The 144,179-nt window shown below is 43.2% G+C and overlaps 1 protein-coding gene and 1 long non-coding RNA gene across 2 annotated transcripts; both read right to left on the reverse strand.

Annotated features, from left to right (window-relative positions):
• Positions 1 to 19,845: 19,845 nt before the first annotated feature.
• DKK2 (dickkopf WNT signaling pathway inhibitor 2) lies at positions 19,846 to 79,528 on the reverse strand. Its single transcript, XM_083459351.1, has 5 exons — positions 78,609 to 79,528; positions 28,813 to 28,963; positions 27,124 to 27,273; positions 20,419 to 23,356; positions 19,846 to 20,263 (listed from the first exon to the last, which is right to left on the reverse strand). The coding sequence occupies exons 1-4, from the start codon at positions 78,867 to 78,869 to the stop codon at positions 23,106 to 23,108; spliced, it is 813 nt and encodes a 270-aa protein (XP_083315477.1). The 5' UTR covers positions 78,870 to 79,528; the 3' UTR covers positions 19,846 to 20,263; positions 20,419 to 23,105.
• An 11,936-nt stretch (positions 79,529 to 91,464) lies between these two features.
• LOC310686170 lies at positions 91,465 to 97,375 on the reverse strand. Its single transcript, XR_014515736.1, has 2 exons — positions 97,308 to 97,375; positions 91,465 to 91,608 (listed from the first exon to the last, which is right to left on the reverse strand). It is a non-coding gene; the product is annotated as an uncharacterized lncRNA (long non-coding RNA).
• Positions 97,376 to 144,179: the final 46,804 nt, after the last annotated feature.

Genomic DNA, 144,179 nt, shown 5'->3' on the forward strand with positions numbered 1-144,179 from the left:
GAAAAAAGCACTGGATACATGTTAAGTTTCCTCCCAGCACAATGACAGAAGGAGGTCATATCATATGGAGAGTGGGGTGGGAGAATCTAAAATGGTTCCCCCTGAGAATTTGCTCTCAGCATTGGGTGTTTAAGAACTCCTGGCTCAGTTGAGTAAGGTAGAAAGTGGTAGGAAGTTGGAAAGCAAAATATAAGTGGAGGAATATGGGATTAAACATATTGAAATTGGGATTAAAGGTGACTCTTGATTCTGAAAAAGTTTAAGACCACTGCACTACACCATATAGCCTGATCCTGTTTTATACAAATTAATTATTGGGCATTGTAAAATGTCTCTCCATTTATACTATATTGCGCAAAATCATTTGAATGTATTAATAATTAATCTGTTGAAAAAGGTTGTTATTAGAGGTGTTCTACAAATTGGCATGTCCAGGTCATTTGTCCTCTGATTTGATCACTCAAATGCTTAGCCAAAACACAATTGCTTAGCACAACCCGTCATGGCATTGAGAGTGGTATGTTACCTGTTCATTTTCATCATAGCAACTTGGCGAGGGGGTTAATTGGGAAAAGGTGGAGTTGGAAAGCAGAAAATCTGATCACTAATCTCATGATTATTATTTTTTTTGCATCCTTAGATAATGCAATAAAGATTAATTGTAAACTAATTGTTAAAATACTTTCTAAAAAGAAAATTAAAGCCTTCTGTGGAATCTTCTGCTGCAAACTACTATGAAGAATTATTATCCTGCAAAAAATAATAATAATACACATTCATTGGGGAAGTGTTATAAAAATTACAAAAAAACCCCACTTACAGATAATGGCATAATCAGAGAGTTAAAGTCCCAGAATTTCCCTGTCTGTCTAAGAATGTGCAGGTGTGCAGTTTCTAATCGGCATTGCAACTGGCTCAGTGTTCCCCACAATGCAAAGTCAACAGGTCTGTAAAACAGAATGTCTCAGCTTATTCATCACATCTCCTTGTGGACTGTGTTGTAGGGGTCATAAATGAAATCATTCTGCTCTAGCGAGTGATAAATGTTCTGTTCATGAGAACCTGCTTTTCAACTTTGATAAGCCTGGGAGGCTAGGAGTCCTTTTTTCCATTTGCAGGTTGACCCACAATTCCTTAAAGGCTTCTTCATACTGGGGCACCAGTTTCCCCATAGCAGAACTTTCAAATTTCTATGGGGCTCATCCTGTCTCCATGTCTGCCTGTTTGTTTCTCTCTCTCTCTCTCTCTCTGATCTTCTCAACCCAAAATCTGGTATCTCAAATCCAGAGAAAGTTAGGAGTCCTTAAACCTTATTGGAATCAGTTGTACAAGTTGTGACTCATTTATGTCTCATTCATTTCAATAGGACTTCAGGAGAACTTTATTAGTAGTATTATTTCAGCCAATATGTGTGTTCTCCTTGAGCCCACCCATTTTTGACCTCCTCACCCCATCCAATAAAATAAAAGTCTGCCATTTGGACCAAAGTTGACTTGTGCGGGAAGTTTTATTTTTTCTGGCAGTATGGCTTGGGCCATTGAGCATCATACAAGCTGAATATTTTACCATCACATCATCAAATTAAGTTCTAGTCTCTTTGACTGAGGCTGGATTCAAACCAGGATGATTTGAGTGAAAAGCCACCCATTCTCTTTATAAAGCACTCCATTACTTTTCCATTTCTTAATGGATGATCGCAATGTGGTCTGGGCTGCTTCTTTGCAAGCACTGAACTTGCTCTGTTTGCAGCTGGCAGGTCAAGATTGCACCTGTCTTCACCCTTCGACAACTGACAGCAGTTTAATTCACAAGCTCTTGGTCTTCATTCAACAGGGCGAGTGGTGGATTGCTCACATTTTCCAGACAATGGCTTGAAAGTGATATTCCAAACCATATTTAGCATATGACTATCATGCATCATTTCTTTTGAAATATGGGGACTGGAAGTCCCATCTACAGCATTTCCACCTTCCTTGCCGGGTTCGGCAAATGCAATTTAAATCATGGCAGCACTTTAGGAGCATTTTAGAATCCCAGCTATATTAAATGCATCTGGTGTCATGTGGTGGGAATGGAGGCTGCTAAGAACTGGGCAAGCATTCAGCTTGATCCTCAAAGCTCTCAACTGGTGCCAGGACTTTTAAACTGAGCCAGGGTGGTATACGGCACATGACCACAAATTGCACCTTTGGGACACTGCAATCTGCAGCTGTGGCCAACAGCAGCTTGTGAGTTTTGCTGAAGGCTTGGCAGACTGACTAAACCTGTGAGAAGGTTGAAATGCACAATGGATAACCGCATAGACTCACCTTTGAATTGCTCGGTCATATTCTGAAAAGCATCTTTGCCCATTTGTCATGCTTATTTTCCAGTATATTGCACCATCTTGTCCTCTAGAGGGCAAGCATTCGCCAGGTGGTCCAGTTTGACCAAGAAATGAAGGGAGACCATTGCCATCTTCATACAATTTGATAAATGCCGGTTGTGTGGAAGCACAGCACACCCGCTGTCCTATCCTCTGTCTTCTATGCTCATTCAGCATAACTTCTGAAAGCAGTTCGTAGAATCTGCCCATGCAGCTGATAAATCCTGAAAAGGGTATGTTCTCTAACCAAGAGAAAACATCACATGAGAGTAGAATTTGTCTGCATGTAGGAGGTGGTAGAAAGGTTGAAGGCTTCAATCTCACCCCCTACCTCCATGGGTACTCTTGGTAATCTGTGAAGAGACTGTTGTATCTCTATCAGGAGTTTGGCCTACACTCGAGTAGGACCCTGGCAGAGACACATGCCCCTACTGACATGTTCCCTCTCACCTGGTTGATCGTTTGGGAGCTTCATAAGCTTTCTTCAGCCAGAACATCACAGTGACCGATGCCAACTGACACCGGCACACTGAGGGATCTGCAGAGTTTGCACACCTGCGTGACAGACCTCAGCAACTCAGCGTTTTGGCTAATCTACTTTACAGTCATACCTCAGGTTAAATATGCTTCAGGTTGAGCATTTTCGGGTTGCGCTCTGCGGCGACCTGGAAGTAATGGAATGCATTACTTCCGGGTTTCGCCACTCGCGCATGTGCAGACGCTCAAAATGACATCACACGCATGCGCGGAAGCAGCAAATCATGACCTGCGCATGCACAGACGTGGGTTGCATTCGCTTCAGGATGTGAACGGGACTCCGGAACGGATCCTGTTCACATCCAGAGGTACCACTGTATTTACATATAAACACACACAGAGCACTGCAACATGGCTTCCTCTCTCTCTAACATCAGACAGCAAAGAGAAAAAGAACAAAGGACAATAGTCCCACTTCATGGAACACAGTAACACAAACATCCTGTCTCCGTCACTTCCCACTCTGTGGAGTCAAAACATATACCGTCATGTGATAGACAACAATCTCATGACTGCAATCATGGAGCAGGAATTCTAACAGGAATGCCCCTGGATGCTCCAATGAATTGCAGCTGATAGGAATATAAGGAACAGGATCATAAGGAACATATTGCATTAGACCTCCTGTCCTCCTTCTCCCCTCCTTCTGTATGCAACCCCCCATATGCTCTGGAGAGTGGGAGAACCCCTCAAAGTAGATTTGGGGAGGGGTGCATGCAGGGAGGAGAGGGAGGGGACATTCTGTGCCACAAGCAGACATCATCCCATGAGTGCAATGATTTCAACCATTGGACTTTTTTTTTTGCCAAGGAGTTCCCTGACAGTAGCTCTCCATGGTCTTCCCCCATTTTGATACCTTTGAACTTGAGATGCCAAGGACTGAAACTGTGAATGTTCTCTGTCCCTGAGCTGTGGCTTCTCTTCGGGACTGCTCATCTCTGTTTAATACACTTCAGGCAGGGTCAATAGAAGACACCAAGGGTGCCCTTCCAACTGCTGGGTAACACTAGGATTACTGGCCTGTCTTTGCTATAGGTACATTCATTCTGTGTGTTCTCTCCCCCTAACTGTAGAAGGTGTGTGGGATGCAAATGCTAAACAACTTTTTCATACCTGTGGGCACAATTGCAATTTTTTTTAGGGAGTGCCATGGGTTCAACCACTTCTAGCCACCTCTAGTAGAATACAGTGGTACCTCGGGTTAAGAACTTAATTCGTTCTGGAGGTACGTTCTTAACCTGAAACTGTTCTTAACCTGAAGCACCACTTTAGCTAATGGGGCCTCCTGCTGCCGCTGCGCCGCCGGAGCACGATTTCTGTTCTCATCCTGAAGCAAAGTTCTTAACCTGAAGCACTATTTCTGGGTTAGCAGAGTCTGTAACCTGAAGTGTCTGTAACCTGAAGCGTCTGTAACCCGAGGTACCACTATAAGTCCAAACCTGGAAAAGTACATAGAGCTGAAAGAGGAAGTGGGAAAATGTCACTCTTCTAATTTCCTCCTTCAGCTCTATGTACTGTTCATGGGAGAAGAAAGCAGCAGCCCACACCATCTCATGGCCAAGGAGACATTAGGGGGATCAGAGGTTTTGTGGGCACCAGGGGAAGACCTCCAGGGTGCCATTTTGACAATCCCTGTGCTAAGCTGTCAGGTACAGCACCCCTGCTCTGCAGTCACAGTCCCCAAGGTAATTGCAGATGAATTCTTCTCCATGGAGAGTAGCATGGATGATTCGGTTGTTGCTGATAGAACAACAATGGAAGGAGCAGAAATATGGAAGAAGCAAGCCTATACACTAGCTGACTGCAGCTTGTAAACATTAACAACGCATTGCACATTGCTACCAGGGGTGATGCCAGATTCAAAAAGGGAGAGAGGGAGAGAGATATTCAGCACAGAGCAGCAATTTGAACACTGAAGTGCTACAGTGGTGCCTCGCAAGACGAAATTAATTCGTTCCGCGAGTTTTTTCGTCTAGCGAATTTTTCGTCTTGCGAAGCACGGTGTCGGAAAAGTTTTGGAAAAGCTTCAAAAATCACAAAAAACCTCAAAAAAGGTTACCACACCGCGTTCTATGAGTTGCTCCTCGAAGTCAAGTAGCAATTTATTAACGGTGTTAAGAAAAAGGAAACAAACTTGCAAGACGTTTTCGTCTTGCAAAGCAAGCCCATAGGGAAATTCGTCTTGCGAAGCAGCTCAAAAACCGCAAAACCCTTTCGTCTAACGAGTTTTTCATCTTGCGAGGCATTTGTCTTGCGGGGCACCACTGTATATAAATGATAAGCATTATTATGATGGATGTGGTCAATTTCTTTCCCTTCCTGCAGTAGTCTCTTGCATGTGTTCTAGGAGGGATCTGCACACAGAAGCCTATTTCCGGGCACTGATCTCTTCTCTCTGGACCAGGGCCAATGCGTTTAGGCCTGGGAATGTTAGAAGTTTAGGCCAAACTGTCTGTATTCAGTAATCCAAGAATGCATCTAGCAAACACTGCTCTCTTGCCCCCCCTTTTTTTGTTTCAGTGACTTTGATTCAGCTCTTGCAGGTTTCTTGGTCAGACAGATTGGGTTGCAGTCCTGCCGTGGCCAGGAGTGTCTCATGAAACCATAAACCAGAAAAGGGAACCTGAACTGGGACTGAGAAAATGTTGATTAGATTTGAAGCGCTGGATGGATGCCTCTTATTTGTGTTGCTTTCATGGCATGTACAATTATGATGATGACATTTGAATTGTCCAGTCCAAGAGTTCAGAAAACACAAGGTTAGCTATATATGAACTTAGATTTCAAGCCACTGCAAAGAAGAATTAAAGTGCTTACTGAATGCAAGATTATTATTTTTTCAAATGACTCCTAGTCAGCTTCCATTTTGTACAGGGGAGATACAGAAGATCACGTTGCACATGGTTGCCTTTGCTCTGACTGAAACTCTTGCCCTGAGTTCCTCTTTGCACTCTGGACTTCCCTTAATTTAGCCCAATGCAAATTTCTAGGTCACAACCTTAGGAAAAATGATAGGAAGTGTTAGATGTAGTGCTGGACTTGAGAAATGATAGGATCAGATAAACTAATGGGGAGAGAGGTTCTGGAGGTTGCCAGAAAACCAATAACACAAGTTTCTGGCTTTCAGTTTTGGCCACAAACTCCACAGTATCATTTCAGATCTTTGTCTAACTGACAGATATCCTGTGATTTTTGCAACCAGCTGTTCACATAGTACTAGAGGCAATTTGAAGTTTTTATTTGACTTCTGTTAAGTTATTGTACCCATTGCTTAAAGGTAGCTACCAGATGAACCATAGCACTACCTATTGGTACAGTGGTAAAACTAAAGCTATATGTGGCATGAACTATGTAAATATAATTGTCACGAGTAATGAGAGGTTCCCCTTGGTGCCTTGGTGCCAATAGAAGCTTCCCTTGAGATAGAAGTAGCTGGTCCAGAAAGGAGATTGTTGTCAGGACTGTAGCAGAGAGAGATAGAGTTAAACTCCCCCTTTCTACCTCCCATGGTATCGAAGCTGCCTGGGTTTCCTCATGGGTGTTATTAACAAAAAAAATGCAATAACATCATGTCTCGTTCGGAGCTAAAACAAAAGCCCCAGAGTTTATCTGCGTATTGGTCAATGTGTTGATCTATTTGTAGAATCAGTGACTTTCACCAGTGAGCTCCCAGCAGTTGATAAATTCAACTATTTAATCAAGGTGCTTGAGCACAACCTTTTGCACAAGAGATGGGATACTTAGAGCTGATTCTTACTTTTGATGCTGCCCTGGGTACCTTGGTGTTAGCCAAGGAGAATGCATAAATTGTGAAGAATACATTTTGGTATCCAAACATGGAGTGGGTGTGCAGCAGGAATGTGTAGCCAATCACAGCTGCCAATACATGAGCAAGGAATAGAGCCATTCTAAGCAGCCACCCCTGGCATCTGCACACACAGCTGCACACAGTGCAAACATCTGCAGGCAGGGAGACTTCACACAAACAAGTGCATGTGTAGAGGCTTGCATGTGATCTGGAACCCCAGTTGCTCAGGGATTCAAATTGTGTGGAATGCTCTGTAAACGTGAAAGCTCTCTCCCTGCTGATGTGTGGACCAAATGAATAAACATTGGGGGATGTGGCTAGTCAGCACAATGACGTTAGAGGTGCATGTTTCCAAGCACAATTCAAAGTGTTGGTGCTGACCTTTAGAGCCCTAAATGGCCTCGGCCCAGTATACCTGAAGGAGCATCTTCACCCCCATCATTCAGCCTGGACACTGAGGTCCACCTCTGAGTGCATTCTGGCAGTTCCCTCACTGCGAGATGTGAGGCTGCAGGGAATCAGACAGAGGGCCTTCTCAGCAGTGGTGCCGTCCCTGTGGAACGCCCTCCCATCAGATGTCAAGGAACTCTCTGACTTTTAGAAGACATCTGAAGGTAACCCCGTTTGGGGAAGATTTTAACATCTTATTATGTTTTTATATGTTTGGAAGCCACCCAAAGTGGCTGGGGAAACCCAGCCAGATTGGCGGGGTATAAATAATAAAATTGTTGTTGTTGTTATACGTGGCACAATGCGTGAGTAAATCACCTGTGTAGGACTCAATCAGGGAAGAGAAACCTGTAGTCTTCCAGATGTTGCTACACTCCCAACTCCCAGTAGCCCAAGTCCTCATAGTCCGTGGTCAGGGATTATGGCAGTTGTTGCCAGAAACATCTGGAGGGCCACAGGTTCTCCATCCCTGGACTCAGCCATTTCATATGAATCCTACTAAGATTCATCTTCGGTTTGCAAATTTTTGTCTTTCTATCCGACTGGAAATACTATGAAGAGACAGAGTTCCCTGAGCTGTTTTGGCACACCTACAGCTTTGGCTCGAACTGGAAAGTCCAGAGGTGCAGTGAAATGAAAACAATGTGGTAAAGAATATATCATAACTGTCAGTGCTAGGCATTCAATGGCCCATCAATACTTCATGGTAGCAGCAGGACAGGATGAAGGCTGCCCTGGTCTGTTCTGTAAAACAACAGGTCCATTTCTGAAGAGAAACCACTGATCATTAATGCATGCATGCATACCGACAGAAAAATACATATGTTTCAGCAATTTCTAGAAAATGAAGCTTTAGGGGATCGGGAGACAATGTTCATTGGGACCATGACGCAGGGGGCAGGACTTCCCTTTGGGTGCTGTTTAAGAAATTAAACACATACATAAACACACATGGATTATAATCACACAGTTCACATATCATCTGGAACAGTGATGGGGGACCTGTGGCCTTCTGGGTATTAACTCTCACCAGTACTAGCTAACATGGCCTATAGTCAGGGATGATGGAAGTTGCAGTCAAGTGAATTCTCCCTCTGGTCTTTTGTGAAGAGGTCTGGAGCTGCTCTCAGAGTTTCTCTGAGACCCTTTGGTAAGCTGAACTTTGTTTTGGGAGTCTTAGCCAATCAAGGTTTCTATACACCCATGTTCAGCCCACGTCTTCAGAGCCTGCATGGGCTGGGCAATGGGAGCACCTTCTCTGACCTTCCAATCACAGGAATGCAGGAACAGCAACACACCATTGCTGAGGAATAGGTCCTGGTGCTGTGGACTCACATCTGCTCATGTGAGCACCCAAATGCAGCAGAGTAAACGGAAGCAAAGTTGCGGAGGTTTTGTAGCATACCTAATTTATTTCTCCTAATTAAACAAATAAAAGAACATAACAAACATGTACGAGAGAAGGAGCTCTCATACTGCCATCCTGTCTCTAGACAGATCGAAGGAAAAGTCTTGCATTACTAGAGATGGAAGTCTCGAAGAGTAGCTTCCTCCCCATCCTTTCTCACAGAATGAAAGTAAAACAACATGATCAGGTTATCCTTGCAATGGGAGGGATGAAAACACTGACACAAGGATGAGGCACTTGCACATTTGGGACCAATCAATGGGGAAATGAGCTTTGAAGCTGACTGTACCAGGTGTGGGTGTTGATTGCTAAAGTCATCATAGGCTAAAAGGAAGATCTCACCCTATAAGAGATGGCGATGTCCTTTAACAATATTCACTTAATCAGTCCAGGCTCAGATGCTTATTCTTTTTGGAAAAATTGTGGATGTGAGAGAGTTATGTTGATATGATTAAGTCCAGCGCTTGAGCTTCTGGCACCATGGGATCTGTTTTAATATTCAGATAAATGATACAGTGGTACCTCGGGTTAAGAACTTAATTCGTTCCGGAGGTCCATTCTTAACCTGAAACTGTTCTTAACCTGAGGTACCACTTTAGCTAATGGGGCCTCCCGCTGCTGCCACGTGATTTCTGTTCTCATCCTGAAGCATAGTTCTTAACCCGAGGTACTATTTCTGGGTTAGCAGAGTCTGTAACCTGAAGCGCCTGTAACCTGAAGCATCTGTAACATAGCTGTCAACTTTTCCCTTTTTTTTGCAAGGAATCCTATTTGGAATAAGGGAATTTCCCTTAAAAAAGGGAAACTTTGACAGCTATGGTCTGTAACCTGAGGTACCACTGTATATAGAAATTAAGGGTGTGCATCAGATATCAGAAGCCAAAATCAGAAGCCAAAGAGGGACACTTGGGAACAAATCAGTGCTAGTTCAAGCCAAAGCAGGATCTTTCTGAAGTGCCCTGAACTGAATCATTGAACACTGCATCAATTCAGTTAACTTCTGAGACTAGAACTGTGTGTGTGTGTGTGTGTGTGTGTGTGAGTGTGTAGAGGGGAGGTAGGATGACATCTATCCTTCTGAAACACTGCAAATTTCTTACCTAGGGGCACCTCTCTGATGTTTGCTCTTTTCATACATATTGCTCACAAAACAATATATTTTAGTCTTTAGTCTTTTTAAAAAATCACCTCAAAACTGTATATGCTGCCATTGCAGGAAAATCACTGTGATTACCCTTCTGAAATATGGCAGGATTCATTCCCATGTAGGAGGTCTGCAAATGTAATCCAATTTGGTTCGGGGTTTTTTTGTTTTTGTTTTAAAGACAAATTAAAGTTGGCTATTTTTTTTATTGTTTGGATTTTAGCAGGCTTCATCCACCCTAGAGAAGCTAAAATGCCTGCATTCCCCCCCCCCAAAAAAATCCATCCAATCTTGTCAAACAGTGAAAAAATAGCCATTAAAAAAATCCCCCATGATGGTGAATGCGGAGTCATGCAATTGGAATTTTCTGAATTGTGATTTGGATTTGGATCTGAACCAAATCACTCATCTTCTGAACTGGCCTGAACCAAATCAAGCTGTTTTCCAAAGCACCAAATTGGGTTCCAAACCAAATCTTGTGGTTTGTTATAAATCTTTTAAAAAGGGGAACGATCCATCAGAACAGTTCATGCCCTCCTTCTCTTGACAATAAAAATTTAAAGCTCAGCTGTGGTATTTTATATTGTGCAGCAAGCCAGTGTAAATTCACATGTTGCTATTATGATGCTGCAAAAATATAGCAATAAAGTTGCCTTCTCTATCTGTTCCAGCAACTACCCATTTTCTCTGGCAACCTCATTGTTTCGTAACACTTTTAAGATCAATAGGAAATATGAAGAGCTGTCCAGAGAAAAGTAGATGAACTTTTAAAAACTACTGTTTATTTTCCTGTTGCCTGCGATTACTTTTTCTGTCATCTTTTTTTCCCCATGTGGGTCCACCTCTGTTTACTTAAAAAGTAGTCTCTCTGATTCAAGATCATATTCTCTTTCAGGAGAAACTGTATGCAACAGTCAATTCCCCACAACTAATAGTGGGCTTGTATTTGGTGACACAGACATTTATTTCTAGGAGGGCTTTGCAAGTAATTACACTCATGCAACGGTGACAAACTCTCTAAATAACTGAAACTTCCAGAACAGGGGGAATAAGCTCTAATTTATCAATATGAGAATATGCACTCTTCCCATGCTCAGAGGAACTTTTTCTCACATACTCCAGGAGTCAGTACTGGAAACAGATTCCACATTTTATCCCTGGGTAGCATAGCTGTCAGCTTTTCCCTTTTTTAAAGGGAAATTCCCTTATTCCAAATAGGATTCCTCGCAAGAAAAGGGGAAAGTTGACAGCTATGCGGGTAGCCCTGACACAAAGGAAGCCATGGTGGTGACAATGCTCAACCCCACCACAGTTTGGTTTGGTTCAGCGGCGTAGCGTGGGTTGTCAGCACCCGGGGCAAGGCAAGTAATTTGCGCCCCCTAACCCCTAACCTGCCGCCGCTGCCAGCTTCTTCTTGCTGCTGCCTGGTCTGGTCTGGTGTGGTTCTCTCCCGCGCTCAGTGCTGCGCTGGGTGGCCGCTGCACTGTCCCTCCACCAGATAGTCCCTCGCTCTCTCTCCGCACCGCACGCCTGGCACCCACCCCCTCCACAGTGGGCGGCGACCCAGCGGCTCGGATCGGATTCGCACAGCCAGCACTGCAGTGAGAGAGAGTGAGTAAGCCAGGTAGGGGCAGAGAGCTGCGAGTGCGAGCACACCCCCCCCAGATGTTGCGGCCGGTGCGGCCGGCCCCCCTGCACCCCCCACGCTACGCCACTGGTTTGGTTTTCTTTCTTTTTGTTCTTAGGAAGTCTCTCTCTGTGTGTGTGTGGGTGGGTGGGTGGGTGAGTGTGCATGTGAGTCCCTTGGTTTGTATCTTAAAGGAAATGATCACTGAATAGCATCTTTCTCCTGCGTGAAGGCCCAACTGCATGAAACAGGGAATATCTCCTGCTGTTTATACTTTAAAAATAGCTATGCAACAGGGATGGGATGCAAAGGCTGAATTGGTAAAAGTCTATGTTGCCAGAGATTTGTTTATCCCCCCCCTTTTTTTCCCCCAATCAGCCCCACTGCCCTGCTAAGATTCTGTATTTCCCCCTCATTTCATTTATAGTTTGGTCCCAAGTTTCTATGCCAGCTGGTTTAACTCGTGAAGGAAGGCTGGTGGAACTTTTCTTTGTTGATAGCCACGTTCCTTTTGGGGTTAATCTGTAAGGGCCATAGATGGCCACCACTCTTATCTTCTTTTTCAAGCAGATATGAGGGCTTGGCCACTAGCCAGGCACACAAAAGATTCCACCTGTACTTCATACACCTGTGATTTCTGCTCCCCCACCCCACAACAATGTCCTGAGCCTCGAATCATGTTATGTGTTAAAGTTCTCACCCTGGCCACCAAGGGTATCGTGTATATAGTTTTCACTCAGGTCCACATCAGTTAATTTGGGTTGTTGTTGTTACAATGTTGACAGCCAGCTGCCTATAAAAGCAGGCCGGCTGAGCTGTTTGCTGTTCAGTTCAATTCCAGCTTACTTATAAAGAACTACTTGGAGAAATCTCTGTGTCATCTGCTATGTCCACCCACTATTTAATAAATCATATATCACAGAAGAAATTACCCCTGGGTTTCAAAATGGTTGGGTGGTTAAGGAGAAGAAGGAACAGCTGCAGAAACTGGGGTTGCCATATTTCAAACAGAAGCAAAATAAACAAACATGGCGTGCAAGCAGATGCAATAATTTTGCAACCTGTCCCTCAGGCAGCCAGTGCTGCTGACCCCTCTACCATTGAAGAGGAAGAATAGTTTGAATTTGATAACCTGCTTTATCACTACCCTAAGGAGTCTCAAAGCGGCTAACAATCTCCTTTCCCTTCCTCTCCCACAACAAACACTCTGAGAGATGAGTGAGGCTGAGAGTATTCAAAGAAGTGTGACTAGCCCAAGGTCACCCAGCAGCTGCATGTGGAGGAGCGGGAAAGTGAACCCGGTTCACCAGATTATGAGTCTACTGCTCTTAACCACTACACCACACTGGCTCTCACTTTGCCCCCATATCTGCCTCTGGGGGCATATCTGCTGCATACATGTGACATGGTCACGCCGAGTGGTGGTTAGCAACAGGAGTGTGACTGTGTGAGGGTGAGATACCTCCAGCAAAGGAACCAGGTTTAAAGCTACATTTCCCGCTTTTATCAAATTTCCTGCTTGGCCATTCATCTGTATTGCTTCTTGGATTCTGTTTACTGATTGCAGTCGAAAGTGATAAGATGTTGGGTTCCTCAGACTAAATGTTGAGAAGTACCGGTAGCTTTTTATAGCAGGAATGGGGAATGTGTGGCCCCTCAGATATCACTGGGCATTAGCCATGCTGACTGGGGCTGATGGGAGCAGGCCATAATTTCTTCAACCCTTTATAGAAAATGCACTGGCTACTCACTCCAAGGAACAAAGGACAACTGCAAGTTCGTGGCTGTTTCAGATGTCATTTGGTATTAAATGTTAGCGGTTTTCTATTATCATCTTTAGCTCCGATTGTTTCAAAGATATGTGCCAGCACGGCGTCTAAAAATGCATATCAATTTCATGTCCATTTCGCGCCATTTTCTTAGCCTTCTCCAGAGGTCAAGCCACAGGAAATGGATACACACCATTCCAAGGTGATAAAAGCAACAGAATGGGGCTGTGTGGTCCAATCCTTTTAATGCTTAGCCAAAGTTATTATTTGGAACTTACACCACAATAAGTAAGCACAGAATTGCAGCCTTACAGTGCAATGCTGCTCATGTCTACTCAGAATTAACCCCACTGAATTCATTGAGGATTTAAGTGTTTATAGGTTTGCAGCTTAAGCCACAATTTTAGAACTGCTTTTGCAATGCTGTTCTTAAGTTTAGCCCTTTTGACCATAGTAGGATCTCAGAGTAAATATGCATATAATCTGGTTGTACTGTAGATTATAGAGCGCAAGATGGGTTGCTTAAAGCATTAAAACAAGGACAGCGGTTTGGGGGTCAGTTCATACAGAGCAAAAATCAGAAATCCCCACACATATATCATCAGGTTTTACATATTTATAAAGTGTTATGTGCTCATGTAGTAATTTACATGACTGTCACATTTGATGATTTACATATGGCAGTTGTGAAATGTCCTACACAGAAATGACTTTACACATAAGATTTTCATAATGTGTGGGGCAATTATTGTTCACAAAGCACTTAGTGTTCGGACAGAAAATATATTAACCACTTGAGGGCTAACAGTCTGTTGTAATGATTAAAGGAACTCAAGGCTTCTGTTTTCTCTGCAATAAGGTTGTAAGTTCAAATGTTCAAGTCAAAATATTTTCATTTTAAATGTGTTTTATAGGTTGTATTTCAGGACCAGAACCAAGATATCGGGGGGGGGGGGGTGTTGCTCTCTTCCAAATCCTCCTTGCAATTGATATAATTTGAACTGCTTAAAAAAACTGTGACAAAATTTGAATCCCACCTCCCACCCCCCAGCCACCGAGCTGAAAATGAGCAGAGACATATTGCTGGAAACAAATTTATTTATGAAAATATTTGTATTTTCAGCCCCATTCCAACATGGCTCACTAAAGCCAGTTAAAACAACATACAATTGGTAAAGCGATTAAAACAAAGAACCCAGATGAAAACCAACAACCAGATGTTAAGATTGCAGAAGGGGAGAAAGAAACTAAGAACACTGAATGAGTCAACGCAGCAAAATGACAGTAAATAATGAGTCGGTTGGGCTTCTTGCGGAACATAATTCCGCAATCTGGGTGCCATAACTGAAAAGGTCCTGTCCCATTTCCCAGCCATCTGAGAAATGGCAATAGGACAAAGCCTCATAGAATCATAGAATCATAGAATCATAGAATCATAGAGTTGGAAGAGACCACAAGGGCCATCGAGTCCAACCCCCTGCCAAGCAGGAAACACCATCAGAGCACTCCTGACATATGGTTGTCAAGCCTCTGCTTAAAGACCTCCAAAGTAGGAGACTCCACCACACTCCTTGGCAGCAAATTCCACTGTCGAACAGCTCTTACTGTCAGGAAGTTCTTCCTAATGTTTAGGTGGAATCTTCTTTCTTGTAGTTTGAATCCATTGCTCCGTGTCCGCTTCTCTGGAGCAGCAGAAAACAACCATTCTCCCTCCTCCATGTGACATCCTTTTATATATTTGAACATGGCTATCATATCACCCCTTAACCTCCTCTTCTCCAGGCTAAACATGCCCAGCTCCCTTAGCCGTTCCTCATAAGGCATCGTTTCCAGGCCTTTGACCATTTTGGTTGCCCTCCTCTGGACACGTTCCAGTTTGTCAGTGTCCTTCTTGAACTGTGGTGCCCAGAACTGGACACAGTACTCCAGGTGAGGTCTGACCAGAGCAGAATACAGTGGCACTATTACTTCCCTTGATCTAGATGCTATACTCCTATTGATGCAGCCCAGAATTGCATTGGCTTTTTTAGCTGCCGCGTCACACTGTTGGCTCATGTCAAGTTTGTGGTCAACCAAGACTCCTAGATCCTTTTCACATGTACTGCTCTCAAGCCAGGTGTCCCCCATCTTGTATTTGTGCCTCTCATTTTTTTTGCCCAAGTGCAATACTTTACATTTCTCCCTGTTAAAATTCATCTTGTTTGTTTTGGCCCAGTTCTCTAATCTGTCAAGGTCGTTTTGAAGTGTGATCCTGTCCTCTGGGGTGTTAGCCACCCCTCCCAGTTTGGTGTCATCTGCAAATTTGATCAGGATGCCCTTGAGTCCATCATCCAAGTCGTTGATAAAGATGTTGAATAAGACCGGGCCCAAGACAGAACCCTGTGGCACCCCACTAGTCACTCTTCTCCAGGATGAAGAGGAACCATTGATGAGCACTCTTTGGGATCGGTCAGTCAGCCAGTTACAAATCCACTGAGTGGTAGCATAGTCAAGACCGCATTTTACCAGTTTCTTTACAAGAATATCATGGGGCACCTTGTCAAATGCCTTGCTGAAATCAAGGTAGGCTACATCCACTGCATTCCCTTCATCTACCAGGCTTGTAATTCTGTCAAAAAACGAGATCAGGTTAGTCTGACATGACTTATTTTTCAGAAATCCATGCTGACTATTGGTGATCACAGCATTCCTTTCTAGGTGCGCACAGACTGTTTGCTTAATGATCTGCTCCAGAATCTTCCCTGGTATTGATGTCAGACTGACTGGGCGGTAATTATTTGGGTCCTCTCTTTTCCCCTTTTTGAAAATAGGGACAACATTTGCCCTCCTCCAGTCTGCCGGGACTTCGCCTGTTCTCCAGGAATTCTCAAAGATGACTGCCAGTGGTTCTGAGATCACATCTGCCAGTTCTTTTAATACTCTTGGATGCAGTTCATCTGGCCCTGGAGACTTGAATACATCTAAACTGGCCAAGTATTCTTGTACTATCTCCTTAGTTATTCTGGGCTGTGTTTCCTTTGCTGAATCATTTGCTCCAAATTCTTCAGGTCGGGCATTGTTTTCCTTATCGGAGAAGACTGAGGCAAAGAAGGCATTGAGAAGTTCAGCCCTTTCTGTGTCCCCTGTTTGCATTTCACCATCTTCTCCTCTGAGTGACCCCACTGTTTCTTTGTTCTTCCTTTTGCTACGGACATACCCATAGAAGCCTTTTTTGTTGCTTTTAACCTCTCTAGCAAGCCTGAGTTCATTCTGTGCTTTAGCTTTTCTGACTTTGTGTCTACACGTGCTGGCTATTTGTTTGAATTCCTCTTTGGTGGTTTCCCCCCTTTTCCATTTTTTGTACACATCCTTTTTTAATCTTAACTCAGTTAAAAGTTCTTTAGATAGCCACCCTGGCTTCTTTAGGCACCTTCCATGTTTCCGTCTCATTGGTATTGCCTGATGTTGTGATTTTAGTATCTCCCTCTTAACAAACTCCCAGCCATCATGAACTCCCTTTCCTTTTAGTATTACTGTCCATGGGATCCCACCCAGCACTTCCCTAAGTTTTATGAAGTCAGCTTTCTTAAAGTCAAGAAATTGAGTCCTAGTATGCTTGGCTGCTCCTTTCCGCTGTATAGTAAACTTCAGAAGAGCATGATCACTCGCGCCTAATGATCCTTCCACTTCTACCCCACTAACCAGATCATCAACATTGGTTAGGACCAGATCTAAAATGGCTGTTCCTCTTGTTACTTCTCCCACTTTCTGGACAATGAAGTTGTCTGCAAGGCCAGTGAGGAATCTGTTTGACCTTATGCTCTTGGCTGAGTTTGACATCCAACAAATATCCGGGTAATTGAAGTCCCCCATTACTACTATCTCCCTTCCTTTTGCATGCTTGGCCATCTGTTCCAGGAAGGCATCATCTATGTCCTCCGTTTGGTTTGGGGATCTATAGTAAACTCCCACAATGAGGTCCCTGTTATTCTTCTCTCCCTTAATTTTGACCCAAATGCTCTCACTTTGGCTTTGAGGTTCTGAATCTTGGATCTCTTCACAGGTATACACATCCCTGACATATAACGCCACTCCTCCTCCTTTCTTGTCTGGTCTGTTTCTCTGAAGTAGATTGTATCCCCCCATTATTACATTCCAATCATGGGACTTATCCCACCAGGTTTCAGTGATGCCTATTATGTCATATTTAGTTTGCTGTACCAAGAGCTCAAGCTCATCTTGTTTATTTCCCATGCTTTGCGCATTAGTGTACAGACATTGAAGTCCATTAATCATTCCCCCGTGTCTCTTATTTAAGGATTTTTTCCTCCCACCACTAGGTCCGCATGCTGTTTGCTCCATTTGGTCTATGACATTTGGATGATCATCTTCATCAATTGATAGGCTCCTACCTTCAGGAGCACTGTCTCCCTCCCCCACATTAGTCAGTTTAAAGCCCTCCTGATGAGGTTTCTGAGATTTTTGGCAAAAACATTTCTCCCAACCGTTGTGAGGTGCAGCCCATCGCTTGCCAGAAGTCCATCTTCAAGAAACTGCAGTCCGTGATCTAAGAATCCAAACCGTTCCTGTTTACACCATCTGCGAAGCCAGCTGTTCACTTCCACTATTTTTCCCTCTCTCCCTGGGCCACGTCGTTCAACTGGGAGGAGAGATGAGATGACAATTTGTGCATTTAGTTGCTTCAATTTCCTGCCGAGAGCCTCGTAGTCTCTTTTGATCTTCTGGAGGCTATTGCTTGCAGTGTCATTGGTTCCCACATGAACCAAGAGGAAGGGGTATTTGTCAGTGGGTTTTATGATTCCTTGCAGTCGTTCAGTTACATCTTGGATCTTAGCCCCGGGGAGACAGCACACTTCCCGAGACATCTTGTCAGGCCCACAAATCACTGCTTCTGTTCCCCTCAGTAGGGAATCCCCTATCACCACTACACGCCTCCTCTTAGGTTTGGTCGGGGTTCTTCCATGAGCTGTCCGTTCCAAGGTCGCCTGCACATTCCCTGAGGACTGACTTTGCTGCTCGTCTTCATTTACCTGATCGACTGAAATGAGGGAGAGATCCTCAAATGGAGTCTGCTCTTCGTCTTCCATGCTAGGGGAGAGGACCTCAAAGCGATTGTGTATTTCTAAACAATCAGAACGAACCCTGGGCCTCCTACTTCTTTGAGTCACGTTTCTCCATATATCTGGCTCCTGTGTTGGTGAACTAGCCTCCTTCTCAGGGGAGTCCCCTGTCTCCTCTTTGATGGAGACGGTGTGGTCTGTTGCTTCCAAGAAGAGTTCCAGCTCTCTAATTCTTTGAAGCGTAGCTACACGTTCCTCCAGTTGCTGGACTTTGTCTTTTAAGAGTGCAATCAACATGCAATTGCTGCAGGTAAAGCTGCCTGCCTCTGATAATGATTGTACTTTTTGACCAAACTTACATGGGAGAAGGCAATTCTTCCAAGTTGCCCACACCCAGAGTTTATGACTTTATATAGCTAGGGACTCAATTCACTGAATTGTGATTGGGAATGCCAGTGCAGTTTGAATGGTGTCAGTTACCCCCTCTGAAAAACAGGCCCCAGACAAAACGTATCTGCATTTAGTATTATAAATTTGATGTGTATTGTTTGCACAGTCTATTGCTCACCATACAGCTGTCTTGTAATATTTCTCTTTGTCTCATCTTCATCAAATTAGTTACTGTAGAAATCAGTCCATGTTGGGGATGATCTTCGCAAACCAAATAGTATGTTTTGGATTTTTGAATTATTATTTTTTTTTTAAAAGGTAAACACAGCTTTTATGAAACTTGGGGGTTCAGTTTGAGGGAGGGAGGATGATGCCTGACACAGAGAGAAGATAAGTCTCAATGATCTGATTGTGAGTTGTTTGAAGTGTGCAGCCTGTGGGCTAAATCCTGATGCGTCTTGCTCTTGTGGGTTGAAGTCAGAAAGAAATAAGGCCCCTTTGCTTCGGAATCAGATGCATTCCATATGGCAATACTGGGAGGTGCAAAGATAAGGGTGGTTGTTTGTACAAATATTTTGCACAAATATTTCCCTGGCCTTGATGTTAAAACATGCTTAAATTCTGAGCCCAGGGGTACACTTAAAAAGATGGTAAACAATATATGATGTTTGCTTATTTGCAGTGCAACTGGGGTTATCTGAAGGAAGTCCATGTTTGTTTGGGAATTAACAACAGCAGTAGGAAGCGCATTACTCCTGTCCACTCTTCTCTACTGGCAAGAGGAATTTCACAAGCAATGAAAGCTTCAGCTTTCCAGCTCAGACTTCCTATTTAGATGGGGCGGCCATATTTCTAGATGGGGCATTTAAGGGAGGGAGGTGGAAAGGATGTGAGGGCCAGATCAGAGAAAGGAAAAGGCCCTTACTCCTCCTACATGCAGAGAGTATGCTAAAAGTCTGCTGACGACTGGCATAATTTGCTCCTCAGTGGGAGAGAAATTGGATTAAAACAAAAGAAAACCAGAAAAGGACAGAGGAGAGGAAGGCTGTTCCTATCATTTCACTTCCCCCCTGCCAAAACCAGCTCATTTAGTCAATGGATTTGTCCATTGACTTTCGGTTCTTCCTCCCCAACCGGCAACCCCATTTTAGGCTGACAGCTCAAGTGATCTTTGTTTTTTAATTGTTTCAACAGTGGAAGAGGACTCTGTGAGTCCAGGGAGGGCCTCAGGTGCTGCATTGGCAACGCCCCGAATGTGAGGAAACGAAAAAAGAAAGCCAAGACAAATGTGGGCAAAGGGACATTTTAATATATTTAATCTTTTTATACATTTCTTTCTAAATTACAAAGTCGACAAGTTGCAAGTATAGTTTGCTGCAAAAAGCTTTCTGTACGAAATATCTTCTATAAGAAAATACATCTCATTAAACATTTCCTGTAAATAAATTACTTCAAATGCTAGTTCTTGCAGGAGAGTTATGGGAAGGGCATGCAGAAGCCATCAGATAACGCTTAAATGAGTGGGAGCTTTACTTTGGCTGCGCTGAGGGACACCAACTCCTTCCTGTAGTCTCACAGAGGCAAAAGGATTTCAGATACGCACTTCCATCCCTTAAGGGCGGTCAGAAATGAAAATGTCTTATTGAAACTGTACAATTTTCCAGCCTTAGTCTTGTTTTCATTGCAATAGAGCCGTGGCGGAAACCTGTAGTTCTCAGTGGCATGGCGTGGGGGGTGCAGGGGGGGCGGGCCGCACCAGGCGCAACATCTGGGGGTTAGGGTTAAGGGGCGCAAATCCACGGGTTAGGGGGCGCAAATTACTTGCCTTGCCTCAGGTGCTGACAACCCATGCTACGCCACTGGTAGTTCTCCATGTGGTGCAGTAGGGAGGAAACTGGGGCTCTCTACCCCTAGGCAGCACAGAGACAATGGTAAGAGAGGTGGAAGAGGTTTCCCACCTCTTCACTAAAGTAAGCCGATTACAGCATCCTGTACTCAGCCTTAAAATAAGTCCCAGTGAGATACAGAATTAAGCCTTTGCTTTTAGAGTTTACATAGTCCTTTGTAAATAATAGTATTATTTAGAAAAATATAACCATGGGCATAATCCCTCTGGCCTAATCTTAGTTAGTTTGCTTCTGTTCTTAGCTACTTATATGTTGCTATCAACAGGCAAACTACATGTTGTACACAAATGCTAGAAATGAAGACCTATCTGTTTTTCAGTGAAAAACAGAACCAGAAGGCTGAATTGTCGAATGAAGTTGTGCATGGAAAGAGAGAGGTCAGTCTGCCATTTTCCCACCACTGTTTTCTCACTCAATATGCTCCCCAAGCCTCTGGTCCTCCAAATGTTGCTGGACTTCAACACCCATCAGCCCCAGACAGCATGGCCAAGGGTCAAGGAGGATGGTCACTGGTAGTCCAGTAGCACTAGGCAGCCCACAGGTTCCTTGCCCTTGCCTGAGACAGTGTACATTATCCTGAATATTGTGCATAGATGTTGATACTAAGGCCTGAGGTCAAAGGGCTGGACCCAGGATATATATTCACTATGCTCTTAAAACTATTTAATTGTCATGGCTTTCTTTGAAGTCCATCAAAGTGGAATCTTAGAATAATTTTCAGCACTCTCCCTAAAGGACAGTTAGTGAAGAAGCCATGGCAGATAGACTGGTTCAAATCCAGTTTCTATTTGTAGTGTAGACACTTGCTCCTAGATAATTTTAGGTACCTTCCAACCCTGTTGTTTGATAATGACATGATAAATCATTCTCCTTATTCACAAATATATGAGAGTTACTTTAAAAAAAATAGAGATAAAGAAAATGTAGCATAAGGCTTGTGTTTACTGATAAATTTTGATACTGGTTACAAATAGACCATAATTTTCATGGCACATTGTCATAAGGTGGCTACGGGAAGCCGGGAAAATATGGCTTGTGGAAAGTGAGATAGCCAGGGAACCCCTTTTTCATTAGACTGCTTCGGATACTTCATTTTCACATAGATACAATCAATCACACTGCTGTTGCAAATGGCACATGGTAGCAGGAAAAAACTCAGTCTAACACATACACACAGACACACACACACCCCGCCTCTGAGTAGCATTTAAAAAAGGAATACCATTCTCTTCTCCAATCAACAATATTTCCTGGAGAGTGATCCTACCCATTTTCAAGGCTCCGATGCTTACACAAATAACACATTTGTAAAATAAGTGAGTATAGTAAAAGAAAATGCAAGAGTGTTAGAAGGGTGATGGTAGAATGATTGAACAGGTCATCATTCATCTTTGTCAGTCCATTAATACTGTGGCGGTGATAGTGAACACTGGTATCCACTACAGTCAATGGGAATCCAGTAGCAATTGATACTATCCACATTCCAAATACTTGCAAGTCTGAGTTGTTATATTGTATCATGTGATGTCATTTGCTGATCACACTTTGGGCCTCCATGTCCATCTTGTTTTCCTTTCATTTCTCCCCTGTTGCTGCTGGCATAGGATGCTTCCATTTTAAGTTCTTCAAACCACAGAAGATCTGTACTGAAAGCCCTGTTGATGCTGTTATTTAGTAGTACACACAGTCAATGGACGCTGGATGCCTCCACCAGAGGCAAAGCTGAAAAATAGTTCACAATACAACCCACAATCCCCCCCTTATTTACAGCTAGCAGCTCAGCATACAATTCTGCTCAGAATGCATTCATGGACACTTTGCTTTTTTCTCTGCTAGCCCCCTGTGTGCTAGCAGTAAACTGCGACAAAAAGAAGCCATTGGCTGTGAAGATGAAATGATTTGGATGTTGTAGTCCAAATGCTTAACAGTATGCAAATCAAAAACATCATCCCTGCTTTATTACCTCTGTTCAAGGCAGATTTTGCCAGGCACGTGTGTTGTGTGTGTTTGTGTGTGTGAAATGAATGATATTTTTCCATTTGCACTGCAGCCTTCCATATGTAGCCCTTGTTTGGCAGGAGAAGATTTCTCATTCAAGTGACAGCCTTGGGTTGTTCATGGGTAATGTTAACAGATAAAGACATGTATGGTTATTTTTCCCTTGGCCTCTGATAGCTTCAGTTTGCCAACATGGTTTTTTGTTCAGTACCCAAGAAGGTGCTGATAGAAGAGTCATTTGGCAAAGCACTGCTTTGTGTTGTAAATATGTCATATAGCAATATTTTACAATCATAATGGGGGGGGGGGGGGACCTAACCACAACCAATGTGGAGAATTCACAAAGCCATACGTCAAACATGAGTTAAATGTCAAATGTCATTGGCGCGGCGCTTTTCCACAAATGTCTGGCAGCATTGGCAGAGAGGCACCACGTCACAAATCAAAGGCCAGCTGCCACCGTATTCACCTCCAGGGCAGAAATATAATTCAGTTTGGGATGTTGTTTCTTCCCACAACAATGGACACTTCGGCCATTTGGTTCTTATTTACAATCCTGGCATCCTGGCTTTCTACGATGCTGCGATGTGTACATTTTGCCAGTTCTTCGCGGCCTGTGAATGGCAGTCTCCCAATCCACCATCAGATCTTCTGGCACACGTGAAGCCTCGCTTTTGAAGAGTAAGTGGCGTCTTTCCAGATTTTGCATGACAGCCCTTTGGCACAGTCACATCGCTGGAAAATCTCCAAGCCGTGGGACCCCTTCTTGCGTTGCTTGGTGCACACCTCCCCCTGGTGCAAGACGGGCTTGCAAATTTTGGTCCAGAAATGGCGAGCACAACAAAAGCCCTCAGTGCAGTCGGAAGACCTTAAGCAGGAGTCTCCTTCGTGGCCTAAAGAAAACAACTGCATAGTTAATATACAGGGAAGGAGAGCACGGAAAGGAATCAAACATGGGCTTTCTAAAAACAAAACTCACAACACAATACAATTTAGGGAGGAACAATGCCAGAAGTGGGACCTGCGATGAAATTTTGTGCTATAGGCTTACCCACCAATCGGAAGGCTCCAATTTGGATAACTTTAAAGAGGATTAGACAAATTCATGGCTCCTGGCCATGATGGTTATGGTGAGAGAGTGCTCCTCTTTGCTCAGGTCCTGCTTCCAGGTTTCCCACAGGCATCTGTTTGACCACTGTGAGAACAGGATGCTGGACTAGATAGGCCATTGGCCTGATCCAGCAGCCTCTTTTTATGTTCTTTAGCACCTGTTCCAGGCAAGTTTACTCAAAGGTGACACAGACTTTAATGCTGGTAAGTGTGTCTAAGACTGCAACCTACTAGTCCAGTCCTATGCATGTAGGTCACTAATTTTATTTATTTATTTATTTATTTATTTATTTATTTATTTATGCCCCGCCCATCTGGCTGGGTTTCCCCGACCACTCTGGGCGTCTCCCAACCGAATATTAAAAATAGAATCAAACATTAAAAACTTCCCTAAACAGGGCTGCCCTCAGATGTTTTCTAAAAGTCAGATAGTTGTTTATTTCCTTGACATTTGGTGGGAGGGCATTCCACAGGGTGGGTGCCACTACCGTGAAGGCCCTCTGCCTGGTTCCCTATAACTTGGCTTCTCACAGTGAGGGAACCACCAGAAGACGATCGGAACTGGACCTCAGTGTCCGGGCAGAAAAATAGGGGTGGAGACGCTCCTTCAGGTATACTGGGCCGAGGCTATTTAGGGCTTTAAAGGTCAACACAACACTGTGAATTGTGCGGAGCGGAAACATACTGGGAGCCAATGTAGGTCTTTCGGGACCAGTGTTATATGGTCTCGGCGGCCGCCCCCAGTCACCAGTCTAGCTGCCGCATTCTGGATTAGTTGTAGTTTCTGGGTCACCTTCAAAGGTAGCCCCACATAGAGCACATTACAGTAGTCCAAGCACGAGATAACTAGAGCATGCACCACTCTGGTGAGACAGTCCGGGGGCAGGTAGGGTCTCAGCCTGCGTACCAGATGGAGCTGGTAGACAGCCGCCCTGGACACAGAATTGACCTGCACCTCCATGGACAACTGTGAGTCCAAAATGACTCCCAGGCTGCACACCTTGTCCTTCAGGGGCGCAGTTACCCCATTCAGGACCAGGGAGTCCTCCACACCCATCCGCCTCCTATCCCCCAAAACAGTACTTCTGTCTTGTCAGGATTCAACCTCAATCTGTTAGCCACTATCCATCCTCCAACTGCCTCCAGACACTCACACAGGACATTCACTGCCTTCACTGGTTCTGATTTGAAAGAGAGGTAGAACTTTCTTCAGTGGGGCCTATCCAGGTAAGTGTGCTTAGGACTGCAGCTTTGATCAATTAAAAAGGACCTCATTTTTTCCAGTCATATTTATGAAGGAAACTCATTGCTGTATTGCTATCGCTGTATATGGAGTAGTTCTGCATCCTGTGAAACTAAAGATTACGAAATGCACATTGCAAAACACTCACATGGCATTTTGGGGTTTTGAGAAATATGTTATAACCCACCCTGAACATTGTTTTTGCCATGGAAGTATGGGATAGAAAGAGTTGTAGCCAAAGTTAGTTCTACTGAGAGATGACGCATTGAAACTACTAGACGTGACTGAGGTTCACTAATTTCAATGAATCTTCTTGGAATTGGATTATCGTTGGATGCAACACTCATAAACAAACAAACAAGCTTCCATTGCCAAGGCACGGGACTTCATAAAAGTGGGGATAATTCTTCTTTCAAATCAGGTGGCCACACAAAGTTAAGATCTGTCTCTGCAGCGGCACTCCTTGGGCTGTTCCAAGTCATCGCTCTCTTGTTTGGTGTGGGTGTCTTGTTTATGTACCAAAGAGGTGCATTACAAATGTGTCATTTGAGCCTTTCAAGCAATGTGCTGCACGACTTTTCCACAGTAAATACCGTTTACTGAAAAGGGGGGAGTGGGAGCATGCTGTTTTAATTCTTAAAAGTACACAGAGGAACAGAACGAAAACATGGGGAAATGGGAAGGGAGAGAGAGAGAAAAAATTCCTAGCCTAAACAAGAGGCTGCAAATAGTTACATAGGTGGCTATAACTGCAATCATATGCTCACTTTTCAGGGAATAAATGCATTTGCATTGCAGGACTGCACTTTTAGGTCATTGTGGACACATTTCCAACCACCCAAATTCTGTGGTGTGCACTCACCCTTCCTTGGCTCCTCTTAGACACTAACCAGTTTATTACAGTATGAGCTTTCATACTCAAAGGTTGCATGGTTAAGAGGGTTCACATCAGTACAACACAAGCTGTTACTAAGGATTTGAGCCCCCAAAGCTGGCTTTGGGGGCAGATGTCTATTTTTGGCTTGGCTAACCCCTAAACAGCATCTTAAAAAGCAGAGACATCACCTTGCCAACAAAGGTCCGTATAGTCAAAGTTATGGTTTTCCCAGTAGTGATGTATGGAAGTGAGAGCTGGACCATAAAGAAGGCTGATCGCCGAAGAATTGATGCTTTTGAATAATGGTGCTGGAGGAGACTCTTGAGAGTCCCATGGACTACAAGAAGATCAAACCTATCCATTCTTAAGGAAATTAGCCCTGAGTGCTCACTGGAAGGACAGATCCTGAAGCTGAGGCTCCAATACTTTGGCCACCTCATGAGAAGAGAAGACTCCCTGGAAAAGACCCTGATGTTGGGAAAGATTGAGGGCACAAGGAGAAGGGGACAACAGAGGATGAGATGGTTGGACAGTGTTCTCGAAGGTACCAGAATGAGTTTGAGTTTGACCAAACTGCGGAAGGCAGTGGAAGATAGGAGGGCTTGGCATGCTCTGGTCCATGGGGTCACGAAGAGTCGGACATGACTAAAAGACTAAACAACAACCACCCCTAAAAAGTAGTTCACCATTGTTCGTGTTCTTCCAATGGCATTGTTTTTACCCCCTTCTTTAAATTGATTTGTTTCTAACCTGCTTTTGGTCTTACCGTGCAATATAGTTTTTACTAATCTTTGAATTATTGCTTGTCATTGCATTCATTGTCTTTAATAATTTCGTAAGCAGCTAGAATTTTTTCGATAAATGATAGAAATGCTTCAAATAATTAAATAGAATATATGAGCAAGTGCCCAAGACCATTCATCGAGTTTGATTTGAACTCAAAGCTACACTGGTTCACCTGCTCAAGGGAACCCATTGCTAACTGATGTCATGCCCTCACCCTGATGCTCCTCCTCTTTGTTTACCTGCTGTCTCTGAGTGAGTAAACAGTGACAGGATAAAGGTAGAAGAGGGGGAGCCAATGTTTGCCTTTCTTTTCTCCTTTCAGAGGAAGAGGATGCAGCTCAGTGGTAGAGCTGGAAAAGGCTCAGGTTGCAGACCTGCTACTAGATAGGACAACACTGAGCTCAGTGGACCAAGGATCTGACTTGGTATCAGTCCCAGAGGATTAGTCCCAGAGGAAGAGGGTAAACAAAATGGGAAGCCAGGTACGGATCAGACTGCAATTCACTAGACACCATACTGCACGCTCTCTCTCTCTCTCTCTCTCTCTCTCTCTCTCTCTCTCATGACAATGTTAAACATTTCACAGCAAAAAGCTTTTCAGAAGACCATCTCCTCAAGGCACTTTATGGACAACACGGCCTTACCCTTTGTGTGTGTCAGCTTGGTCTGCCCTTTCCCAAGATTCTGCCATCCCAAGTCCTTAGTGGGATAATGATTATTTTTCTTGTTGCGAGGTACTTCCAAGGCTGGGATGTGGGGAGTAAGAATGCTCTCAGTTACTGGTATACAAATACCTAGAAAGATGAACAGAATGAGTTACAATGGAAGGGCTCTTGGGAGAATAATGTGGCAGAGGGCAATTTTCACAGAATGACACAGAGAAGAGCCTCTATGCTGAAAGAAAGCACATTTATCTATCTATCTATCTATCTATTTTCCTATACTGTCATTTATTTATTTATTTATTTATTTATTTATTTATTTATATAAATGACAGTATAGGAATCATAAAATATCAGGGTTATACCATTAAAACCCTACAGATAACCATTAAAGTGGCTGGCTGACTGGCTAAATAAATAAATAGCTAGCTAGCTAGCTGCAAAGGCATAAAAAAGTCCTCAAGCGACGCCTGAAAGTCAAAAGTGAGGATGCCCGTTGAATATCTGCTGGAAGAGTATTCCACAGCATGAGACGGGTGGCACTAAATCCCCAATTGAAGTCCAGTTTAAGTCCAGTCAGGTCTCTTTAACATGGCAGACAGCTTAGCGTTATTTAGTATTAATGTTGTCTGAAACACCTGGAGGGCACCATCTTGACTACCCGTGGTATGGTAGATCGTTTTGTATTCGGTATCTCCACAGCGCTTCACCCAGTCTTGTAAATGCTGGCCAGTATAATTTTTTCCCATCTGGCAGTTGGGGTATTGAGAGGCTTGCCTAAGTCAACCTCATGAGTTTGTGACTGAGATGAGATTTTAATTTTTAATAATAATAATAATGTATTTAAATAATTCATTTAAATTCATTTAAATGCTGCCCATCTGACTGGGTTTCCCCAGCCACTCTGGGAGGCGCCTAACAATTATAAAACTACAGTAAAGCATCAAACATTAAGATCTACAGGATCTGTCTATTGATTCATTTAACAATGAATACATAGGTGCTTATATTTGGTATTTCAAATTTGACAAGCTAACCTTTTTCCAAAAAAATTAAAAGGTTAATTTTACTTTGTTTTACCGTTGGCAAATCAACAGGGCTTGTCCCTTCCCCTAAGTCCAGTTTGAGAGAACATGCTTTCTTGCCTCCTTGCCACTGAGAACCCTGCCTTAACAGGGTTTCTAATACAGAGGAGATTAGCCAAATGCGCTTACAAGTCCCTTTCAGACCTTCATGTTAAATAAGTGAAGGTCAGGGATGAAGGAGACTCACCTGTCAGTACTGGGGGCAGGGTTGATGCATTCACCTCATCCCCTACCCACTTTAGCCCTCACATTCTACAATTGTTAGATGAATCCACAGACAGATCCTGTAGTCACATGTATTTCAAGTACACTTAATTGGTATATTGATTGTAAAACCCCATATTGATCATTTTTATTGTTTATGTAGAGAGTTATGCAGAAATTCTGGTTTAATATGCTGGCTGTTTGCCATAATCAACACTGACTGCCCGATCGATCCTGTAGACATCCGTTTTTGTGATTCTAGGCTTCCCTACTTATTGACTGTGCAGTTCTAGAGTATGTGGGCTGAGCGTCAACTGACAGTTAATACATTGAGCCATTCATGTTGCTAAAAGGGCATCAAAGTGATACATATAGTAGATACCATTGTTGCAGCGGTTCCCAGGGCAGCACATGCCATCTCTGTGACAACGCTTCTTTTTCCTCCTACAAATCATGCAGGCAGACGTCGCTTGATGGGGACTGTGGCAGTATTTCCCAACTTCACACTCCTTGTCATTGGTGCAAGGGTAAGCCTGGGTGGTAGGAAGAAAAGAATGCAGTGATTCATTAAGAATACCTTGCCAAATATAAAATGGAACAAATGAAGAAACAAGTTAGAGTACAACCCAGGGTAATTCCAGATGTTAAACTTGAATGGCATTCAAACTGTAAAAGTTTAATGACACTCCAAGTCCTCAATTTATGACCCTGTAATCTTTATTGGTCATAGCCGATGGCACAAAAACTTGCAGTCCAAAAGTATCCCATGTATTAGAAGAATATTAGAGATAAGGCAATTGCATTGGATCAGAAAGCTATCCAGGGCCAGATGGATTGCTGTTTTACTGAAAATATGTACCCACAAAGATTTTTGGTGTCCTTTTGTGTTTCTCCAACCAATGGAAGGCAGACAACTTGGGCTGAAAGCATCTTGTCAAGTGGCAAGACTCATTTGCTCTCAGAATTAGTCATCAGTCAATAAATCCATATAAACCAGAACAGCAGGAAATTCAGAGTCTAGTCCTTAAACACACACACACACACACACACACACACACACACACACCATGCTCTTCAAATGGAATAAATAGTGCAAATTTCACACGTTTCTAACTATTTAATTCAAACTCAAATCTCATGGCTTGCTTTGATAATTTCTACATGGAGGGTAAACAGAGAGTGTCAAGTGGATTTCAGAGAATAAGACATATAAGGAAGAAAATCATTCCTGGTTACATACGTGAACTGGTGTTGCAAATGTAAGTTGTATTGGTTATTTCATATTGCTTATACTTTAAAGATAAACCATTACCACTATGTACGGTACATTTGAACAGATTTCTTTGTATGCATGAAGGCATGGGATGCACATGCAATACACAGCAGGATCAAAGTGATTCCCACTACATTGGCCTTAAAGGCAGGAACAAAGAAAGTTAGTTGTACAGGTCCCACTGAAACTAAGTTGTGGTGACAAGGGACATTAGAATGATACGCCACACTTTCCTAGCAACTATGAAGCCTTATACTGTATGTAGTCCTCAGAAGCAAGTCCTAATGCCTTCAACCAGGATTACTCCAAGGAAAGTGTGTGTGAATTTTCAGCCTTTGTTCAGCTTGTAGAGCATTTGGCTTCAGCAATAATTTTATCCCAAAGACTCCTGGCCACTTATGCTACCTAGCTTTCCAGGAGCAAAGCAGGATCCAGGAGAACCTCAGGATTTGAACCTGCTGTGACGGAGGGAGCACCCCCAGTGGTGGAGCAAGCCGATTGGGCGCCTGGAGCGGTGTGCATCCAGGGGCGGGGCCAGCCACCAGTGGGGTGGGGTGAGCTGAGGCAGGACACTCCGTGGAGCCTCTGAGGGGTCTGCCTGCCTCCTCCCACTCAGCCGCCCTACAGCTGGGAGGGAGGTAGCAGGTGGACCGTTTGGGGCAGTGCGGAGTCTGCGGGCACCCATGCCACACATCACTCCCAGGAGAGACATGTGGCTCGGGCATGCTGCAGGCCCTATGGTGAGTGCCACCTGCCATTTTGTCATCCCCCTCAGTGGTGACACTCAGGGTGGACCGCCCCCACCGCACCCCCTTCCTCCGCCCCTGAGCACCCCACCCTGTGCAAGCATAACAACAATACATTCACAGGCTTTAGAATTTCCCATCAGCTTCATTTGTGTCTTGATTCAGCTTCAGATCATTTAGCCTCATCTATTCATCATTGTTTTCAGACAGAGGACTAAGATAGCAATACCTGAATATTCAGATAAAGCAATACAGAGCAACTGGTGACTAAACTATTTTATGGCAATATCCACACACATTGACTATGAAATTTACTATTTATTTGCCAGCAGGAAGATAGCAAGAAGCTAACTTACAGTTTTTCCACAAATCTTTAATAATCTGGATAAATTAACAGAGCTCCCATTATACAGTATGCCTATCATTTAAAAGAGTGTAAGTAATCAGATTTCTCTTTCGTGCATTTGACATGGTTGATCCTAGCTGATCTACATTTAGAAACAAATGACAAACCACAAAAGCTTTGTATTCATAGATGAGTACTTAAAAGCTATTAACGTTGCATAGAAAATGTTATTAATCAGTTAAGTTCCAGCGTTTTACCCTCTTTGGTTTCTGTACATGGAAATGCCTCCTAATGTTCTCACATAAATTTCCTCCTCTACCAACGAGCCCCATTTTGGCAAAACATTATAAAGTTGAAACACTTATCTGAATTTATTACAGTGTCTTTGATCTAGAAAATTTGGCAATGAGAACCAGTGGGCTTGTGAGAATCCCAGCAGGGTGCTTCTTAATTTGAAGAGAGCAGGAAACACTATATGAGGAGAGTGTAAGAGACACCCAGAAGATTCATTTTTAAATATATATATATATCAAAAATAGAGTGTTTATAAAAAATAATCTAATTACTGTAGCTTCTTGGGTTGTTGGCAAGGTCTTGTCATTAACTCAAGAAGCTGAAAAGACTAGATGGATAGATTTTAAAAAAAATGTGTGTGAGGATGAAAGAAGGGAGGGAGCCTTAAATTTACATTACAGATTTCATTGGTTTGTGTCACTTTATGACCCCCCCCTCTCTTAACAGGGTGGAGTTTGATCTATATTCCAACAATCTGCCTGGAGATGCTGGATTTAAGAGAACCAGCTGTTCTTTGGTGGTGTCTCAAACTACTGGGAATATATTAATTTCTCATGAAGCATCTTGATATTCTCATGCAGCAAAAGAAACCAGTCCATATACAAGAGCTCAGCCATCAAAAGCTATAAATTGTGGAAAAGTCTGTCCGTCTGTCCATCCCCCAATAACCATAAATGAGCAAGCACTGCCCTGTTATTGTCTGCTGGGTTCACATAACTAACTTTATGGCTGGAAATGTACCGAGGAGAAAACCCCACTGAATTCGAGAAGATTTTCTTCTTACTAGGATCGCACTGCAAATTGTGTGGCAATATTGGGAAAGGGCTCTCTGTGACTATATAAACTTAATTCTATCGAATATTTAGCACCATCCTGTTGGTTTGGTTTTTGTTGTGCTCTTTAAACTCTATTCTTGTATTACTCACATGTAGGGCATTTCCACGGTGACTATGGAGCAAGACAGCACTTTGAGCCCTGTCCCCAATACAGAAACTTCTTTCTGCCAGTGGAGTGCGCTTGTCTGCTGAGAAATGCCAACCTGCTCCTGTGTAGGGACTCCACACAAACAAGACACCCATGCCATACCTTTCAACACAGGTGTCAACGAGGTGACAAACCAGGGCACTGTCTTCCGGGACTGTGCTCTCATGTGAGCCACATGACCTTGGTGAGATTGTGGGGGGGGGGGGCTGAACAGGTTTGTGAGAAACTGCAGCTTTGAAGAGGACAATTAGTGAGTTGGCAAGAAGCCAAGTTAAGCAAGGGTACGTGAGAAAGTCTGCTTGGAGACAGGGAAGCCTAGCAACAGGTGATGTTTGGCTAAAAGTTTGCCCTTATAAGCAGCATGACACAGTAGTTTGGTTTTGGAGTTCAGAGGTTGGCGTGTAGAGTTTGTATCGAGTCTGTGTATATAGTAACTTCTACAAATCTGTGCTATACTCTGTATATAATAAAAGCAAATACAAATCAAGTTACAGTTCAGCAAGTTATGTTCCTGAGTCATCATCCTGGACTACACAGACTAAGTAGCAGGTAGCAGTTTTGATTGAGATCCATCAACAGGTGAGATGGGGGGGGCTGAGCAGCCGTGAAGAAAGCTGCTTGGGCACCTAGGGTGGGGCGAGGGTGGGGTGAGCCGCCCATAAGGGTGGGGTGCACCACGGGGCCTCTGAGGAGTCTGCCTGCCTCCTCCCACTCAGCTGCCCTACAGCTGGGCAGCGGGCGGACCATTTGGGCAGCACGAAACCTGTGTGTGCCCAAACCACCATGTCTCTCCCAGGAGAAACGCGTGGCTCGGGCGCGCGGCAGGCCTAACTGGGGAGTGCCGCCCGGCATTTTGTCACCCCCCGCTGTGGTGACACATGGGTGGACCACACCCACTGCACCCCCCTTCCTCTGCCCCTGCCCCTGAGATGGAAAGAAGATAAAGTCCCTGTAGAGTTTGGCGGTTATAGAGTTAGCCTCCTTTGTGTTCTGCCCTGGGGGGAGGAGCGTCCGTCCGACACTGCACTGTACGTCACAGAGAACAAAGAACCCATAGAAGAATGACAAATTAAATTGTTGGACTATGCTGAAAGGGCAAAACTGACCGGAAAGCTCAGGAACAAGGAAGACCAAAACTTTAATAAGAAATGAGGGGGAAATTATATTTTATCTTGGAGATCACTGTAAGCAGTTGAAAACACTAGCAGTATTGCAATAACACTTGTACTGTAACGAGAGATATGAATATAAAGGAGTATGGATTATTGAAAAAAGATGCAGTAGAAAAGGTTTAACAACAAAAACCATGGAGGGGAAGGTGGGAAGTCCAGAGATTCGGAGGGATCTTTTAACTGTGAATGTGTTGTGGTATTAAAGGTAAAGGGACCCCTGACCATTAGGTCCAGTCGTGGCCAACTCTGGGGTTGCGGCGCTCATCTCGCTTTATTGGCCGAGGGAGCCGGCGTACAGCTGTCGGGTCATGTGGCCAGCATGACTAAGCCGCTTCTGGCGAACCAGAGCAGCACACGGAAACGCCGTTTACCTTCCCGCCGGAGTGGTACCTATTTATCTCCTTGCACTTTGACGTGCCTTTGAACTGCTAGGTTGGCAGGAGCAGGGACCGAGCAACGGGAGCTCACCCCGTTACAGGGATTCGAACCACCGACCTTCTGATTGGCAAGTCCTAGGCTCTGTGGTTTAAGCCACAGTGCCAACCGCGTCCCTGTTGTGGTATTATTATAATTTTAATTTTGTATAACCAAATAATACTAATAATAATAATAAAAGATTGTGCCCCCCCAAAAAAGCACTTTTTTGGAGTGAGTTTGTGGTGCCCAAAATGGATGCCATGCTCTCATGTGAAAAAGAGAGGATGTCCTGGTTTTCCTAGGGCAGTTGAGTGGTGTGCCATGCAACCAGATAAGACCATAAGAAGGGCCATGCTGCACTGCTTTGCTGGTCCTGTGTTGCACCTTCCTTGAATGTTTCTGCCTAGGATAAAATTCACGTTTATTTCTCCACCCATTTTTCCCTTTGTCCACCACTGTCATGTGGACCTCAGAAGGTTACCCAGAAGGATACATGGCCTTTGAGCAGAAAGAGGTTTCCCACCACTGCTGTGCAGTCAGAATTAGAAAGATCAGAAAGATGGCATGTCTGTTCTTGACATGGCAAGATTATCCCCTGTGGCAGACCTTTCCCATTCAGGTCACTTGACATAAACCTTCTGAAAATATCTATGGAATGATAAAGACATATAAATATTTGTGAGGGAGATGTGTTAGGAAATCAACTCTCTTAGAGTGGTGGGTTACAAGTTCTGCTAGTGGGAACACATAAGCTTTTGAGCTTCATGGAGATCTTTTCCAACAAATCCAACTGTTGTTATTGCTAGTATTTGGAAATGGAAAATAGATTGGTTCATTTTACCACAGACTGGCTGCTGCTTGCATCCAGGACTTCTGGCTTTGCCTTATGACTTTATAATTTCCCTGGGGCATCCTTATGGTTCATGCAAAGCCCTTGATATTGCAAGCACAACTTAAGATGCTATTGCTAGAGGCCCCTTCTTCATTTCATGTCTAGGTCTCTTCATGACTTGGCTGGCACACAATATTCCTTGAGGAATGATCCAAAAAGTACATGCCATGGCACAGAATGAGAGAAAAACTCCCCCAGAGACTCCCTGGAAAGCTTTTACTTCGTATCTGTATTTTAAAACAATCAGATGTTGGAGTCTTGTCTCCCTTGCTAGAATACAAGGAGTGTTTGCGACATACTTCAATTATAAAGAGCTTGCAGTGAAAGAAAGCATATTTGCAAGAACAGTGAATTCAGGGTGAAGTCACAGAGCTCCCCACCCACCCATTCACCATAACCCAGCCAAAAAGTCAGAATCATGTGAGCTGTGTAAAGGCTTCCTCATGGATTAGATTACAAGTTATCCCCATAGGGGCAGACTTTGGTCTTTCAAATTTCAGCAGCGCCCTGTGTGAGGCCAAAATTTGACGCCGCCTGCCTCTTACATTCTGTTCTGCTCAATCCACTACATCATAGTTGCAATGCCCAGTGCAGCAGAACTGGTCACACTGCCCTAAATTCGCCTCTGATCCACACTTAGGTCACCATCCTATACTCATGGAGTAAGTCCCAATGAGAAGACAGGAGTGCCTGGCGTGCTCTGGTCCATGGGGTCATGAAGAGTCGGACACGACTAAACGACTAAACAACAACAAGTCCCAATGAATTCAATGCTATTTATTTCAGAGTAGACATACAGTCGTACCTTGGATCCCAAATGCCTTGTGAGTCGAACTTTTTGCTTCCCGAATGCCGCAAACCCAGAAGTGAGTGTTCTGATTTGCGAATGTTCTCTGGAACCCGAACGTCCGCCACGGCTTCCGCAGCTTCCGATTGGTTGTAAGAGCTTCCTGCAGCCAATCAGAAGCCGCACCTTGGTTTCTGAACGTTTTGGAAGTCAAACAGACTTCTGGAACGGATTCCGTTCGACTTCCAAGATACCACTGTATGGGACTGCACTCTTACCCCAAGACAGCCATGTACACATTGCTAAAAAAGAGGAAATGTGTCACCAAAAACAATAAGAAGAAAGAGGACACAGATTCGTTTTGGAGGTCTGTTCTTAACCTGAAACTGTTCTTAACCTGAGGTACAACTTTAGCTAATGGGGCCTCCCGCTGCCGCCGCCGCACGATTTCTGTTCTCATCCTGAAGCAAAGTTCTTAACCCAAGGTACTATTTCTGGATTAGCAGAGTCTGTAACCTGAAGCGTCTGTAACCCGAGGTACCACTGTACAGGATTGCCTTCAGACGGCTCAGGGGTCAGATAACTCCATACCCTTCACTATTTCTCCAATGAAAATAGGGATATCCTAAGGAAAAGTGGGACATTCCGGGATCAAATCAGAAACTGGGATGGTTTCTCTAAATCAGGGACGTCCCTGGAAAATAGGGACACTTGGAAGATCTGGCAGCTTATTAATCAGTTTTCTTAAAGGAATATAAAGTAATAATGAATTCGCCTCTTATTATAGGAAAAAGTAGGGAGTGTGCTTAATGGTTTCTGGAGACTGGAGGTGACATGTTGACAAAGTACCAAGTGAAAATGAGTCTGATGAGCTCAGTTTTGCCTGTGGTGGACATTTATTCCTCTCACAAGACCACATTGCTTCTGATAAAACGCAGCTATTTCCTGGTTTTCGTACAGGGAAATAACATAGTTACTGAGCCACAAAAGAACTGACTGGAAACCACTGTGGTTTGTCTAACTCTTATTAGCGGTACGTGATAATTACTTGAATGCCCATGTCTAGTACTATGACTTAATTCCAAAGGACAATCAGGATGACAATCAAGAGAAGTGCTCCTCTTGCAGTGGGTTGCCTAAATAAATCCTCCCAGGAGATAATTTATGGCCAGGAGAAAAACGAGAGGAAAAGCAAACAGGAGCGAAATTATGTGTCCCTTAGATTCTGCAGAGCTGATCACAATTTTGGGGATGCGTTTTCAGAGTATGTCTGTACAGCGCATGTTGTTAGAAGCATCAACTACCACCACCATCATTGTCACCGACAGCCACATAATGCTCTGTTAATACCCACTGTGACAAGAAGACTTTATCACTTAATTTTATGTCATGTCTGAGTGCTTCACCAAAGAGTCACTGAAAGATGAAGCTTGTCTGTGCACTTTGTTCCCCATCCAGGTTTTGTTTCTTTTAATAATCTTACTGGTCTTTCATGTCTGCTTTTCCCCTCTCCCACCCATCCCCCATCTGCTAGTTAGCTTTTTAGTTTAATCTCTGAGTGGTTATTTATCATCTGGCCTTGAGTTAGATCTGGCATTTTGAACAGTCAGCATGCCGCTTTGGGAGAACATAAGAATGAAAGGACAGCTCTGCTGGATCAAACCAAAGGCCTACCTAGTTCAGCATTCTGTTTCCCACAGTGTCAGCCAGATGCCTCTGGGGAACCCATACACAGGGCTCAAAGTCAGTAGCCCTGATGTTGTTCCCCAGTGACTAGCGTTGGAGAAGTATACAAAATGAGGACTAATAGTCATGGAACAGTAGTAAGGTAAAGGTAAAGGGACCCCTGACCATTAGGTCCAGTCGTGACCGACTCTGGGGTTGCGGCGCTCATCTCACTTTATTGGCCGAGGGAGCCGGCGTACAGCTTCCGGGTCATGTGGCCAGCATGACTAAGCCGCTTCTGGCGAACCAGAGCAGCGCGCAGAAATGCCGTTTACCTTCCTGCCGGAGTAGTACCTATTTATCTACTTGCACTTTGACGTGCTTTTGAACTGCTAGGTTGGCAGGAGCAGGGACCGAGCAACAGGAGCTCACCCCATCGTGGGGATTCGAACCGCCGACCTTCTGATTGGCAAGTCCTAGGCTCTGTGGTTTAACCCACAGCGCCACCCGTGTCCCTACGGAACAGTAGAACTCCCCTCAAATATCAGGTCAAGCCATCAAGTCAGCATCAGTTCCAGGTTTTGCAGAATACAGTGGTACCTTGGGTTACATATGCTTCAGGTTACGGACTCCACTAACCCAGAAATAGTGTCTCAGGTTAAGAACTTTGCTTCAGGATGAGAACAGAAATCGTGCTCCGGCAGTGCGGCAGCAGCAGGAGCCCCCATTAGCTAAAGTGGTGCTTCAGGTTAAGAACAGTTTCAGGTTAAGAACGGACCTCTGGAATGAATTAAGTACTTAACCCGAGGTACCACTGTACTTAGGCAAGATGCTCTCAATGGGGCTCAAGCCCTGAGTACCCCCATCCAGCTGCTCTTATAATGAAAGCTGGGACAGTTCTGTTGGTAGAGCATGAGATTCCTGAATCGCAGAGCATTAGACTAGGTGGCCCTCGCAGTCCCTTCCAACTCTACAATTCTGTTTGACATAATTTGTTATTTGGCTACTTTGTCCAGTTCTGAGTGCCTCACTTTAAAAAGGATATAGCAACATGGAATGGATCCTGAAGATGGTGATGAGGATAGCAGAATTGAAAACAAATCATATGAGGAAAAATGTTTTGTTTTTTAAAGGAACAGGGTGTCTTTAGTCTGGAAAGGAGAAACTAGAGAAAGGATATGATAGCACAAAGACCTGTCCTCATTTACCCCCAGAAGGCAATACTCAATGTTTGTTGTTGAGCTCAGGTTCTGCTTACAGGCTTCTCATAGGTATCTGAGGACTCAGCTACATTAGTCAAAAAACAACGTTTTAAATGCTTTATAAACATGCAACACCAGATGGTGCTGTAGAAGACAAAATTTTTCTATACAATTTTACATAGGGTTTTTTTTTGTTATAAAGATTTAATTTATGACTTATTTATAGTCCCGTCCCCCCCGTGTGTAGATCTGCCCTGGGTGGCCACTATGAGTACAGAATGCTGAACAAGATGGGCCCCTGGCCTCATCCAGCAGACTCTTCTTATGATCATATGTAATGGGCTTAAAGTTACACAAGGGTAGATTTCAGCTGAATGTTTGGAGAAATGGCTTGACAATAAGAGAGGGTGGAACCTATGGAGGAACCTATTACCTAAAGGGGCTATGGGCTCGCCGTTGCACAAGGCTCTCGAGCAGAGGCAAGACCACAGTCTGCTGGAGATGCTTTAGTTCCAGATTTCCTGCAATGAGCAGACTGCTACAGTGGTGGCTGGTGCCCATGGAGACTGGTGAGGTGGAGGGCAAGGAGGGCAACACTAATCCAGTTTTTTCCACCATCCTCCCTGCTGACTTCTACAAGGAGCAACACTGAGACTTAGGGTAGGAAGCTGCTAGGCATGGCCACCTCCTGCCACACACACACCTTGATTGATTATAAGAAGGCAGGAAAGTAGGGACTGGTCGAGGGCAGGCTGAAGTCAGTAGGGCAGTGCCCCATTTCCCCTCATGGGCCAGCCTCTACTGGACTCTTGGACAAGATTGCCTAAAAGGCCTCGGACAGCTCAAAGTTTTTATAATGTGAAATCTTTTTCAGCCTGGGGCCCAGATTTCTCTCTAGACAACCTCCCAGTAATAGTAATAGTAATAGTAATAGTAATAGTAATAGTAATAGTAATAGTAATAGTAATTTATTATTTGCACCCCACCTATCTGGCTGGGTTTCCCCAGCCACTCTGGGCGGCTTCCAACAAAGATTAAAAATGCATTAAATTGCCACACATTAAAAACTTCTCTGAACAGGGCTGCCTTCAGATGTCTTCTAAATGTCAGGTAGTTGTTTATCTCTTTGACATCTGATGGAAGGGCGTTCCACGAGGCGGGTGCCACTACTGAGAAGGCCCTCTGCCTGGTTCCCTGTAGCTTAGCTTTTCACAGTGAGGGAACTGCCAGAAGGCCCTCGGTGCTGGACCTCAGTGTCCAGGCAGAAAGATGGGGGTGGAGACGCTCCTTCAGGTATACTGGGCCCAGGGTTGCATGGTGGTGGTGGGCAGGACCAGAGGCAAAATCAGGTAGAGCAACAAATGTGGATTTTTTGTGTGTGCAGTAGCTAGTGTTGTACATGCCTGCACACACCCATCTCCATCCTCTATCCAGACAAGCAAGCAGCAGTCAGGCAAAAACTCTTGGGGTGCAAACCAGCACCAATGAGAGGTGTGGCCTGGGGAGATTTCATGCTCTCCAACATCCCACTGATCAAAATTGGGGTGCTCGGTTTTTTGTGTTCCTTAGCTCTTGTGGGAGCACACAAGACCAAAAAACAACCATCTTTTGGTCCAACGCTCTGGTGTGAGCCAGCTGATTCACACAAAAGTGTGAGACCAAAAATGAGCATTGTTTGGTCCAGCACTCTGGTGCAAACCAGCTGGCTTGCGACAGAGCAGCGGACCAAAATTAGGACATTTTGTGATCCAATCAGAAGCCTAGATGGTTTCTGTAATTCTGGGGTGTCCTGTTCAAATCAGGGAGGTTGAGGGGTATGAGATTTCCGAGGGGCAGCTAGAAAGACTTAGTGGGCCACACTCAACCCCTAGCCCTTCTAAATCCTTTTAATGAAGAGGTGAAGCTCAACAATCTTCTACAGCAAAATGAACAATAGCAAGATCACAATGTTGATGTTACACCATACTGGCACTGCTTATGCTCTTCCACTCTGTAGTCTGCAGCGCTGCATTTCACTTTTCAACACTACAAAATCTTTCCTCAGACACCTTTATTTAGCTAGGCATAGATAGATGGAAGAAACAGAAATCTAAATGAAACCACAACGGCCTTTGTCCCTGCTTCTCAACAAGAGGAACTCACAAAATGCATTCCAGGCTAGTTGTACACATGGGAGATTGTTGTCACATAATCAAGTCTGGTGGTGAAGCTTTTTGGCAAGGTAATGAAGGTGGAATGGGAACATGAGAACGTAGTTTGGAGAAATCACAGCTAGATAAGTGAAACTCTGAAATTAAAGAGCAGCAAAACTGACACACACATGTTTATCGGCGCACCATGCAGCATACTACACAATTCTACCCATTGATTCCTATTGCAGCCCTGCTTGGCTGGGAGATTTTGACTGGCTCATGGTTGTTCACTATGCTTCATGGCTGAGAGTCGGACACTAGACCAGGGGTAGGAAACCTTTTTCACCCCAAGGGCCACATTCCCTTCTGAACGACATACCAGGGGCCAGTGCTGGGTGGGGCCAGAGACAGAAGTGAATGGAGCAATAAGTATATATTTTACGTCTGTACAAGTTGGAATACTGGTCTGTCTGCCTCAGTTTCTTTACTGGCTAGAAGTGGCTTATCTAGGGTTTCAGAAATGAGTTTTTCAAAGCCACACTTGCAGAGGCTGGGGACATTCTGTCTGCAGAACATGTTCTCTGCTGCTGAGCTACAGCCCTTCTTAGCCCAAGGTAGCCCACACTGGGATATAAATGTAATAATTAAAAGCAGGTCATTTTAATTTTATGTTAATAATGCTAATTATTATAATTATTTTTGCATTTCAATTGCCATGGTTTTATTAGATATTGTCTTAGTTTTTTTTATTAGTGTTTTTAAGTGCAAAATTTTACTGGGTTGCTTTAAGTATTACTGCCTGTCCTTAGGCGCCAGGGTGTTTCAAATACATTCAATGAATTAAAATGTGGAAATACTGCCCGATGTCGCATTCTGATCTCAACTGCAATGGCTCTTTTTTCAGTACACTTCAGCCTCTGCTCTTTTACAATAGCCTTTTGATCTGCTTCAGCCTACTGGCTTCCTCAAAACAATATTCCTTGAAAGTTCCGTTTGGGAACCTCGTCTTCCCTCTTGGGTGTCTTTGAAACTAGTCAACGTTCAGTCATTTCTTCTTTAAAAAAGCACAAAATCCTCTGGGTTTGGCACAACATCAGACCAAGGGTTGTTCCTTTGTAGAATAAATATCCGTTGTTGCTTTTTTGTTTTCACACTGGTCACTCTTATTGTCCGGTGGGTGGCCCAATTGTCCATTCATCCTTTTGTGCTTATTTACCACCCCTCAGACAACACTGCCTAAAAGAACTCAACTGCCGCATTTTTCAAAACCAAGGAAAGGTTATTGTGATGCAATTTCATTCAAATGTGCTGCTTTATGGATCCCCAAGGAAACAACAGATCAGAGAAGGCGAGATCAGCCTCTTTCCATTCTGTGCCAGTTTTATGTGGCTCCATAAGTCCATTCCATCTACTTCTTTTTCAGATTGTTAAAAAAAAACCACCCCACAACACCATCTTAAATTTTATTTGCCTTTCCCTAATTTTTGCATTCTTTCCATAAATATGTATTTTTGTATGCTTTTCAGTGTGTTTGCCCATAAAAGATGTTTTACTGTATGCATTTTTCTGTAAAATATATGTGTTGTATCCAATGCCGGTAATATTCAGAACAGACCCATTGAAATTAATGACTTACTTAGGTTTATTCATTTCAGTTGGTTTACTTGGACTGGACTTAGTTGGGTAAAAACCCTAGCATTTTATGTGCATTTCCTTAAGCTAAAAATGCCCTGTAGAATTCAGAAAGTAATTGACAGCTGGCTTCTGATCCACATACAAGCCCAGGACCTGTGAATTTGGTCACTCGCTTTTAAATGTAGAGTGAACCATATTTCTCCCTCCATTTCTTACAACAATCTCTTGTGAGGGAAAGTGTATACAGATCACCTGTGTAAGGCAATTAATAAAAGATCTGGCTGGATCCCTAGATCTAAAGTGCAGAGCTAAACACACTTTCCAGCAAGAGAGAGACCCCAGCTGAGTTTTAACATCACAAAAGCAAGCAGTAGTATAGCATGAGGAAAGTAAGTTGTTAGGCCTTTTAAATATCCTGTTTAGTCCGCAACCAGAGCTTCCCCATTTCTACTCCTCTTATCACTGAATAGACCAATTTTAAAATGCTTACTGTGAATCCTGCCACCTGCAGAGGCTCCTGTGAGTGGACATGTATGGAGAGGCAGGAATTTTTCATCAATTTCCCCTTGCCCTGAAGCCCCTCATAACTATCTGTTTTGGATGATTCCTCAACACTCTAGAGGAGCTTTTCAGAAGATCCAACCTAATATCCTTTCCTCTGAACCATCAGCTCACACAAATTGTACTTTTTCATACTATATGCAGCATTGCACATTCTATAAATGACCACACTGTATTGCAGTACAGTGGTACCTCAGGTTAAGTATTGAATTTGTTCCGGAGGTCTGTTCTTAACCTGAAACTGTTCTTAACCTTAAGCACCACTTTAGCTAATGGGGCCTCCCACTGCTGCCGCGCCGCCACTGCCCAATTTCTGTTCTCATCCTGAAGCAAAATTCTTAACCTGAGGTACTATTTCTGGGTTAGCGGAGTCTGTAACCTGAAGCGTATGTAACCTGAAGCGTATGTAACCTGAGGTACCACTGTGTCTACACCAACAGTAGATGTTCATTATCTGTTAATAGAAAGGGACTAGGCTGTACATCTGTGATAGTGTACACTATAACATACATCTAATACACCTCTTTGTCCTGGATTTTGACACTTGAGATGTATATTTTTTTGGAACCCACCTTATTTCTGTAAGTTGTTTTAAACTGTTTTTAATATTGTGTTGTGAAGTTGTGTTTTAATGTCATAACCTGCCTGGGACCTCAGGGTGAAAGGCAGGTAATAAATTAAATCATCATCATCCTCTACATTATTCATGGTTTTTTGTGCAAATGTCTATATTCCCATGGTCTGAAAATCTACTGAATATAAAAATGATAATTATCATGGACTAAATGGCTGAGATCAGCAGACGTGTTGCGCTGGAACCCACATGGTTTTCAACAATTTCAGTAAGAAGCGAATTGAAGATATTCATTGTATTATTTTTTATGTAATCCTGACCATATGGGGGGAGAAGCCAGTGACCAAATTCCAGTCTCCTTCCAACCCTTCCTCTGCTGACTATTAATTCTGCATTACAAAAGGGGCAAAAGGTCATAAAAGTTGATGCAACTGATTATGAACTCTCTTGCCAGTTCTGAAAATTGTCAAGGAACGCAAACCCCAGAGACACATTGACTTCTCGCTTTCAGTGCCCAAGGCACAAGTGCAGCCGATAGCTTCCTTCCAAATTCTGCTAATTCCAAATTTCACACTCTTGGGATAGTTGAATGAACGGGAAGGCCTGCTACAAAGTCAGACTTCCTAATACAGGAAACGGCTGCTGCTGAGAGGCACGTCTGTAAATCCTTCTTCGGCACTGAGTGTCAGATATCACGATTCATTAGTAATGATTTGTTATATTGTAAGACATCCGCCTCACTTTGTATGTGTAACAAAGCGAGTGAAACACTGATTGTTCTGGGGGCAGGGGGGCAGAACTCACATTCGCTTCATTGATAAAGTGCCTGAAGGTCTCTGCTCTTTGATATTCAGGGAAGGTCCTCAAAACTCAGTGCTCTTAACACAACCGCAGGTTAAGGCAACACATGGTACAAAGGCTTAGAAGCATAGAAGCATTATAACTGTATAGTTAGAAGGGACCGCTCTTCCAACGCCCTGCAAAGCAAGACTCTCAACTAAAGTATCCATGACTGATGTCCATCCAACCTTTAGCTGCTTAACAACCTACGGCCTTTGGGATGTGTTTGTGGGACAGAGGGGTTACTGTTTTTGTTTTGACTATTTATTTGTGCCTTTACCTTGTATTTTTATGATATGAACTACCCTGAGATCTTGTGATGAAATCAACACCGACTGTGGAAACTTCACATTGGACTTCAAGCATCTGGCATTGTGTGCCTCCCCATTATTCCTCCAGACTCTGGGTCCTTCGTTTCCAAGTGAGATGCAAAAGCTGCTCTCATCAGAACAGAGATTTGGGGAGCCATGTCATCAGCTGGTGTTGGTCCACTGTGCTTCATTAAGGCCAGGGTCAATGTAGCCGTCTACCAGGAGATTTTGGAGCACTTCATGCTTCCTTCCGCAGACGAGCTTTATGGGGATGCTGATTTCATTTTCCAATAGGACTTTGTCACCTGCCTACACTGCCAAAAGTATCAAAACCTGGTTCAATGCCCATGGGATTACTGTGCTTGATTGGCCAGCAAACCCACCTGATCTGAACCCCACAGAGAATCTATGGGGCATTGCCAAGAAAAAGATGAGAGACATGAGACCGAGCAATGTAGAAGAGCTGAAAGCTGCTATTGAAGCTTCCTGGTCTTCCATAACACCTCAGCAGTGCCACAAGCTGATAGCATCCATGCCACGCCGCATTGAGGCAGTAATTGATGCAAAAGGGGCCCAAACCAGGTACTGAGTACATGTGCATGCTTCTACTTCTCAGAGGTTCAATATTGCTCTATTTGCAGTCCTTGTTTTGCTGATTTCATTTAATATTCTAATTTTCTGAGATTGCTAATTTGGGGTTTTCATCAGCTGTACACCATAAACATCACAATTGTAACAAATAAAGGCTTCACATATCTCGCTTTGCATGTCATGAGTCTATATCATATATTAGTTTCACCTTTTAAGTTGCATTACTGAAATAAATGAATTTTTCCACAATATTCTAATTTTTTGAGTTTCACCTGTAAATCTAATCAATAAAAACAATAAACATAAATAAAACCTCTGCTTAAAAACCTCCATCCTGCTCCTTTTCCCACATGACAGCCCTTTAGATATTTGGCTATCACTCTCCTCTCAGTCTCGTCTTTTCCAGGCTAGAGAAACCCAACTCCTTCAAGCATTCCTCATAGGGCTTGGTTTCCAGACCCTTCATCATCTTGGTCACCCTCCTCTGCACACATTCCAGCTTGTCAATTTCCCTCTTAAATTGTGGTCACAGTATTCCAGGTGTGGGCTGACCAAGGCAGAATAGAGTGGAACTATCACTTCTCTGGATCTGGACACTATACAGGACACTTACTGTTGATGCAGCCTAGAATGGCTGTTGACTTGTGTTAAGCTTGTGGTCCACAAAGACCCCGAGATCCTTTTTGCATGTACTACTAGCAAGCCAGATGTCCCTCATTTGTCTAAGTGTCACCTTTCACTGCTTTCATACATCAACCAGCTTGCAAGCTAGATTGCTAGATGCTCCAAAGGGATGGAACAGGAAGAGAGCTGTAGCTCAGTGGTAGAACATCTGCTTTGCATGCAGAAGGTCTTAGGTTCAATTCCTGGCAGAGAATTATCCCACCCCACATCCATGATACAGTGGGGGAACCCATAACAAACCAGTGAGAACTGAGCAGGATCAGTGGACATAGAATGGTGGCTGACAAATTGTAGAAAAATTGTATATGCTAATGTAGATGTATATGTATAGGGACAAACTTAAAGTTTTGCATCCTCTTCCCTTATATTTAAATCAGATTTGGAACAGGCAGCCTTTCAAAAAGAAGGCGCCTTTGAATAGAGGACAGTCCTCTGCAGCATAGGACTAATAATAATAATTTATTATTTATACCCGCCCATCTGGCTGGGTTTCCCCAGCCACTCTGGGCAGCTTCCAACAAAATATTAAAATATAATAGTCTATTAAACATTAAAAGCTTCTCTAAACAGGGCTGCCTTCACTCTGTTTGGTCATTGTTTCTGGTCACTCTTTTCACTCTACTGTGAAGACATGTCCCATATCTCATTCCCTGATGCTGAATCTCTTTGTTTAGATCAAGAGACCCATTACAACAATCTAGCTGGTGTAAAGAACATTCCTCTCAGATATTTTCACTTTGGCCTCATATTTTATGCACACAGAGACACTGAAAATGTTCATTGGTTACACATTCATTGAGGAATGCACAGTAGTATCCTTATCTGTTATATCGCATACAGTTTAAGAAGAGCTTTGGGAAAGCTCAAAAGAAAAGCAACAAACAATGGCTTTCATGAGAATCCATTAGACTCAAATCTTGCTTCCAAACAATGATGAGGCTATCCACAGCTGTTGGATACTTGCAGAAACTCTGGGAAATCATTTGTTCTATAGAGTCAGGCCAGCACTTATATTGCCTATCCTGGTGGGAGGGAAATGATACAAATAAATGGAAAAGTTGTAGTGGACCAACAAAAGGACCTCACCTTGCCAAAATCAAAACTATGTTATTAACTTAGCCCTGGAAAAAGCTAAAGAGTCATGGTCTGGACCTAACATAGCCAATTGCATTGGCTTCCATAGGGTAAGTTAATGAGTTCTAGCAATGCAAGCAAAGCCCATTCGTGTGGATAACAGCTTACAGCCCTAAAAATGTAAAGAACACCAACCATATTTCAAACCTGGAAGCATTAATTTGCTAGAAAGGGATAGACTTGGAAATGTTCAGTTCAAAAGCAAGCATTGTCATTTGGGGGCTTAGAATCATTGGGAGTCTTTTAATTAACAAAAATGGGCAGTGAATTACATCTATGGGGTGGAGGGGGGCAATAGTCAGTGATTAAATCTTCCAGAATAAAGTACGGTATCTCTTGCTCTGTCCTGTTACATAGAGCAGTTCTGATAGAGAACAAAGCAGTAACAATTACATATTTTTATGATACTTCATGATCTCACACTCCTTTATATGCTTATCCACCCCTCCCCATCTTGTGATGATGTTAGATACAGTGGTACCTCGGGTTACAGACGCTTCGGGTTACAGACTCCGCTAACCCAGAAATAGTACCTCGGGTTAAGAACTTTGCTTCAGGATGAGAACAGAAATCATGCTCCAGTGGCATGGCGGCAGCTGCAGGCCCCATTAGCTAAAGTGCTTCAGGTTAAGAACAGTTTCAGGTGCTTCAGGTTAAGAACAGTTTCAGGTTAAGAACGGATCTTCAGAACGAATTAAGTATTTAACCCGAGGTACCACTGTATATGGCTGATCGCCGAAGAATTGATGCTTTTGAATTATGGTGCTGGAGGAGACTCTTGAGAGTCCCATGGACTGCAAGAAGATCAAACGCATCCATCCTTAAGGAAATCAGCCCTGAGTGCTCACTGGAAGGACAGATCGTGAAGCTGAGGCTCCAATACTTTGGCCACCTCATGAGAAGAGAAGACTCCCTGGAAAAGACCCTGATGTTGGGAAAGATGGAGGGCACAAGGAGAAGGGGATGACAGAGGAAGAGATGGTTGGACAGTGTTCTTGAAGCTACAAACATGAGTCTGACCAAACTGCGGGAGGCAGTGGAAGACAGGAGTGCCTGGCGTGCTCTGGTCCATGAGGTCACGAAGAGTTGGACATGATTAAACGACTAAACAACAACAACACCACTGTATATGAAGACAAGAGTGCTCGGCGTGCTCTGGTCCATGGGGTCACGAAGAGTCAGACATGACTAAACGACTAAACAACAACAACCACCACTGTATATATGAAAGGAAAAGAGGTGGTGTTTAAGGTTCAGCTATGCTCAGATCCTGAACCTGAAGTCTCCTGAGATGAGAAGCAAACGTAGATGCACCCTGCCACAGAGCTCCACATTGCTAGTTACTCGGACAATCCAATAGATCTGAATATTTTGGTCCCAGGTCTGGAGGTCTTGGGTTCCTGGGTTCTTGGGTTCTTAGACCAATCCCAGGCTGCAGGAGCAAGAGGAGATGACAAGCCAGGTAGGAATGCCAGAGCTGCCACCAAAGTGCCTTAGCGGCTCCTCAAGCTACTCAGGAGGAAATGGAATCACATGGAAACACCTGCATAGATCAGGGCCTGAGAGAGAGCAGGGAAGGGGGTGGAGCCTCCACCAATATAAGGGTGAGCTGCATCGTTATTGAAGCAACAACTCTCATCATAGACCCAAGGTCTATGACCTGTGGAAATGGATAGGTGGAAATTGTATTCCAGCTTAGATGACAGCTGGCATGGGTCCAACTTTACAGAGGACACCTCTCTCTCTCTCACTGAAGGGATTTCCAGTCCAAGCCTGGTTTCCAAATAAAGAACCCTAAGAACCAAATGAATGGAAAGCAGGGGCACTGAAGTTGCCTATCAACTTGGCAGCAGACTAAGCAGATGGACAGGACGCCAGAACACCATTGTATTTCTGTTTAAATTATAGTAATCAATTCTACATTTGCATCTATATATACAAATTAACATATGTAAATTATTATGCAAATCTTTGTCCTTTGGTCCCCCTCATTTTGGATGATGCCTTTCTTCTTTGGTGACTAAGTGGTCACCTTATCTGGATATAAATACCTTCAAATCCAGGCCAGTCTCCTATGTCTCTGCTTGATCAGATCTACTTTGCTATCTCTCTAGTTTTGCTCAAAGTTGTTAAGCTATTTTTAATGAAATTTGCCAAACTCTACACTTCCAACATGGATGGCCATACGTCCAGGTTTTCCCGGAGATTTAAGCAATTATCACCCGGAAACTGTTTACGAGGGTCAAATACCGGCTATGTCCAGGGAGTTCTGGACGTATGTCAACCCTACTAGTGTCTTTTCAAGCTCTGATACTTTGTAGGTGAGGACACCACAGACTAAAACTGTGACTTGATCCACAGGGAAAATGGAATCCATGAGCCATTGAAAACTGTTCTCTTGCATGTTCTCCACAGCTTGGCTTGAATGGATTAACAACTTTGTTGTTGTTGTTGTTGCCAGATATGTTGTAATGGCAGCTCTAAATTTTGGTGTGGGACAACTTCTATATCCTTGTTATCCAGGAGGTGTAAAAGCTTAGGGGGTTTCCCCAGGAAATATATAAAGTACATATTGCACATGAAGTGAGGGAAAATACCCTTCTTCTATTTGCCATAACAGCTTCGTTTCTGGGTTTGTTCACTAGGGGTGCACATCAGATTTGGATAAATATTGAATCTTCAGAGAGATTCAGGCTTGGTCCAGACCAAAGCAGGCTTTTCCCAAGCACCCTGCAGGGCTCTGCGAAGCAATTTGGGATGCTTCAGAGGATTAGACATCGAGAAGACTGCTGCCAGAACAGAAATCTTTCTCCCCAAGGCTGCCATATAAGAAAAATGGCAGGGTTAGGAGAGAAAGAACAGGGAGCTCTTTTGTGACTGGTGCCAAATCAGGGTCTGAACTGAATTTTGTGGTCTGTGCACACCCCTGCTGCTTAGCACATATCCCAAAAGAGCTTGTGATGAATGGAGGTGGGGAAGCTGGGTGGGGCAGAATCTCAACCTTATGTGCACCATGTCAAATTGGCAATACATTCTTCCATCCATGCCCTGCATATTAAATGCAGATTTTATTTCATCATCGCCCCAACCACATGTGCTTGGAAATAATCCCCATTGACTTGAATAGGATTTACTTCCAAGTAAGTGGGATGAGGATCACAGCCGTAGGATTTTTTCCCCCCCATTTCATTTCCTTCTCTCTGTTCGAAGCCATTTTCTATGTATTTTTTCCCTTTTATGAGCTACCAAATTACATAAGACCAAATGTACCTATTTAGTGAAAATGGTTTCCATTAGTTTGTAACTTTAGCCAAACATTGTTTTCTTTTGAAGGAAGATAATGGAGAACAGGTGGGGATGTTTAGCATCAGGCTGCTGTTTCTAGTATTACATATCATCTGGGAGTCACCGGCAATCTCTGAAAACTGCCAGGGCTGCTCAAGAACAAGTATGATCCAGAGCACATTCCATACATAAAAAGCCTTTTTGAAAATTTAAGTAGGTGAGACAGGAGAAAACTAGCTGGTTGGCAAAAGGATTTTAAAGTGTCCTTGGTCAAGGTCAGACCTTCCTTCTGTACTTAAACTGGTCTCCAGTTCTGCAGAAGCATCTCAACATCCTTGCAGAGATGTAACTAAAATAGATGTAACTTCATCTTTTGCAGCTTTGAATTTAGAATTTAGAAACGTGAGCAATATCCATGCTACCAATGTGAATGTAGCTAGATTGATGGTCTCCAAAGAGGAAGATCATTTGAAAAAGGTGACTGCAAATAAAATCATCTCCTTGAATGCTTTAAGAAGACTAATCCATCAAGCCCAGGGAGAAGTGTGTGTGCCATTTCAGCCATCAATGGCATCTTTGTTTTCACTATGCTGCTACTATCCCTTGCTGTCAGCTTTTGGCAGCTTCAAGTAATTGTCCAGCATAACCCATTTTTCATTTCACTTTCAACTTATATACTTACTGTCTTTCTGTATGGCTATACACACGGCAGTTTACAAGCGGGAGGGATGCAACAAAGATCGCACACCTTATAACAATCTGATCCAATACAAATAAGTCATAATAAAAAATACAACTTGAAAATAAGCAACTTATATTGAACAGAGTAATATTCAACAACCCAATGGGCTATAATAGTACACAATAAAAAATAACCCTCAAAATATCAGCAAATACTAATTAAACAGAAATTCATTCTCAGCCACTTCAATAAATCATTACTAAACTATAACCAATTAAAATGACAAGTCACAATACATAAAATATGTTTTAAAAAAACACCACCCACCAGGGCTAACACCTGCCCTAGAGCCCACCCACTCACCATAAGATGGCCGGGTTTTTGAGCCATGTTTTGAATTTTTCCACAATTCCCCCAATGTAACATAACTCCGAGGCATTGTGAGGAATAAGAAGGTGGCTTGTAGCCATTTGCTGCTGACTCCTTGCTGCTAAGATCTGAGTGGCACAGCTGATAAGACCGGAGAAACTAGTCAGTTTGCAGAGCCCAAGCAATTCCATATCTTAAAGTGTTGTGCTGGTGCTGGAATAGTTACACCCCATCGGAAATGCTTCTATGCTGGCTCAACCTACTATTTAACCTGCTTGCCTAAAAATGCATTGTGCTAAGAAGATTGGAAACTGCCTTATTCCAGAGCAGCCCATTTCTTAATGGAGCCCAGTGTTGCCACCCTGACTGAAGGTGGATCTGCAGAGACTTGGGCTGAAACCTTTCTCATCAGCTGCTACTTGATCCTCTTCACTGGAGATGCCAGGGGTTGAATCTAGGGTTTTCTCCATACAAAACATGTTTTTTATGACTGATCTCCAGAAAAACTTGAAAGTCCCTCTGACTTTCCTGGTGTTTCTGGGAATTGTTTCTGAAAAGCAACAACTTTAGGACCATTACTTTTCAAGCTATAGCACGATGTCTTTTTAAAAGGAAATTTTTCTGTGTCAGTGTTGCAAAGCCGCAGTTGTGACAAATATTTTGAGCGTTGGTAGAACATGAGGCATGGAAAATTACAACCCTGATGTTTAATCTACAGAGCATCCATCATGAAAAGTGGGCCATCAATATATACAACGCATAGGCATGATTATAGCTCTTTAGCCTCAATATTGTATAAAGATTTAGGTGTGTTTTTTTAAAAAAATTACTGTATAAAGATTTAGTTCAGCTGGTTTTGTTCATCATATGACATATTTTGACATATGATTAATCATAAAAAAGCAAAACGTGCACATGCAACTTCCTTTCCTCCATGTTGCCAGCAGCCTAGCATGTGAGGGTCCTACACAGAGCTAAAGGAGGGGGGAATTAAAATTATTGATTGCTACCATAACTTGATGAAAACTCAACATGAAAATGTAGGTAGGAGTTAAATATTAGGCAAAACATATTGTGAAATCTGTAAACCAGTGATTCCTTGTGTGCTGGTGCACTCTAGCAATAAGAAGGACTGAAATGTGCTTTAGGTACTTTTAATCACCATGTTAAATATGCCCACCACTTTCTGCTCCTTGGAGTAGGGAGATCTCCTGCACAACTGATGTCCTGCATGCCCTTTCTCATGGCCAAGATGGGAAATTCCAAGGAGGAACTGGTGATGCAGCCCTGGTGCCCTGATACTATAACAGTCAAGTTCTGGTTGCTGAAAAGCTTCAGAAAAGGTCAACCAAAATGATCAAGGGGTTGCACCAAAGGCCCAGCATGCCAGTGCAAGTAGATAAATAGGTACCGCTGCAGCGGAAAGGTAAATGGCATTTCTGTGCGCTCTGGCTTCCATCAAGGTGTCCCATTGCACATGACCTGGAAACATGACCTGCCTGTGGACGAGTGCCAGCTCCCTCAGCCTGAAAGTGAGATGAGCGCTGCAACCCCATAGTCACCTTTGATTGGACTTAACTTTCCAGGGGTCTTTTACCTTTACAAAAAGGTTTAGAATGCTTAGGGGTTTTCAGTTCAGAAAAAAAAGGTTAAGTGGAGGGGCAGACGTAATAGAGGTATATAAAAGTATGTATGGTAGTGCGGAATTAGACTAGGAGACATTTAGTTCCCTCCCTCCCAATACTAGAACCTCAGGCCATCCAAGAAAGACTGAATGGTGGGAGATTCAAGACAATGAATGGGAAGTACAGTTTTTCATATAATGTATAGTGAACCTGTGGAGTTGGCTACCATGACATGTGGTGATAGCCACCAAATTAGTTGGCATTTGAAGAGAATGAGGCATGTTTGAGGAAAGGCATAAGGCTATATACTACCTCAAGGATTGGAAATAGCATGTCTCTGAATACCAATTGTGGAGAACAAGTTCAGGAGAGATGTTTTGCCCTTTGCTTCCCAGAGGCATCTTGTTAGCTTATATCACCCCATCCTCAACACTTGCAGGCTGTAATTCAAAGATCCCTACACAAACAAGCCTGCTGTGTGCATTAGTGCATGTGAGAACCTTAGAAATGGTTGATGCTACCAGATGGGTTGGAGCCCATCACCTCTTAAAAGAGGAGTGAGAAGAAAGAGGGCTGAATTCAGTCTTTCCGCCCTCTAAACATGGTATTGATGTTACAGAAGCTGACAGCACTGACCACCAGGTTTGTGTATGTATGTGCATCCATTTATGAGGCACTGGTCTGCCATTAAGCAAGGTGAGGTGACGACTTCGGGAGACAGATTTCAAGGGCAGTGGAAGCCACAACCAAGCTGTTCTCCCAAATCCTCTCTGTTGGAGGACAGAAGTGCCCTGTCCCTCTGCCCTCCAAAAGCTAGCCTGCTGCCCCAGGTGTTGTGAAGGATGCTGCCAGTGTCAAATGATTAGACTCCCCATCTGGTCAGCTTCTGTATGTGGACTGGGAAGGGAACACCATCTTATCCTTTGCCTCAGGGAGTAAAAAGTCTCAGGCTAGCCCTGATGATCGAGGGACTGCATGAACAATATCCAGATGTTGGGTGCAAGCAACTGAATCATCTGAAACATATGCACAGCACTGTTCTGTGTGATCAGTTACCAACCCAGCATGGAAGTTGCATGCAAAAGCTTGCTTCACTTACTCAGGGAGACCAACTTTAGCAATTGCTTCCACCGGTGCACTGATTATTATTCCACAACTTCTCATGAGTGCTTTCACAAAGGCAGTCTTAGAACAATGCTGGTCTCACCGCATTTCCTTTTAATCAAGCAGAATTACTAATGGCAGGAATGCCAATATTAAACGCTAAGACCACAGTCCAGCCAATCTTAACCTTTTACATGGCAGTTCTATAAGTAGATAAGTCCTACTGTGTTCAATGGGACTTACTCTCAAGTAATTGGGCATAGGATTATGCTATTCATTACCTTTACCTGTTTCTATTTTAGTTATAAGATGCATGGAGACCCTGACAGGGAAAAGGGTGGGATATAATTACAATTCTAATTATATTTATACCTGGGTAGCATTTTCCGCCACTGCTTGAAAACTGTGAGAGGCTGGGCACCATCCATATTTTGAGGGAGGCTCTAGCCCTGGGTTTCCTGCAGAGAGCATCCTAGATAGTCTTCAAAGCTCCCTACAGCTCCAACAATTCTTTGGTTGTAAGCCCAGTCACTTTCAATGGCATACATGAGCTTTACTCTCCCATTTTATTATATTTTATTTTATTTTATTTTAGCTGGAAGCAGCAACGCAGCTGCCTCCAGCAATCCCGCAGCATTCCTGGAACAGAATGCCCCATGTGAACAATACTGCATCACAGAAAAAAAGGTCAACTTTGCCAAGGCAAAAGAGAATTCTTGTGATAGTTAATTGCACAATATGGGACAAAGGCATGGCTAGAGAAGGTCGATGCCATAACAAAGCTGATAGCACCACTTAACATAACAGAACTAAAACGCTTTCTGGACAAGGTGAACTATCCAGGTAAGGGATGATGAGCATCAGGCCCAGGGGGAAAACATAGTTCTCTGTCTGGCCCTCGGTACTTTCCCCAAGCCATATCCGGAGGTGGATTTAGGGCAGTGCAACCAGTTCCATCACATTGAGTGCCAAGCCTAGGGGGTGCCGCGAGGCATCACAAATATGACGTTAACAGTGGCGTAGCAAGGTCAGGTGGTACCCGGTGCAGAAAATGTCTTGCCACCCCCCAACACACACATTGAAATTATAGTAGTACCTCTGGTTATGAACTTAATTCGTTCCAGAGGTCCGTTCTTAACCTGAAACAGTTCTTAACCTGAGGTACCACTTTAGATAATGGGGTCTCCTGCTGCCACTGATGCACAATTTCTGTTCTCATCCTGAGGTAAAGTTCTTAACCCGAGGTACTACTTCCGGGTTAGTGGAGTCCATAACCCAAAATTTTTGTAACCTGAGGTGTTTGTAACCCGAGGTACCACTGTATTAAAAGAAGGAAAATAAGATACTTACAGTTGCAAGTATTGTTTTCTGGTTTATTTACTTAACATTTTGTGATGGGAATTTCTTATTTTAAAAACACTTATTTTTGCCATTTTGTCACCCCTCTCAGTGATGACACCCGGGGTGGCCCACACCCACTACACCCTACTTCCTACACCAATGGACATAGAGATCTGAGCAGAACAGGTGAGAGGCGGGGGGGGGGGCAGAGTGCCAAATTCTGTCCTTGGACAGGGTGTGCCTGAAATTTGAAGGACCAAAGTCTGCCCCTGCCATACCCCTTCCCCAACCACTCTCCCTCCCCTAGACTGCACATCTCACGGGCCTTGCTTCACACCCTCCTTGGGTGGCATTGTGTGGCTGGTATTTGCCCTGGAATCCTGGTAGTAGCTCTAGCTTATCTGAATGGCAGGTCAAGGGGGGGGGGGACGACGACTAGCCTTCAGTACAAAAGTAAAATTTCAATCCATTGATCTGCCACTTTTGCCTCTATCGCTGCCCACCACTGGCATGCATTCCCTAGAAAGAGGCCCAGAAGGGAATGTGGTCCATGTCAATATGTGCAAGACAACTCCATGGAGTTGGGCCTATATTAAGATGCTGGCATTAACCTTCTCTGACATTACCTGTTGCAGCACAACCTTTCTTCTCTTTGGCCATCTAGATGAATTCATGACTAACAGAATTCCAGTAACTGCAACCATTTTACCACTTTTGCCATATTACTGCTGTGGCAGAGAAGGCAGTACAGACTGCAAAGAAAATCCCAAGGCAGAATGAGCTACATATTGGTCTTCTAAGCTACGGGCCAACACTACTGATAACAACAGGATGTATCCCAGCAGAAATGAGAACAGGAAGTCAAATCAGAACAATCCTAGAAAAGAATTTGATTCCAAAGTGACCTGGTCCAGAAGCTGTCAGCTTACCGAGTTAAGAGAGGTGATTAACATTTCTATGACTGGTGCCATTCAGTGTGAGAGCTACCATGGTTAGAGCCAGCAGAGAGTTTATAGCAAAGGACATAGACAAAAAGATATGGAAAACCCAGATCATATTCTGTTGAGACTGAACATGGAATACTTAACAGAAACTGTTGATACTGTCTTATTGCAAGAGGAGGCAATCACTAAATGCAAAAGCATCACCTGAAAACCCAAGTCCATCATCTGGGCCTGCTTGCACCATCTTATAAGGCTGACCACAATGATACTACTCAGAGTAACATGCATTCTGTATGAGTTATTTACCAACCTTTGAGATAAGTTACTACCTGGACTACCAAACATTTCAACATGGTCAATGGTGGTTTCTGCATGTGTTGTAGAAGAATATGAGAGGCATATGGGGGTCGTCAACCTGGGAAGGTAGTCCATCTATGAGAAGGAAAACTCTGATCCTAAACCTCACCTGCCTGGCGGGATATCTTCAGGAGAAGAAAAGGCTAAGGTGTAAACCCTTCACAAAGCTAGAGTCCCTAAGACAGTTGGATGTGCCTTGTATTCCTCCTTCCAGCAACTCATGCAGCCAAGCTGGTGCCAAACATATTGCTCTGCTTTCCTTTGGACCACATCAGCGAAGCCAAGAGTGGGGTCTTGTTGTCTAGGCAGCCCAGGACCTCAATACACTTTGCCCAGGCTTGCACCCCAAGGAGGTCACTTTATTGCTGCTAACACAGCATTTTGACTTCATCCATTGCCTCTTGGCAGATTAACGCCAACAACAATGTTATTATTACTGTTAAGTGTCCTCAGCAGCACTATTTGGCAGGAAGGCAGGATACAAATTTAACTGATAAATAGATAAACTAGGTAGAAGAAATTAGCCTTTCCCAATCCACAATTTTGCTGAGGATCCAATAGACATACACAGATAGTTTTACTGCTATTTTTGGGTTCAAATGCACTGCACCAATTACTATTCATTTATGAGACTTAGTAATGACTTTATCTGACTTTTGGATCTCAAGGCAAAAATAACACTATTCAAATACAAGACGAATAAGTTCTAAAATTTAAAACACAGTTAGTAAGTAGTACTACCTTGAGGTTATTGCTTTTTGCAAAGGCTGTCCCTGAATCTGACATGGAACTTTTAGTCCACTCGGCAGACAAAAATCTGGATTCAATTTTCAAATGCAAGACCACTTAATTAGGCACTTCAGACAACAAAACAACAACAAACAAACAAACAAGCAACTTTAGAATGCCTTTGCTGACGTTGGGGTAGAAGCCTTTTTCAGCTTCGGCCATTATTATTTATTTTGATGTTGGTTTTAGTTCTAAGCTGGTGATGGAAAATGTTTGGGGACAGTTCTGATTTATAAGCTGTCTTATTTCTAAGACAAAGAAAGCAATTAATTAAGGAAAAACTAATCTTCTGTTCACAGAGATACTGTCTGGATTGCCAGTTCCTTGTTCTGACCCAAGCAGATGGATAACATTTTAAGGAAAACACATCAATTCAGATGTTCCAGGCAAGTTCTACCCGCCCCCCAATTCCAATAAACAATTTGTGCGGGTCTCAGATAAAAGTCCATGTATCAGGAGTTTCCTGATACAGGTTTCCATAATAATAAAATGGGGAAAAAACCTGTGTTGGCTGAATGCTTCCTTTCTACAGAAGGTAGGGACAGAAGCCTTATTCTCTTTAGAAAAATGAGCAGCATTTTGCTTACTGTGTGTGTTCTAGCTGGTGTTTGTTTCCCTGTTATTTTCAGCATGTGCACCCCCTAGCTGACATAGTGAAAATGTGCAAGTACTAGACAAGAATTTTAAATCCCACAAGGATTTGAACCACGCTGGTCACTGTCATTAAAACAAAAACAAGACTAGCTTCTTCTGTACATTCAGTCAAGGGGATATTAGAAAACATGCCTCTTCCATACAGTGATTTGTTAGTGGACATGATTGAAATTTAGAAATATATGACTGCCTGCTCATTTTTATAGGACACTATTAAAATCCACAAAGAGCATTGCTAACATTTTCATTGATGGAGCAATTCATCGTGATTAGTTTCCCTTGATTTTTAAACAGACCAAGTGACGCCAGTACATTCCTCTTCCTCAACCCTGAGATGATCTTACCTTCTTCCCAGTTCTCTGCTAATATTTTTTCTATCTCCGCAGCCAGAAGCAGGCCAGCAACACGCCACTATGATCTACATCAGGAGTGGACAAGCTGTGGCCCTAGGATTGCTGGCAACTATTGGCTTAACTTCATGCAGCCCTTGACCTCATTTCAAAAGCCCACTGCAAATGATTAATTCAGACCTATGGCATGAATTCCCTGACCCACTCACAGCAGCTTGCTGGTCAGAGAGGAGAGGGGGTGGCAGAGAGGAAGCAAAAAAGGTGGATCTGTCTGGCCCCTCCCATTGTTGAAATCAACCCCCCCAACAGATGAGCCCCTAAGAAATGTGCTAAGCAGTTATCTAGCCTGAATATAGTTCTGACCTATACTGCATTGCACCCAGTATTGTCCACCCAGATGATGTATTCGTTGCCACCCTAATGGAACTGCACCTCTGTGGGAAAAGCCTATTGTGTGTAAGAACTTCTGCAACACATTTTCCTTTGGGTATCTATGAGCAAAACCAGCACAGGTCATTAATAAAACTAGCAATCCCAATGGTGCCCACCCAGGTGAGTAAAAACAAAACAATAATTTAAATAACTATTGAAGGTGTTCCCACTGAATGGTGTCTAGGCCTGTCTTTGGGATGCTGGTCTTAAGCCAGCAGAACATTTGTTATGGTTTAAAGCATTTAATTGAATAATAACTGCATTTTAATGGGTATTTTCTGTTTGTTCCTTAATCCGTTGTTACCATAAGGCTCTTGGGTTATGAATTCAAATGTATTTCCCATACTTCCACATGAATATTTATTTCTGGCTCGGAAAACGAAGCAACCCTCAGAGATCAGCCATTGAACACATTTTAACAGGCAGAAGGAGGCTAGTGATCAAATCCTTGGCTATACCCCAGGCAGCGTTGCAGAACTCCCTGCTTCTACAGACACACAGAGAGGTCAGCCGATGCCCTAAGATGAGAAGTTCTTTTTGTACTCTGGGACAGAGGAACCCAAAGCCCAGCAGGAACCTTCAAAGCAACGTAGGAGGCATGGTGTATTGTATGTGTGTGATAGAAACCATGAGTTACGATCATCAAACGCAGTCGAAGGCTGTGGGTCTTGCCACATTTGTTACAATTTGCAACACTATTATTGTCTATCTCACCAGGGGACTGTTTCTACCATCCAAGAAGGTCCCCTTAGGGGATTTTTTTTGACTCCCCCAACTGTTCTGCCCTGTTTTGGAAGCAGTTAGAAGCAGTGTAAGAAAGCAACAGAGGAAGCCTTGGGAGAGATGCTTGGAGAATTTGGGTTTTTCCTTTTTTTTCAATGAAGTATTTCTGTAAATAAAAGCTGGAAGGAAAAATGCCATGGGGCTGGAAATCTGCAGCTGGGATGTTGGCGGGGGGAGGGGGAGAAGGATTCTAGGGTGGAATGGTGATTATTAGTTTCTTTGGGGAGGGGGAGAAGAAGAAATTAACATATGTATTTATCGTGACTCCAGCTGGAAGGGAAGGGCATTGTAGAAAATGATTTTTTAAAAAGAAAAATCATTATTAAATATATTTATTAAATCACAACTTGTAACAGGAAACTGCAGCTGTGGGAGGGAATGAAAAGAATGGGTTTTTTTCTCCTTCTTCAGACCATATGCAAGCATTTGCTTTCACCCGGCATAGGAAGCCAGACCTTTCTGATTCAACATCAAAGTGGACAAAAGGTCTACTTCAAATCTATAGTAACCTTTTATTAGCATTCTTAAACTTCCTGCATGCTTGCTCTAGCAGCTTTAAGTAAAAAAACATGGAATAATAGGCCTGAAAGGGAACTCGGACCATTTAGTCCTGGCTCAAGACAGCAACGCCTCCTCCCCCAGAATCCCCTTGTATCCCATGAGGAACCCATGTAATCTAGGGCCATAATGAACCTTAAGCAGAGAACAGGGATAAATCTGGTGCACGCAACATAGAGGATCCCTGCTGAACAGGACCAAAGGTCTGGAACCCCAACATCCTTCTTCCCACAGATGCCTATGCGAAGCTTGCAAGCAGGACTTGAATAAGAACTTAGGACTTGCAAAGTACCGTATTTTTTGCTCTATAAGACGCATTTTTCCCTCCTAAAAATTAAGGGGAAATGTGTATGCGCCTTAGGGAGCGAATGCAGGCTGCGCAGCTATCCCAGAAGCCAGAAAAACAAGAGGGATCGCTGCGCAGTGAAAGCAGTGATCCCTCTTGCTGCTCTGGCTTCTGGGATTCAGAATTTTTTTTCTTCTTGTTTTCCTCCTCCAAAAACTAGGTGCGTCTTATGCTCTGGTGCGTCTTATGAAAAATACGGTAAGTCCTTATCAAAGTAAGACCATTAGTCGCCCCAGCTTACCACTGTCTGTGCTGACAGGGAGAGGCTCTCCAGGGTTTTGGACAGAGCACATTCCCAGTCTGACCTGGAGATGTAGGGAATGGAACATGGGACCTTCATCATGCAATGCATGTGGCTTCCCCACTGAGCTACAGCTTGCAAGGTATCTGAGAAGTGGCCTCTCTCCCTACATCCCATCTTGGTTCTTCAGATATGTGGCTATAGATCTGTTGGCAATGCCACATGCCTGTGTGGTAAAGCATGTGGTGACTCAAGCTCATGCTTTTATCGCTGTGCCACCAGTTCTCCGGAATTCACTTCCCTTACTACTGAAGCAAGCCCCAACATTGTCACATTTTCAACATTTGCTGAAAACCTTCACAATCATAGAATCACAGAGCTGTAGAGTTATCTGATTTCTCATTTTCATATATATGTATGGTTTCTACTGTATGGTTTTATGCACCACTTTGATATTGTTTTATGAATTGATATATAAATATTACTACAAATAAATAAATTAGCCATCTATGAATTTGTCTGATTCCTCTTTTAAAGCCAATCAAGATGGTGGGCACCACCACATCTCATGGCAGCGGATCCAATAGTGTAACTGTCTGAAAAAATACTTCTTCCCGTCTGCTCTGAATTGCTGGATAACCCTGGGTTATATAATACTGGAGTATTATATGAGAGAGGGAGAATATGCAGGGTCATTCAATGAAGCTGAATCCCGAGTCTGCTCCCAAGGCAGTCGTGATGAGGTCAACTATGCCTTTCTGATTTGGAGCGTGTTTCATTGGTGTGGTTGAAATTGCTGTATCCCCGTCAAGAGTCTCTTTAAACAAAGAACTCTGTCCCCACAGATGTGTTGTTAAGAGACTACCCAGCACAAAATAAACATATTACTCAGGCTCTAATCTCTTCAAGGCTCCCTAAGAATGTATTAAAAATAGAGGAGAGGCCCTCCCCACCTAACTTTCTGGCTCTGGGGATCAGTTTGGGCAACATTCCCCATGAAGCAGACATACTTCCACATGAGTTGAGATTGGGAACAACACTGAGGCATGCTTCCTTCACACCCCATTCCTCCCACATATCATTCCCCATGCATGGAAGATAATTCCCAAATCCCTCAATAATGTGAGAGCTGTCCTCATGCTCTGAAACCTCAATAGTCCCATTCATACGCAAGGCCAGTGCTACTGTGAGGCAAACTGAGGCAATTTCCTCAAACAGTGGAGACAGAAGGCAGCCAGTTAGCACCCTACACACCCCAACTCACTTGTCTCACCGGCCAGTGCCCTTGTCAGCCGTTTGCCTTGCTGCCACTCCCACCCTACAAGGTTCCAGTGGGTCAGAGCTGCAGCAACAGCCTTTCATGATAGCAACATGACTGCAGCTTACCTGGAGGACAAGTTGCAGCCTGGTGGTGCATTTACAACTGTGCAGAAATGTTGTTGGAGTGCCAGATTGGTTCCACTGGTGCGAGCCCTCACTTTGCCTCCACACCTGTCTTGGGAAGTGACTGTGACACTGCTGCCAGGAGCTCTGGCTGTGGCTCAATCCCACCAGATGAGCCACTCCTTTTGTATATGGAAGCATAGATTGGCAGGAGCAGGATTGTACTTGCACCCACCCACCTTCATATCTTCATCCAGAGTTCTGAACAGAGCCTAGATTAGCCAAGGGCAACCTACAACTTCACATGGATGGGGGAGACCACAAAGAGAGAAGGACCAGAAGGGAAATAGGGGGAAGCACATGTGGATGAGGTGATGGAAGGGGGAAAGTTCTCTGTTAGTGGGTAGTCCAGGTCTATAATAAAAGTGACCTGTTCCTTCCCAACAAGCCTACTTGGTTGGGGAAGAGGAGAGAGAGAGAAAAGAGAATGGCACTGGCTTCGGCCCTACCCACTACTGGCCCTCAGAATTTATTCCCGGGCTGAGGAATGCAGCCCTTGAGAGAGAAATGGTTCCACACCCCTAGCCTGATGCACACACACTGTAGATTTTGCACATAATATTTGCCCAACTGAGGTCCATGTAAAATGCTTCTACAACTTGTATACATATAGGCTCTGTTCAGAGCTTCCAATCTACCTGTGAAGGTTGGGGCTAGAGATTCCTTTCATTCATATCCATGGAGATGTTGAGTGAACTGGTTCTCTCTCTACCAGAGTTGATCTGGATAACATGGGTGTCCTGTATCAAGTGTTGCCCATGTTGTGATGCCCATGACAGTTACTGGGTATTCCAGATGTGCTTAGGGGCACAGGAAGGTTGGAAACCCCTGATGTATTGTATTGTTTGGGGAAACCCAGCCAGATGGGCCGGGTAGAAATAAATTATTATTATTATTATTATTATTATTATTATTATTATTATTATTATTATTATTATTATTTGCTTTTCGTTTTATTTTCCAATGTTTAGTTTGACTTGTAGATTCAGTCCACTGCTTGGTGAATTGCTAAGTTCTGCTTTTTATCTCAATTTTTTTTTAATCCTATTTGTTTTGTTTCTGGGTTCCATTCAGCAGAAAGGCCAGGCGTACATGCAAAAATAAATGAATGAATGACATTATGAATGCATGTACTGAGATCAATGACTCCCAGTGGCCTAAAGCAAGATTTTGGTTTCAACCCCACCCCACCCCCCAAAAAATGTAGAGCAGGAACAAGTGTGCTCTCAATTGTGGATCCAGCATCTCTGGCACCTCATACTAACCCCACTGGATTTGTTCTACTCTGGAACTGCTGAATGGAACCCCTGAGTAGAGTTGATGTCTTCCAAAGTAGATTTGCACATTACCGTAAATTCAATGCAGACTGCAAGCCCCATTTGGGGCAAGAATCTGCGTCTTGAATTCAATCCATGGCTGTCAGGAACCTTCCTCGGCTGCCCCAGCTAAAGCCAGGGCTGTAAAGAAAGAAGGAGAGAATTGGGAATACACTTAGAATTCTGCCCGTTATTATGGAGAAAGCCTCGCATTGCAGGTATTCAACAGAGGATGTAAAAATGTTCCATTTTTAGACTTTTGCATCAAAGCAGCAGTGTTTCGGAGTGCATGTGTGCCAAATTACAGCTTTCTGTCTGATGGGGAAATGCTCCAGCAATTTACTGATACCCTCTGGGTCAGTAAGTGAGTGAGGCTCAAATGTCTTAATAATACATGATATACCAGGTTCATCTGACAGCCGTTGTTTTCTATAGAGAGGATCCCTCTGTATTTTACTGCTGACCTTCTGCCCTTCCTATCAGGCAGCCAAAATGCTGATTGATGAAAGGTGAGCGGCAGAAATGCCGTGCAACAAAAGAGGGAAAATCAGAACCAGAATTTTGGCCATAGTTAAGTCTGCATCAACACACACACACAGAGAGAGAGAGAGAGAGAGAGAGAGAGAGAGAGAGAGAGAGAGAGAGAGAGCTCTCCTCATTCTGAATTTAGGGAGTCTCACCTCACACACTGCTTCTACCACTAGCACCATATTCCTGGTCAATGGGAAATCGCTTAGATGCTTTTCTGGGGAACAACGCGGTGCCTGAGCTTCTGGAAGGGCAAAATCAAAACAGACATGCAGAGCTGCCGGTCTGAATTGGCACGGCTCTCCCAGCTGCAGAACACATGGGGCACCAGTTTGTCTTCTAAACGTCGGCAAGGCCAGGAAGGGATTCATTAAAGAAAAGAAAAAGGCACAATTCTGCTTGTAACATCCTTGCATCCCTGTCCAGTTTTATATAGAAAGCATTAGATCAGTGTAGGAATAAAGGATTATGGGTTGCTGGTGAAAGGGTTGTTTCATGCAGATGAAATGCATCCTGCCCAGCAGTTGTCTCTCAGATTGTCAGTGCAGTGCTGATCTCATTGCTACTGAATGATGGCTACAGGCCTCAGACTGGCAATCGTCTGGAATACACATATAAAGCACCACCGTAATCTATATAAAAATTCCTGGGAATGTATGAATGACTCTGCATAAAGTGACACAGAATGGAGAGCTTAAGGAAAGCACTACAGAGACAGACAGACAGAGAGAGAGAGAGAGAGAGAGAGAGAGAGAGAGGTTGTAAGTAGCAGTCTCTTCTCATAGTGCTGCACTGCAACAGTAACAGCACATTGCAATGGGGGAAATGCCATAGCTGAGTGGTAAAATCTCTACCTTTTATGCAGAAGGTTCCAGGTTCAAGCCCCAGCATCTCCAGGTAGGGCCAGGAATGGCCCTCACCTGAAACCCTAGAGAGCCTCTGTCAGTCAGTGTAGAGAGCCTCTGTCAGTCAGCAAGGTTTACCTCTGTCAGTCAGCAAGGGTTTCAGGCCCTCACCTGAAACCCTAGAGAGCCTCTGTCAGTCAGTGTAGAGAGCCTCTGTCAGTCAGCAAGGTTTACCTCACCTGGGCCGGTTCACTCCAGCAGATATCCCTCCATGGGCCGGACCATGTACAGACGCGATTTCCCGTGTCTGTGTCTATGCAGATGCGATTTTTGGCGAGTCCCCACGCCACACTGTGCCAGTCTAGCGCAGTGCGTGGAGACTCGCCAAGCTGGCGGTTTGGTTCGGGGGTGACTCGGGGGGCAGTTAAGCAACCCCCGTGGGCCACTTGTGGCCCATGGGCCTTAGGTTGCCAACCCCTGGTGTAGACAATACTGAGCTAGATGGATCAATGGTCTAGCTCAGTGGTGTCCAAACTTTTTTCACAGAGGGCCAGATTTGATGAAGTGAAGGGCTGTGAGGGCCGACCAAAGGGCCAGCCAAAGTTAAAGTTGTTAACCTTTTTTAGGATTGAAGTTGTTGAGTTTTTTTACCGGCAGGCTGGATTAGGCCCCCAAAATGGACTTTGGACATGCCTGGTCTAGCTGAATGTAAAGCAGCTTTCTATGTTCCTTATGGAGTCAAAAGAGCTTGTGAAAGTGCCCCAGGTGGCAAGGTCGTGTCTCAGAATGAATCAAGCATCACAATACATTTATGATTTCATTCCCTTGTATTAAATCACATTGAGCTTTATTATGAGACAGGCAAGGGTGGGGAGGGAAAGAAAGAACGAAAGGAAGGAAGGAAGGAAGGAAGGAAGGAAGGAAGGAAGGAAGGAAGGAAGGAAGATTTTGGGAAATATAAATGTATGAACATCTCACAGAAGATGAGGTTCAAAACAGGGGCAAATAACCCTGAATTCTACTGAGACATGCATCTCCCTCATATTTCTAGACATCAGATATCAGGGATAGTTTTGTGAATAATGTCTGTTGTTCTGTTTCACTGGTAAATTCTGTATCAAAAGATCCAATTCCTAAGAGTTCAGATAATCCTGAAAAATGTCGTGCTATTTGGTGGGATTTTATCTTGCATACTTCGAACATAGCTACACAAGACTCCCTCTGCGATAGAAGGTGAAATCTGGCTAACTTGATAGACTCAAGTACAATACTTTTCTATTGATAAACCATTCTCAAAACCCCCTGCACTGCTTTTTATGTATGCTTGCTGCTTTATTTTAATAGAATCTGGGGTGGGTTTTTTGTTTTTGTTTTTAAAAAAGATCCAGTTCCCAATAAGTTGTCTTACAGGTTATAATAATCATAATTACTTGGTCACTCATACTTTTAAATCTGAAACACCAATTGAGAGTAAAGTTCACTTTCAATTTGTTGCAGCTGCTGTGGCGAGGACCCCTTTGGAAGAAAAAAATATTATAATTTCAAGAGGATTCTTCTGGTTAAAAAGCCATTTCCTTACAAGGGAAGTTCTGGAAGATAGCAAAGGTGGGGGGGAAACAAGCCCAGAATTTTACAAGCACTCCTAAAAAGCATTTTGGAAGAATTATATTAATTCAAACAATTGCAAAAAAACACACACACCCAAAAAACATTTTTACTGAGTTAAGGAGCCCTTCCAATGAAACTTTTAATATCGAGTGAATTTTTAACTTAGCTTTTGACAGACAGCTGTTCTGCTTCAGTGAACACATTACCCTTAACAAAACGCACATGAGGTAAAATGTATCACTTGGATTTGCTCTGGGAACCATAGAAAGGAAGGCTGGTGGCCAGTTTTGCTTTGTAGCTGTCTGGAAGCCACTTCAGGGGGTGGGGGGGACAACCCATGTTTTCCCTACAAATGCACACCCTATACATAGCCCAGCACAAGCTCTCTCTGAACAGTGCTATGCTAATTGAACTGTTTCTTTGTAAATAATGCTTGTTACAAATGGAGTCCCCAGATCCTTCGTGACCAGATCCTGATCTCTACTGTTTCATTTGTTATTGGCACGCATCCCCCAAAAACCTTGGATGAAAAAGCATTCAGCCCATGAGTGAATAGTAAACTGTTGTGTGTCATCTACTTGAGGCTCAGCATCTGGGGGCTTCCCATTGGTTACTGCAGTCATGTGGTGTAACATCTGCTCCCAGACTGGCTGAAGAACTTCCAGCACACTAAATAAATACTCGTGCCAAAATGTGTGCGTGTGGTGGGAGAGAGCTTCTTCTTCTTCTTCTTTTGCAAGACATCTGGGATTTCTGTACACCTGAAGGCCTCCTTCCATATGTTCACACATAACTAATAATATTATCCTACAACAATGGTACAGTGCATATATTTATGAAATGATTTCTCAGGGCTTGCAGAGTTGCTCTGTTTCCTTGGAGAGTAATCTGCCTGCCATGCCTGCTTAATGTCCCATACAAAATCCTCATCTCATTTATACACTTTCTCCTCCACCACCACCACAAAATATACATTTTCCATCTTTTTCCAAGATCTCTTTATTCAGTACTCCATAAACCTTCATTTCCTCAGTTGGGTACTAATTCTCTAAAAGAAATAGCGGGAGCTGAGCAGTTTCTTTAACATATTGTCTTCTTCTTAGGTGTGAATTCTCAAATCAGTTCTGTCATAATAATTTTCTGGAGAACCTTTAGCAAGAGCAAAGTATTTTCTAGATGGATAACTGTTTGCAAAAGAGCTAGAGACAGGACAACAGATTGTTGTGAAAGATGGAGGGCACAAGGAGAAGGGGACGACAGAGGATGAGATGGTTGGACAGTGTTCTCGAAGCTACTAACATGAGTTTGACCAAACTGCGGGAGGCAGTGAAGACAGGAGTGCCTGGCGTGCTCTGGTCCATGGGGTCACGAAGCGTCGGACACGACTAAACGACTAAACAACAACAACAACAACAACAACAACAACAACAACAACAACAACAACAACAACATGGCTGTCTATACTGTGGTCACCATGCATCTACTCATGTTCTAGATGTTGCAAGTTCTGTAACACTATGGACAGTGCAAATGAGTGCTTACATCACAACTGGGGAATGTTGTTTGTGCTGAGGGTCATATTCCCTTCTGGGTAACCTTCCAGGGACCATATGCTGGTGGTGGGTCAAAAGTTGGTTGAGCAACTAATGTTTATTTGCTTGCACATCTCTCTCCCTCTCAGGCAATAGGCATTATCGGAGTTCAAAAACACATTTTAGCCAAACACTGGATGCAAAGCAAGGCAGGTCAGGGGTATGGCTGAAGATAGGCTGTGAGCTAAGGAGAATCCTAAAGGTCAGATAGAGAGGCCTAGAGGGCCACATTTGGCTCCCAGACCTGAGATGCCCCATCCCTGGTTTATACAATCCATAATGATGGTGTGGCCAAATCTCCAACCAAATACATGTTGACCCATCAACCTCCAGCATTAGGAGGCATCTGCATGTGCAAGTCAAGAGGTGCACCATAGGAGGTCCTGCAACAATGCTTACCAACAAGACCAGCATCCATATCTGACATCATAGCAAAACTAATCTATTCAATCAAAGCTTGAAGGCTGTGGTTGTCTATGCCTGTCCCATCACCCACCCGCCCATCCCCTTGTGAAATTGCATTCTAAATATGGAGGGCCGTTATACAGGGGAAATCATTATCGTACCAATGCTTTCCTAGCTTCGCTGTATTACTGGTTTGAATTACAAGATCATCCAATCAAGGATGCTCTTATCCTGGTGGGTTTTTGTACATGGCTCAGCCAAGTAGGACTCTGATCTCGACTACAGGCTGGGGCTTATTATAGTAGAGATAATAAAATACATTATGGTATTTTCCCCTCTTTCAAGTTGCCATATTAAAAATGCAGTAAATCAAAGGAGCCTCCACATGACAAGATGAAATCCCTGGAAGGAAAAGCGAATAGGAACACCAACAGTAAGCAAGGAAGCTTCATCGTAATAAACACTTAAGACTTTATACAGCAAAGCACAATGGCAAACAGCTCTCACTGCTCGTCCAGAACTGCAATTGCTTCTGGTTTGCATAGTGAAATTTTGCTGAGGTCCCATGGTTAAGGATTTGGAATTCTCTGGGTTACTAATTATTTAAGATACTGTGGTTACATGTTTGGTGTTCAAGAGGGCCTATTATGGCTGTGCCTTCAGGATACTGTGGTCAATTATTCAGTGTTGTACAATTTTATTTGCCCACTGGTATGAAACTTCAGCTAGGGATTCTTCTCGCGATGTGACAAGCTCAGATTTAATGGTATGCTCCAGCCCAGGGGGGAAATTGTACACAAAGGACCCAAACAGAAATGTTCTGGTTTGGATTTAAATTCTCCACCCACGAAGCTTCCTTAGAAATCTGAGTGAATAAATAATAATTGCAACGATAATCAAGTGATTGATAAATGTAAAAGAGGATCTCAGATTATACCCCGTCAAAATACTGCATCACATATTTTCTTGGTTTTTACCTAACACTGCCAATGTCTACAGAGAACTAGCTCTAAGAAGCCAAGATGGGCAAGGGACAGGTGAATGGTTTCATTTCTTCAAGGAGCTTGTCTGCCTCCTCATGCCACAATCATTGAAAGTGATCCAGTACAGATGGAACAGACAATACTATGGATGGTTCTGCTGGTTGCCTCCAAATCTCTCCAAATCTGACCTCCAAGGGTGTCAGAGCAATGTTCTCTTCGCCAGGTGACAAAAGCCCATTCACCACTCAGAAATGCTCTTCTGGACAACTACTTGCAGATATAACAGCTGTGAAGAAGTTAGCTTTCTCTGCCACCAACATATGGTAGGCACACTGGTGCAATCTCATCCATGTTTGGTCAGTTTTTGGACCAAGATTTACACCACCTGTGCTCTAACTGCTGATCCTACTGTCTTATCTCACATAGGACACTAGAGTACCAAGGTGACTTACATGCTCCAAAGCAATGACAAGGGCACTCAGGACCAATTATGTCAATGGCTCTTCCCATCTCACCCTTCCAGAGTGAGAGAAGAGGCTCAACGGGAACACCAGGCAGGTCATACCTCCAGAGGAAATACCTCCAGAGCATTCAGGAATCCACTGGATTCCATCATTCTCCCAGGGTGGAGCGTCTCAATAAATGTCCCACCATTGAAGAGTGGAATAGCTGCATTCAGCCCAGACCTCAAATTTAGAATTGATTGCTATAATTTAAATAGAAATACGATGTGTATCACTCTAGTGAGGAATACTGTGATCAGGTGATCTGTGAGCCTATTCAGTCTGCTGTCCAGGTGCTGATCTCAAGACCGCTGCTCTCCCATCTTCTGGTTCTGTATTATTAAACCGGGCCTAAATCAGACTGTTGTCTGTAAAGAAAAACAGGTACCCGACTTCAAATGCAGTCCTCCATAATATCAGAAGATGGGGATGTGATTTAATGCACATAATGAATGCACAAGCAGAAGTTCTGGTCCCTTCCCACCAGGACTGCCTTCACCCATCCACCTATAGAAGCTGACCAGACTGGAAGCTCAATTATGCTTTGGTTGCAATGAGACAGTGTCCTCAACTGTATCCAAAGTCAGCAGGCTAGCTTAGAGGGTGAAGGGCATGGCAGGTGACTGCACACACTCTCAACAGCCTGAAACAAATGCCTCATTTGCCCAATGGTGGTGCCAGCATTTTTCTCCCAGCTTGGGTAGCGTCCACTATCAAACTTGGCGGCATGAAAAGGGACTTTTGAGGACAGGTGGCAGAGGTAACAGAAGCAAACCAGGGAGTGCAACACTCCCCCCCCCAGCACCCTTTTGGCATATTAACCATATCCTGCACACTCTGCTTGTGGTAGAGCACAGGAAGTTGCTGTAAGCCACATCAGTCCAGCTTACTCTAACCAGCTTTGGCTTTGCAGGATTTCAGAAAAAAGTCTTTCTCCTGGGACCTCGTACCACTGAACAATGGCCATTCCCCAGAGTTACTGGGGCAGAGTTACACTGGAGCACATTATGCTATCCTGCTGACACACAAGTTTTAGGCATTGCAGGGGGTTGGAACAGATGACCCTAGGAGTCCCTTTCAACTCTATGATTCTAGGTTTTGTGACTAAGGAATCAGTGCCCAGGCTGGCACTTCCTTCAGGACAACCTGATGGTTCTCTGTTGTCAAGAATCAGGAGGGGTACGCTTGAAAACCTTAACCAGATTCTGGCAAAAAATTCAAAGCGCTGTGTAATGGAGCACACCGCTTGCCAGGAAAAAGAAGAACCACAAGTCCAGTCTCTAGACCAGCTGTGCAAAAACTCAGGCCTTTTTTTCCCTTTTCAAAAATAGGCATGGCCAAAGCACATGTTATTTTTCAAGGTGTATGCCTGGATTGCAAAGTTCACACCTAAAAATGTAACGTATGGATATGACAAGCAGGAGTTTGAAAACTCTTGCATGATACAGATACACCTTCTAGAAAGCCACAATTGACTGCAGCTCCTGGTTGTGTATACACTTGGTGGGAAACCCATTTGTTTCATTGCACACGGCATGAAATGGCCCCCACACGTTTGTGTGCAACAGGAATGCAAACTATAACGGAATGCACTACAAACTGGCCTGCTCTGATGTGGATAAGCAGTAGCAAATCACATGGAAAAACTGCTGCTCTGGACACACCCTAACAGTGCAGTCCTTTCCATGTCTACTCAGAAGAAAGCCCCATTGAGTTCAATGGGGCTTACTTCCAAGAAGTGTGCACATAAGATTGAAGCCTTTATTTGTTTATGAGGTATTTTGAAGGCAAATTGGTTAATCGGCTTAACCCAACACACATTGGACACTGTTCTTTTGTGTAGCCTGGAATCATTTTTAATGTGCAAGGCAGAATCATTCCAACTGCACTCCATTAATTTACAATGGGATCACTTTTGGTAGCTTTCTAATAGCTACAAGTAGCAAACAAAGCCACTTTATCCCATTCGTTTTGTGCCTTTGCCTCTTTTTCCAAAGTCTCTCTCTCTCTCTCTCTTTATGAAAGGAGGCAACCATCTTAGAAACTAATCATATCAAAGAAATAAAATGTCATAAAGGAAAAGGAAAAGAAAGAGGGCAGAGAGAGAGAATGAAAAAAAAAGAAGCCTTGTTCTTTTAACAAACAGAGTTTTGTGTTCCTCCAAACAATATTTTGTAGTCTAAACAAGTCAGGGAGAAGTACTAATCTAATAAAGGTTCATTTAAAACAAAAAAATATTTGACTGTTATGTGCTAATTATTTAGGATATATGACACCGCTCTTCTTAAAGGCAAGACTTCTAGCTTTGAAATCGTTAATGCCATCAAAGCAGATGATCATCTGAAGAAGAAAATCATTATCAGTTCATAAAAGGATAATGACTGCAGATACTTGCAGGGCTAAACATACTGGCCACAATTTGAAGGAGTGTCAAGCTATACAAGGATGGCACCCAGGAATACCTTAGGGTGAACCCCCAAAACACAGATATAGCCACAGTATATTAAGGTCTGGTCTTAATAGCATAGATTAAATAGTTGCTCATATAATAAACACTTTCGCTACTCCTTGGCTCCTCCAAACTAGTCTTTCTAGTCTGTCTATAAAACTTACTTCCCATAATTCTGTAGGTGACAATGAATTCCCTGTGTCCCATCACAGGCTCTCCCTCTTGCCATGGGCAACTCTGGAAACGTCCTTTGCGTAAGAAGAGCCTGCTGGATGACTCACCTAGTCCAGCATCCGGTTCTCACAGTAGCTGTGAGAAACCCACATGCAAGATTTCAGTACAAGAAAACTTCATGCTCCCGTGGTTTCCAGCAACTGGTATTCAGACGTATTGCTGCCCCAACTGTGGAAGCAGAGCATAACCATCATGGCTAATAGCCTCCACCAATTTCTCTAATCCTCATTTAAATCCCTCTAGGTTTGTGTGCATCACTCCCTCTGCGGGAGCAAGTTCATAGGTTTAACTATGCACTGTGTGAAGACATATTTTCTTTTCACTGTCCTGAACAAGCCCAAGCAGAGTTTGCCTGAGGCCCGGGGCAGGAGTCTTGTTAGAATAAGGTTATAAACTCTTGGCATGATGGTGTAAGTCCAAAGGGCTCCTGGCAGGAGCCCCCACCCTAGTTTAACTCTCCAAGGCCTGGGGGCAAGTGTACCTGGCTGCCCCTGGCACACACTCTACAGGGGCCTGGGCCTGAATCTTCCAACATTCAACTTCTTTGGAAGCCCACGATTTCTAGTGTTACGAGAGAGGAAGAAAAACTCTTCTCTACCCCCTTTCTTCATCCCATGCAGAATTTTAAAGACTTCTATCACGTCACCTCCTAACTAAAAGAAACCCCAAATGGCGCAACCTTTCTTCACAGAGTTGCTACATCCCATTGACAGTTTTGCCCACCTTTTTCTGAACCTTCTAGGCTTCAGAACTACAACTTCGAGGAAATAAACTCAACTGATTTCAGCAGAACTTACTTTCAAGTAAGTGGTCTGTGTGATTAGGCAAGTCATGTTAACAAGACATAATAAAATTGATGCATTGTATAATCATTCTAGGCCCCTACTGCTTTCCCCTCTGTTGCTATAAGTTGCTTCATAGTGGAGATAAAGGGATAGCTTACATGTTTAGCAGAAACAAATGGTTATGTTCTTTCCAGACTGTGTGGTTTCAGGCTTCAGGATAATGTCTAAATGTTCTCTCTGCACACTGAAAAGCAGCATGTCAAGGAGAAAATTCCCTGCACATAGAAAGACAGGAAAGCAAGGAGAAAGTGGAATGAGCTTTTCTACTGGCATGCTAGGTTTGTAGGTACGGGGGGGGGGTATTCATTGGAGGAGAAGCTTTCAAGCTTTTCCATTGTGCCTTCCGAGAATAAAATTTTGCTTCTGCCACACCAACTTTTTCATTGATAAGAAATACGCAGGAAAACCAAAAGAAACAGCTCCTAGCCATGCTTGATTTACAACACAGAACACAACCACTTTATAATAAGATCATGGGACATCCAGGAAGGATAAAAAAATGCAGCTATATAAGAACATGAATCATTCCCAAATTATAAACAAGCCACTTAGATATGTACCATAAGTATATAAGAACTCATTGAGTTTGACTGTCCTTGAATCTTCCCGCCATGCTTGCCATCCTCTCCTGCCACACCAGAGCGATGCACCACACCCAGCGGCAGATGTTGGGCTTTCAAATTTCAGCAGCGCCCTGCGAGGTGTCAAAATTTGGTGCCCTCTTGCCTTCCATTCTAAGTCATTGTTGCAGTGCCTCCTGCAGCACCCTCTCGCCTCGGCGCCCAATGCAAGCGTTCCAGTCGTGCTCCCCAAATCTGCATCTGCCACACCCTCTGAGAACCACTGATCTATGGAATGCCTTGCCAAATGAGGCTTATCAGCCTCCATCACCCTGCTGCTTCAGGCAGCATAACTGCCTAATTGTGCAGGCTCAGTTCTGTTGCATTTGTGCTGTGCTGGGATTGGATACTATTCATTTTTAAAAAAAAACAAATGGAATGTATACATTTTAGTGATTATATCTAGGGCTTGCCGATCAGAAGGTTGGCGGTTCAAATCCCTGCGATGGGGTGAGCTCCCGTTACTCGGTCCCTGCTCCTGCCAACCTAGCAGTTCGAAAGCACGGAGTGCAAGTAGATAAATAGGTACCGCTCTGGCGGGAAGGTAAACGGCGTTTCCGTGCGCTGCTCTGGTTCGCCACATGACCCAGAAGCTGTATGCCAGCTCCTTCCGCCAATAAAGTGAGATGAGTGCTGCAACCCAGAGTCATCCCTGACTGGACCTAATGGTCAGGGGTTCCTTTACCTTTAACCTCACTGAGTCTCCCTTGAGAAATAGGCAATACAGTTTTAAAATAAATAAAGAAATGAAATGAATCATATCCCTCCTGAAGCCTTTCGTGGAAGAGTCCAGACTTTGCCACTTACTTTTGTTGGGTGAACTGACCCCAGTTTACATCAATGATAGGGAGATCCAATACCATTTGCTAGAATTTTGTTCACTGTCTGAAACCCCAGTTCCAAAACAGCACTGACTTGAGCAGAACGCCTTTGAAATTATCATATAAATCATAACGTTTGGCAATCGTTATGTACTAAAGTTTTCTTGCATGGCATTATTTTAAACCTAACGGCTGTGGATGCTGTACATTAAAGGCGACTTTCGCATCACCTTTTTAAACCAAGCAACCCTGGTTGCTGCATAAAGACCTTCTTAGGCAATTGTACACAGCGGTGAAGTTGTGAGCTGACAAAAATATCAGCAACTGCAACAAGCAAGGAATCTCAACTTGAAAGGAAAAGATGCTACAGTACTATGGTTTTCACTTATCATCTAAATGGAAGCCCTTCAAGGATCTATCAAGCAGATCAAGGATGCTCCCCCCACTCCGTGATTCAGCTACTTAACTTACACATGAAAACTCTCTTGATAGTTAATCAGCTTCTCCTCAGGCTGTTTTACTCTCACCGTCCCATGATGGACTAAGGAGTGCAATCAGTCAAATTCCCTTAATTTAGTGGACCTTTTGTATTGTTAAATGCATTCTTCCTTTTCATTGTCTGCATTTATAACTATTTCAAAATAAAATTCCAGGCAAAAGCAAATGGAAAAGGGTTTACAGGAGTTCATTGAAGGCAAGGCTTTTGCCATCCTCATTTTTAGTAGCAAATGAGTTTTCCACTATTATTGTGGAACTTCATCAAATTGCATGTCATGTCGTTCTAGGTCTTTTTATTTGACCCTTTAAAATCATGTTCAATGGCATCCCAGACACTGACTTTCATAGAATGAAAAGACAGTGACTAAACAGAATGAAAAGCAACCTTGGCCGTAGCTCTTACTTCTGTCCCAACTACTGTGCTGTACTGGGTATTCATTTATTTGTTATTATGCACACTGTAAATAATGTGCAGGGGGCATAAAATTCCTTCATTGCAGGGTATTAGAATAGAATAGAAGACCCTTGAGGGTAAGGCTAAGATGGAACTTTAGAGAGGGCTTGGCTCAACATTAATTATCAGTGAAGAGCTTAAAGGGAATGAGCGATATTTTAGGTAGACCTCGAATGGCAGGATTTTCAGGTAGCAAAGCTAAAATTTTATTTTGTCTGGCCCTGAAGATTCTGGGCAGATAGACTGAGTCATGCTGGATCAATGGACTGACTCTGTATAATGTCGCTTACAATATTCATAAGCCATTTGCTGAATGTAAAGGAGATCAATCCAACCACATGGGGCAGCATGGTATAAGGCATGCAGTTGGAAATGGAAGAAGAAAAGGGAGGGGATGGCTCAATGACTTTGACCCTCTTTATTTTATTTGGGGTTTTTATTTTATAAAACACACTTCACTGGAAACCCCACTGGGAGAAAATCCTATCAATATAGTGCATATTATTAGGGTGGTACAAGATCAAACTATTTTTGCAATACCTGTGTTTGCTACCTTATCCACCAATGAAGCAGAACCCTTGCAAAGCAAATGATCACAAATACATGGTGACAACTTCATTCACTGATCTAGTGTAACTGTCTATAGTCTGGGCTAAATTCCAGCATTGTTTTCCGACATTCTCAATGGGTAAAAACAAACAAACAAGCCAGAATGCTCATTAATTCTCCCATTAGCTGGCATTACAATCCCTCATGGCAGAAGTGCCTGTCTCCACTTACTATCCATCTTAAATCCAAGGCTGGCGAAAGAGTCCTTCCTCGAGGATGCCACTTTGTCAATTACACTCAGTTGTGAATGGCAGCACATGTTTCATACCATCTCATTAAAATGTAATCTGCTGTAACATCTTTTGTTAACATCTTTAACCAACGGGTTTGCAGGTAACAGAATGGAGGAAAGGGGTCAAAATTCAAATGAAACTGTGACTCACCCCCTCCCCAAATATTATAAATATTCCTACCTGGTAACCACATATTCCATCATAAACTGTTACCGTACATCCTATTATTCAGAAGGTACTGTTAAAATGTTAGGAGAGCCGGTCACTTGGACAGCAAATGAAGTGACTTAGCAAACTTTTCTTTTTAAAAGCCTGTTAAGGATAAAGAGGGACTGTACCCGGTGCCCCTTTCATTGTTGACTGAATCTTAGCGGTCCAGTTGCTGCACTGTCTGTCTCCTTGTGGCTCATATCAAACAGCCTTACCTTAGCAGCCAAACACTGTCTGGGCAGATCACCAACAATCCACAAATTTCTATGCCCTTTGCTTTTTGGTGGAATGCAGAACACCAAAGTTATTCAAGTCAGGAAGCAAGGGGAGAAATCCCATGACTCAATAACAGTACAATGTCCCTAATAATCTCCTGAGTATTGGGAAGATGGGACAGGAGGAAAAGAAACGTTATTGTCAGGCAAACTTGGGTGGGTTGCCACCCAGTCACCACCTCCTCTGTGCTTACCACACCAGGTATGACCAAAAACAATGCCAACTTCCATTATGAACATCTAAGGGCCAAAACAGACGTGGTGCAAGAGGTCCATTATCAGATCTCCACACTTAAAAATAAATAAATTAAAAACAGCTATTGGGGTGTGTGCAAATTGCACCAGGGCTTAGAGAGGTGGAACTAGTAGCAGCTATTATGGAGGGGAGCAGTTTCGGTAGATCTGATCACAGATATCCAGAGTTACCTTCCTTTTGACTCCAAAACCCTGGCTAGCAACTGATCTGGTGGTGTGGGGACACTTCAGTAGTGGCATGGAGGTTAGAGTTGCCGCTCCTGTCTCACACCCCACCCCCAAATAAACTAGAAGCAAGTCTACTTTCCACAGCCACTAATGTCTTTCTTACTGTGAGTGTATGTGGTGGAGAGTTGTTCTGTCAGGGAGCTGAATTTGTTTCCTGGGCTCTCCAGCTATTGACCTCTATTATGAGAGTGAGCATTGATGCCCATATCCTCACTTAGGAGAGCAACAACTATTCTCCTATAACTGGAGACACATTTATATCCTGATCCTTAAGCGCTTAGCAATCAGTCCCACTGATTTCAATCAAGCCGGCTTAGGATCACTGTCTTACATTGTTCTGATTTCATGCTCAACTTTGCAATTTTGCACCTCTGCCAACTGGATGCACTAATGTCACACAACAAATAGCAAAACAATGAAAAATTATCATTCTTCCTAGTAGCGCCCACTGTTTTTACTACTGTGTAAAATGTAATACATCTCACATTTCCTCCATGGAGCATAAGGCAACTTTCATGAGTCCCACTCTCCTCCATTTTATTGTCACAACACCCCTGCAAAGTGTACTATTTGTGCACACACACAACAGAGAGAAAACACTGTGATAGGGCTTTCATTACTGGGTTGCCGTGTTTTTATTTCTTTATCTTTGGGCTGCCTGCAGTGTAAGTCCTACGCAGAGTAGGCCCATTCAAATCAGCCAAGTACCTTAAGTCCATTAATTTCAGTGGGTCTACTCTGAGTAAGACCAACATTTGGCTACAACCCACTGTTAGCTAGAGATCCCAAGACAAGAGACCCTCCATGTTCAGGAGCAGTCTATCTTTGAATGCTGTGGACGGACCTGAGAGGGGAAGGAGCTCCCCCTAAACCTGAAACTGGTGTTTGTTTGTTTTTAAGAAAGGAGGGTTAGAGCTAAGTTCCTGAAGCATCATGTGGGCTGATACAGAGCATTTGGTCGCAAGCAGAGGAGCGGGCTGCGCGAACCGGATGGGAAAGGAGGAAGGCAGGGATGGTATCCTACCAAGAGAGAGAGAGAGAGAGAAAGGAAGGAAGGAAGGAAGGAAGGAAGGAAGGAAGGAAGGAAGGAAGGAAGGAAGGAGCAGGTAGAGATGGCGTCCTACCTCGCCTTGCCGGTGATAATGCTTCAGCCCCTTGCCCCCCTGGCCCAAGATTTTGCCCTTCTTGCTGCTCCCGAGAGCCAATCCTTGGTGGAAGGTGGTCGACCTGTTGGTGGTCGCCTGCGTCGGCGTCTCGCCCATTAGGGTGGACTTGATAGAGTTCACCTTGGTGCCGTCTAGCTGGGAGCTCTCCACCACCAGGAGCGCGGCCAGGAAGAGTAGAGGGCGCGACGTGGAGAACTGATTCCAGCTCAGCATGATCATCTCCCCTCGCCCCAGAAAGGAAGGCTGACGCTTCTTTTCCGGGGTTTGGGGTGTGGGTCTTGTTCTTGGCTTGACTGGTGCGTTTTATATAGATATTTCAAAGCACCTTCTGCTTCTGCTTCTATTGCATTGCGATGTTCTTCTCATTCACGGAAGCGCAGGCGATGCACATCAAAGCCCCCCAGATGGCATTTTGGAAAAGACTCCGAGGAGCCTGGAGCGAGAAGCGCTCCCTGGAGGGGGCGGGCTGGCGGGCGGCTCGGTCCTTGCGGCAGCGGCTGCGCTTCTGGAGAAGGAGGGAGCGAAAGAAAGGCAGTCCCTGCTCGCCGCCCGCCTGCTCCGCCTCTAGCTGCTGCCGGAGCAGCCCGCGGGGCGAACTCCAAGGCGACCCGCTCCCGGTCGAGGCAAGGCTGGGTGGCTGGCCGGGCGGGCTTAGCGCCCTCTCGCTCGCGCTTCCGTCGGGGAAAAAGGGACACACGCTCGCCTCCTTCGCGCTTGTAGTTAGCTGGTCCCGGACATCCCGAGGGGAGGCCAGGCGAAAGTCCTGGGTGGGTGGCTGGGGGAGAAGGACCCAGCGCGCCTAGCCGGGCAGAAGTGGATTCAAGTGCCAGGTCCGTCCCGTCGGTCCGCGCTCCAGCCCGGTCCCCGGCAACTCGCCTAGCTCTCCTCCTACCCCCTTCGCTTTTATAGCTTCCCCCGGCGCAGTTTTCCCTCCGCCCCCCAAAAGCCGAGCCGAGTTGACAGGGAGGGAAGCTGACTCATACGCCCTCCTCTCTCCCACTCCCCACATCTCCTCCCAAGTCCCACCCGGCGCCTTCCTCCTGCTCCTCCTCCTCCTCCTCTCGAGCCCTCGGAGTACAGAAGGAATAAATAAAACGGTCTGCCCTGTCTCTGTCCGGGTCTAGAGTACCTTCCCGCCTTCGCACTCATCTCTGATGCGATCTTTCTTCGCCCTACCCCGGAGAAAAACCCTTTCTTTTCATAGTAAGAGGGCTTTTAGGGAGGTTAGAGCCCTCGTTTTCTTTTGGAAATGGAACCCCCCCCGCCGCCTCTAAGAAATGTTGTGGACTGGTCAGGATTGCCAGGCATCGGGAGGCACAGAACGCTTCTCCGCTTTGCGCTCAGAGCTCTGTGCGAGACCGGAAGCCTGCGAACCTTTGACACATAGTTTTGTTCAATAGGCTTTTCTCGCCAGCGAACACACTGCACAGTTTGCTCCGGAATCCGAAACGGATGGGGTGGGGGGTGAGGATTTTTCTAGTTGCGCTTAAACTGTTAGGCGTCTGGAGACTGGAGGCACCTGAGAAACTCATAGGTTTGCCTGGCGCGTTTCATAGTATATATACCTTCTTATTTGGCGATCACTCGCCAGATATGGAGGAAGATGAGAGAGAGAGAGAGAGAGAGAGAGAGAGAGAGAGAGAGAGAGAGAGAGAGAGAGAGAGAGAGAGAGCTCTAAGTCAGACCAGACCTCCATGGAATACAAATGATATAAGTCTATGCCATTATTTTGCAACCTGTAAAATGTATCCAAGTTTAAGCAACGGGGCAGTTCACATCAGCAGGACTTGGCAGTATTGCTCGCATTCCACCTGATATTGCAAAGGGCATATTTCGATATCAACCACCAACCGAGGCTCGCCAGTCATACATGCCGGGCAAAGTGCGCTCTGGCCCTGCGAAGCTTTCGCTGCGTTCAAATCTGCTGGCCACCAAACTCCTTGTAGCTCTTTCCTGCTGCAACAGAACCGACGGGACTGGGTCTTGTCCCTGACGCCAGAGGAGACCCTTGGCTTTTATTGCTGGGTGCAGCCAAGCTGAGCCTCTCTCCCCACCCATTGCCTGAAAAAGAACCCACCACCCATGATTTCGAATCCATCAAAATATTTCCCCTGTTCTTGGCTGAGCTGAATTCAAAACGCTTCCATTCTTTGCTTCGGCGGGCTTGTATGGATCAGGTTGAGGAGCCCTTGTTAGAAAGTTATCTCACTGCCCCATGGGCATTTATTTAATATATCCCCGACCTGCATTGCAGAGGGTTGGACTAGATTACCCTCGGATCCCTTTCACCGCTACAATTCTATGATTCTTTGAGCTCTTAATCAAGGGGAGCTCTCCTGTCCAGGCGGGGAGGGCTCTCTGCATGTGCTCAGAGAAACACACTTCTCTCTCAGAGCCTGGACGATCTCATGCTACAGCACCCTTCTAATGTTGATACTTAAAAAAATAAAATAAACCCTGGTCCCCTCCATCTCTTGCTTCGCGAAACTTCTTGTCTGATAAGTTCTTGTCTCGCTTTCTGTGGCATCTTTGGCTGGTGAACTTCGGGTTTTGGAGTTTTCACTTGTTTCACGTGTACCACGGTTGGGTCCAAGGCAGCAAAAGATACTGGATCTCTGAAAGTCAAGGACACCTTTGCCCAGAGCTATAACGCTGCGCTCCTCTTCCATCCGGTAAGCAGCTGTAGAGTAGTAGTCCCAACAAATATAATAGACTCCGCAGTCCAAGGGGGTTGAGGTCAGAAGGACCATTGGACTGACCTGTCTGCTTGCTGTTGCCGTAAGTTCTTTCCTCTTCCTCTCTCTCAAAATATCTTTATAGGCAGCGATGGTGGAGTGGTTAAGACTGTCGGACGAGGATTTGGGAGACGAGGGTTCAAACCCCGCTGGGCCATAGAACTCCCTGTGTGTCCTTGGGCTAGTCACTGCCTGTCAGGTCGACCTACCTCAAAGGGTTGTTGTGGGGATAAAATGCGGAGGAGGAGAACCATGTACAAAACCTTGAGCTCCTTAGAGGAAAAGATGAGATATACACGCAATAAATCAATAAGAATATATGTTCTAAGAGATTACTGTCCTTGCGATATGGAATGGGATGGGATCCGGAGGAGGGCGGGCAGACTTCATCCTCCACCTGCTTTCTTTTTTACTAGATCCCCCAGATGGAGCCAGGTGCAAGACACATCCATTGGGACGAACGTATTCTGATCCGAGGAATATGAGCTGCAGAACTGAGCTGAGTTCAAGTCCTTCTTCCACGCAAAAATCCGCTCCAGCTTTCTTCATTTCAGTCCTTTCTTTTAACGGAGTGTGTGTGTGTGTGTGTGTGTGTGTGTGTGTGAGTGATTTTGTCGTGGCCCTTTGTTAAGCAACAAGGCTCATAAATCTTGTTGCCGGTCTACTTCAGATCACCCAGAGAAGGAGCGGAGAGACTGCATTTTCTGGTCAATTTCTTTCCTACCTGTCTAAAGAGGCACCAAGGGTGCAACCTTATAGGTGTCTTGCTCAGAAGTGATTGGGTATCCTCCTAACGCCACTTACCTGAGAGTAAGCCTCATTTTCAACAGGACTTACTTCTGAGTAGGTACAGCCACGGGCATTGGAGGTCTCCTCCGGATTCGCCTGGTTCAGGGAAGTGGCAGCATAGGAATCCTCTTGATCCAGGAAATCTCGATCTAAGGAGGATATGAGGACACACACACACACAACCTCGCAGGACGGTGCTTTTGAGGTGGCTCCATGGTCCTGAACATTAGCTTTCAACGGGTTTTCCCCCCATTCCTGGGCGCAAGAAATTTGTTATCAACCAGAAGCAGCGAATCTGAATCAAATTTCTTCTCCCCATGGGATCTGCCCGGGATGGATCTGCTTCTGAGTAAACACGCATGGGATCGGGCTACAAGCCCTTGTCCAGAGAAGGATGAGAGCGTACCTACTCAGAAAGATGGTGCACGGAGTTCAACGGGGCTTACTCCCAAGAAAATGGGTATTGGTTTGCAGCATAAAAGCAGCGAGAAGAAAGTTCTATTAAATTTCGCAGGAGATACGCAGGGGGTTGGACTAGAGGAACCCTGAGATACCTTCAAACTCTTTAATTCTTTGATTCTATGAAAAGGACCCAGGTGCCAATCCCCTTTGGGGGGGGCATTTAGACACCCTTTGAGGTAGTCCCATAGACTGATGGTTTACACGTGTCAGACAGACTAGGTTTAAGTGCCTCTTTGGTCATGGTCTTTACTCCCAGGAAAGAGGACTGAGGGGCGCGATCCTTTTGCAAAGATTTATGCGGAACGTGGCGCTCCGGAGTTCCTGCCCCGAATCACAATCAAAAATTTCTACTTATCTGGGAGTTTATGCTTCTCTGTGTGTAGGCGCCTCTCACACAACCAACACCTTGTGAAGACGAAAAGGAAATGTTTCATCTGCCTAGAAGAGGACTGATAACTTGACGGGCTCTTTCCAGCTGAGACCGGCAGGAAGGAAGATAGTCAGGCAGAGACTCGAGCGCCGATGTACAAACAAGGGACATCTCGACGTTTTTCTTTGATGGGGTTTCGGAGTAAATTCCGCTGAAGTCACTGGGATTTATTTCCAAGTCTTCCTGCTGTGATCGAGTGGAAAAGATTTCGACTGGCAGAAAAAGTTCACACGGAAGGCCTGGGGAAATGTAATCTTCCTCAAGGCGGGGGTGGGAGATTTTCCAGCAGCCTTTGCCAACCTGGTGCCCTCCAGATGTTTGGCACTACAGCTTTCATCAGTCCCAGCTAACACAGCTGGGGAGTACTGAGAACATGCGTCCCCACTCCCTCCGGCAGTCTGAAGTAGTACAAATCCATACACTCTCCCTGTAACCAAGAAATCTGATGCCCCCATACCGCTATTATTCTGCTCCCTGTGTAAGAGCAGAATAATAGATTTGTCCAGTAGGAAGGGACCCTGAGGGATCAACTCCTGACTGGAAACCACTGTGGAAGGATGTGTGGATCCAGAATTAGCCTCCACAGTCACTTATGGACTCACTGTTAAAACCGTGTTCATGGAAGACAATCTTACTTGGCTACCAGTGATTGCCAAAGAAAGAAAGAAAGAATGCAAGAATCTCAACTTGATCAAACATGACAGATGGCAATCCAACCTCTGCTTGAAAACCTCCAATAAAGGAGAATCCACAACATCCAGAGGAAGTCCGTGCCACTGTCAAACAGCTCTTACTTTCAGAAAGTTATTCCTGATGTTTCTCTTGACTTTCCTTTTTTGTAACTTGAATTGATTGGTTCGGATGCTAGCCTCTGGAGCAGGAGCAACCAAGTTTGCTCCATCCTCCATGAGTCAGCCCTCCAGGCTATCAGATCTCTTCTCAGTCTCCTCTTTACCAGGCAAAAGATAGCCAATTCCTTGCCCCAGAAAGTGGAGTAATGGCCAGGAATGATGGGCTCATCATTCCAGCAACATCTGGAAGATCATATGTTCCCTACACCTTTGCATATAGTTCATCTCCCACTCGACACACACACACCGCCAAAAAAAAAAGTCAACAACCCCTATGCTATGGGTATCAATAACAGCATAGTAGTATCAATGACAGCTGCAAACTAAACAACACTACAGCCCAACAGTCTGTTCAGAGTCCTCCGCTTTTGCAGCTGGAGTCAGGGCCCTGCCCTTCCAGACCAGCTGCAGAAAGTCCTGCAACGCAAGGGAGCAGGTCTTCCAGGACACACAGCCAAAATGGCCTCTGAAGCCCTGCAGAGCTGCAGCCAATCAGTGTAGCAGACTGAGTGGCGTAAGGCAACTTCCTCTAATTATTCAAAGTTCCTTGGCTTCATAGTGAAGGACAAGGATGTTTGATTCATTTTTGACAGATGTATTTATTTACAGAAAAGGGAGTATCAGCTAAAGTTTGCTTAGTTAGTAGTAAACAGTGTACTTGGCCTGGGAAGATCGAGAAACATTTTCATAACAACTTGGCTTAGATATATGCAAATCTATTCACTAGTTTTAGGCTTTTGTGAAATCTAAACCACACCAAAATGTGAGTGATGGTTTCAATATTCTACATGGTTGCTGTTCTCATCATTCTTATATTCTGCATGGAGATGTTAAATTTCAAGATGGGGAGGTTATGACAGGTCACAAATACCCTTTTGGCATCACAGAATCACAGCAGGGGGCACATGGAAGTGATCAATAAAATATTTAAAATTTGAAAAGAAATTGGAAAATTGGGGAAGAAACCCCTTTGGGCATCATTGTTTTAACTTATTGCTATGACAGCAGCAATTCAATTTAATTAAATACTTCTTTTTTAATGGACAGATTTGAGGAGGGCCTCAGAGGGTCACAGGAAAAAGTTCCACAGGATCACAGACCTCTGGGATACAGCAAGTTCCCAGACATGGAGAAATAGTGACGGCCATGGACACTGTCTAAGAACTGAGGGTAGTGGGTTGGGTGTTAAGAAAAGATGAAAGTTGGCTCACAGCAGTGGCAAGCGCTCCATAGCTATCCATAATATCACCTAGTGTCTCATATATGTTGAGTGGAAGTGAATGGAACTGGAGTGGAGCTCCTGAAAGGAAGGAAGGCTGACCCACTTTCCACCACCAAAGGAGCCTTCTCATCAAAACTGAGCAAAGCCACTCAAAAGATGCCTTGCAACTAGGAAGTAAGAGTACCACTCTATTCCATTTTGGTCAGACCACACCTGGAACACTGTGTCCAATTCTGAGCACCACAATTTCTGGGCACAAGGATGCTGACAAGCTGAAACTTGTGCAGAGGAGGGCAACCAAGATGATCAAGGGTCTGAGAAACCAAGCCTTATGAAGAACGGTTGAAGGATCTGGATATGTTTAGCCTCGAAAAGAGAAGACGGAGAAGAGATATGATAGCCATCCTCAAATATCTCAACGGCTGTCAAATGGAAGAGGGGAAAAGTTTGTTTTCTCCTGCTCTGGTGGGTAGAACTCAAACCAATGGCTTCAGTCTGCAAGAAAGGAGATTCCAACTAAACATCAGGAATAACTTTCTGACAATAAGAGCTAATTGACAGTGGAACGGTCTCCTTTGGGAAGTTGTGGACTCTCCTTCCTTGGAGTTTTTTAAGCAAAGGTTGGACGGCCACAGGTCACGGATGCTTTAGCTGAGACTTCTGCATTGCAGGGGATTGGACTAGATGCCTCTTGGGGTCCCTTTCAACTCTAGAATTCTGTGATACTATTAAATATCTGCCGGAAGAGGTTGTCCATAAAGCAGTGTCCAAAGCATTCTACCCCATTTTATTTACACTGTTTCTGAACTTAAAGACTGTGAATTCCTTTGATCTTATTCACTCTATCTACTTTCTTCAGACAAAGACTTCAGCTCCGAGAAGCTGTGGAAGTGGAACCCCAATAGTGAATTTTAATCACTTGCCCTAGTGCCCTCCATAGGCACCTATGTTCTTCTGCGCTCAGATCTAAACGATGCAGCAGATTAAGTAGCTTCCCAAGAGTCCTTGAGCCTTAAAATTCCTTTTCCTCCAGAAAGGATTTCCTGCTCTGGAGGGTGAATTCCTCTGAAGAGCATCTGACCATCTGTAAGAAACATCTTACAAAGTAATGCTTTCTAAGTATTTCTGAATGTGGGGTGGCATTCTAAATTTCTAAGACAGTGTGAGGGATTGGATCAGAAGGAAGACCGACATTATTGGATGCTACAGGGAAACAGTTGAAAACTTTAGCAGCAAATCCTAGCCAGATGCAGGCTGTGCTGAGAAGGAGGTGGAATGGGATCAGAAAAGGCCTCCAAGCTGAGTACTGGTAAATTGACATTTGTCACCCACATAAGGGACGCGGGTGGTGCTGTGGTCTAAACCACAGAGCCTAGGGCTTGCTGATCAGAAGGTCACTGGTCTGAATCCCCATGACGGGTTGAGCTCCCATTGTTCAGTCCCAGCTCCTGCCCACCTTGCAGTTCGAAAGCACATCAAAGTGCAAGTAGATAAATAGGTACCACTCCAGCAGGAAGGTATACAGTGTTTCTTTGAGCTGCTCTGGTTCACCAGAAGTGGCTTAGTCATGCTGGCCACATGACCCGGAAGCTGTCTGTGGACAAACGCCAGCTCCCTCAGCCTACAGAGCGAGATGAGCACCGCAACCCCAGAGTCGTCCGCAACTGGACCTAATGGTCAGGGGTACCTTTACCTTTACCTTTACACACACATATAGTGTAGAAAGAGTTGGACTCAGGCCTGACGGGATCTGGGTTCTAATCCCTGTGCAATCATTGCATTCTCCTCCTGCATGTGCAGGCCAGACTCAGGTGAGACAGAGATAGTCTCTGAACTATAGGCTGCACTTCAGGGTACAGATGTGAAAAAGCATTTCTGAATTACTGTTACATTAAACAACTTCCTGCATGTAGGAAATGAGCATGTCAGGGAGAAGAATTCAGTATAGTCTTCCCCTTGATATGTTAGATTTTTACTTATAAAGAGATGCATTGGGGTGTTTTTCCTTTTCAGGGGAACATTCAAAAATTGAATGCCTCCTATGCAGCCTGAAGTGGAGTGAGGAAACTTATTCAGCCCAAGGGAACTTTGCAAGGGCCACATGTCTGTGGTCAGATGGGACATGTCTTTTATTATAATAGGCTTTGCTTTAGCAACACAGGTGCTTCTGTACATGTACAACCACAAACATCTCTTTATCTTCGATCTAGGCAAGTAAGATGCAACATCTCAGTTCAAGGACACATTTCAGATGGGAATGGGCAAATCTGCCAATTTCAACTTATCCCAATGTCTCATTTTTCCACTCCCAAACGTAAAATGTGTGTTTTTATATGTTATTTTCACTAATATATGCTTTATATGCACAAGTTAGGGACACGGGTGGCACTGTGGGTGAAACCACAGAGCCTAGGACTTGCTTATCAGAAGGTTGGCGGTTCAAATCCCTGCGACGGGGTGAGCTCCTGTTGCTCAGTCCCAGCTCCTGCCAACCTAGCAGTTCGAAAGCACGTCAAAGTGCAAGTAGATAAATAGGTACCGCTTTGGTGGGAAGGTAAACAGCGTTTCCGTGCGCTGCTCTGGTTCGCCAGAAGCGGCTTAGTCATGCTGGCCACATGACCCGGAAGCTGTACGCCGGCTCCCTCGGCCAATAAAGCGAGATGAGCGCCGCAACCCCAGAGTCGGCCACGACTGGACCTAATGGTCAGGGGTCCCTTTACCTTTACCTTATGCACAAGTTACTCATGTATATGTGTTTTTGCTCACGTTAGCGGGCCTGAGAACTGCACTACAACATTTAGAGAAGTGTGAATCTCAAAGGATGGCTGTGTTTTGGTTCATGGATGGTTTCAAAAAAAATTGTGAATTAGATCAGTGAACTGAATCAAATCCTTCCCCTAATTCCAGACAGGCAAATACTAGGGGAGGATGAAAAGCAGGACTGGTTAGGAGTATGACCTTGGAGAGAGAGGATGTTGTCCTGGAAAGTTCTGAGGGCCAGATACAGTGGACAGTCACCTACCCCAGGTCTGAAGTTCTCTGCTCCTGCCCAGCATACCACCATAGGACTTCAGCATCTCACTCATCTTCATGGGAGGGTGTATCCAAACATCATAGTCATAATAGACCATTGAAATCAATGGTCCAGTCATTTAAGCAGGCCAACTCAGAGTATGACTAATGTTGGTGATCACTCTGTAGATTCACTCTGGTTTAGGCTGCATTAACCATTAGTAAGTCAAATCATTTAAATGCAACCATACCTGACTTACACAAGCATGAGGTCATTCTTTTTTTTCAGATCCTGCATATTTCCCCCTTTAAATAAACAACATTACCTGCTCTTAAAAAATGAAATCTGTTTTTCATTCTCTGTGAAGTTTCAGAGACAATGACTGAATGAAAGACGTTGTATAAAAAAATAAAGGTGTATTGTTCAGTGATTCTGAAGGTCTTTTTTTACAATTTTCCTTTCCAGCTGCAATGAATTTCTGACATCCCATTCAGCAACTCTTATAAGCCATATATAGTAAGAGCTCATCCCTTGACGTATTCTCCCCAAAGTGCTCCCTTCGCAGTTTTATTTAATTACCAATTGAAAAATATATTGTAGGTCATAAAGACATTCCCCGGTTGTCCATAATAACAGTGGACCAAGCAAAGTGTGTGAAGAGAGTATGAAGTCCTGGTTACTTATAGGGAAGAGGAAGGAAATTTCTATGTGACTAGCAAAGCTGGAATGAAGTTTGGGGAAGGGGAATGCCCAGTTCCATCACCTGTGCCTCCTTGGTGAGCCTCATTGCCTCTGGAGCCAGACCAAACTACCATCAGGACTCCCACTTCTTTATTGGCATTCTGAGTTATTTAACAGCAGCCCAAGAAACATCTACTTTTGGATCTGTTGTGCTTGCCTCCCCATTTTTCCTACTGCACCCATGTCAGATACGTTTCCATTTATGGCTCATACGAAATGGCTTCCTTAATCAACAGCCTTCTGAATCAGGCCACATTACTCACACTGCAGTCTATGAAAAAGATGGTCAATTTCCTGATTCTCCCTGATGTGTGTCACTTGGTTATGGGCATGGATATTGATTTGTCATTAGGAACTTCCACAACTCCCACCAAAAATGGGATGATTAGGACAGTTGAGGCAGCATTGTTCTCTTGCCATCATTCCTGCTCACAAACCAGGAATTTCTGACAAATACAATCAACGACACTTGCCCCACACACAAAAGCAATTATTTGAATCAAAGATGTTGTGTCTAACAAAACAGTAACATTACTTCAAACATTTAAAGGCAAGGCTTCATGATGTCATTCTACTAACAGGAGTAATGCATTGACTGACTATGCATCATAACCATAGTGCAATCCATAAGCAATTTAGGCTGCCATACTTATGCTGAAGTTTGTCCATTCTATAAGCCAGCTAAGCATGAGTGCACTAAACATTAGTTTTAAATGCTAACTTGGAAATGGAAACTTTGTTGTTGTTGCTGTTGGGACTCATTAAGGATCACAGTGTTTTCAAGAGTGGGTAATCTTTCTTCTTCTTCTTCTTCTTCTTCTTCTTCTTCTTCTTCTTCTTCTTCTTCTTCTTCTTTGCTTTTAGGGTAGTGTACCTCAAGGGAAAGTGGCCAGGGGACACAAAGTAATGGTAGGTGTGTCAAAAGTTGGCAAGCACCCCATCTCTCCTTCATCCAGTCATTACATGCACTCATTCTCACTCCCATCCATCCACGGGTGATGGGGGTGGCACTGAGCCTCTTGGGCTTGCCAGTCAGAAAGTCAGCGGTTCAAATCCCCACGACGGGGTGAGCTCCCGTTGCTCTGTCCCAGGTCCTGCCAACCTAGCAGTTTGAAAGCATGCCAGTGCAAGTCAATAAATAGGTACCGCTGTGGCTGGAAGGTAAATGGCATTTCCATGCTCTCTGGTTTCTGTCATGGTGTTCCATTGTGCCAGAAGCGGTTTAGTCACGCTGGCCACATGACCCGGAAAGCTGTCTGTGGACAAATGCCAGCTCCCTCGGCCTGAAAGTGAGTTGAGAGCCACACCCCATAGTTGCCTTTGACTGGATGTAACCATCCAGGGGTCCTTTACATTTTTACCATCCATCCATCCATCCATCCATCCATCCATCCATCCATCCACATTCACACAAATACAGAGTCATATATTACAAACTCCCCAGTTCACCATCATCACACATCAGTCTCTCTCTTCACTACTCCTCTCTCCATTTCTCTTTTTCATACTAATTCACACACACATGCATAGAACCATAAATTGTAGAGGGGACCGTTGGGGTTATCTAGCTCAATCCCCTGCAATGCAGGAATCTGGAGCTTGAACCCACACCCCTGAGATTGAGTCTCATGCTCTATTGACTGAGCCTCATCCATTTCCATCCCACACTTTCTTTCCCACCCATTCACATAATCACATAATTCCCATTCTCTTTTCCTTCCATGCTGGGTGCGGGAATCAAAGCTTCATTCCCCCCCCCCCCCAGCCTAGCAAGGAAATAAAGTGAGGTGCTAGGGCAAGAACAGAATGATCTGTTTCTCCACTGGCATCCTAGCAGCAGAAAAAGTGGCTTCTCTTTCTCTGAGCTTAGCAGGGAAGAAAAGCGATCTGCTGGAGCAAGAACAAGGCAACCTATTTCTCCATAGGCAGCTCAGTTGCCATGTCAGCTGGTACTTGATCAAAGGGAGATTTGGAAGATACTGGAGGGGGCAGCATTGGGGGCACACAGAGTAAGTCAAGGGCTGAATGTGGCACATGGTGTGCTGTTGCCCACCCTGAGTCTTTATTGTATTGAAGGGAATGACCGAACCGAACCATGGAGTTTTCTGAATCGAGTTGCTTATGGATTTCAATTCCTGCACACTTACTTGACTTAATAAACATGCATAGCATCAGGCCATTAGCCGCTTCTGCCTTCAATGCAACTAGAAGGCTGTAGTGCAAGTAAAGTGTCTACCAGAGTAGCTCTTCTTCAGATACCACCCAACCTACAGAGTAGGTGGATTGCATTAGCAGAACCTTCACACATATTAAATATGGACTCCAATTGCATGGGCTCCAGTTCATATTAAAGGTGCAAGGTGACAGCAGAAATATAGATGACCTGAAGGTTTTCTTCAGTGCCCACCACATGTAAAGGAAACATGTTGGGGCTGTGTGTGAATGAGACCTGTATCATGGCATAACCCGGCCAAGCAAGAAGATGGATCAGGTCTCCTAACATCATTCAGCCAACAGCCTGAGAGTAATGAACATTAAAGATCTAGGCATGAGGCCTAAAGAGTCAAGCAGTGATCTGGGTCCTGAGAGGACAATATTATTGCAATATCTCTCTTGTGTTCTCCCTTTACACTTCCTTCGCCTTTTCTGCATTTCTGCATGCTTTCTTCTAGTACATCTTTCCATGTTTTCTTGCTCATTGCTCTTCACAGTCTTCTGAAAGAATAAAATGAACGAGACATCAGGGAAGGCTGTCTGAATTGCCTGTTTGGGGAAATGACCCATATGAGCAGGGAGAAAGGGACCAATTTACATCAGTCTAGAAAGATGTGGTTTAGGAGCAAATTGAAGTGTTACTAGAAGTTTTAGAGCAATATATATATATATATCCTGGAAGTCAAGTCCAAATGAAGAAAACAGAAGGGAGCATAAACTCTGGCAAGTTAAATGAAGGGGTGGGGGAAAACCTATAAAAAAGCTGGTCAAGAGGGAATTTTTGGTGTAACCAGCTAAAAAAAGACATAAAAATGAACAATACAATTTTTTCCCCTTAAATAAAAAAAGCTGAATGCAGGAAACTTGCCAGAGAGTCAATGAGACTAGTAGACCACTCAAACACTGAAGAAAAGGAAAACAAGTTGTTTCTGCATAGGATACCAGTATGTTTATATCCTATTTTTCTGTTATATTTACAGAACTTATGCCTGATCATTTCTATGTCTGTGCTAATCACCATGCTAATTTAAGAGGAGTTAACTAAACTTGTCACGAAATGAAATATTAAATATTATGAGTGGTATCCAAGGCTTGCAGAACCTACCTTCCCTTTATTTTCCCAAATTCTTTGCTCCCATGGTACTATTCCTCCCACACCTCCATGTTCTTTCTTTAGGATCCCTCTGTAGGTTGTTGTGAGGATAAAAATGGTGGGAGACAACTACATATGCTACCTTGAGCAACTTGGGGGTGGGGTGGGGAATGTGAATGCAATAGATAAATAAATAATAAAACCCTGCTACCTGAGTGATCACTGGAAGGACAGATCGTGAAGCTGAGGCTCCAATACTATGGCCACCTCATGAGAAGAGAAGACTCCCTGGAAAAGACCCTGATGTTGGGAAAGATGGAGGGCACAAGAAGGGGACGACAGAGGACAAGATGGTTAGATAGTGTTCTCCAAGCTACCAACATGAGTTTGATCAAACTGCAGGAGGCAGTGGAAGACAGGAGTGCCTGGCGTGCTCTGGTCCATGGGGTCACGAAGAGTAGGACATGACTAAATGACTAAACAACAACAACAACACCTTGGATAACTGAGCTTGCACTTGGCAGAGAACATTCACTTGATACTCTGCAACTTCATACTGGTAAGCTTGACTTCTGCTACAGGCACTAAACAAACCGTTATGGGTTTTGGGAAATGCAAAGGCTAACACCAAAGAAACTGCCAAGCAATATACATCTGATGTGATTTTCACAATGCTTCCCAACCAGTTAAACCAACGTTCCCCAACCTGGTAGATACTGTCCAGATGTTTTGAACTACAACTCCCATGATCCTTCACCATTGACCGTGGTGATGGGAACTGAAGTCCAAAACCTTTGCAAGGCCCCAGGATGAAAGGCTTAAGTTGAACACTTACATCTCTAAAACCCAGAAGCCCCAAAAAGAACAAGACAAGTTTTCAATGTCAACTTTTAAAAGAGAAAACAACAACCAAGAGTCCCATGGCCTCCGATTCGACCAAGTGGGCTTTAGTCCACAAACTCTTATGCCTCAATGAATATGTTAGTCTTTAAGATGCCAAAGGACTCTATTGTTTTTGCTATAATAGACTAACATAGCTATGCTTCTGTAAATCATGTTAAAGTTGTTTCATGGAAGTCTAACTTCTTATGGCAAACAAAGACATCCAGTAATTCATTTGAATGGAAGACCTGGGGAAGGGAAGCCTGTAAGTAAGGTATCATGCCTTGATATATGCCAACATTATGAAATACAAATGAGGAAATATGCTTTCTGCTCCGCCAACCCACCAATTTCTCTCTACACTATGGCAATTGCCCCTAAACCAAGCAAAGCAAATGCTTATTAGCTCTCTGTTTCCACCCAACACCACAGTATGTTGAAAACACAAATTCTAGGCAGGAGAACTGTCATAAAAAATGGTCTCCAGCCAAAACCCAGCGATTTGGTCAGTTTTTGATTATGATGGTGGGTTCTGATAGCTTCGGTTCCAGCTGCCAACAAACACCTCTTCTGATATGAAAGAAACTGAGGTCAGTGAACAAAGAAAGGAGTGTGAGCAGCAACTCAGCAAATTATTATCATCAATATTATTAGCAATAACTATACGTTTATGGATCACCTTGTATACGTGCATCAAAACGATTTACAAATATAGACGTTGGGTGCCACGCCACTCTCTGCCAAGCGATAGCAAGGTTCCAGGGGGTTCCAGGTGAATACCTAGAGTTTGTACACCTTTGGAGAATTGAAGGTGTGGTGTGAAGGCTGTCATAATTTTAAGAAATAGGATTTATTCACATATTTGTACCTTCAGTCTGCATGGAGGGAGTCCAGATCTTACAGCACGGTCATTTCGAGAGGGACTTGTTCTCCACAGCAGTTCTGCACTGGATTGCAAGGCATATCTCCCAGCCAGCCTTCAGCCGGTCTGCCCAAGATGGATCCCTTCCTTTCGTTCCCCCCCCCCTTTCCTTCCCAACACACCTTTCTCTAAAGACTCTCTTTTCCCACAGGCCCCATCACCATGGCAACTTCTGTCTGCCCAGGCCCAAGATTCCTCTTAGATGGGGTGTCAACACCTTTTGTCATGTTAATGTGTCTATCCAGGACTTTTAAAAAGCCAGAACTTGCCAGAACTCAGTTCTGGCACCTCTCAGGTGGGTGCTATTGCAATTCTAAGAGAATGAGGGAGGTGTTCATGGTGGTAAATTCCAGCACGTATTTTTCTATAAAAATAGCACTGCCTCTATCCCAGGTGAGGCACTTGCTTGGAAGGAAGCTCAGCTTGTATTTTTCCACTGGCCTCCAATCTTCCCTTCAATACTACAAATAATCAAAATCCTACCATTTATGGTATTAATTTCTAGGATATATGCAGGTTCCCCCATCTATAACTCTCTCTCCCACTCTCCCTCCCTCCCTCCCTCCCTCCCTCTCTCTCTCTCTCTCTCTCTCTCTCTCTCTCTATATATATATATATATATATATATATGAAGACAGGTTTTAAAACAATACAAAATGAACATCTAAGGCAGAGACCTTTTCATCCAGCTGGAAAAGCTTGTTGAAACACAAAAATGTCCTCGATTGTTTCCAGAGTATATATCCATATATTCATCATATTTCAGAACACCTCCTCACTTTTCTACAAACATGCACTCTCGTAACAAAGACAGCAATTGTCTTCCTCTTTCTGCGCTGCTGTTTGAAAGCACATCCTCTATGAATCCAATCCACTGTGTTTTTAATTCCCTTTCAGAAATGCCTAAAGAAACCTGAATTTACTTTCCAAGATTTAATTAGCCAGTTCCTCTGTATTGTATGTGTGTGTATACACACACACACACACACACACACACACACTCAAAAAAGGCTGGGAAACACAAATGAAGAATGCGTGGGTTTTGGCTGAGAGATTAGCCATGCTTTAGTAATCTAGTGTGCCAAACTGTTTCTTATTAATGGATCATGCAAGCTCTCCCCAGCAGCCCCCACCCCGCCCCACCCCACCAAGTCTGCCACTTTCCCAACATATCAATAGCAAATGTTCTGTGAAACGCAACTTTTTCTGATGGAGCCCACCCTGACTTTTATTGTGTGATCTTAAGCCGCCATCAAACGTTAATATCAGACGGAGAGGAGGCTTTCTGTTGCTGTTAAAGGAAACAATTCTCTTTCTTTTATAAAACACACACACACACACACACACACACACACACACACACACACACAAACTTAGAACATACAGTTTAACTAGTGCTCCCCCCCCCCCCGGGGATACTCGAGGGCATGCAGTACCAGCACCTTTTTTTCTAAAAGAAAAGCACTGAGTTTAACGCAAAAAGTAGTTAGATTTGTTCTGGGAAAGAACACAAAAGGATATTGTGCGAGGCCTGGGGACAAGCCCCTCATTGCTGCAGCACTCTGCCATAGAAGGTTGTTGTCTTCATTGAAACACATACAGTTTTTCCCCAGTATAAGCAAAGTAGGTTTTATTCAAGTTCTACTCAGAGGAGACCCACTGCAATTAGTGAACCTAATCTAATACAGTGGACGTTCGGGTTGGCTTGTGAATGCCATGCAGCTAAGCTGGAGCAACCAGCTTAGCCTCTTCATACACTTAGTTCATCAGGTGAACTGGGGAGAGAACAATTAGTACACAGATTAACAACGCAATCCTAGATGTGCCTACCCAGACATAGTTCTCACCATGTTCAATGGGACTTATTTGCAGGAAATGTGTATAGTGGGGATATAGTCTTAGGCTGAATGAGATTGTCTTCTGAGCAGACATGTATGGCATTGGAGATGCATGTTCGCAACCCGCAGCGGCACGTCTGCACACACGCGGGTTGCGATTCGGTGCTTCTGCGCATGCACAAAGTGTGATTTAGCACTTCTGCACATGCACAACTACCGAAACCTGGAAGTAACCCGTTCCGGTACTTCCGGGTTTCGGCAGGTCCGTAACCCGAAAAACGCAACCTGAAGCGTCTGTATCCCGAAGTATGACTGTAATATGCATTAGCTTCACTTAGTCTCCTCCGAGTAGGACTACAGTTGAATACCACACACTTTGATACTGAAATGTTTGAAGGTGGCATGCAGAAGTGGCATCTAGAAGCACTTAGCACTGGCTACTAATTTAAAAGTAGAGGTAAAGGGACCGCTGACCATTAGGTCCAGTCGTGGCCGACTCTGGGTTTGCGGCACTCATCTCGTTTTATTGGCCAAGGGAGCCGGTGTACAGCTTCCGGGTCATGTGGCCAGCATGACTAAGCTGCTTCTGGCGAACCAGAGCAGCACACAGAAATGCCGTTTACCTTCCCACCAGAGCAGTACCTATTTATCTACTTGCACTTTGATGTGCTTTCGAACTGCTAGGTTGGCAGGAGCAGGGACCGAGCAACGGGAGCTCACCCCGTCGCGGGGTTTCGAACCCCCGACCTTCTGATCGGCAAGTCCTAGGCTCTGTGGCTTAACCCATAGCGCCACCTGCGTTCTTGTGTAAAACAACTTGGTTCCTTAAGGACTGCTTGATTTCCTATGTCCTGCCTTGATTGCTAAGGTCTTCTGGTGGGGCACTTTTGGTAGTCTCACTTGACCCTGTAGTTCAGCTGGCCTTTACTAGGGCCAAGCTTTCAGTGTGGCATGCTCTGCCCTGTGGAACTCCTTGCCAATAGAAGCTTTGCTGTCTGATAACACGTTGCTTTCTCTTTTGTGTTAAAGCAAGAGTGGGGAAGCTTTGGCCCACCAGGTGCTCTTGGACTGCAAATCAGACTACAATTTTGCCTCAAACGTTGGCTATGGTTGCTAGGGCTGATGAGAATTATACTTCTCATTTGGAGAGCCAAAGGTCTTCTGGCATAAAATAATAAGTACCCATTTTCACTATACATTTAAAGTAGCATCATACCACTTTAAAAGGTCATGGCTTCTCCCAAAGAATCCTGGGAACTGTAGTTTTTTCAGGATGCTAAGAGTCATGGTTGTTTTTATTAATATGCATTTATTATAGGTTTTTTTTAACATACTGATTTTAATAAACTTGTGTTTTAGTTGGCTGTAAATCACATTAATGTTCTTGAATAATTGGTGGTAAATATATATGGATAGATTGCTTCCACGGTGCAATTAAGAGGAACAGAAAATGTGCAAATCTTACCCATTTCCTTTTCCTTGTTCAGATAGCTAGGTAATACATCAGACAGGAATTAGCTGCCGACATCCCACCGAAAAACAAATTAGGAATGTCTGCCTACTATGATAAATCCAGACCGCCTCCTTGAGAAATGTTAACTGAAATGTTTGTGACAAGTGCGGGGGAAACGGATTCCAAGGTATAACATCCAAGCGACTGTCAAAGACCATGGTTAATCAGACTGGCAACTTTAAAGTAAAATGGGGTTCAAAAGGGATTTGCTTAGCAGAGGCTAATGGTTTTTCTAAAGGAATGATCTGAATGACATGGTGTACCCTGACATCCCCAGTAGGAGGGCCGTCATGTGTTCTACTTTACAGAGGCCATCATCTATTTTGAGGACTGTTTGAGGACAGTGTCCAGCTTAAAGGGCTTCCTAGCCCAGGTTCAGTTTAAATATAGGTGAAGGGAGACCAGAAGATGCCCGTGAACAGCAGAATAAGGAGGCACTCCGATCACCAGGTCAGTCTTCCAGTCTACGCCATTTTATTCCTATTTAAATTACAGGAATTATTTCAGAAATCGCACCCATCTATATAAATTAGCACATGCAGATGGCATGCAAAACTGTGTCCATTTTTGCCCTCTTTTATATCATGTATTTCCTCTTTTTTGCCCTAATCGTCCATCAGACCTGTCCAGTTGAACAACCATTTTTCATAGCATCCCCTCTTAACTATCTTCTGGCAGGTCCAGAAGACTGTTCTTATGAATGGCTTGGCTCTGAGAGAGCTGACTTCCCAAGCCTGGAAGAAAATGTAATTTAGTATCCAGCTGCTTATGGCTTCTTCATTCATGCTCCCAGAAAGAGATGGCAGGAGTGGTACCCTAGCGGGTTGGAATCATTCCATTAAGAACTCATGAAAGAGGTTATTGCTGTAGAACAATGGCTGCCAACACGTGACCATCCATATGTTGTTGGGCTGCAACTCCCATAATCCCTGAGCATTTGCCATGCTGGCTGGGGCTGATAGCAGTAAGAGTTCAACAACGAAGGGCACCATATTGACCACCTTTGTTCTTGGAGGAGGAAACAGCTTATCATCATGGAATGAAAATGGTGCTATGAAACACCTCCCAGGGACCAGGACAAATCATTTTGTGGGACTAATATGACCCACTAATCACTAGCTAGCCATGCTTTATTTGGATTGGGTTATACTTATCAGATTTCTTAACTTTATTCAACCCAGGGTCCTTATTTGAAAGTGACTAAAATCATCTAAAATTCTGTCATTAAACAAATTACCAAATCTCTCTACATACTGTAAGAGGGTTCTTCAAATTTGCTTATAATTTTATTGGTTGGTTGGTTGTGTATTTATAATATGGTGCCTCAGTGAAAGTCATTCCACTCTGCTTGGTTGCCTAGCAGCATGTCTGCCCCTATGGGCTAGTTTTTAACATTAACAAAAATAACCCTTAAATTGCAGACTGAATGATCCCTGCTGTGGCACTTCCAACAATCCTGTGGGGCTTTTTCAGATCAGGAAGTGCAGGCAGCCAGGAAGGCTTCAGTGAGACTGGGGAAATGTTTGCTGGAAAGGGGGGGGGACTCCACCAGCTTTTTCCTTGTGCATGATAAAGTAATGAAACCCTGAATCCATCAGAAATTTAAAGAAATCCTCAATTGTCCTGCGAATGAGGCAGGATAATGGAAGCCTCTTTCTTGGAGTAGGGGAAACCTTTTGAGAAAATGGAAGGACAGATTTCAGCACAGCAGTAGCCCCAGCCAGTATGGCCAATAGTCAGGGATGAATAGAGCTGAAGTCCAATAGCATTTGGAGGCCCAAAGGTTCCCCTGTCCTGAGATAGAGCCTATATAGCTCAGTCGGTAGAGCATGAGACTCTTAATCTCAGGGTGATGGGTTTGAGCCCCACATTGGGCAAAAACATTCCTGCATTGCAGGGGGTTGGACTCGATGACCCTTGTAGTCCCTTCCAACTCTACAATTCTATGAGCCTATGACTGTAAACAATTAGTGCTTTCTCCCCACTAGCAGGGAGGAAAAACTATGAACATACAGTTGCATATTTTTAGACTGCACACACATGAAGATGCTGGCACATGTTGGATATGGGGGGGGGGCAGCTATGTCTGATTGACTCAAGATGTTCCTTTCTCCCTTCTTTATTACCTGTTGGTATATAACAATATTTCCTAAAAGTTATCTATGAGCTGCATATGCTGGGACTGCTAGCAGAAGTTTTGAGCCAGAGCCCACATTCCAAACACCCCTGAGTAGAAACGATCTGATAGAAGCAATCTAATGGGGCTGTTTAGATCTTGTTCTTGCATTTCATCCATCACTGCTGGCTGCCTTACAAATGCATCTCGGCCCAGGAAGACACATCCCATGCATGCATAATTAACACAGACTTTCAGACAAATGAGTCGAAGTCTACCTGGTTGGAAGTACCCATCCATTTCCATCCAAAGCCCATTATCTCCCATTTTCAAAGCATCTCATCATATGCAGGCACTGTGGAATGATCTTGAGCATCTGAGCAGAGCAACTGCCCGGTCATTCCTCAAAGTTAAATGTGCAACCGCCCTGATTGTATAGACAAGAAAAGAAATTGGGGTCCAATTTTCACAGCAGAAGAGGTGTGAAGGTGGATTGCTGCCATCAGGTAACCAGTGTAAACCTCCAAAATCATGGAAATGGAGAGGGGGCGGACCTGGTCCAGCCAAGGATCTGCTGGCTCCTAAGCCTGTCCAGGTACCGGCAATGGGCCTGATCTAGGTTCATCTGCTGCACTAGCCTGGAGATGGCAGCAGCAAAGAATGAGGGAGGAAACATTCTGGTCCGCACTAGCAACAGAGTTTCAAATGTGGTGGTAGTTCTGCCACTCCACTCCACTCCACTTCTTCCAGTTAGAATTGCTTCTAAAGTTACCTAATTGCTCCATTAGCAGAGACGAAGCAAAATAAGCTGCAACAACGGATGTATGGAGGATTCTCACCCATCACCCTTTCTGCTGCTACTCATTGTATGTAAACAGAGGGAACTGCCACCGTCATATCTAGTTTGACTTTCAGTATCATTAATATAGAGTACTTATTTTCTGATGAATTGGTTGTGGCCCTTTGTGACACCAACAGAAGTGCCTTTTATAAGGAGGTGTGCAGCTGCAAGGAAAGCAGATCTACTCTAAAGTTGAAAATCATAAGACGGTGCCTGAGAATTATGCGACAGCTTTTGAAAACACATCAAAATAATGTGATTCAGCTTTGCTCTACAGCCATGAAGACTAAAGACTTGTGTTGCTTTAAAGAAAGAAAGAAATGAAATGACATTTTACAGGATTGTAATTTAAAGCAGGCTTAGGGGCTCTTTTTCCTAACAAGGGCCATTAAGCCACATTAAAATCAATTGGGGGCCACACAGTCAGTCAGGGCCTGGCTGGCTTTGATGTACACCATTGACAGGGTCAGCTGGTTCATTTTGCATCTTCAAAGCTCTCCTCAGGCTTTCACCGCCCTCCCTCCCTATCATCCCATCCACCTTGTTCCCTCTCTCTCCTTCCCACCTCAAGCAGGACTCGGGGCAATCCAGGCATTTGAACGAGCAAACTGGGCTGGCTGACATTGGACCAACCCACATTTTCAAAGGCATTTCCATCCTCCCACCCAGCCTTTTATTTGGATTTCGGTCATGGAGGGGGAGTACACATGTTTGGGTGTTGTTACCCATTGGAGAGGTGAGTGCCTTTAGGCAGTGGTGACCAATATGCCCTCCTCTAGTCAAGCCTTTCCAGGTTGAAAGGTTGGTGGGGGAGGGAACAAACGTTGGCTTCTCCAAGAAGAGTTTGGATTTGATATCCCGCTTTATCACTACCCGAAGGAGTCTCAAAGCGGCTAACATTCTCCTTTCCCTTCCTCCCCCACAACAAACACTCTGTGAGGTGAGTGGAGCTAAGAGACTTCAAAGAAGTGTGACTGGCCCAAGGTCACCCAGCAGCTGCATGTGGAGGAGCGGAGACATGAACACGGTTCACCAAATTACAAGACTGCTGCTCTTAACCACTACACTACACTGGCTCTTGAAGAACACACGGAGCATATTTAGACAACAGGAACCAACACACCCTCCCCCTACCCAGCCTTCCTATGGGTTGAGGCTGGATGAGCAGAGGAAGCACGTGGTGTGACATTGGGGTCTGCTGAACACCAAAAGCCAAATGGAATTAGCTGGATAGGACCCATGCAGAGCCAGCTCCGCCATTAGGCAGACTGAGGAGGTTGCCTCAGGCGGCAGAAGCCCTCAAGCGACAGCTCTGCCTGCCTTGCCACCTTTCACCTAAAATTGGTGTCAAAGCCAGCACCATTTCTCCACCAGTAGCAGAGGTGGCAGGATGGGCAGAAAAGGTGGCACTAGCAGCAAGTATGGTGGCAAGTATGGAAACGGTGGTGGCAGCAGCAGGACAAGGCAAGGCTCCAATTCGCCTCAAGCAGTGAAACAGGATGTGCCATCCTGGGCCCCTGGGTTATAGATTCACAATCCTTAGCCTAAAATCTCTATTGTGGAGAACCAAATCTGGTCAGCAGACTGAATCCTTGTCTCCCCTACCCACTAAAAAAAGTTCCTTCCAGTAGCACCTTAAAGACCAACAAAGTTTGTTACTGGTACGAGTTTCCGTGTGCATGCACACTTCTTCAGAAAGTTCATACCAATAACAAACTTAAAGGTAAAGGTAAAGGGACCCCTGACCATTAGGTCCAGTCGTGACTGACTCTGGGGTTGTGGCACTCATCTCGCTTTATTGGCCAAGGAAGCCGGCATACAGCTTCCGGGTCATGTGGCCAGCATGACTAAGCCGCTTCTGGCGAACCAGAGCAGTGCGCGGAAACACCGTTTACCTTCCCACCGGAGCGGTACCGATTTATCTACTTGCACTTTGACGTGCTTTCGAACTGCTAGGTTGGCAGGAGCAGGGACCGAGCAACAGGAGCTCACCCCGTCGCGGGGATTCGAACCGCCGACCTTCCAATCATCAAGTCCTGTGGTTTAACCCACAGCGCCACCCGCATCCCTAATAACAAACTTAGTTGGTCTCTAAGGTGCTACTGGAAGGAATTTTTTTTTATTTTGTTTCAACTATGGCAGACCAACACTACGCTACTTACCTGTAAATCCTCTACCCACTGTAGGCCATGCTTGACAGGTGGGCAGAGTCACCCACCTGTCAATCACCAAAGATCATTGTCACGTCAGGCGACTCATTTTTGTCCACACAGTTTGCAATCGAACTGTGCAGGAGAAGCTACAGCCCGTGAAGATAAGTGCTGTGCCTGGGACTTTGCAGACTCCAGCCATCATAGGGCTATCTGTCTAGCCCATTTTAGTGTTGGCCAAGTTCTAAAATCTTCCTGGAGCTTTTAACTGTGTATTGACAAATGTACTTTTTTCTGACTGACGGTCGAATAAAAGGTTGATGATGATGATGACTCCAGCCATCAGCCGATCATCAAATCTTGCCTAGTCCCATGAACAGCACTCTGCAAGTGCCATGGACCAGCTGGTCATTGTGTTTCGCAAAGGCCCATTCACAGTACTCTTCAGCACCCAGCAGTTATAGAGCTGTACAAAATCACCGCTAGGGCACCTCCACAAGGCAGTCAGTTCCACCATTCTGCTGCCCCAGATCAGTCCTAATTCTTTTCTGCTGTTATTGTTGGCCAGTGTGGTTTTCACTCAATTTTAGACACATTGAATTTATTCCGCTCTGGCTTCAATGTGCGACAATAACATGTGACTGAATCTCTGTACCTTCCCCCTAAAATAAACAAACTGTAGATGACTAGTCCAATATGATAATAATCAGTATGGCGTGTGTCTGGGCTTTGAGCATTTGTTTTCCATGTGCATTTCCTTTAAATGTCAAATATCACATTTCTTGTAAAAAAAAAAAAAAAAAGAATGCTATTTCCCAGCCTTGGGATTCCCATGGTATTGTTGCCTAATTCCTCATCCGGGAAGACACAAATAGGTATTGGTTCAGCAAGCAGCTAAGTTGCTTTTAATGCTCAGTGATGGGTCACGTGTTGGGGCTGAGCATTTGGTTGTGTACACATTACTGTTTACTCCAGCTCCAGTGCATTCCCACTGCTGGTGTCTGAGGCCAAGTACACATGCTGTTAGCCACAATCCATATCCATCTTGCAGTTTTCTGAGAAATGTTGAAGTTTGATGTGTTTTCTTTCAAAGCAGCATCCATCCAGTTTGAAAATGCAAGCTGTGATTAAGCTGGGGTGCGTACATTTCAGACAGCTGTTGAACATGTGCAGATGACGGCTTCATTGAATAGAAGTTCAGGGTGGTCAATTCAGGTGTAAAGAAACAAAGCATGTGAGAACACGATGCTGGACTAGATGGGCCATTGGCTTGAACCAGAAGGCTCTTCTTATGATCTAATAGTAATAATAATAATAATAATAATAATAATAATAATAATAATAATAATAATTTATTTATACCCCACCCATCTGGCTGGATTTTCCCAGCCACTCTGGGCAGCTTCCAACAAAAAATTAAAATACAATAGTCTGTCAAACATTAAAAGCTTTCCTAAACAGATAATGCAATTTATTTGAAACAAGAATTCCACACACTTAGTTCTGAAGTCATAATGCTTCCCAAACCAGTGGTGGGAGCACACTCAGGGCTTTTTTGGAGCCAGAATTTGCTGGAACTCAGTTGTGGCTCTCAGGTGTGTGCCATTGCCAATCCAAGAGAATGAGGGAGGTGCTCTGGCACCTCTTTTCCTAGAAAAATAGCCCTGAGCACACCGGGTTAGCCAGTATTGGATTAGATCAAGGGTTGGGAAGCCTTTGGTCCTCCAGATATGTGACTCTCCAACTCCCATGGCCAAATGGTCAGGGATGATGGGAGCTGTAGTTTAACAATATCTGGAGTGGCATAGCTTCCCCAACTCTGGACACAGAGGATCAATATTCTGAGTCAGTACATGGCAGTTCTGCATATTCATTTCATATGGGAGGTCCTCCTATCAATCTGGTCAGGGCTATTCTCTTTGGGAAATGAAGGTGCTTCAGATATCTGCTGTTCGACAACAGCTAAAACAGTTCCAGTCTCAATGACAGTAACTCCATTACCTCACACTTCAGAATGTTCCTGCTACAGTCGAGCTCAAATGGCTACTTTTTCAAGGGAAGCCTTTAAGAATTAAAAATGGTTTGACAGTTCTTCCTTACCCACTGCATATCCATGAGGCTGATGTCTGTTTTCCCTAAAAAGGGGGCTTCTGCAAGGGCCAGTTCAGAGAGACAGAGAGAGAGAGAGAGTTCTTTGCTTCTCTGCAATATGTATATGGGAACCGATATCTAAATGTACTAACTCCCTTAAGTCATATAATTCATTTATACATGGGCCCTAAGCAGGCCATTTTAAATGGAAAGGGCTGCCTTAATGGTTCGATGCTCTCCATTTCTCGCATGTTTTCAGCATAACTAATTTCTGCTCCAACTCCTGCTTGTCTCCATAGTGAATGCAATCAGAGAGATATTTATCGGTGGGGGGAGAGGCAATGATCCATTACGTAGATTAAGTCCCCACTCCCCATTGACCACTGCCTCTGTGGATCACAGCCAAGGGATAAAGCCCCAGGAATCTCCTATTTGTTTGTTTACCAGAAGCCAGATAAATTGCACACATGCACATACAGCCTCGCTTTATGGGCCAATATCCACACATGTGTGAAACAAAGAGCCATAAATATGTCAGCGGTGTGGGGCTCCCAGCCCCTCTTTTTCACAGAACGTAGTGAACATCTCCCGAAACATGCAGAAGTTTCCCATTCTTCTTCCTTACTGATTGGTGAAGCAGTGATTGAGTAGCCTTCGTGTCAAAATCCATTACAGTCATTTGCTATGCTGACTGTGTAATTTTGGCACTATCTCCTTATGCTTGTAAGAACATCTTTTTGCAATTTCCGTGCTTTCGGTTGCCTGAAAACTGAGTGACATTGGCAGGGTCTTAGTCTTAGACTCTAAGAATTCCCACCTTCCTCCTTTGGCCCTACTACCGACTCCTTGGAAATTGGACCCACGAATCGCACAAAAGAGAAGCAGCAGCTATTCATTCAGCTGACAGTAGAACTGGCTGACAGTCTGCTCCTGTGATCACTGAAATAGTCGTGCATGGGATGGGGTGAAAGAGCTCCTGCCTTGCATAAGGAAACTAATACTTTAAAAACATACCCAAAAACTAGTATCCAATTCAGCTGATAGCAGCATTGCTGAGATGATGCTCCTTGATCCAGCTCAATGGACCCAGGGCTAAAAGTTTTGCAGTAAGAAGCAACATTCTGCACTGTCTCACTTGTTTCCTCAAGAATAAGCCCCTCAGATGCATATTTCCCCCCTATATTTTCATTCCCAAAATGGGCAGATGCCTTCCGATCTGGTGCTCTGGTGATTGTCTGCAGGGTCATCCCAGAGCACTGGAAAGAAAGTGCTCAGGCGCAACCCTGCTGATGATCACCAGAGTGCTGGACTGGAAGGACCCAAGGCAGAGCACTGGACCAAAAAACCAGGACAATCTGCGATCCAAACAGAGGCTTATGTGATCTGAGATGTCCCACTTAAAATGAGACACTTGCCGTGTATGCTGTTGTGCCTAGGGGACTGTGCCTCCTTCATTCATAAGCAAGTCTCAGCCAATCCATGAGGGTCGTACAAAGTGAAAGATCTCCCTTGCCTCCCAGGTGGTTCTGCAGTTTCAGGAGGGCTGGAAGCTTCCTGGTCTCAAGGTGGAGCCACTCAGTCATCCACCTGACTGCCAGGCTCTGTCGCAGCTGAGGTTCTGCACAGGCTTCATTCTCTTGACAGTGGTAGGTTGAGTTGGGGTGGACACAAAAGGGGAAAAGTGCTTCTCTCATTCAGCTTCCATACAGGCAGTGGGATAATGATACTCACAGCACCAGGAGAATTAAGACTTCAGGTTTTTGTCCCATTCTCCCTGATGCTTCTCACCTTCCTCCAGTATACCATGGTGGAGTGAGTAAGTTTAATTCTAGAGAGCCAGGGTGGTGTAGTGGTTAAGAGCGGTAGACTCGTAATCTGGTGAACCGGGTTCGTGTCTCCACTCCTCCACATGCAGCTGCTGGGTGACCTTGGGCCAGTCACACTTCTCTGAAGTCTCTCAGCCCCACTTACCTCATATAGTGTTTGTTGTGGGGAGAAAGGGAAAGGAGAATGTTAGCCACTTTGAGACTCCTTCAGGTAGTGATAAAGCGGGATATCAAATCCAAACTCTTCTTCTTTCTCTCCCCCATAAAAGTCTCATCTCTAAAATAGCTATGGCCATTTCATGGGAAGTTTTCAGCCCTGCTCACTCTACCCTTGCTGTATTGAGGTTGCTCAGGCTGCCCCATCGCTGCTTTTTCACATCACCAAAATGCATATGAACTAACTTCACTTCTAAGCTTAACCCTCAGTGTAAAGCCGAGTCCTGAAAATGTATCTGCATGGAAGATGGGCAAAGACTGAGGGACATAACACCCCCTTCCACTTGTGGGAAGGGACATAGCTCAGTGAGAGAACATCTGCCTTTGCATGCAGAAGGTTCCAGGTTCAATCCCCAGCATCTTCAAGTAGGGCAGGGAGAGATCCTGACTGAAATCTGGCTGCCAGTGAGTGGACCCAATTCTGAGCTAGATGGACCAGTGGACAGACTCTGTATATGTTAGCTTCCTATGTGCTACCAAGCACAATATCCATGTTACTTAAAGACTGCCAAGCACTGGAACAGTACTTGAGTTATAGGGGTGGGAGTGGGGAGAGATATCCCCATTTCTTTGGGGCTTGCTTCATAAGCTCCTGTTTTTAGAAAGCTGCATGACTGGCAAAAATTGGCAGGGGGCGGGCACAAGGTAAAGCCTCTGGACCCTGTACTTTTTGTACTGGACCAAAGTAGCAATACTGATGATCTAGCTAAATGAGTCACTTGGTTTTGTCTTGCTGTGCCCTTTTCTTTTTCACAAGACACAGATGTTGAGACTATGACCTGCAATGGAAAAGCAGCTAAAAATCACTGCCCGTCCCACACAAGCTACTTGCCTCCCTTCATGTAAAATAATGGGTCCCCTGGTGTTTTTGTCGCTTCGTGGAAAACAGCTTGGGAGAAGCGATTCACATCAAAAGATGGGGCTGAGGGGAAAGGGTTAAAGGAAACCCTTCACGCCCGACACCAATCTTCCACTGCAGATTGCGGCCTTTGCAAAAAGGGCTTTTGTAGGAGATAAAACAAGAAAGAGAAAATATTAGGGTGGTGGTTGAGGAGAGATTACATGCAACTGAGCATCCTATGTGGTTTGACCCTGGTGTGTCTGGGTTTCTTCAGAGCGAGCTTCATGCGACTGCCTTCCTCCATAAAAGGACTGTTTGGAAAGAGTCCTCTGCTTTTCTTAAAAGCTTTAACCACACTCTGCCACACATGTTCAAGTTCTGAAAAGAGAACACAAACTCCCGATGCTTGGGCAATGGATATATTTCTTCGGCTTTGATCTCTATGCATCTAAATTTTCTGGAGTTGTTTTCAAAAGCACTTGTCCTTTGTCTCTCCTTACCCATTTGTCAAACATAATTTCAGCTCAAGGCGTGGGCCATGGACAACTAGATTTTGGGGTAATGTTCTCTTTAAAAAAAAATTCCTATTCATAATACTTGTTTGTCATGAGTTTGGTAGTGAAACTGTTCTCCATTCTTCCGCATATGGGATGTGAAGTAGCCCCTCTGAAGTTGGAGACATTCGGTCTACTTCGGACTGTCCTAGACCTCAAAAAAGCACTTCAAAAATGTGTGGTAAATAAGATTCAGACTTCAGAGTGTCTAGTTGCACTGGACAAGACAAACAGGACTAAAACAGTTCATTGTGCAATTTCCATCCTAGATAAATCTGGCAGGTGCCTTCTCTTTGCACTTCTAATTGAAAATGCTAATTATTCAATTATCTTTGTGCATAATTTGTGTTGTGTTTATTTTAGAATGCAACCTCTCAAAATTTACATGTTTTGAGGTCTAAAATATGGCCCTGGGCACAGCAAATCATATACCGTTTTTAAATTAATTTATCTTAGCATTTTTAAAAAGAAATAACAAAATCTAAACCAACAGCATCAACACCAAACAAACATAAATTGTGGCAGAAGGATCAGCCAAGATATTGAAAGCCGCTGTCCTGAAGCGGCCATTTTGTCTGTCCCAGCCTCCATCTCAATGAGCCCCTCAGTGAGACTTCAGTTCTATTTTCTAATAATGCTTTTGTGGGCTGGGAACGGATTGTTATCTTTGAAGTCTCACAAAGGATGGCATTTTAATTGGCACCACACTCACCACAATGTAGCACGCATGTTTCTCATTTGCCTGCTGTCTTAAATCAGCTCCTATTGATAACTGAAGCATAAGGGACAAGTTGTAAAAGAAGCTGCGTTGTAGTTTTAGTCTGTCGATTTTATTCAAACAATGGTCCTCAGGTCAGTTCCGCTCTCTGAAAAAGATGAAGACTTCATGATGGGTCATTATGAAATGATTAGGTGAGAAATTTTGTGGTAGGTTTCCCACCCACCCCTCAGACAGGAAGCAGAAATTTCTGAACCAAACCTTCCTCAGTTTGATTGGGAAAGAGTTAGACAAGCTGGAGACAGTCAAGAGCTTTTAAAAGAGTTGAAAGCTGTTACCAGGGTAAATTTGTTCTGCCCACATTTTTAAGTGAACCAACCTAATTTAATGCATGGAACAGGACCATAGCTCAATGGTAGAGCATTCACTTTGCATGTAAAAGGTACCAGGTTCAATGTCTGGCACCTCAAGGAAGGGTAGGAATGGTGCAACTAGGGTTGGACCTCAGGTGAGAAGTCCAGGGTCCCACAGGGCATGGGACATCCCCCCCCAATGGTCACCTGGAGAGCAGCAGGTAACTAGGGCAGTGGCAGACAGGCCTAGCAACATCATACAGTCAAAAACAGGCATGAAAGTGCCCAGCAGGTCACGCAAACATCCTTTTGGAGATGGCTCAGTGATAGAGCACATGTTTTGCATGTGAAAGGTTTCAGGTTCAATTCCTGTCATCTCCAGGTAAAGCTGGGAGCATCTCATGTCTTGAGCCCAGAAAGCCATTGCTAGGCCGTGTAGACAATACTGAGGTTGATGGGGATGCTGGTGGCACTGTGGTTTAAACCACTGAGCCTTGCTGATCAGAAGGTCAGCAGTTCAAATCTGCAGGACAGGGTGAGTTCCCATTGCTCTGTCCCAGCTTCTGCTAACCTAGCAGTTCAAAAGCATACCAGTGCAAGTAGATAAATAGGTACCACTGCAGCAGGAAGGTAAACAGTGTTTCTGTGTGCTGTGGTTTCTGTCACAGTGTTCTGTTGTGCCAAAAGTTGTTTAGTCACACATGAGGTGGCAAGCTGTCTGTGGACAAATGCCGGCTTCCTTGGCCTGAAAGCAAGATGAGCGCCGCACCCATAGTCACCTATGATTGGACTTAACTATCCAGGGGTCATTTACCTTTACCTTAATATCTGTAATATTGTAATATTGACAATATTCTCAAGTAAAAAACATTTCCCATTTTATTCCTATGGCCATAATGGCACTATGATGTGACTTCAAAATTTTAAAATGCAGATGCTCTATGTACTTGTTTCTTTTTTAACCCATGTATTACCTGTACAAAGGATATAGCCAAAGCAACAATGCCTTCCTGAACCTGCAGAAAGACAAACTGTAATCTGACTTTTAAAGGTCAGAATTTTAACAATAGCAGGAATGCAGATATTGACCCCACCTCCCCTGCTGCTAATCATTATCATTTTATGGGAAAGATTTAACCTGCCTGTACATTCCACATTCTATGCCTCTTGTGTTTCTCAGAGTTCCAAAAGCTTTAGCTGCCTCCTGTCAAAACCCTCCAGACTTTGATCCAATCTTCTGCATAATGACAAGGTGGGCGGTAAAACAGAAAAGACCTACCCACCCCCAAAAAAGTACAACAAACACATGGAGGTGACTTCTCTGATTGCACATTTAATGTAAGACACTCACCCCATCAGCTCAGTTTGATCATTTAATTGAAGCAACTTTCCTCCACCAAAAACAGGAATCTCACCATAAGAATTTATAGCTAACTTGAAGTGCAGTAATTGGAGAAACTGAGTATGGAACTCATTTCTTCAGGAGCTGAGAATGACCATGGATTTTACCATCCATTAAATTTAACTACTCCAAATAAAAAGTTAAAAATATCCACAATCCCAAACCTCCAACACATAATTTGCAAGTGAAGAAGAAAAAGTATGTCTTTGTGTATTTTACACAATATCTTTGAAGCGCCCGAGACACCATGGTGATAACTGCGGGTAAAATGCTAAGACAAAACCATAGATTCTTCTTTGACATCAGTCCCAAACAAATAAATGACTCATCAAGTGATAAGCTTTTCCGCCATGAATTTGCTTGGCTGTCTGTATTGATAAAGACATTACAGTGGTACCTTGGGTTACATACGCTTCAGATTACATACACTTCAGGTTACCGCTAACCCAGAAAAAGTACCTCAGGTTAAGAACTTTGCTTCAGGATGAGAGCAGAACTCGTGCTCCAGTGGCGCAGCAGCAGTGGGAGGCCCCATTAGCTAAAGTGGTGCTTCAGGTTAAGAACAGTTTCAGGTTAAGAACGGACCTCCGGAACGAATTAAGTACTTAACCTGAGGTACCACTGTACTTGACACACACTATGGAATCTGCAGGGTGATCAAGGGCAAACCCCTGGCCCCTTGGCCCCATGCTTCATGTCTGAGCAGAGCCTATAACACATTCAGTTATATATGCATATTAGTACTGAACACACATTCAGTAACTCCACCTGCTGCAATATTCCTGATTGTGTAGACTTTGCACTGCAGAGCAAGCCAATGCACACTCAACTTGCACATCTGTAGTACATCAAGGACAGAATGCCTCCCCTGTGTTCTTTGATCACACAAGGAGATTTGTCTGAATTGTCCTATTGTGGTGAAGGGATCCAAGAACGCCAGGCCCCATCTAATCAGCTTACCTTTAACCAGAAAGGGGGTTGAACAAATCACTGGCATGAACAAAAGTCAAAACTAGTGGGTGGATGAGTTGGTTTCCCAACAGGATTCAACAAAAAATGGCTATCTAGCTTAGCATCCCTTCTTTCAAAGTGGCAGCTGCTCACTGATTGCAGCACCAATGGGTCCTTTCCAGATGGTTAGAGGAAGTACAGTTGGAAGATGGTTGGCATGTACAACTGGCTCTTTGACATGGTATTTGCTCTTTGTATAGCATTTTCATGTCTTTCTTAATGTTGTAAGCTGTTTCAAGGACTTGTAATGCTGCGCAGTACAGAAATCAAATCAAATCAAGAGAAATTAAATCAAATATATTTCTTCTGCGCTGACTGCTAAACCTCATTTTCCTCCCTGCTGATGATTACAATCAAATGTACCCTTTAAATGTAGTCACTATAGGATAGTTTATCATGTGAAACACATATGCTAAACAAATACTTCATTTGAATATAAGATCTGTCATTTAACACACCAGGATGAAACACTGGCTTTGAGCTGCCCTACTACATAAGGTATATCACCCTGTGGAGGTACATTCGGATGACATATGTGCCATGGTTTAAAACTGACATGTTAAAGTTAGCTTGTGGTGATGTAGGGCTGGCTTACATGTGATGCTTACCACATGGAGGCTGATTTAAAATCACTTCATGTGGCCACATAGTAAGCCACACTTGATGGCTTTATTGTATTTAGTTAGATATGATATCTTAATCATTATGTAGAAACAAAACCCATCAGCTGCATACATATGACATTTTATTAGAGAATCAATGGAGACTGAGTACTTTCCCCCCCTATTCAGTCCATGCATAATCTAGATTTTTTTGTTCCGGTTAAGCGCTTCTTGAGAAGCTGGTTACATTGTGAAAACAAAATCTCATTGCAGAATGATTCTGCATTTCCCTACAGTGTGTCCATTTTAAAACAGATTAACACAGATGGAGGCAGGCCCAGTTTCTCAATGATGTTGTGGGTGAGCAAGATCACAGTCGCTGCTTCCTTCTTCATCCACTTGGGACATGCACAGGGAGAAAAAGAAAGAAAGAATAATATAATCAAGGGCAGAGTTTTCAAAAATGCATCAAGTAACCAAAACCACCATCCAACAGGATCTAGATCTAGAATCAATCTAGACTGAAACCAACATGTTGAGGGCAAGGATGAACAATTCCAAAATGAAGAAAAACTATATATAATTTTCTGCTACAGATGTCCTAGTGTGTATGCAACCTAAGCGTCACATAGAAGCCTGTTCAATCAGCCAAAAGCCTATCCAGGAATTGCCTTAGCTGCATGGAATGAACATTGCATGTATGGAAGAAATTTTCCACTTACGTAAGTAGAGGATCCCACCCTACCAAGGAGGAAATTTGGGCCTATAGGTCCACCTTCTGAATGCCTAAGGCAGCACTCTGTGCAAATGCCATTGCACAGAGAACATCTTCTATAAGACATATACGCGTGTGCATTCAGACCAGTAGGAAAGGATGAACAAACATCCATTCAGTGTGAACAGCCAGTATCGATGAAGGTGTGCATTGCTATTCATTTTTCAGTGTCAATGACAATGAGTATTCTAATACTTCAACCAATGCATACAAGTATCCCTAGGTCAGGACTCAAGAGAAATAATTGGCATGGTTATCTGATTGCACACTAAAACATCAGTTAAAAACTAATTCTACCAAGATATCCCATTATTATTATTATTATTATTATTATTATTATTATTAGCAGCAGCAGCAGCAGCAGCATCTTTCTCATCATCATCATCATCTCTGCAATCCAAAGAGAAACTCAGAACAACAGTTGTAACAATCCTCAAACTTTTCAGCACTTTAAATTTTATTTGGCATTTTTCTCTGGCCAATAATATAACCCTTTTGGACATTTAGCATTGTACATATTGACTGTTTCTTTTTGGGACTTTTTAAATATAGATATTTCTGCAATTTTGGTCCCAAAGAGAAAAACATTTGTGGAGCTGTTTTTAATTATAACATTCAACGCAACTGTTTAAAGCCAACGCTTCTAATTTACGACAGTGCCTGTTAATTTGCAACACTGAAGTTGTAGCATTTAAGTAAACATTGCACTTCTGGATGACAGATAGCTAAACACTGAAATAAAACTTCAGAAAACAGCACTGCTTCTAGAGCTTTCAAACAGCTTCCAGAGCTTCAAAACCAAACGACTTTCAGATGGTCAGTTGCTTTTTACATGTTATGTGCCCATTGACTGATAAAATATGGGAAAATATTTTATAATTGTCATACAGAATATTCTTTAATGTCTCCAAATCCTAGAGCCAAGCGCTAGAGTCAAAACAGTCTTAGAATTGGAAAGAACTGAAAGCAAATTCAAAGTGACAATTTCAGATCTTAGTTTTGTTAAATGTGGGACACCGCAAAGAAGATAAATCATTGACTTTGCAATCTATTCCATTCAAATTTCCTGGTCTGTCACAATTCTGAATCTGTTCATAATCTACCACAGTGCAACAAAATGCCTCAGGCTTTTGTTTAATTTAGGGAAAGAGGGGGTAAAATATTTTCTAGCGGTGAGTACCTGGTTGGTATCCCACAGAAATCATCTTACCTTGTTCCCAAACCAAACACTAATATACTTAGATCATAGGATTAAGGGAATTTTGTACAAGACAGCACATCCTTGTGAATGTTAAACATCCTACGAATCTCTTGGTTTTCAAGGAAGCCAGCTACAGAAATGTAACAAAGGTCTGAGTGGCTGGAACATAAGAGCACACTTCACTGTAGAGCAAATTGTTTTGTGCATCTAAGGGCCTCTCAAAATTTGTGTGTTGAGGGGTTTTTTGGCAGATGTATTCTGCAACATATTATTGACACAATAAGAGTGGTGGATTTAATGGTGCCACATTATTGCTATCTGGAGGGGCTATTGAGTGACTTAAATGGGACAAAAATAAACATTGGTTGGGTTTTAGAATGAAGCTGTAGGATAATAATAATAGTAATACTTTATTATTTATACCCTGCCCATCTGGCTGGGTTTCCCCAGCCACTCTGGGCGGTTTCCAACAAAATATTAAAATACAATAGTCTGTTAAACATTAAAAACTTCCCTAAACAAGGCTGCTTTCAGATGTCTTCTAAAAGTCTGGTAGTTGTTTTTCTCTTTGACATCTGGTGGGAGGGTGTTCCATAGGGCAGGTGCCACTACCGAGAAGGCCCTCTGCCTGGTTCCCTGTAACTTCTCGTAGCGAGGGAACCACCAGAAGGCCCTCGGCACTGGACCTCAGTGTCCGGGCAGAACGAAGGGGGTGGAGACGCTCCTTCAGGTATACTGAGCCGAGGCCATTTAGGGCTTTAAAGGTCAGCACCAACAGTTTGAATTGTGCTCAGAAATGTACTAGGAGCCAATGTAGGTCTTTCAAGACCAGTGTTATGTGGTCTCGGTGGCCACTCCCAGTCACCAGTCTAGCTTCCGCATTCTGGATTAGTTGTAGTTTCTTTATCACCTTCAAAGGTAGCCCCACATCGAGCACATTGCAGTAGTCCAAGCGAGAGATAACTAGAGCATGTACCACTCTGGCGAGACAGTCTGGCAGGTAGGGTCTCAGTCTGTGTACCAGGTGGAGCTGGTATACACTGAATGGAAATGAAGCAGTGTGGCCACTTCAAAACTTTTGCTGGAGCAAACAATACTGAAAGTGAGAACATGTGTGACCACCCCAATAGCATCATGAGCCCAAATCATGAATTGAGGGGCCCTTCACTGTATCGTCTTCTCTGACTGATCCCCACTCCTGTCAGGGCTCACTTGCCATGAGTCAGCGCTGCCATCTTGGTTCTCACTGGCCTGATCAGAGGCAGCAAGCACGGTCTCTACCTTTGCATTCTATATGACAAGTGCCTCGTGGTCTTTTGTTACTATGCAAAGTGCTCCAAGGTATATTCTGCTCTTTTGTACCCCTCTCCAACCATGCAGATAGCTTTCAGAAGCCACTGAAGAATCTGGTTGTGCCTGCCAATTTGCTTAGGGTAATTGATCAAAGCCCAGGGTCATAGCCACATGGACCAGGGGTGAGGAGATGCCCCCACTTCAAGAATATCATGAAGCACCAGTCCTCTCTAGATGTCCATCTCTTCCTTTGTGGTGATATTAGGAAAGGTATTTGGGTAATATCCCATCTAATTGCTCACCGCAAAGTGTTACATCTGAGTAACTTTAAATTTATTAGGCTACCTGTAATGTATCTTTTGGCTGTTCTGCAGTAACTCCTTGTGCCTTTAGGTCCTCAAACTGTATGGCTATGGCTTGCCAATGCTGTTATCCGACCGCAGTTCAATGACTGCTGAGAGGCAACCACACAATCCGTAACTAAAGAGAATATTGGAGCATTAGGAATGCTTTCAAGAAGGAGCCTGGCCACCATAGATCTAAGTCTCTCAGACACCTTGCCGTCATGAAGCTACCTTCATTGGTTACAATTAGCCAGGAGCTCAGCTTCTCCTACCTAGCTTTATCCTGTTATTAAATGCTTAAGTCTAATTCATGATAGCTTATTTATATCTACCCAAGCACACCCTACATGTCAATGTTTATCCCCAACTCGAACTGATCGAGGACAAGGTTTAAGTCTCTCATGCCTTGAGTTTAGACTCTGCTAACAGACCACATGGTTGCCGTGTCTCAAATGCACAACTATGCACAAATGTCAGCAGTGGATCTCATGAGTATGCCTCAATTTCCATGGCTGAATTCTTTTCAAGATGTCACACAACTTTCAGGGAGATACCGTTGCTACTGGTTGACACAGAAAACAGCACAGCCACCCCTGATCACTGTTCATTTTGTTGTCTAATAAAAAATATCTTACTGACGTCAATGGCTGTTTGCCCCAGGAAGAACTCTGAAAAGAAGTTTAAAAGCTGGTTCGTTATAACTGGGAAAGGTGCCACTGACATCCGCAAAGGAATGGGGACATGCTCCAGAAAATAAAACGCAGCCTCTGGTGCTCTGAATCTGTTTTGTTTTATTCATGCTTTGAAACTATTCTTTCCCCCTACTACAGAGATGCACTACAGTGAATTCCCAGGTCTGTGTTGCCTTGAATTAACAAGGAGCTTATGTACATATTGTGGTGCTACTGTGACTGACACCAGGGCCTAGGAAAGGAATCCTGCCATACCCACTACATCCTGGGCATAAATTGCCTTCCGTCAGTCCCTTCTAACCTTTGCACACTTCAATATGTGATTATGCTTTTGTTGTTTGGATCAATGGGAGAGGAAACTACTGTACAGTGGTACCTCGGGTTACAAACACTTCGGGTTACAGACTCTACTAACCCGGGAAGAGTACCTCGGGTTAAGAATTTACCTCAGGATGAGAACAGAAATCGCGCGGCAGTGGCACAGCAGCAGCAGGAGGCCCTATTAGCTAAAGTGGTATCTCAGGTTAAGAACAGTTTCAGGTTAAGAACAGACCTCCGGAATGAATTAAGTTCATAACCAGAGGTACCACTGTATTGCAGAGAAGATAATACTGACTCTTAGATTAGGGCGAAGCAATGAGAGAGCAGGAAAGGAGGAGAAGCCGATACATGTGGACTCATCTGCCTTCTTCAGCTCTCAGTTATCAGTCTTGCTCCTTGATGCTTCAGATGTTGTCTGTCTTCATTTCTTTCTGCTCAAGAACACTGCAGGAGCTTTCATATCAGTCCATCTATCACAAAAATAAAAGGGTTCTTTTTAAGGTGCAAACCTGCTCTTAGGGTGGGGGATTGTACCTTGGGAATGCCACAGAGGCTAGACAATGGGTACCACACACAGCCAGCTTCCATTCTATTGCAGAGGTATCACTTGGCTGCAGTGAGACACCTTCAGAGTGGCCTCCACTTCAAAATGTTTCATGTCTTTTCAGTTCACTGCAAACTTTAACAATAAAGTTTTAATAAGGACTTAGTAAATAATAATCTACAATATTCATTCATGAAACTGCATGCACTTACCTTATGTAGCATGTACTAGCTATAGATGTTTAGGCTTAAATCCAATGTTATTGGTACTCTGAGTCAAGGATGGAAAGACCTGTCAGCTTTGTTTTTCTAAGTTTCTCATTTTTTTTCAATCCGGAATGCAGTTCTTCACATTTCTGCAGCTATTGGCAAAAGCTATCTTTAAAAAAAAATAAAAAATCCTATGAATATTATTCAGCATTGTAAGTGCGAATTTCTCCTAATAAACACATTTTTGTAAACAGTTTTGATTAATACACACATTTTTGCAAACACATTATCTTAACATGATGCATTTTTGTATGTTATTTTAATCTATTTACTTTAATGCACACTTTCCCCTAATACTTTTGTAAACATTGTTTGGTTAGACACCTGCATCACCTGAATTAAAAAAAAAAAGGCTGTGTTTTGGTTCTCAAAGTGCTCCAGAAAGTGTGAATTTGATAGATATATATTGAACTGTAAATTGAATCAAATTTCTCTCCCAACCCTACTCAACGTAGACTTGTTGACATTAATAGACATTACTAACAGCGCCATTAATTCCATGTTAGTAACATTTATTTTCTGCTTTGCTGCCTACACATGCAAATGCTTTCTTTGAACTCCTATAGAAATAGCAGTTGCCTTGTGTTTGCAAGTGTTCTTGTTGGCTACTGAGCAGGAAAGCATTAACAACTTCCAGTTTATGATTGAAAATTAAAGTACAAGTTACCATTTTAGCCTAGTTTGTTTGTTTTTCATTTTGTTGTTGTTGTTTTTTTAATAATTTTTATTTTGCTTTAAACAGGTACATATAAACAGGTACAGTGCATATAAATATAGACTACCAAAATTACAAAGGAAAATTCCTTAATGGTAATGGGGGGGGGGACTAAAAAAAACTACAAAAAAAAACAAAGTACATGACACAGAACATAAGCAACTATGGGAAAGATAAAAGAAAAGAAAAAAGGAAAAGGGAAAAAGGAAAAGAAAAGGGAAGATGAGCCAAAGCAGGAAAGCTCATCTATTGTACACTTCCATCAAGCTCACAACAGATCATTATTCTTATCCATTATCTCTATCTGCATTCCAAAGGAATCCCTCATCTTGGTATCAGGGAACATTTCTCTATGCGGTATCATTCTAAACATAGCCAGATCTTTCTTGCTGAGCCCTTGTCCCCTAAATAATTATTTAAACATTCCCATTCTTCTTTCACCAATTTTTTAGGTTTATCTCTTATTGCATCTGTCAGCTTTGCGAGCTCCAAGTACTCGCACAATTTGACTACCCATTCCTCTTTAGTGGGTATATTTTTATCTTTCCAGTGTTTTGTCACTATAACCCTTGCTGCTGACGTTGCATACATAAATAGCCTAGTTTTGTTTTTGGGAATATTATCTGAAACCATTCCTAGTAAAAATTATTCCGGTTTCTTGCTAAATGTTGTTTTTATCAATCTCTTTATCTCTTCATAAATCATGTTCCAAAATTTTTGTATCTCTAGACAGGACCACCACATATGGTAGTATGTTCCTATCTGTTCCTTACATCGCCAGCACTTGTTATTGTTTGATTTATTTATTTTTGCAAGTTTTACAGGGGTCAGGTACCACCTATAGTACATTTTCATAAGATTTTCCCTTATAAGGAAACAAGCCGTGAATTATATATATATATATATATATATATATATATATATATATATATATATATATATATATATAATTATATATATATATATATATATATATATATATATATATATATATATATATATATATAATATATATATATATATATATATATATATATATATATATATATATATATATATAATAAAATTTTTATTGGTTTTACAAATTTTTAAAGACAAACAAACAGCTAAAAAGACATACACACACATATAGTTTCATAGCATTTTTTCATAAACCTCTTTTCCAGGACTCCCCCATACCCCCCCTTCCTGCATCCCAATGTCCACAATTTTTAAGCAACTTCTAGATATTCCTTTCCAACCTCTGTCATTTTAATCTTTTCTGTAATCTAATCTTATGTCACTGTATCCCTTTTTTTCCTAAAAAACCTCGACATTCTAGCATTCATCAAGTTTATAATAGTCCTTAAGATAACTTTTAAATTTTCTCCATTCTTCTTCCGCCGTCTCTTTTCCCTGATCACGGATTCTGCCTGTCATCTCGGCCAATGTCATATAGTCCATCACTTTCATCTGCCATTCTTCCAGAGTGGGTAAATCTTGTGTCTTCCAATACTTTGCGATGAGTATTCTTGCTGCTGTTGTAGCATACATAAAGAAAGTTCTGTCCTTCTTTGACACCAATTGGCCGACAATGCCCAAGAGAAAGGCCTCTGGTTTTTTAAGGAAAGTACATTTAAGTACCTTTTTCATTTCATTATATATCATTTCCCAGAAAGCCTTAATCTTCGGGCATGTCCACCAAAGGTGGTAAAAGGTACCTTCAGTCTCCTTACATTTCCAACACTTGTTATCAGGCAAATGGTAGATCTTTGCTAGCTTGACTGGGGTCATGTACCACCTGTAAGTCATTTTCATAATGTTTTCCTTTAAGGCATTACATGCCGTGAATTTAATACCGGTGTTCCACAACCACTCCCAGTCAGCAGACATAATGTTATGACCAATGTCCTGTGCCCACTTAATCATAGCCGATTTAACTGTTTCATCTTGTGTATTCCATTTCAGCAGCAAGTTATACATTCTTGATAAATTCTTAGTATTGGGTTCTAACAATTCAGTCTCTAATTTTGATTTTTCCACCTGAAAGCCAATTTTCCTATCCTGTTTGAAGAACTCCATTATTTGATGATATTGAAACCAATTTTGTACTTTATGTTTCATTTTCTCATGACTTTGTAATTTCAGTTTATCTCCCTCTTGTTCCAAGATTTCCCAATACTTCGGCCATCCGACCTCCATATTGAGTTTCTTCACTGCCTTAGCCTCCACAGGAGACACCCATCTAGGGGTTTTGTTTTCCAACAGATCTTTGTATCTTATCCAAACATTAAACAATGCCTTTCTAACAATATGGTTTTTAAAGGCCTTATGCAGCTTAATTTTATCATACCATAGATATGCGTGCCAACCAAATGCATTATTGAAACCTTCCAAATCCAAAATGTCTGTGTTCTCGAGGAGCATCCACTCTTTCAGCCAGCAAAACGCTGCTGCTTCATAGTACAATTTTAAGTCCGGCAGGGCAAATCCCCCTCTTTCTTTAGCATCTGTCAATATTTTAAATTTAATTCTGGGTTTTTTGCCCTGCCAGACAAACTTCAAAATATCTTTCTGCCACCTCTTAAAACATTCCATCTTGTCAAGAATCTGCAAGGTTTGAAACAAAAATAACATTCTAGGCAATACATTCATCTTAATTACTGCAATTCGGCCTAACATTGATAATTTCAACTTTGACCATATTTCTAGATCTTTTTTAATTTCTGACCAACATTTTTCATAGTTATCCTTATACAAATTCAAATTTTTAGATGTCAAGTAAACCCCTAGATATTTCACCTTCTTAACCACCGTCAGCCCTGTCTCCTCTTGGAATTTCTCCTTCTCCATATCTGTTAGATTTTTTCCTAAAACTTTAGTTTTTTGTTTATTCAACTTAAATCCAGCTACCTGGCCAAACTCTTGGATTATTTCTAACACCTTTTTCGTACTAGTGTTTGGCTCTTGCAATGTCAATACTAGGTCATCTGCAAATGAATTTTATATTTTTAGTCCATAATTCGTTCCAAATATTGGGTTTGATCGTATGTCCCAGGTCCCTCCCCCATTTTACTGTAATTTCTTTGATACCTTCCTCCTTTCTTTGCCAATTCAAAAGTAGTTTGTACATTTTAGAAAGTGTCTTTTGATTATTATATAAAATATCCTTCTCCAGATAGGATTTTTTTTGTCAAATCCTTTGGTTCTTTTATCCTTTATCCTTTTCAAGGGCGGCTTTTAATTGATAATCCTCCAGCCAGGTTATTCCCTTCTGTTTCAATTTGCTTAGGTCCTTTATTTTCGGATCACTACTTGTTTCCTCTACTAAATCCTTATATGTTAGCCAGTCGCTAACATTACTAACAGCGCCATTAATTCCAATGAGTCTGCTCTTTGTAAAGGCTTATTGGATGCAACTCTCAATACACATTAAGAAAACACATGTCTCTCTTATTGCATTTCATCTGCAATCAACCTGAATATAATAGCAAATATTTAAACAGTGGACAATTTCAAGCAATTCTTTTGAACCTGCTTTTAAGCAATTCTTTTGAACCTCCACTTTTCCAGTTCCCAGGAAGAAAATAAAGCTGTATGGCTGATTTTATTCCCCCCCCCCCAACCGCCTCATTGTCTCAAGGTCATTCAGAAGACGTTCACATTGACCCGCAGTTAGGAACAAATGATTTAATATTGGGCTACGATACTCTGGCAGAAGTGGTAGGCATTGCAGAATGAAAGTGTGGTACAAATGAAATTCCATCCCTGCCTCCTGGAGGGAGTAGAGATTCCATCCTCCTGGAGCCTGCTCCCATTTATGCTCCCCCCACCAAGTTCAGAAAAAACCCCATTAGAATCCACATTCCACAAATATATCAAAGTGATATTAATACATTCTTCACATGACTGGTGGGAAGTGGGGAGGGGAGTCTAGAGAGGAACAGTCATATTTATTGCCTTTCGAAAATGAGACACCAAATAAAACGTTATCTGAAAATATGGAGCCACACCAGGACATCTTGTGCCTCTGGCATGCTAGATTTCATTTGCATCTTTAGCCAACTAACATCAAGTCACACAGGGGACACAGCTGGTGGATGTTTATGGGAAGGTCAATGGAAGAATGGATGCTTAGCATGTAAAAGGTCCCAACTACAAACCCAGCATCTCCAAGTGGAACTGGATAGGAGTGAAGCTCCTTTCCAAGAACCAGAACATTCACACAGTCCTGGTAAGCCATAGTTGGGCTTATCATGTTGTGTGAAACAAGCCACAGGCAATTGTTAACCTAAGTCTGCAAAACAGACAAGAGAAATAGAAAGCCATGCAGACTTTTTTCTCGCCTGCTTTTTGATCTGCGAACCTATACACACTAACTTGGGAGAGAGTAAGTCCTACTGAAGTCAATAGCACTTACTTCAGAGTAGGCAGTATGCATATGACTGCAAAAGAGAAAAGATGGCCCAAAAGACAAAGCAAAGTTCTTCTGGCTATTTGAAAGGGCAGCTTCCAAAGTCTTGCCATTTGGTGATCTCCCAAAAGTAGGCAAATTCAAGGCAACATGTTCTTTACATTAGACTCTGGGCAAAGAGGCAGGGGTGAGGCTGAGATGGTCAATATTTGGTCTGGAATCATACCATTGACATCTGCTAGAAAACTTCAGTAATAGCTGTTAGAACACTGCAGCCCCAAATGATTTTTGGAAGTGTCTTTGGGCAATCTGATGCAGGTGTGGGAGAACACTTTTATCCTGGAGCCAAAATGGAAAACTGAAAAAGAATTAGTGGCTGTAGCTAACTGGAAAAACTAGAGCAGGGGGTAGGAAATCCTTGGCCCTCCAAATGTTGCTGAACTACAATGCCCTCAGCTCCAGACAGCATGGCCAAGAAGACGAAGAAGAAGAAGAGTTTGGATTTGATATCCCGCTTTATCACTACCCTAAGGAGTCTCAAAGTGGCTCACAATCTCCTTTCCCTTCCTCCCCCACAACAAACACTCTGTGAGGTGAGTGGGACTGAGAGACTACAAAGAAGTATGACTGGCCCAAGGTCACCCAGCAGCTGCATGTGGAGGAGCGGGGACACGAACCCGGTTCACCAGATTACGAGTCCACCGCTCCAAACCACTACACCACACTGGCTCAAGATGATGGTCAAGATGATGGGAGTCCAGCTACATTTGGAGAGCCATGGGTTCACTATTCTGTGTCTAGAGCAGGGTTTCCCAAACTTGGGCCTCCAGCTGTTGTTGGACTACAACTCCGATCATCCCTAGCTAGCAGGACCAGTGGTCAGGAATAGTAGTCCAAAAACAGCTAGAGATCCAAGTTTGGGAAACTCTGGTCTAGATTCAGAGAAATATATTTTGCTTCTGCCTTCTGAACATCACCCATTACAGTAGTACCTCAGGTTACAGATGCTTCAGGTTACAGACACTTCAGATTATAGACTCTGCTAACCCAGAAATAGTACCTCGGGTTAAGAACTTTGCTTCAGGATGAGAACAGAAATTGCACAGCGGAGGCGCAGCAGCGGCAGGAGGCCCCATTAGCTAAAGTGGTACCTCAGGTTAAGAACAGTTTCAGGTTAAGAACGGACCTCCGGAACGAATTCAGTTCTTAACCCGAGGTACCACTGTAGTCCATTACCCATGAAATGTGTCTTCCGTTAAAAAGGAACTCAATCAATCATAGAATCATTTTCCCATGTAAGCAAACAATTAAATGAAAAATGAAAATGAAAAAAACTTCTATGAAATGTAAATTACATTTTCCCTTGTTCTGAGCATTGTAGTTGTTCTGGATTTCTTCATTTTATGAAACAACGGCCCTGAAATTTGATTCAAATACATGTCAGTCAGGCAAAAAAAAAAATCTATTAAAATATGTGTAGCCGTTTAATCTAATTATTCTTCTCTGGCAGAACTGTAACCCACTCTTTAATTCATATTATTTTTATTTAAACAACATGTTGACTCAGGAAAAAAAATCCTGAACTGTATTTGCATATTTAAGAATCTGGATACTACTTCCCTTTTTATTTGGCTTAGGCCAGGCTATCTAAATTACTGAGAAACATAAACCTTCAGTGATACAAAATGTTTATAACAATATAACTGGACAGAGAATAAGATGGGGGGGGAACGCCTCCTGTGTGTTAACAATATAAAAACTTTGCTACAGAAGATGTGAGCCACAGAAACAATTACTGATCAGACTGAGAATAAGGATGGATAATATTAGTTTTGAATTTGAAAAATAGCCGAAAATGCAGAGACATGAATGAGGATTATTATCTCTAGACATCTGGAACATGGGAAGTCCCCTGTGTGTGTGTGTGTGTGTGTGTGTGTGTGTGTGTGTGTGTGGAATATATAATTGGTGGTATTGTTTTTATTGTAATTTGGACTGGTTTGATTTAATTTGTCATTAATTGGAAGCTTGGTATTGAAAATGAATAAAATTTTAACAAAAAACCCAAAAAGTTTATAACAACTGCTTTATTTTCTGCTATAGAAAACAATCAGCATGGTATTTTTATGAGCAGGGAATATTAACAAATGCAAAAGCAAATTGTGTGCTATAGTGATGTCACTAGTACACCAGGAAAAATGTAAGGAGCTATTTCAGTGACAGATGAGCCCCAGCCTATGCATACAACATTTAACCATTATAAAACTGAAAACAGAAAAGACAGACAGCTTTGTTGTGGTTAAAAACAGTGACTATCTCAGAAGGTGGTGGACTTTCCTTCCTTGGAGGTTTCTAAGCAGAGGTTGGATGGCCATCAGTCATGGATGTTTTGGTTGAGATTCCTGCATTGCAGGGGTTGGATAAGATAATATTTGGAGGTATCTTCCAACTCCACAATTCTATAGTTCTATGATTACATAAAACTAGAAAGAAGTTACATCCAGAATGCAGTAGTTAAAGTGTGAAATAAAGGCAGGGGGCCCCTTGTCATAAGACAAAATTATTTTGGAGTTAAAAAAAAGCAATGGATATTGAGGTACACTGATTCAGTTGAGGATTGCAGGGTATGTTTCCTTAAATTCAGTAATAAAAGGGGGAAATGTTTCATTTGATTCCTGCAGTCTTTGAGTACTTGTGAATTAGAAATTCCATATAAGTCATATGAAGAAATGACAACATATTCAGCAGATTAATCAAATTTAAAAGTTAATTAAACTGGGGTTTTTTAAAAAATTAATCTGAATAAGCCGCTTTCTAAAGTTTACAGAATTCTCATGAATCTTGAAATGCATGAAATAACATTTCCAAAGTAAAATGCCAGATAATAAGATGAAGTTACATTTGCAGGGACTCTCTTGTTTATTCAATAGAAGGTAAAAAATATATATACATACATCTACACAAATAAAAAATCTAAAAATTCTATCGAATTAATACCAGTTTTTGTGATGGAATCAAGTAGTTGGCACTTTCTTACATATATGGTGGGACTGTACATATGTCCAGGGTTATTGGAACAATGTTGTAAAAGGCTATGAGTACATATGATATTCCATTGTGATTGAAGGCTATATTATCAGGTTCCCTAAATAATTCTTAAGAGTGGATCGTAGATGTTTGGTGAGGTTGAAGGTTTCTTCATGATTCTACTAATACATATAGATATAGATATATAGATATACATATGTTGGAATGTTTCTCAAGAGTAGAAATGAGTTACCTATGACATGCTATTCTGATGAAGCAACTGCCTTTTTTTAAGCACTTCTGAAATGACATTTGTAATCAAGCAGGGACAATAAATAATGTTTTTCTGGAATAGCAATAAGCCAGAGTAAAATGTTGGGCAAAAAGTATTCACCTAGTTTTAAGCTGTAACTAGGTGGAGACCGTTTTTCGTTTACTTGGCTTAGCATCAGTTTTGTGTTATTCTATCTTCTCTATGTTAAAATACAATAATAAATTGAAAACATTACCCTAGCTACATAGAGCCAGTTTCTCTTGAGTAATATCTCCAGAGCTGGCACATTTAAGTGACACGAGCACATAAAATTCAAATAACACGACCACATGGCGAGGTAGGCCATATGGGTCCCAACCACAAAATTGGCACCTTGGGTGTGGAGTCAACGGGGATAAACCCAAACCATCGCTCCCCCACCCATGTGGTTTGGCTATTTAAACATTATCCCAGCTGTATGGGAGTCACTCATGAACAGCAGCTCCCATGAGGCTAGAGTAATGCTTGAAGAGCCCCACAGTTAACTCACAATAAATTGATGAGAAATGTGTCATATGTTTTAAAGTTCTTCCTTTATTCGTTAATTTTCATCAAGTGACTTCAAACAACTCAAACCAAATGTTGGCTTGATTCATAGGGTAAGTAATTCAAGGGCTTTTCAAAGACCTCCTTCTCATAAGGTTCTTTTTTAGTTAATTAAAATACATACAATATGGCATTTAAGAGTGGAAAGTGTGTGTGTGTGTGTGTGTGTGTGTGTGTGTAGTGGAGGCAGACATACAGACAGGATGATGATTGGTCAATTTGATGAACAGGGGCTGTTTGGGGAAGGAGGTTACCCATTCCACCCCATACCTCTTCATATACCACCCCTATAACTTTTGAACTTGACATTCCCTTGTGGTTCTGTTGCTGTGGATAGAAGGTCTTCTCCTAGGTTGGTGAAACAAGAGCTCACTGCTCACTCCTTCCCCTCTTCTCACCTTTCTCTTTCTTCAGTGCTGACGCCAAGGAAGAACATAGTAAAGGGGAAGGTGCACAAAGCCAGTCTACTGTCTCTAGTTCGTCATTTTCATCATATAGTGGTACCTCGGGTTAACAACTTAATTCGTTCTGGAGGTCCGTTCTTAATCTGAAACTGTTCTTAACCTGAGGTATCACTTGAGCTAAAGGGACCTCCTGCTGCCACTGCGCCACCGCCACACGATTTCTTGTCTCATCCTGAAGCAAAGTTCTTAACCTGAGGTAATATTTCTGGGTTAGCGGAGTCTGTAACCTGAAGTGTCGGTAACCCCAGGTACCACTGTACTTGAAGCATGACAAAAAACCACACAAACTGAAGAATTAGCTTTTATATGGATTAGATAGGTATCCATCTATAATGTTGCACCGAATATGCCAAATATGGTTAACTAGTAGGGAGTGCCCAGAAATTTGTAGAAACAATGTGTGTGTGTGTGTGTGTGTGTGTGTGTGTGTGTGTGTGTGTGTGTGATGAATTTCTAAATAGGAGCATTTGTGCATGCACACATACTGTTGTTCACCAGTAGAACAGATGCTTTGTATGCAAAAGATTTCAATCCTCTGCATCTCCTGGTAGGACTGGGAAAGACAGATGTCTGAAACCATTGAAATCCATTGTCAATCAGCGTAGGTTCCTGAGCTAGATAGACCACTTAGTATAGGCAGCTTCCTGTATGCTTTCCCAACATATCCACCTGTAAATCCCAGACCACATTTATTTAACTGTTGGCATTCGCTGGATTGTTAATCTTTATAAAACGTATCTGGGATTGTCTTAGACTTTCACAGTAAGGCAGATAGCTGGAGTTGTAATCATGACTCTATTATAACACAGGAAAGTTCCAAAGCAAACAAGATCAATTCGTACAATTTTGGAGCTTGGTCTCCAAAGCTAAATTTATCATTCTTTTAATTTATTGGAACATCTTGTGACTTGTAGCTCAGCTTTGCATTGAATTGTATCTTTATGTTCATCAGATAAACAGTTGCTCCCCCCGCCCCCCCCCCGGCATTTGTTTCTTGTGTGCAGGATGAAAGGAAATGAGGGTATTATTGGATAACTGAAACCTTTAATTTTAAAATGAATGTCGACCTAGAATTTTCAGGTAGGCATCATGAATTGACTATGGAAACCTATCTCAGAGCAATGATTGCTGAATTTATAGGATGCACACTTAGTAGGGGTGGGGAAGATATTCACATATAGAGGGCTCTCATCGTATTTCTTAACAGCAAGAATAATTACATGTAGGAATTACATGGGTGAAATGTGCTACACATGTATACATACATATACTTACATGTCATGCATGAAAAAAATAATATAGCAAGGAAACTGCCCATAGGGTGGTTTGTAATTGCTATTAATATATTAATACAAAATGAAAAGGGAAGAGCCATAGTTCAGCGATACAGCATCTACTTTGCATGCACAAGGGCTCAGGTTTAACTCCCCACATCTCCAGGTCAGGATTGGAGCATACCCTGTCTGAACCTTTGAGAACTATATGAACTAAAATCTTTAAATATCGAAGAATTGTCATGCTTCATAAAGTTCTCCTTCCGGTAGCCCTGGAATCAAATCTATAATTTCCTTGGCAGAAAATCAATACGATCAATGTGCTTTGTCATTTCCAAAATGCATCTACCGGTATCTATCTATCTATCTATCTATCTATCTATCTATCTATCTATCTATCATCTATCAATCATCTATCTAATTAAATTATCATTGGAATGATTTAAAATGGAAAACAAAACCATAATGGATGGCATAGAATTCAGGGGGTGGGTGGGCAATGACTGAAAACAAGAATGTAAAAAATGGGGTGACCCAGATATTTCCAGTTGCATCTGACAGCCTTTCAAAAGTATGAGCTTTTTTCTTCTTCTCAGGTTTGTCTCAAAACACTTAAAAAATTCAATTTCACTTACAGACTGCTTGACTCAGACTATAGGCTTTCATGCCCAGGACATCTGCTTTGATAGCCGTGTTGTTGTTTTCCTAGTCTTGGCTATTTATGTTACCGAGGAGCATAAGTTGGTGAAGGAACACACAGCACGTATAGGAGTGCTGTGATTCTGCTACTCTTAGAGCAGCAAAGTGAGTACAGGTGGGAGGGCGTCAGCTGGAGTCTATTCTGCCTTTTGCTGTAAAAACAAAATTTGTCAGTTAAATGCAGAACTCAGATGGGTACGTATGCAGAAAGAGAGGCCCCAAGATCCTAGACACAAATGTTTGTGCAACTTCACACCTCACTTGGCGTCCTTCTTTAGCAGGGCTGCAGCTGCGACATCGCCTCCTACAAACTACTTTCAGCTGACTGTTGATTCTGCAGGAATCTATAGCAATGCAACACAAACATGAAGTTTGCAGAACTCCTGGCAGGCTTTTTGTAAAGGGGAAAAGGAAAGGGGAAAAGCAAAGAAAAAGAAATCAGCTTTGATTTGAAGAGTTTGAGATTTGAGTGTTGTTGGAAATGGGGGAAATGACTGCTCCCCACATCAAATGGGGGGCGCCTTTTGCGTGGTCATGCACAGGCTCCCGGATCCCAGTGTGGCTCCCAGTAGTATGGGTTGGCTTCGCCCTCCCCAGGCTGGATAGCTGGAGGTCTCCGCCTACCTCAGCCAATCGCCCAATCCTGCCTGGGGAGGCGTTGCCAGGGGATTGGCCAGGCAGGGGGAGGGACCTCCCTGCCCACACAACAGAAGGTGAATCTTACCTGCAAAGTGTCAGTTGGCTCCAGAGCTTCTCCCACCCTGCCCTCCCTCAGCTAAGCCTTCTTTTGCAGGTTAACCTCTTCTCCACAGGTACGCGGGTGCTGCTACATCGTGGTTGCTGTTGAAGGGCCGGAAAGGAATTTTCCTGCATTGGCAGGTTTTGCCTTCCCCGTAGCAAAACATCACAACTTTGGCAGTTTCAGGCCTTGGAAGGTATCCTTTAGTCTATCTTCCTAAATGGGGGGGGGGCTGAAGCAGTGACCCACGCCCCCCTTGCAGCAGTGATCCCAGGGTTCCCTGTTAAAGGGGTCTTGAGGGGAGGCATTGGCCATACAGTGAGAGGTTGTCATTGTTCTCCCCTGTGACAGCAGCGAAACAGGGGGCAGGCTCTCTGCTTGAATATATGTTCTCCAGAGCCAGCCCAATCCCCACATATTCTGGATAACCCTGATGTCTCCCAGATCCCCGGTTGGGGACTGGGAAGGCTAAATGCCCAATGCTTGAGCCAAGGTCTCCCTACACCTGAAACTTAATAAAGTTGTGGCCAATTTTAATCCTATAGCACGTTGTCTTGAGTCATTATTCCACTCGGGGGTCACCTGGGGTTGGGGGGACTCCACCTGTCTATGCAAATAGAAGTTGCTTTGTAACTTTACATTGCAATCTGAAACAAACCTACTTGGAAGTAAGAACCATTGAAAACAATGGGATTTACTTTTCAGCAAAAATGCCTAGAATTAAAGTCCAGGAAGAGGTATAATCAACTTAGAGCTGGATATTCATTTCACACAGTGGTCCCCCCCCCCCCACCTGAATTTTGGTTTTGCAGAGATGGTCATCCATTTTTGGTACACACATTGCTATATCATCACCCCAATCCATAATCAACAGGATAATTCTGATGCTTGCCCAGACTTCCACCAGCAATATTGGCTTCTACATTCATTTCAATGAAGTGAGAAGATCTGTGCACACTTTTCTTCGACCATTTCTAAATCTATTTTGAATGACACACTGGATTATATTCAGCACCCAGTAATGCACACCAATTCAATCATTAACTCCAAAGGAAAGCTGTGTGAAAACAAATTTTTGCCCTTCGGTTCATTATAGAGTGAGGTGGCCACTTAAGCGTTGCGGAAAAAGAGGAAATTTCTCATGTATCAAAAACAAGGGCACAGATTTGCATAAAATTAACATGTGCTAATTTATTTGTGTGAATGCAAAATTACAAAGAATTACTACAATTTGAACAGAAGTGCTGTAGATTTCACTATAGAGGGAAAGTCTGCAACTAGGTGACCTGTTCGGGTGCAGATTTTTGATGAGCAGCTTAAGGCCTCTGTTTTCCTTTCCGATATTTCTTTAAACCATACATGAGCTAGACAGCACTGCAAACAGAGGACCATTCTCTAAAGAAGGACACATGGCTGCTCTATTATGAAATGCAGTGCTCCAAGAACTTCTTCATTTTTAGCACACACACAAACACTAAAAGAGCTATCAAAGGAAATTGTAGTGTTTACTGGGTTAACTCAACACAGCCTTTCAAACTGGGAGGCGTCAGCTCAGTTTCAAAGACACATAACAAAAGGCTGCAGAGTTGTGCTAACTTTTGAACTACCAGTGTTGATTGTGGCTTCAGAGTTGAGATCCAAAGCAGCTGTACCGTCTGAAGCAGATTCAAGTGTTAGTGGAACACACAACCTTGTGCAAATAAGCCTTTGAATGAAACATTCAGAACACTTTCTGCACTATATCAAAAGACTGATCCACACAACCACTTGAGAGAGGATACTTGTAAATTCACAGCCCAGCTTGCATCAGGATCACCTCTTATCAAACACCCAGAAACCATCCGCTAACATTCTCTGTGTTGTTCAGATGAATAAGGCAATCAGCACCGTAAAGACATCACATTGGAAGTCACTATGCTCAGTTCAAAATTGTGTGGAATTGACTTGGCTTGGCTTGGCTTGCCAAGCTAGGAACTCCATCAAAATTGCAACCATCATCTTGTGTGGGAAGAAGGTGGTCTTTAGGACTTGTCTTTGGGGCACTCTGTTACAAAATCATGTGAACTTTGATCTTATTGCAAAATCGTTAAAATTGCGATGGCCAGAAAAATTAATACAACACTTTCTTTCGAATCCCTACCTCTTGATATGAGAGTCTTGCTTTCCCCCCCTGAAAGACTATAGAATTTAATTCACTTTCATTTGTATGCAGTAAACACTGACACCCAGTGGGATGTTAGCTAAATGACTACTGTCTGTTTTTATCAAGTTTCTGCTTCAGGGAATAGACTAAGGGTGGATACGCAGGTGCTTGCAATATATCAAAGGACTGGTTCAGCCATCTGACCTGGCAAACCTATAGAAAGGAGCAGGCACCTGCTTCAGAAAGAACGCACCTCGAGTGATGTGAATGACCCTGTGTAAGGGTTAGGGATTTGTGCAACATTCACCTGATTTCCACCAACCATATCAGTCGACATGTGACTATGTATGCCAACTCTGAGCTAATATACAATGGCATATGCACAGCCGTGGGTACATGCATCCATCACGTAAGAGTCCTGCTGGATCACACCAAAAGACCCATTTATTCCAGCACCCTGTCATCACAGTGACCAACTCATTCCCCATGGAAAGTCCAGAAGCAGGAATTAAACCCAAAAGCACTCTCACTCCCACTTGCGCTCCCCAACCACTGGCCTTCACAGGTATACCACCTCTGATACAGGAGGCAGCAAATGGTTATGACAGCCACATCACTCTAGATTTGTCCAACCCCCTTTTTAAAGCCATCCAAGTTGGTGGCCATTGTTACACCTTATGGTAGCAAGTTCTGCAACTTAACAATGAAGTGCTTACTTTATATTTCTTGAGTTTTGCATTCCATTTCATTGGACAATCCTGGGTTCCAGCATAATGAGAGAGGGAGAAAAACATATCTCTATTCACTTTCGCCACATCCTGTATAATTTTATACATCTTTAGTATGTTGTCTCTCGCTCGCCTTTTTCTGAACTTAAAAGCCCCAAAGGTTGTACTTTTCCTCATAGGTGAGTTGCTCCAGTCCCATAATCATTTTGGTTGCCCTTTTCTGAACCTTTCCAGCTCTACAATACCCTTTTCAGATGTAGAATTGTACACAGTACAGAGGCACCTCATGTTAAGAACTTAATTCATTCCGGAGGTCCGTTCTTAACCTGAAACTGTTCTTTACCTGAAGCACCACTTTAGCTAATGGGGCCTCCCACTGCTGCCGCGCTGCCGGAGCAAGATTTCTGTTCTCATCCTGAAGCAAAGTTCTTAACCTGAAGCACTATTTCTGGGTTAGCGGAGTCTGTAATCTGAAGCGTATGTAACCTGAAGCATATGTAACCTGCGGTACCACTGTATTTGCCATTTCAACGCCTAAGTTCAATTCCACTTTTCGCTATATGAAAGATTTTGCTGCCAGACTGAATGTCAGGACTAGTCCCTTGTCTTCACTTACATTTCCCAAGGAATGTTATTCTCCATTATGTGTGCAGGTGGTTAAGGGAGAATGCTATTTCTGGTGCCTCACACAAAGGGATGGGGATATGGATTGTGTCTGGAAACCTGGTATCTTTAGGTATTACTCTTGAAAATGATCCCTTCCCACGTATATGAGCGATAAGATTTAACATGGTTAGAATAAACTGAGGACTGGCCGGTAAGTGAACACGTGACTGTATCCCAAAGTCTTTGCCTATTTAAAGATGGCAGCTAAAATTCAAACTCATTGTCATCTGCCCACATGAGCTGTTTTTTATTTATGTCCATTGGCTTAAAGATGCTTATGATTATATATTTATGTATCCCTGCTTAGAAAGCTGATTCAGTTCAGCTTCCTCAAATTTTTGGGATGACAGACGTGGACTCGCTGTTGTCTAAATATATAGAATGGTCTAGTTTTTGCATATATTTACCTCTTCACATCTAAATAGTGCCACCTCTGTTAAAACCAAATTAATCCTAGATATTAACCCCAATTTATCTACAGTGGAACCTCGACTTACGTACGGCTCTACTTACGTACAATTCCAGTTATGACCTTCAGTAGATGCTTCAACTTATGAACTTTCCTCCAGATACGAACAGAGGCCTTGCCAGCATCCCAGAGCTCGGCCGGCCGGCTGTGGAGCAGCGCTGAGGCCCCTGCTGCTGGGGAAAGGGTCCCCATCCCATTCCCAAAGCTGTGGAAGAGGTGCTGCCTGCAAGAGGCACAGCAGGGCGCACTGCAGCCCCAAACCCAGCCGAGGAACTAAGCTGAAGAAGTCCAGAGAAGAACCTGGCCTGGCAAGAAAAAAGTGACCCTGGCCGAAGTGAATCAGCTCTTTACTGACCCTTGCCCCACCCCCAGCTTGTAGCCAAGTAGGCCCACCCATCCTCAGTGCACGTAAGAAAAAAAAATGTTAACTTTTTTTTCATCTACAATACTGTCTTATTTATTTTATAGTACAGTACATTGATTAGCGGGACGCAGGTGGCGCTGTGGGTAAAACCTCAGTGCCTAGGACTTGCCGATCGTATGGTCGGCGGTTCGAATCCCCACGGCGGGGTGAGCTCCCGTCTTTCGGTCCCAGCTCCTGCCCACCTAGCAGTTCGAAAACACCCCTAAGTGCAAGTAGATAAATAGGGACCGCTTTCTAGCAGGAAGGTAAACGGTGTTTCCGTGTGCTGCGCTGGTGCTGGCTCGCCAGAGCAGCTTTGTCACGCTGGCCACGTGACCCGGAAGTGTCTCCGGACAGCGCTGGCCCCCGGCCTCTTAAGTGAGATGGGAGCACAACCCTAGAGTCGGACACGACTGGCCCGTACGGGCAGGGGTACCTTTACAGTACATTGATTATTGCCTTCATTTTATGGATCTATGGTCTTGTTAGACAGTAAAATCCATGTTAAATTGCTGCTTTAGGGGGTGTTTTTCATCGTCTAGAAGGGATCAATTCATTTCTCCATTACTTCCTATAGAAAAGTGATGCCTCTACTTATGTACATTTCTAGTTATGACCTGACCTCCGGAACGGATTATGGTTGTAATTAGAGGTTCCACTGTATTTGAGTTCCTAACAACATAGCTCTCTGTATATTTACTCATACAGCTAGGTGAGTATGAACAGGAATGTAGTCTGAATAAATAGGAAGTACCATGTTATCCTAAATAATATAATAAAAGTATCATTATAGTCAAGAAATGGATTTGGAAGAAGTTTTACCATAATGTTTTGATGAAAGCAGCTTCTCTTTCTGGGACCTTCTGAATTCAAGGCATGTAAGCTAGAATGAGTGTCTTCCAACAATAATCAGGGTCCTCTCCACAAACCATAAAATCACCAGAGACCCACCTAGGCGATAACCTGTCAGCATAAACTATACAATATTCCATGTCCTACTACCACACAAATAGTAAGAAGCAAGTTTATGACTGTACACAACAGGGAACCAACAAACAGCTTTCTGTATATCACCACATCTAGAGAACCAGTATTTTCCAAAACCACAGAAGACACATCACACAGCATATTTATTTTCTATATTGAGAATCAGACAGTTTTTTTGTGTGTTTTTTAAAAGTGAAACCAACATTTGTACTCATAATATTATCTCTGAACAGATTTGACTAGCATGGGAATGGTGGGATGAGATGGCAGTTGATATGGAAAAAGACAAGAAATTAGCTATCCAGCATATAACTAAATTGCTCTGGCTTAAAAAAAAAATACAATGAATTCACTTTCTTACATGTATCACATTTTCTGATTTTTTGCTGGTAATCTAATTATTGTAATTCCTGGAGCTCTTTCATGTTCCACAAGAACTATGGAATTCAAATTGCTTGAATTTGCATTTCAAGTCATTCTACATTTAGCTTTGCATAGGAAAATGTCCTCAGGCATTTGGACTTAATTATGACAATTTTAAGTTAACCATTAGCAATGCCTGCTTGACAGAACAACCCTATGCATGTCTCCTTAGCATAAAGCCCCATTGAATTCAAGAGGCTTGACTTCCAGGTAAGCTTGTCTAGCATTGCATCCCCAAATTAGCTGATATCAGGGCCTATGGCCATTCCCATTCTTTCTGAAGGCATCTTGGGTCCAATTCATTCAATATGTTTCAGCCACACCTTCTTAGCTTAAGCACTAGCATACCTGCCAACATTTCATAGTTGAAAATAGAGACGTGCTTGATGTTTGCTACAGTCCTATTCTCATATTGCAGATGACTTAGTATGCCCCATCCCCTTCACAAGTGCACATAGTTATGGAGAAGGGGCATAACTCAGTGATAGAGCACATGCTTTGCATTCAAAAGATTCCAGGTTCAATCCCCAGGATCTCCAGATAGGACTGGAACCAATCAGTGTAGACAATGCTTATTTCAATGGACCAATGAAATGTCAGCTGTCTGTGCTCTTCGCTGGCAGTTGTATTGATTCAGTCTTCCGCAATACCGTCTTATCTACTTCTTTAGAAGCCAAGAAGATGATAGTTCTTCTGGTTAGGTATATATGAGTAAAAAGTAATTGTCCTTAAAACCCACTGTTTGTAAAGGGCCTCAGCAACCACAGTGTGAAATGGCAGGCTGACTATTCATGCCTATCAGTTTATCTACATGTGCACATATATCCACTCAGACAAAGATATAACTTCCAGACACTAGGGCTGCCATACGTCCGGGTTTTCCCCAACATATCAGGGAATAGTTTTTTTAAAAAAGGTGTCCAGGCAGATTTTTGCTGAGTTTGCAAAATGTCTGAAAAACCCAGAAGTATGGCAAGTCGGGCTATTTTTATGGGGGGGGGGGAATCTTTAAAAATCAAAGAAAAGGCCCAAATATTTGGGAAGGCAGATGTTCGCCCAAAAAGCTGTCCAGATTTTCAGTTTGGGGACTATGGCAGCCCTACCACAGACCCTAGCAATTCACACTAACAGGGTTTTTAAACAAGGTATCCCTCCAAGATAAACTATGGGTTGTTATTTATGATTGATTGGTACCCAAGGATTGTCCCTGATAAATACGAATAGTGGGAAACATACAACAGATGAACTAGGCAATCAGACTTTGAACGTCAACAATTTCTGCACTTGTCTCTGGGTGGGGAAATCCATTGCCTTGATTGTGTAGGCAATGGATGCATTGGGGCTGACACATCCAGCATAAACAGAGGTTCTCCTGCAAAAAGTGGCAAGGTTTTGTGTCCAGATAATATGGAGGGCCGTGGCTCAGTGGTCAATCATCTGCTTTACATGAAGAAGGTCTCAGGTTCAGTCTCGGGATCTTAAAGTAGAGCTGGGAGAGATCCCTGTCTGAAACCCTGGAGAGCCATGTTGCCAATACTGATCTAGATGAACCAGTGTTCTGATTCAGTATAAGACAGCTTCCTGTGTTCGTATTTAGTTTATCAAGCATCTTTACCTCCAAAATAGTGTCTTACCCCTTTACATCTGCCCAGTTCTCCCCCCCCCCTTTGATTCCAACAAGTTTAGCACAATGATCCTGATTCATAAGCAGCCCCAAACAGCTTGAATTTGGCAATTACACTCCTCTGCATGGGTTCCAAGAAGTCTGAAAGGAGAAATGAATATCTGAAAGTGAAGAAAGCCTTCTGAAACTTTTATTATTATTATTATTTGAGGGAGCTTTGAACTTCCATTAAATAGTGGTCTGGTTAATGTTTGTGCATAAAGATTGGAGGAGGGGGGCTGCTGGAGGAGGTTCAATTGGTTAACATGACCTGGCTTCTACATCTCAGCAATATAGCCATATATCCTGGAGCGGCAGTGGAATAATTAGAAATCCAAAGAGTTGGCTGATAGAAAGAAATGATGCAAATGAAGATAAGGTTGTCTTCCTTGACGCACCAGGGATCTTTCAGTATTAAAGTGAAGTAATTCAATAGTGTCAAGAGCAACCCCTACTACCGTAAATGTTAAAAATCTCCTGGAAAGATTTTTCAGCATCATGACCTGACACTTCTTTGGAACTGAATGCCGCTATTGGCAAAAGAGGTCTTGCTTTAGCCTCTGCATGGGAAAAGCGATCTCATTCCTGCGTTAAAAGTGCTGTCGGAAACACAAGCAACCTACAGCGGTGAAACCTGCCACTTCCATTTGGTAACAATAGACCAGACGTCGATTTTTCCTCTTATCAGAGGCCTCTGGTCCATAAGGATTACTGGCGCCTACTGAATTTTCTCCAGGGATATAATGGAAAACATCTGTGCTATTACTTAACAGCAAATCAATAAATTAAATCAAAGTTTTTGTTCCTTCTTTCTGCTCACCATTAAAGACATATTTTGCCATTCTCTCTCCCCACCCTCTGTTCATTTTAATAACTTACATTTTGCTCTCAAGTCTCACTATCAGTCACTCAGAGGCGACATTGCAGGGAGGGACTCTTGAGTGAGGTTCAAATATTTGCCCAGGGATAGAGTCAAGACTTAACTGCGAAAGAAAGAAAGAAAGAAAGAAAGAAAGAAAGAAAGAAAGAAAGGGTGTTAAAAGAAATCTTTTCACTGTAGATACCAGATACCTTGAAAGCAAGGGTTGCCAACCATTTGCAGCTCATGTGTGTAGTTGGAATTTTGGAAGGGTGCCATGGGTACCACTGCTTCTGGGTCCTTTTCTGTCCCTTCTCATAGATCACTTCCCCCTGACAGATACAAAGACAGAAAGCACACAAAGAGACACCTAGAGAGTCTTTGTTTTTCCAAAGAGTCTAGATAAAAGCCCGATCCGACTGAATGAAAATGGATCCTCATGAATTGGCATGATTTGGCAAAGGATCCCTCCAAAACCATCACCAAATAAAGCCTACAATGGTGGATTGGGTCTGCTGCAGCCTACAGTGGTGGATTGTTCCGGTATCTGAAAAGCAGTGAACCAAGGCACAGGTTTCCATGGATCTCCATGTATTTACATAAGATGACAATGAAACCTCCAACAATAAGAGGCAACTTGATGGCAGTTTTGGAGGGATCCATTGTAAAAGTTTTGAGGATCCATGCCTTGAATTCACATTTTTGCATCCTGGCTGGAAACGGCTGGATCTATAATTTTGACCATTCAAACAGTGGAGAAAGATGTGATCTGATGGCCAGACTCCCAGCTCAGCCCCCTTCCAATTGGCAGTGGCCAATCTGAGCCTTTAAGGCCCATAGAGCTGAATGAGGAAGTGGGAAAGCCCATAGAGCATCACTTTTCAAATTTCCTTCTCTGTGTATCTTGGGGAGTGAGGAATAGCCATCTCATGAGCAAGGGGGTAGTAGGCAAGGCTCAGAGCCTTTGTGAGTGCCAGGAGGGTTCCTCAAATGCACCATGTTGGCAACTTCAGAGCTATAGCAATATGCACAAGACATTTTTAAAACAAAGAAATTGATTTAAAGGGCTATTGATTAGATGTTATATGAAACAGGAACATCAACAAATTCCGACTTTTAGATGAAGTAAAGTCCAGAGTGTCCACATTGTTTGAACAGCGAACCTTAGCGCGTTTTTTTCATGGGAAAGTCTGTTTATGGGGGATTTGTCAGTCCCAATTCATACAAACAGGCAGTGGCACTCACTGCTTTTTTTCTTTCCTTTTTTCTAAACTACTTTTATGGAACCCATGCATTGCATTAGTAAAGAGGATAATTAAATATTTCATTAAAAGCTAGCCTTTGAACTGTTCCTTAATGGGGAAAAGTGCATTATGTAGTTTCTCATATGATGATTAATATTGCTTATACTAGCCATTTTGTTTCCCTCCCGGGGGGCGGGGAGAGAATCACCATCCAAGGGACATCTGGTAAGCAGAAAGGGATGGGGCAAAATTTGTTCAGGAAGAGGTGAATAGAGCGATGGGTGCTTTCCAACTGGAGAGTAAATTCAGGATCCAACATAGAAAGCTCTATACGAAAAACAGCCAAGGCATCAAAAGCATATGTGCTTGAGTTGAATCCTTCATAACCTAAGATACAGAGATGCTCAGTCTGTCCAAAGCATGCTTTTATTATGTTCCTTGTCTTTTCCCATGAAAAATCATCCCATATTTATTTGTTAGCTCTTGCTTTTTTTGGTGGAAAAACGCTAACAGGAAGCAGCAATACGACAAACAAACAGGGTCTGAACACGCACACAACCTGTATCCTGAGATGAACCCACATGTTGAGACAAAACATTTCTATTCACTGATAGTTATGTGCCACATTATGGGAAATAGAAATATAGATGGAAAACATCTGGGTTCATAGTAATTACTGATGTGCATAACCTTATAAAATTGGTTAATGACACCTCTGTTGTAATGTTATTATTTACGTAACCCAAGCCATTTTGCTGTTTTAGGGGTTGGGAATTTAGCTGCAGATAAACACATTTGAGGCAAAAGGATAGAAGTCGAGAGGTATCAGAAGTTGGAAGTCAAGTTAACAGACAATCACTTCACTCCAGCAATTTTACTTGTGGTGCAAACCAGGTATTATATTGTGGCATGCATGCAACCACTCAGCAAGCTAATAATCTGTATTGTCCTCTTAAGAGGCTCTCCTTGGTCTTAAATGTCACATTTGGGGGTGGTGGACAGACAGCTTTAGGTTTGCCTGGAGGAAGCTAATTGAAACCCATTTCAGTTTGGCTTCAGTACTGAAGCAGCCTTGGTTGCCCCACTTGATTACATTTATCAGGAGAGGACAAAGAAAACGCATCCTTGTTGATTCTCCTTGATCTAGCTGTGGCTTATGACTATGATCTCCTCCTGGGTTGGCTCTGCAAATCAGGAATTGGAGGTACTACATTACAATGGTTCTCCTCCTATCTGTAAGGTCATGATCCTGTTCAGGGGCTTTACTGCCACTGCACTTTGACTTAGAAGGGGGTACACTACCAAATCACTGGATTTGCCTTATTACATAGTCAATGCACACCCCAATAATCGAGTATAAATGGTTCCTCCTTTTGCCACAGTCCTACCATATGTGTTAAAAGAAATCCAAAATCAGTCAGTAAAGGAGGAAAGAAACACCGGGGGGGGGGGGCAGCAATAAAAATGGTGATGAAACAATATTAAAACTATACCAAAATGAAAACCATCAATTGCACATCAAAGACCTTAGGAAAGGTTCCTGGGAAAGGTAATCATTGTGTTTCTTCCTTTTTTTCTTGCTGTGGAACTAATCTGATTTTAAAAAGCAATAGCCCTCAAAACTCATTAAAAATAAAGCCACCTAGCTATGGGGTTTTTAAAAAAAATGTAAATATCTGCAGTAAGGTATTATACACAGAATTACCATCCACCATATAATTACATTATGGTTTCTTTAAAAATAAACAAGTGTTTCCTATCCTAATGCATAATAATAGCATTATTTGCTGTTTTGTTTTGCCGTCTGACTGTTTTAACATCCCACTTGATATAGTTTGGGGAAAGGAAGCATAGATTTTTTGAACCTGTATAATCTGCAAAACATATCCACTAAAGCAGCCTTCCCTAACCTGGGGCCTTCCAGATGTTGCTGGACTGCAACTCTCATCTTTCCTGACCATTCGCCATGCTGGCTGGAGCTGATGGAAGCCGAAGTCCAATAACATCTGGAGGTCACCTGGTTGGGGAAGATTGCAGTAGAATTTGGAAGCAGCCTTAAAGTTCAAAGCACAGGTACTCAAAATATAGAAATTCAGCATGCCTGCATTTGCCAGCATTCAATGCAGGAATTACCCTTTCCTCTGAGTGAAAACTGTTGGAACTTGCTTTGTAGGGAGCACGGATCGAAAGGGTTCCAGACTTTGTTAACTTATAGGCCTGTTGTTAACTATTTGCAGGATTCAATCAGGAAGGACAGATCATGCCTCCTTCATGCTTACGATCTGGTCATCAAATCCAAAGGGCTGTGAGCTAGTTAAGTTTGATTGTTTCTTTGCTGTTCTATGTATCCAAAGCAGGTTGAGGATATTTCCAATCGCTTACATAGAGAATGGATTTGTTGCTATAGAGCAGCCATGTCCAACTTGAAGTTGACTGTGATCCACGATCCAATATAAAAACTGGCAGTGATCTACCACCCAGGGATGGGTGCAGGGTGGTCGAGCACATGCCTATGGAGCAGGGATGGGTGCACATGCAGTGTCAAAACAACCCCTCCCACGAGAGCAGCTGAGGAGGAGGCAGCACTGAAGAAATGAACCTATGCTGCCAATTCTCGTAGTAGACCAGTATAAAGTAAGCAGCACATAAGCGGCACACAAAATGCTACCAAACCATTCCATGTTCTAAATCTTATATTAATAATCCAAAAATTGAGAGAGCTATGTGTCCAATTGTGATATCTAACCCTTGAGCACAACATCGCCAACACTTTGTTTGATCAAACTTACCTTTGTTGATATCTACAGGAGCCTGGCTAAAGGAACTTTAAAGACTGAATCTTCCTTTTGGACACAGTTTGAATGAGTTTTCTCTTTGTGGCTTCTGTAGTAGATCTTGTACATAGCTCTCTCAATTTTTGGATTATTAATATAAGATTTAGAACGGAGAATGGTTTGGTCGCATTTTGTGTGCCGCTTATGTGCTGCTTACCAGTATACTGGTCTACTACAAAGAGGAGGCAGTGGCTGCCCAGGCATGTCTTCAGCGGAGGGCAGGTAGAGATTGACCAGAATTCATGCCAGCATCTACTGGTCGATTGTGGTCGACGTGTTGGACATGTCTGCTATAGAGCACTAGCAAATTGCTGTTTGTGTACAAGTATTGTATGGTATATTCAGATAAATTTGCACCAGAATGCTGATGAATTTTCGTGATGAACAACAACCCTCAGCTAATAGACTGCAAGTGAGAGAATGACAGGTTTGCCTATCCCTACTTATATTACATCATTGTGTAAGGATCTCTGGTATATGACTGGGACATAGTGTCATTCGAGCACAGGATACTATTGGAGGACCTTTAACTGAAGAATACTGTAGCTCTTTATACCTGAGGCCTCACACATGCAAAATGGATGAGCTGCCAAAACGAGATACAGAAGCTTGCCAGATTTCAAAGCTGGATTCTTATCCATAAGAAACTCTAGCAGGACAGTTTCCGAAACTCTTCCAAACCACCTTGAAGTAGGGAATTGTAAATTAAGCTACTGACATTAGAAATAAAATAGCTCCTGACATTTACATGGAGCCTAGATTTACATTCTCTATATTTTCCTCCCCAAGCATACCACGGATGTCTTGCTTGCGTAGCCTTTTCGTGCCAAAGAATTCCACAGGATGTTAGACTGGAGGTAGAGAAAGGAAGTCAAGGAATGAATGGGCTCCTCATTGTCATTCCTATGAACCAGGGGTCCCCAAACTTTTTGGATCAGTGGGAACATTTTGTGAGAGTTCTGGGAGCACCAGTCACAAAATAGCTGCTTTGGGTGATGTGGCATAAGACAAAATTAGCCAACCACCAAAAAAAACCTGTATGCTTGCCATGGGAAGTCAGCTATGTGCAGCTGGTCCTGGTTGTGAAGATCACAGAATATTGTTCACACAGAGAGAGGGGAGAGAGAGAGGGGGGGAGGGAGGGAGGGAGGGATGTTGTTGCTCTCTAATAACAACAGGGGAGATTCTTCAGTACCAGGAAAAATATACATGCCGGCCACACCACACTCAAGTTTCACAGAAATCACCTGGAAGGTACCTGTACATTTTGCCCCATAGCTTTCTTTCTAGAAGGGCTAGAGACTTCATTTTTTAAACAAATGAAAGCTTAGAGTCTGGAGCACCTTTGCAGGAACAGTGATAAAAGCCTTCATGGGCACCATAGCACCCATGGTGTACAAGCTAAGCAGTGTGTGCAAAATTGCATATACTGGGGTGAAGTGTTCAGAAAAATAAATTACTGAAAAATGCATTAACATGCGTTGCATTTGAGGAAATTCCTGGGCAAAAATGTTCTACATATAAAATTGGTTGGCTTGGAGTTTATGTATATGTAGCAAACAGCTTGGAAGCTGGAGCTAACCTAAAGTTACCAGATGTCCCCGTCCCCAGATTTACAAATCAGTCCCCATACAAAATCCATTGAAGTTGAAAAGTGTCCCCGGATTCATTGAAAAAAATCTGGTAACCTTAAGCTAACCCAGCACACATCATCTGTCTCATTCATACACCACTAGGATTGCTTACAAGGGCAAAATAAAACGCACAAGGAAAAAGGTTCTTTACTTACAGTTACTTCATATTCACAAGGATTCTAATGGTGTGTATTAGGAAAAATGCACACTAAATTTCTGGTGAATTTTCATGGGGACTTTTTGTGCAGTGGCTCTCCAGGCTTTCCGACAAGACTCTTGGAAATGCCAGGGGTTGACCCTAGGACCTTCTGCATGCAAGACAGATGCTCGACCATGCTTAAGATCTCCCCCTCCTATTATATTCATACTGTATTGTACATTTTCTTTGTAGCCTTCTCTCCATAAAAGCAGGTGGTACCCGACATGAAACAGTTTGTGGTT

Source organism: Podarcis liolepis (assembly GCF_965112155.1).
Source record: "Podarcis liolepis genome assembly, chromosome: 9".
NCBI lineage: Eukaryota > Metazoa > Chordata > Lepidosauria > Squamata > Lacertidae > Podarcis > Podarcis liolepis.

What these genes read in the sequence shown, in the direction of transcription:
- DKK2 (XM_083459351.1), bottom strand. Translation starts at nt 78,869, where the DNA reads ATGATCATGCTGAGCTGGAATCAGTTCTCCACGTCGCGCCCTCTACTC. An exon ending in ATTATCACCGGCAAGGCGAG is followed by an intron (nt 28,964 to 78,608) that starts GTAGGACGCCAT and finishes CCTACCACCCAG; the next exon opens with GCTTACCCTTGCACCAATGA. An exon ending in TGGGAACCGCTGCAACAATG is followed by an intron (nt 27,274 to 28,812) that starts GTATCTACTATA and finishes TCATCTTTCTAG; the next exon opens with GTATTTGTATACCAGTAACT.